Source organism: Pseudochaenichthys georgianus, chromosome 7, assembly GCF_902827115.2.
Source record: "Pseudochaenichthys georgianus chromosome 7, fPseGeo1.2, whole genome shotgun sequence".
Lineage (NCBI taxonomy): Eukaryota > Metazoa > Chordata > Actinopteri > Perciformes > Channichthyidae > Pseudochaenichthys > Pseudochaenichthys georgianus.
In genome coordinates, this window is record NC_047509.1 from 1,028,827 (window position 1) to 1,168,826 (window position 140,000).

General features: G+C 41.7%; 7 protein-coding genes and 1 non-coding gene across 11 annotated transcripts in view; 4 read left to right on the top strand and 4 right to left on the bottom strand.

Annotated features, from left to right (window-relative positions):
- The window catches only part of LOC117449514 (voltage-gated purine nucleotide uniporter SLC17A9-like), a 19,906-nt gene extending 17,150 nt beyond the window's left edge, over nt 1-2,756 (bottom strand). Inside the window, exon 1 of the mRNA XM_071203662.1 lies at nt 2,681-2,756. Within this exon, the coding sequence (XP_071059763.1) occupies nt 2,681-2,756 (76 nt within the window). The remainder of the gene's footprint in view (nt 1-2,680) is intronic.
- Nucleotides 2,757-25,304: 22,548 nt separating this feature from the next.
- On the bottom strand, nt 25,305-38,292 carry LOC117449067 (glucose-induced degradation protein 8-B homolog). The gene is made up of 5 exons (XM_034086440.2): nt 38,081-38,292; nt 36,395-36,522; nt 32,346-32,542; nt 28,968-29,165; nt 25,305-26,354 (listed from the first exon to the last, which is right to left on the bottom strand). The coding sequence occupies exons 2-5, from the start codon at nt 36,513-36,515 to the stop codon at nt 26,181-26,183; spliced, it is 690 nt and encodes a 229-aa protein (XP_033942331.1). The 5' UTR covers nt 36,516-36,522; nt 38,081-38,292; the 3' UTR covers nt 25,305-26,180.
- Nucleotides 38,293-39,826: 1,534 nt separating this feature from the next.
- On the top strand, nt 39,827-53,875 carry LOC117449070 (dnaJ homolog subfamily C member 5-like). Of its 3 annotated transcripts, none has more exons than XM_034086445.2 (5): nt 39,827-40,016; nt 45,098-45,216; nt 48,172-48,385; nt 49,254-49,425; nt 50,376-53,875. In XM_034086445.2, the coding sequence occupies exons 2-5, from the start codon at nt 45,107-45,109 to the stop codon at nt 50,480-50,482; spliced, it is 603 nt and encodes a 200-aa protein (XP_033942336.1). In that variant the 5' UTR covers nt 39,827-40,016; nt 45,098-45,106; the 3' UTR covers nt 50,483-53,875. The 3 variants fall into 3 exon arrangements, with proteins under 3 accessions (XP_033942336.1, XP_033942337.1, XP_033942338.1); XM_034086446.1 differs by having other exon boundaries at nt 50,379-53,875; XM_034086447.1 differs by lacking the exon at nt 50,376-53,875 and adding an exon at nt 50,267-50,369.
- Nucleotides 53,876-54,802: 927 nt separating this feature from the next.
- LOC117449071 (tumor protein D54-like) lies at nt 54,803-64,032 on the top strand. 2 transcript variants are annotated; one of them, XM_034086448.2, is made up of 9 exons: nt 54,803-54,898; nt 55,881-55,996; nt 56,074-56,222; nt 58,083-58,130; nt 59,290-59,391; nt 60,639-60,665; nt 62,585-62,617; nt 62,718-62,824; nt 63,654-64,032. In XM_034086448.2, the coding sequence occupies exons 1-8, from the start codon at nt 54,886-54,888 to the stop codon at nt 62,791-62,793; spliced, it is 564 nt and encodes a 187-aa protein (XP_033942339.1). In that variant the 5' UTR covers nt 54,803-54,885; the 3' UTR covers nt 62,794-62,824; nt 63,654-64,032. The 2 variants fall into 2 exon arrangements, with proteins under 2 accessions (XP_033942339.1, XP_033942340.1); XM_034086449.2 differs by having other exon boundaries at nt 62,718-62,763.
- A 1,047-nt stretch (nt 64,033-65,079) lies between these two features.
- Nucleotides 65,080-65,151, bottom strand: trnae-cuc (transfer RNA glutamic acid (anticodon CUC)). The gene has a single exon. It is a non-coding gene; the product is annotated as a tRNA-Glu (tRNA).
- Nucleotides 65,152-65,941: 790 nt separating this feature from the next.
- On the top strand, nt 65,942-69,206 carry LOC117449076 (pancreatic progenitor cell differentiation and proliferation factor-like). The gene is made up of 5 exons (XM_034086453.2): nt 65,942-66,287; nt 67,916-68,008; nt 68,200-68,277; nt 68,383-68,476; nt 68,850-69,206. The coding sequence occupies exons 2-5, from the start codon at nt 67,954-67,956 to the stop codon at nt 68,983-68,985; spliced, it is 363 nt and encodes a 120-aa protein (XP_033942344.1). The 5' UTR covers nt 65,942-66,287; nt 67,916-67,953; the 3' UTR covers nt 68,986-69,206.
- A 9,097-nt stretch (nt 69,207-78,303) lies between these two features.
- On the top strand, nt 78,304-79,563 carry LOC117449077 (pancreatic progenitor cell differentiation and proliferation factor-like). Its single transcript, XM_034086454.2, is given in 5 exon segments — nt 78,304-78,443; nt 78,637-78,714; nt 78,821-78,914; nt 79,286-79,341; nt 79,344-79,563. Coding segments are annotated over 5 exon segments (360 nt in total). The 5' UTR covers nt 78,304-78,388; the 3' UTR covers nt 79,421-79,563.
- Nucleotides 79,564-91,072: 11,509 nt separating this feature from the next.
- Nucleotides 91,073-140,000, bottom strand: part of nol4la (nucleolar protein 4-like a) — a 61,016-nt gene continuing 12,088 nt past the window's right edge. The window contains exons 2-11 of the mRNA XM_034086456.2: nt 127,360-127,515; nt 123,958-124,069; nt 119,243-119,352; nt 112,187-112,331; nt 108,991-109,241; nt 106,118-106,291; nt 101,187-101,391; nt 98,384-98,490; nt 95,535-95,712; nt 91,073-94,935 (exon numbers count right to left, since the gene is read on the bottom strand). Of these exons, the coding sequence (XP_033942347.1) occupies nt 94,718-94,935; nt 95,535-95,712; nt 98,384-98,490; nt 101,187-101,391; nt 106,118-106,291; nt 108,991-109,241; nt 112,187-112,331; nt 119,243-119,352; nt 123,958-124,069; nt 127,360-127,515 (1,656 nt within the window). The 3' untranslated portion in view covers nt 91,073-94,717. The remainder of the gene's footprint in view (nt 94,936-95,534; nt 95,713-98,383; nt 98,491-101,186; nt 101,392-106,117; nt 106,292-108,990; nt 109,242-112,186; nt 112,332-119,242; nt 119,353-123,957; nt 124,070-127,359; nt 127,516-140,000) is intronic.

The following is a 140,000-nucleotide window of genomic DNA, read 5'->3' on the forward strand; positions in this document are numbered from 1 at the left end:
ATCAGCAGGAGGGGACTCTTTAAAGTAGAGACACTACATACTGATATACACCTGCACATCACCAGGAGAGGACTCTTTAAAGTAGAGACACTACATACTGATATACACCTGAACATCAGCAGGAGAGGACTCTTTAAAGTAGAGACACTACATACTGACCTGAACATCAGCAGGAGAGGACTCTTTAAAGTAGAGACACTACATGCTGATATACACCTGAACATCAGCAGGAGAGGACTCTTTAAAGTAGAGACACTACATACTGATATACCTGAACATCAGCAGGAGAGGACTCTTTAAAGTAGAGACACTACATGCTGATATACACCTGAACATCAGCAGGAGAGGACTCTTTAAAGTAGAGACACTACATACTGATATACCTGAACATCAGCAGGAGAGGACTCTTTAAAGTAGAGACACTACATGCTGATATACACCTGAACATCAGCAGGAGAGGACTCTTTAAAGTAGAGACACTACATACTGATATACCTGAACATCAGCAGGAGAGGACTCTTTAAAGTAGAGACACTACATACTGATATACACCTGAACATCAGCAGGAGAGGACTCTTTAAAGTAGAGACACTATACTGATATACACCTGAACATCAGCAGGAGAGGACTCTTTAAAGTAGAGACACTACATACTGATATACACCTGAACATCAGTTGGAGAGGACTCTTTAAAGTAGAGACACTACATACTGATATACACCTGAACATCAGTTGGAGAGGACTCTTTAAAGTAGAGACACTACATACTGATATACCTGAACATTGAGCTATTAACCTCAGCCTTTCTCTCTTCCTGCACTGGAGCTCTTGACATTGTTGCTCCCCTGAAACTCATGCGCCCCAAAGTTAAATCTGAACCCTGGCTCAATGACGTCACTCGTGCTGCCAGGTGTGAGTGCCGGCAGGCTGAGCGCAGGTGGAAGAAGGACAAGCTTCATGTAACTTGTGACATTTTGAAAGAGAGTTGGAGAAAGTATCAGAGCACTGTAAAAGCTGAAAAGATGAGTTACTTTTCTGATATTATTTCTAGTAATTTAAACAAACCTCGTGTTCTCTTTAAAATAATCGATGCTATGTTAAACTCTCCTTTATCCACTTGTATTGATGCTTCAACTGAGATGTGTGAAAAATTCCTCTGCTATTTTATAGACAAGATCTCCACTATTAGAGCCAGTATCTCACCACCATCTTTCGACCCCTCCATCGACTTCACAGTGCACTGCTGTCTTCCAGCAGTTTGGACCTGTGTCGTTGTCATCTCTCAGTGACAATTGCTAAATTAAAACCCTCATCTTGTCCCACAGACCCAGTCCCTCCTCGACTTTTTAAAGAGGTATGGGACACTATTGGACCTAATGTCCATAGAATTATAATTAGCAGCCTAGAGTCCGGTTCTGTGCCAGTTTATTTCAAACAAGCGGTTGTGGCACCCCTGATAAAGAAAACTAATCTGGACACTTCTGTCTTCTCTAATTACAGACCCATCTCGAAGCTTCCTTTTATTTCAAAGATATTGGAGAAAACCGTACTCTTACAGCTGCAGTCTTTTATACATGCACACAATATTTTCGATATTTTTCAATCCGGTTTTAAAGCGCTTCACAGTACTGAGTCTGCCCTTCTAAGAGTGTTCAATGACCTCCTGGTCACTACAGACTCTGCTGACTCTGCCATCCTTATGCTCTTAGACCTCACAGCTGCTTTTGATACGATTGACCACTCCATCCTTATCTCTCGTCTAGAGCACTGTGTGGGTATCAGGGGCGCTGCCTTAGAGTGGTTCAGGTCCTATCTGTCCCAGAGATCTTTCTCTGTTACGCTTGGTGACTTTACATCCTCTTCTGCCCCCTTATCCTGTGGAGTTCCCCAAGGTTCTATTTTGGGGCCTATTTTATTTTCCTTATACCTTCTCCCCCTTGGACTGATTTTTAGAAAATATGGCGTCTCCTACCACCTTTATGCGGACGACTCCCAATTATATCTACCCCTAAGAAAAAACAATAGCTCTCTGATGCCCCTGGTTGACTGTCTTAATGACATAAAGGCCTGGATGGCGCTAAACTTTTTAAATATAAATGAGAGCAAAACGGAGGTAATTGTGTTTGGACCAAATGGTGATGTCCCTTCCATTGACCTGGGTTCCCTTATACCAGCAAGTCTTGTGACATGTCAAACAAACTTGTTTCACCTGAGATACAACTCAAAATAAGATATTTTCAAGAGTATTTGACTTAACAAGACACTTAAGATGCAATGTCTAAAGACAAGACATTATATCTCACTGCATTGTTACTACTTAAGTTATTATGTCTTATATCAAGTGTAAAGACGTATTCTGACTTGAAATTAGACAAATATACTTAAGATTTTGAGTTTTTGCAGTGCAGTATGCAAAACCCATGGTCACAAATCTGGGTGTCCAAATTGACAGTGCTTTTAAATTAGATAAACAGATCAACTCTGTGGTTAAATCCAGTTTTTATCACTTGAGGCTCCTGTCCAAAATCAAACCGGTTTTATCCTTTTTAAACTTTGAGCGTGTAATTCATGCCTTTGTTTCAACTCGTTTAGATTATTGTAATGCACTTTATGCCGGCCTAAATAAGACTTCGCTGGCCCGCCTGCAGCTGGTACAAAACGCTACGGCGCGGCTGCTTACAGGAACCCGCAAGTTTGAACACATCACACCAGTTCTGGCTTCGCTCCACTGGCTTCCTGTCCATTTTAGAGTCCATTTTAAGATGTTATTGTTTGTTTTTAAATCTCTTAATGGGCTGGCCCCAGAGTACATCTCGGACCTCTTACAGGTGTACACCCCCTCAAGGGCTTTGAGGTTGGCTGATCAGCTGCGGCTGATAGTCCCAAAAACAAAGAAAAAGACCAGGGGAGACCGAGCGTTCTCATCGGTAGCCCCCGGGCTCTGGAACGACCTGCCCCCTCATGTTAAATTGTCGCCCACTCTTGAAGCTTTTAAGTCCCTCCTAAAAACCCACCTCTTTTCCCCTCGCTTACCAGTCAGTCTGACCTATGTCATACCTGTATGTCAGCACTCTTTAAAGTAGAGACACTACATGCTGATATACACCTGAGCATCAGCAGGAGAGGACTCTTTAAAGTAGAGACACTACATACTGATATACACCTGAACATCAGCAGGAGAGGACTCTTTAAAGTAGAGACACTACATACTGATATACACCTGAACCTCAGCAGGAGAGGACTCTTTAAAGTAGAGACACTACATACTGATATACACCTGAACATCAGCAGGAGAGGACTCTTTAAAGTAGAGACACTACATACTGATATACACCTGAACATCAGCAGGAGAGAACTCTTTAAAGTAGAGACACTACATACTGATATACACCTGAACATCAGCAGGAGAGCACTCTTTAAAGTAGAGACACTACATACTGATATACACCTGAACATCAGCAGGAGAGGACTCTTTAAAGTAGAGACACTAAATACTGAAATACACCTGAATATCAGCAGGAGAGGACTCTTTAAAGTAGAGACACTACATACTGATATACCTGATCATCAGCAGGAGAGGACTCTTTAAAGTAGAGACACAACATACTGATATACACCTGAACATCAGCAGGAGAGGACTCTTTAAAGTAGAGACACTACATACTGATATACACCTGAACATCAGCAGGAGAGGACTCTTTAAAGTAGAGACACTACATCCTGATATACACCTGAACATCAGCAGGAGAGGACTCTTTAAAGTAGAGACACTACATACTCATATACACCTGAACATCAGCAGGAGAGGACTCTTTAAAGTAGAGACACTACATACTGATATACACCTGAACATCAGCAGGAGAGGACTCTTTAAAGTAGAGACACTACATACTGATATACACCTGAACATCAGCAGGAGAGGACTCTTTAAAGTAGAGACACTACATACTGATATACACCTTAACATCAGCAGGAGAGGACTCTTTAAAGTAGAGACACTACATACTGATATACACCTGAACATCAGCAGGGGAGGACTCTTTAAAGTAGAGACACTGCACACTGATATACACCTGAACATCAGCAGGAGAGGACTCTTTAAAGTAGAGACATGACATACTGATATCCACCTGAACATCAGCAGGAGAGGACTCTTTAAAGTAGAGACACTACATACTGATATACACCTGAACATCAGCAGGAGAGCACTCTTTAAAGTAGAGACACTACATACTGATATACACCTGAACATCAGCAGGAGAGGACTCTTTAAAGTAGAGACACTAAATACTGAAATACACCTGAATATCAGCAGGAGAGGACTCTTTAAAGTAGAGACACTACATACTGATATACCTGATCATCAGCAGGAGAGGACTCTTTAAAGTAGAGACACAACATACTGATATACACCTGAACATCAGCAGGAGAGGACTCTTTAAAGTAGAGACACTACATACTGATATACACCTGAACATCAGCAGGAGAGGACTCTTTAAAGTAGAGACACTACATCCTGATATACACCTGAACATCAGCAGGAGAGGACTCTTTAAAGTAGAGACACTACATACTCATATACACCTGAACATCAGCAGGAGAGGACTCTTTAAAGTAGAGACACTACATACTGATATACACCTGAACATCAGCAGGAGAGGACTCTTTAAAGTAGAGACACTACATACTGATATACACCTGAACATCAGCAGGAGAGGACTCTTTAAAGTAGAGACACTACATACTGATATACACCTGAACATCAGCAGGAGAGGACTCTTTAAAGTAGAGACACTACATACTGATATACACCTGAACATCAGCAGGGGAGGACTCTTTAAAGTAGAGACACTGCACACTGATATACACCTGAACATCAGCAGGAGAGGACTCTTTAAAGTAGAGACATGACATACTGATATCCACCTGAACATCAGCAGGAGAGGACTCTTTAAAGTAGAGACACTACATACTGATATACACCTGAACATCAGCAGGAGAGGACTCTTTAAAGTAGAGACACTACATACTGATATACACCTGAACATCAGCAGGAGAGGACTCTTTAAAGTAGAGACACTACATACTGATATACACCTGAACATCAGCAGGAGAGGACTCTTTAAAGTAGAGACACTACATACTGATATACACCTGAACATCAGCAGGAGAGGACTCTTTAAAGTAGAGACACTACATACTGATACACCTGAACATCAGCAGGAGAGGACTCTTTAAAGTAGAGACACTACATACTGATATACACCTGAGCATCAGCAGGAGAGGACTCTTTAAAGTAGAGACACTACATACTGATATACACCTGAACATCAGCAGGAGAGGACTCTTTAAAGTAGAGACACTAAATACTGAAATACACCTGAATATCAGCAGGAGAGGAGTCTTTAAAGTAGAGACACTACATACTGATATACCTGATCATCAGCAGGAGAGGACTCTTTAAAGTAGAGACACAACATACTGATATACACCTGAACATCAGCAGGAGAGGACTCTTTAAAGTAGAGACACTACATACTGATATACACCTGAACATCAGCAGGAGAGGACTCTTTAAAGTAGAGACACTACATCCTGATATACACCTGAACATCAGCAGGAGAGGACTCTTTAAAGTAGAGACACTACATACTGATATACACCTGAACATCAGCAGGAGAGGACTCTTTAAAGTAGAGACACTACATACTGATATACACCTGAACATCAGCAGGAGGAGGACTCTTTAAAGTAGAGACACTACATACTGATATACACCTGAACATCAGCAGGAGAGGACTCTTTAAAGTAGAGACACTACATACTGATATACACCTGAACATCAGCAGGGGAGGACTCTTTAAAGTAGAGACACTGCACACTGATATACACCTGAACATCAGCAGGAGAGGACTCTTTAAAGTAGAGACATGACATACTGATATCCACCTGAACATCAGCAGGAGAGGACTCTTTAAAGTAGAGACACTACATACTGATATACACCTGAACATCAGCAGGAGAGGACTCTTTAAAGTAGAGACACTACATACTGATATACACCTGAACATCAGCAGGAGAGGACTCTTTAAAGTAGAGACACTACATACTGATATACACCTGAACATCAGCAGGAGAGGACTCTTTAAAGTAGAGACACTACATACTGATATACACCTGAACATCAGCAGGAGAGGACTCTTTAAAGTAGAGACACTACATACTGATACACCTGAACATCAGCAGGAGAGGACTCTTTAAAGTAGAGACACTACATACTGATATACACCTGAGCATCAGCAGGAGAGGACTCTTTAAAGTAGAGACACTACATACTGATATACACCTGAACATCAGCAGCACGCACCTTTAATACAGACACCTTATAAACATGAAGGCAAACCGGTTTTAATAACTGACGTGGATAATTGTTGCATCCTGGTGAAAACCAATCAGTGTTGGGAAAGTTCACTTTCTACATGAACTAGTTCAGTTCACAGTTCACATATTTTAAAATGAACTAGTTCAGTTCATAGTTCATAATTCAACATTTTGAACTAAAGTTCATGGTTTCAAAAATGAACTAATTTATAGTTCATAGTTCTTTTTTCAATACGTTGCTGCGAGCTATTATTTGTCTCCTGTACGATGTTAATGGGCCATTTCAATTTTTACAATATCCTCAGAGGGCCGTACAAGTTATTGACCTCTGCTTAAAAAAACTAAAATCACAGCTCATTCATTTCATTCTGTGCAAAGAAAAAGCAACCTCCTAATCCAGATATCTCACCATGACTCGCGTATGCATGCACGTGCAGGGTGTGGCGTGACCACCTAAACAGAAAGATAATTTATGGACACAAGATGTGTGCAAATGTATTTAGTTTCCTATCCATGTGAACATGGTTTAAGTGGGGGGGACCTAACCTCCTCTAGAGGGGTCCGGGGGGCATGCTCCCCTGGAAGATGTGTTGCACTTTGAGAGCAACATTAGGAGATCTATGGACACATCTCTCAACACCCAAACACAACTGTAAGCAGATTTTCTTTTAATTTATGGATATTTGACAAATCACTACCCTTTCAAACTGTATTCTTCTTTATTAATAACTGTCTTATAGTATTTTATACCTGTTTACTTTATTCTCTTATTTTTTTTATAACTATAATGATCATATAAAGATGTGCCTTTACCTCACTGGTTGTAGACAAAGCTTCTTATATTCGTTAGCATAGCTAGCTAACCAGATGCTAATGACAACAACACAGTTATTATAGTATGACAGATGAGCAGATCGCCACTGGGCTTACAACTAAAGACACAGACACGCAGAAACTGCGGCATGTGTATGGACTTATCGGTACTGCAATTTCTGAAGCGCTGGAGTGGCGTTCTGGTGCTCTCCGTCAGAACTGCACCCCTGTCAGTCGAGACATATACCACGTGATGACACGTTAGGCTCGTGTTGTGTTCAAGGACCCTGACCTTGGCCAGGAAAAACAGGTACTCGCTTGTTTAATTTTTTTGCGGTCTAGATTTCTTTCATTTTTTTATTTTTTGCGTGTGTTTATAAATTACCTCGAGGGCCGTACCAAATTGTCTCGCGGGCCGTATACGGCCGGAGGTTCCCCACCCCTGCCGTAGAGTCTCACTCTGAGCGAGTGCTGCTGCAGCTGCTCTCGGCTTCGTCCATACTAATTCATTCATTCATTCAATGCTCGCCGGTTCCGCGGTTCCACATTGTTTGTTGTGAGGAGTCTGATATATTTAGTATATTTATATTTTAGTGCGACAGCCAGGGGTGACAGGCGCGTACGCGTCACAGGCAGCTTGCTGTTGCCAGATTGGGTGGTTTTCCGCATTATTTTGAAGCCTGTTTACGGTGTGTTTTAACTGGGTTTTCGGCTGAAAGGCATATGAAATCTGGCACACTTTTGAACGCCGTTATAATACAGTGCTGAGAATGAACGCACGTTTGAACGCCGTTATACAGCGCTGAGAATGAACGCGTTCTCAATTACGTTCATCTAGCGGAAATACAGTACGTTCAGTTCACGTTCGCCCAAAATATGAACGCGTTCATGAGCAGGCAGCTTGCTGTTGCCAGATTGGGTGGTTTTCCGCATTATTTTGAAGCCTGTTTACGGTGTGTTTTAACTGGGATTTCGGCTGAAAGGCATACGAAATCTGGCACACTTTTGAACGCCGTTATAATACAGTGCTGAGAATGAACGCACTTTTGAACGCACTTTTGAACGCCGTTATACAGCGCTGAGAATGAACGCGTTCTCAATTACGTTCATCTAGCGGAAATACAGTACGTTCAGTTCACGTTCGCCCAAAATATGAACGCGTTCATGAACGATCGTTCATTGAACGCGTTCAGGTACATCACTGAAACCAATATACACACGCTGGAAAAAATGCTGCTCCAAAAGCAAGTAAATATATAATAAAAACAAGGTGTTTTCGCTTTTAATAAGTGAACAAATCTTCCAATTGAACAAAATGGCTTCAGTAAAGATGGGATAATTAAATAAATTAGATCTTGTATTTAGCTGGGAAAACTTATTTTGAACTACATTTGACCAGAATTAGGGAATTTCTAACAAAAAAAGCCAGCAATGCTTTGACATTTTCTGTTTTCTGATGTTAGTTGGAGATTTTCCTATAAAATAAGATGTTTTTAAGAGACTTAAAAAGATGCTTAAGATGCCAGGTCTAAAAACATCAAGTGTAACCACATATTCTGACAAATATACTTGGCAAGATTTTACATTTTTGCAGCGCATGTCGAGACACGAGTGCCAAACCGGTAACATCAACTACTACTGAAACAACAGTCTGTTCTCTGAGCCAAACGCTAACACCAGCATGCGGCACAGTCACTATTCAAATATTAAAGGATCATTTATTGTTGTTCTGCAACACGGGCTTTACACGCTAGAAAAACATGAAGTGAGTTGGGTTTTGCATGGGGAAAACGAACAGTGGCTATTTAAACATTGGGGACTTCACAACGGCCTCCTTCTAAACATAAGAAGTTTGACATCAGGGACTTTTTATTTACAGTCGTCTTTAAGAGCAAATGTAAAGGAGCAGAATAGGAAAATATACAGTACATTAAAAATGTGTTTCCCTACAGTGCAGGCTCCAAAATAAGCTCACTTTATGGCTCGATTCTGCCCAACTTGTGTTTTATCGCGACATTTTATGTTGTTTTATATTTTTGGGTAAGTCATAATACTCAAATACGTAGAATTGTTAATGAATGCTATAAGTAGGATCCTTAATTATGCGAGTACCATTTAGCATTTTAACAATACAATTAAATACAAGGCGGTTTTGTTTGGCTGATACCCCTCCATTCAGTTTCAGTTTGGATCTTGGAACACGTTTAGTTTGCGTGAAGAGGAGATTGAACTAGGGACCACTGTTTTCGTCCTGATAACGCCTGTATGCAAATATTCAGCAGGCATTATGTTCACCATGTTTACCACCTATTATTTGCTCACTAAACTCAAAGTAGACAAGGCTGAAAGTATTGGAAGCATTAACATGTTGAAAAGCTATGAAGCCTCTATATACTGTATAGATAATAGACACACTGATCCTCTGATACAAGCTCTTGTATTTGCAGTTTTACAATCTCTGTCTGTGGCTTGAGTCAGATTTGAAAACACATCCTTTAAAAATGGTCTTTGCAAAGAGAATGAAATGGAGATCTTTGAGACTTAAAGGATTACCAAAGTAAATGTTAGTCATCGTCTGGGGACCATAACTTATAGTTACAGGAGAAGGAACACCACAACACCATATGGGCCTCTCTGTTGTTTCCCTATTGGTCCTTTGTTAGTCTTTGCGTATTGTTTCAGGGATTTGATTATGTGTGTGATTATCTGGTCAGGGACCATGTTTGAAATACGTTTTTAAACTTGACATGCCTTGTTATGCCTTTCTTCGTCTTGTGTTTTATATATTTTACAATCAATCACGCCTCTGTAAAACAGGAATATCTTGTTCAGTAATTAGTAAAAGCTTGTTGAGTAAGTTTGTTTCAGTCAGAGGTGGAAGAAATACTCAAATCATTAAGTAAAAGAAGCAATATAACACGGTACAAATACTCAGTTACAAGTTAAAGTCCAACACTAAAAATGGTAAAAGTAAAAGTACTATTTTAAGCAGCAGATATTTAAAAGAAAGTTTGGTACATTTATGTATTCATCACTTTATTGTTGCACTTTAATTGTTTGATATATTACTGGGTAGCTTAACCTATAATACTTTATTATATATGTGTCAATTAAGATGTAGAGTAACTGCAAATACATCTACAAAATTACTAGTAACTTAGATCACACGGAGACGAAAACGAACCGAATTCGATATCAAAAAGATCTTCCGTCCACACGGTATCGGCTCAAGAAACGTGTCCGTCCACACGGAAACGCTCGACCGCTGGAGACGCTGTAGTACGGTCAGTAACGTCTGGAGCACGAACGCAACCCTGTGATCCGCCATTGTTGTTGTTGTTGTTGTTGAAACACATCAGCAATGACGCGGGTGACGCGGGGGTGAGCAACAGAGGTGGGGAGAGGTCGTATCTACCCTCTTTTACTTTGCTGTTTATTATATTGTCATATTCAGAGTTGGGAGAAGTACTGAGATCTTGTACTTGAGTAAAAGTATAGTTTCATACGTCCATAAAATAAAGTAAGTACAAATCAAAGAAAAACAAATTAAGGGGAAAGTGAACCTATACAAGTGAAGTATCAGCCAGTAATACAATACACCCAGCAGCAGTATTATTTCACAATGACTAACTTAGAAAACATAATAATAATAATAATAATGCATTACATTTTCTTATTAGAGCGCTTGTACAGGTATGAATTTACATGAATGAAAAGAACAAAGCATGACTCATTTTAAGAACCATGTCATGTTATGTCACGTAAAGCTAACCGGCTGTTTCCACATGTTTTAGATTCCTGTCTCACCTGGACCACAGCTTCTTGTCCTCTCCGCTGGAAACACGTCCTCCATACATCTCACAATCCAGCTGAGGATAGCTCAGGTGTTTCCTGCCGTCTCTGGCTGTGTGTCTGTCCTCCATGTGATCAGATCAGTGTTTCCCTCAGTGTCTGACCGCTCTGAGAGTACTTCAGCTCTCCCTCCCCGCCTTCCTCCTCCTCCTCCTCCTCTCACTGGCAGGACAAACAGGTACGACTTGTTGAAACAAAACCCAGAAAGAGAAGCTGCTCGTGATTTACATGAGGCTTCACAGAGAGGAAGAACATTTCAATATTTCCCCAGTAGAGGACAGGAAGCTCTGCTGTATTTCAGAGAGGGCAGAATACACACATCTTTACTCAAGGAGAAGTACAGATACTCGAGTTTAAAAATACTATGGTGAAAGTAGAAGTACAGATACTCGTGTTTAAAAATACTCTGGTGAAAGTAGAAGTACTGACTAAACTTCTTTACTCAAGTAAAAGTAGAGGCTTTGAAATGTACTTCAGTAAAAAGTACCCATAGCTAGCAGCTGCTTTAAAGAGTACCTGACCTCCCTTTAAATCAATAGAACAATAATGTCATTGTTAGCTAATGAATGTTTCCATGCTGAACAACGGCAACATGACAACGTTTCCATTGGTCCCTCTTCTTTAGAGAAGACCAGGAAGTGATGGATACACGGATCGTGCTCCAACCAATAGGCACGCAGTGACTCTAAAGAATAATGATCACGCACCAACACACATTCAGACTAAAGGAACCAGCTGTTTGGGAACATGAGAGAAGTAGAAAGTACAGGTATTTGAGTTCAACATGTAAGAAGTAGAAAGTACAGGTATTTGAGTTCAACATGTAAGAAGTAGAAAGTACAGGTATTTGAGTTCAACATGTAAGAATTAGAAAGTACAGGTATTTGCGTTCAACATGAGAGAAGTAGAAAGTACAGGTATTTGCGTTCAACATGTAAGAAGTAGAAAGTACAGGTATTTGTGTTCAACATGTAAGAAGTAGAAAGTACAGGTATTTGAGTTCAACATGTAAGAAGTAGAAAGTACAGGTATTTGAGTTCAACATGTGAGAAGTAGAAAGTACAGGTATTTGCGTTCAACATGTAAGAAGTAGAAAGTACAGGTATTTGTGTTCAACATGTAAGAAGTAGAAAGTACAGGTATTTGAGTTCAACATGTAAGAAGTAGAAAGTACAGGTATTTGAGTTCAACATGTGAGAAGTAGAAAGTACAGGTATTTGAGTTCAACATGTAAGAAGTAGAAAGTACAGGTATTTGTGTTCAACATGTGAGAAGTAGAAAGTTCAGGTATTTGTGTTCAACATGTCAGAAGTAGAAAGTACAGGTATTTGAGTTCAACATGTAAGAAGTAGAAAGTACAGGTATTTGAGTTCAACATGTAAGAATTAGAAAGTACAGGTATTTGTGTTCAACATGTGAGAAGTAGAAAGTTCAGGTATTTGTGTTCAACATGTCAGAAGTAGAAAGTACAGGTATTTGAGTTCAACATGTAAGAAGTAGAAAGTACAGGTATTTGAGTTCAACATGTAAGAAGTAGAAAGTACAGGTATTTGGGTTCAACATGTAAGAAGTAGAAAGTACAGGTATTTGTGTTCAACATGTAAGAAGTAGAAAGTACAGGTATTTGTGTTCAACATGTAAGAAGTAGAAAGTTCAGGTATTTGAGTTCAACATGTAAGAAGTAGAAAGTACAGGTATTTGTGTTCAACATGTAAGAAGTAGAAAGTACAGGTATTTGTGTTCAACATGTAAGAAGTAGAAAGTTCAGGTATTTGAGTTCAACATGTAAGAAGTAGAAAGTACAGGTATTAGTGTTCAACATGTAAGAAGTAGAAAGTACAGGTATTTGTGTTCAACATGTAAGAAGTAGAAAGTTCAGGTATTTGTGTTCAACATGTAAGAAGTAGAAAGTACAGGTATTTGTGTTCAACATGTGAGAAGTAGAAAGTACAGGTATTTGAGTTCAACATGTAAGAAATAGAAAGTACAGGTATTTGAGTTCAACATGTAAGAAGTAGAAAGTACAGGTATTTGAGTTCAACATGCGAGAAGTAGAAAGTACAGGTATTTGAGTTCAACATATAAGAAGTAGAAAGTACAGGTATTTGGGTTCAACATGTAAGAAGTAGAAAGTACAGGTATTTGGGTTCAACATGTGAGAAGTAGAAAGTACAGGTATTTGTGTTCAACATGTAAGAAGTAGAAAGTACAGGTATTTGTGTTCAACATGTGAGAAGTAGAAAGTACAGGTGTTTGAGTTCAACATGTAAGAAGTAGAAAGTACAGGTATTTGTGTTCAACATGTAAGAAGTAGAAAGTACAGGTATTTGTGTTCAACATGTGAGAAGTAGAAAGTACAGGTGTTTGAGTTCAACATGTAAGAAGGAGAAAGTACAGGTATTTGTGTTCAAAATGTAAGAAGTAGAAAGTACAGGTATTTGTGTTCAACATGTAAGAAGTAGAAAGTACAGGTGTTTGTGTTCAAAATGTAAGAAGTAGAAAGTACAGGTATTTGAGTTCAACATGCGAGAAGTAGAAAGTACAGGTATTTGAGTTCAACATATAAGAAGTAGAAAGTACAGGTATTTGTGTTCAACATGTAAGAAGTAGAAAGTACAGGTATTTGTGTTCAACATGTGAGAAGTAGAAAGTACAGGTATTTGTGTTCAACATGTAAGAAGTAGAAAGTACAGGTATTTGAGTTCAACATGTAAGAAGTAGAAAGTACAGGTATTTGTGTTCAACATGTAAGAAGGAGAAAGTACAGGTATTTGTGTTCAAAATGTAAGAAGTAGAAAGTACAGGTATTTGAGTTCAACATGTGAGAAGTAGAAAGTACAGGTATTTGAGTTCAACATGTGAGAAGTAGAAAGTACAGGTATTTTTGTTCAACATGTAAGAAGTAGAAAGTTCAGGTATTTGTGTTCAACATGTAAGAAGGAGAAAGTACAGGTGTTTGTGTTCAAAATGTAAGAAGTAGAAAGTACAGGTATTTGTGTTCAACATGTAAGAAATAGAAAGTACAGGTATTTGTGTTCAACATGTGAGAAGTAGAAAGTACAGGTATTTGTGTTCAACATGTAAGAAGTAGAAAGTACAGGTATTTGTGTTCAACATGTAGAAAGTACAGATATTTGAGTTCAACATGTAAGAAGTAGAAAGTACAGGTATTTGGGTTCAACATGTAAGAAGTAGAAAGTACAGGTATTTGGGTTCAACATGTGAGAAGTAGAAAGTACAGGTATTTGTGTTCAACATGTAAGAAGTAGAAAGTACAGGTATTGTGTTCAACATGTAGAAAGTACAGATATTTGAGTTCAACATGTAAGAAGTAGAAAGTACAGGTATTTGGGTTCAACATGTAAGAAGTAGAAAGTACAGGTATTTGGGTTCAACATGTAAGAAGTAGAAAGTACAGGTATTTGGGTTCAACATGTGAGAAGTAGAAAGTACAGGTATTTGGGTTCAACATGTAAGAAGTAGAAAGTACAGGTATTTGTGTTCAACATGTAAGAAGTAGAAAGTACAGGTGTTTGTGTTCAACATGTAAGAAGTAGAAAGTACAGGTATTTGTGTTCAACATGTAAGAAATAGAAAGTACAGGTATTTGGGTTCAACATGTAAGAAGTAGAAAGTACAGGTATTTGGGTTCAACATGTGAGAAGTAGAAAGTACAGGTATTTGTGTTCAACATGTAAGAAGTAGAAAGTACAGATATTTGAGTTCAACATGTAAGAAGTAGAAAGTACAGGTATTTGGGTTCAACATGTAAGAAGTAGAAAGTACAGGTATTTGGGTTCAACATGTAAGAAGTAGAAAGTACAGGTATTTGGGTTCAACATGTAAGAAGTAGAAAGTACAGGTATTTGGGTTCAACATGTAAGAAGTAGAAAGTACAGGTATTTGTGTTCAACATGTGAGAAGTAGAAAGTACAAAGGATATCAATCAATCAATCAATCAATCAATCAATCAATCAATCAATCAATCAATCAATCAATGTTTATTTATATAGCCCAATATCACAAATATTACATTTGTCTCAGTGGTCTTCACAGTGTGTACAGAATATCAGTATGACAATACGACACCCTCTGTCCTTAGACCAGGGGTGGGGAACCTCCGGCCCCCGGGCCTTATACGGCCCGCGAGACCATTTGGTATGGCCCTCTAGGTAATTTATATACACAAGCAAAAAAGAAAAAAATTAAAGAAATCTAGACCGCAAAATAATGAAACAAGCGAGAACCTGTTTTTCCTGGCAACGGTCATGGTGCTTGAACACAACACGAGCCTAACGTGTCATCACGTGGTATATGTCTCGTCTGACAGGGATGCAGTTCTGACGGAGAGCACCAGAACACCACTCCGGGACTTCAAAAAATTGTAGTGGCTGTGTCTTTAGTTGAAAGCCCAGTGGCGATCTGTCATTCTGATCATACAGTAAACAACTTTGTTGTTATTAGCATCTGGTTAGCTAGCTATGCTAACGAATATAAGAAGCTTGTTCTACAACCAGTGAGGTAAAGGCACATCTTTATATGATCATTATAGTTATCAAAAATAAGAGAATAAAGTAAACAGGTATAAAATACTATATGACAGTAAAAAAAAGTTGTTATTAATAAACAAGAATACAGTTTGAAAGGAGAGTGATTTGTAAAATATCCATAAAGAAAAAGTAAATCTGCTTCCAGTTCTGTTTCATCTGGGTGTTGAGAGATGTATCCATAGATCTCTTCATTTTACTCTCAAAGTGCACCAGATTGATGCTTTTAACTTCAATATTTAAAAAAAAATCTTCCTGGACCGCCCTAGAGCAGGTTAGGTCCCCCCCACTTAAATCATGTCCACATGGATAGGAAACTAAATAAATGTGCACACATCTTGTGTCCATATCTTTCTGTTTGGTGGTCATGCCACAACCGTGCACGTGAATGCATGCGCGAGTCATGGCAAGATATCTGGATTCAGAGGTTGCTTTGTCTTTGCACAGCATGAAAGAAAGGCCAAATGAATGGGCTGTGATTTTTAAGCAGAGGTCAATCATTTGTACGGCCCTCGGAGGATGTTGAAAAAATTGAAATGGCCCTTGAGAGGAAAAAGGTTCCCCACCCCTGCCTTAGACCCTCACATCGTACAAGGAAAAACTTCCGAAGAAAACCCACAGTTTAAAGGGAAAAATGGGAGAAACCTCAGGGAGAGCAACAGAGGAGGGATCCCTCTCCCAGGACGGACAGACGTGCAATAGATGCCGTGTGTAAATTGAAAAGATAATACATTTGCAACATAGGTAGTCCAAATGTTTGGAAATGCATGTGTGTATAATAGGAAGATGAATCCACGAGGATATCCATCCAGGACCTATGACCCAGGACCACAGCCACTAATCAAGATCCAGGGCTCGCGATCCAGGACACAGGACCGCAGGATCATCCATGACTCCGGATCCCGGCGTATATAGACACCAAAAAGAAAGACATTTGGGGAAGCTGGGTTAATCGGAGTACACAGGTATAGACAGAGAGAAGGAAGAAGTAAGATGTCCCCCGACAAACTAAGCCTATATCAGCAAAACTAGGGGCTGAATCTAATCAGCCCTAACTATAAGCTTCATCAAAATGGAAGGTCTTAAGCGCACTCTTAAAAATTCTATCCTGTGTTCTATAGGGAGCCAGTGTAAGGCAGCCAGAACAGGAGTAATGTGGTCCCTTTTCCTAACTCTGGTTAGTACACGAGCTGCAGCATTTTGAATCAGCTGAAGCGACTTGACTGACTTCTTGGTACTCCCTGATAATAAAGAGTTACAATAATCCAGCCTTGAAGTAAGAAATGCATGGACTAGTTTCTCTGCATCGTTTTGAGGCAAGATATGCCTGATTTTTGCAATGTTACGTAGATGGAAGTAGGCGGTCCTTGAAATTGATTTTATGTGGGCGTTAAAGGATAAATCCTGATCAAATATAACACCAAGATTCCTTACAGTCTCACTGGAGGCCAAATTAATGCCATCCATAGTTAGTATATCTTCAGATAATTTGTTTCGTAGATTCTTCGGGCCACGTACAATAACTTCAGTTTTGGTCGTGTTTAACATCAAAACGTTTAAGGTCATCCACGTTTTTAAGTCCTTAAGGCAGTCTTGAATTTTATTTAGATGATTAATTTCATCAGGCTTGATTGATAAATATAGTTGAGTATCATCCGCATAACAATGAAAGTTTACAGAATGATTCCTTATAATATTGCCTAACGGAAGCATATATAATGTGAACAAAATAGGTCCGAGCACTGAGCCCTGTGGCACTCCATGGCTAACTTTGGTTTGAGTGGAAGATTCATCGTTGACACGTACAAACTGAGAGCGTTCGGATAGATAGGACCTAAACCAGCCTAAAGCAGTTCCCTGTATGCCAACTAAGTGCTCTAGTCTTTGCAATAGGATATCATGGTCGATAGTATCAAATGCAGCACTGAGATCGAGCAAAACAAGAATAGAGACAAGTCCTTTGTCTGAGGCTATTAGAATGTCATTTGTGACTTTAACCAGAGCTGTCTCTGTGCTATGATGTGTTCTAAAGCCAGACTGAAAATCTTCAAATAAATCATTGTTTTTTAAGTAATCACACAACTGTTTTGCGACCGCTTTCTCAAGAATCTTTGAGAGGAACGGAAGATTAGAAATAGGTCTATAGTTGGCTAAAACCTCTGGATTGAGTTTGTGCTTTTTAAGAAGCGGTTTTATCACTGCTACTTTGAATGATTGTGGAACATAGCCTGATAATAAAGACATAATATTTATATATGGGTTAACTCACACACATGGGGTATGTTGCTCAAAGGAACAGCAAAAAACATCAGGCTTATATAAGGGAAAACAGTATTTCTCCAACATATCCCTCCTGTTTATACTACGGAATAACATAGAACTTGGAAAAATACAAATGATTATAAAAGATAAAAAATTCATATACAAAAGTACCCAAACGGCTGAGGTAGGTAGATTGTATAGGCACATGTTTTAATGTAATCCGAATGGATGCCATGGCCTAATTCTTTCTCTGTCCATCGTCAGTTTCTATCACTCAGACCCGTTACTGTTTCCCTGCTAACGTCCACTCTTTAAATTCTACTGGGTTCTGTTGGTTTCTTCACTGGTTTGAGACAAGCGCCCTTATTGAAATCACCTCCCTTTGTAGCCAGACTTCACCACAGTGAGGCGAGTTTCTGTCTTTAGGTTTAAACAGCTTCACAGTCAGGTGTATCCAGGATGGTCTCTCCGCCACTCTAACTGCAGTCGGTGTAAACATGAGTGCTTGGTAGGGACCCTCCCACTTGGGCGAGTGCCAGCTCTTCCTCTTTATCGCTCTGGTGAACACTCACTCTCCTGGTTTCACCGTCTGCGTAGTGTCAGGTACTTCCTGTGCAGAGGGGACAAGAACATTTGTGATCTCTTTTCTTCTCAAAATGTTTGCCATATATTCTGCTGTGTTTTCACTCATACTTTCTTCCTCTCTTACAAATGGTTTTGACTCAGGCAGATAATATGGTCTTCCATATAACATTTCAAAAGGTGACAGCCCTCTAGCGCTAGGTAGAATGTGCATGCTTAGCATCACTGGTGCTAAGCATCTCATCCATGTTTTCGCTGTCTCAGCCATCATCTTCTTCAGTTTAGCTTTTACTGTACCATTATTTATTTCTATCAACCCTGCTGACTGTGGATGATAAGAACAATGTCGTTTTAATTGTATTCCAAATACAGCTGTCAAATCCTGAATTACTTTGTGTACAAAGTGTGTGCCATTATCACTATAGATCTTTTCCGGAATTCCAAAACGTGGGATTATGTGATTTGTCAATGCATCCGGAACCATCCCCCCCCTGTTGAGCCGTGGTCCAACCCATGGCTCAATATAGCTGCATATCGAAGTAAGCTTTGGTAATACAAATGTGCCTTCTGTACTTTCCCACAACCCCTCTGTATTCTGTGTACACAACTTCTTCTTCCAGTATACCTTCTCTCTGTCAGGTGCATTCGCTTGCATGTCTTTTAGGATCTCATGATCAATGTGTTCCATATTTTCAGAAATACATTGGTCATTGTCCTGTCACTGTCTTTGCGCTGCTTTCTTAGCCTCTTCATCTGCCTTCCGGTTCCCTGTGGACATTGGGTCCGTCCCTGTAGTGTGCTGCACACTTACAGACCGCCACTCTCTTAGGGAGTTGTACTGCATCCAAAAGTGATCAAATCTTTATGTGTAATAGGTTTGTTTGTGGATGTTACCATCCCCCTATGTTTCCATTGTTGTGCAAACACATGCATGAATAAGCATAGTTGCTGTCTGTATAAATGTTAACTGTCTTCCCTTTTCCCAGCTTGCATGCCTCTGTTAGTGCGATTAGTCCTGCTGCCTGTGCTGATAAGTGAGACGGCAATGCTGCGCCCTTGAGCAGTCTCGTCTGTGTCACTACAGCATAGCCTGTTGCATTAGTTCCGGGAAGGGAATGTCAGTCAGGTCTGTCCTTGGTAGCACTCTGTTCTCAGTTTCTGCGATACAGTCATGTGGCTCCCCATCTGTCTCTACTGGCAGTAGTGTAGCTGGATTTAAAAGTAGTACATCTCTCGATAGTAAGATTTGGTTGTGATAGCAACATAGCCATGCATACTAAATGTCTAGCTGGTGACATATAGGTTAGTTTATTTTGTAACAATAGTACGGACACGGCGTGAGTTACTTTTAGAGTCAAGGATCTAAAAAGCACTATTGTTGCAGATGCCTGTACTGCCATGGAGGCTGCTATTACTGCTTGTAAACAAATGGGCATGGCTCGAGCTATAGTGTCCAACTGTGAGGAGTAAAATGCCACTGGTCTATTTCCCCCCCATGTAGTTGAGTGAGTGACGTCATAAATCCATTCTTACAATCTGCTGTTTGAACAAACGGTTTTGCATAATCTGGTTACATCTATTCCCATTACTTTTAGGGTAACAAATGGTTTCTCTACGTGAGCCAGCATTAATTCTACTGTACCTAATTCTAAAATCTCCACTTCCTCATCGGATGAGCTGATAGACACGTTATCTGAACTTGCTTCTGTGTCACCGTCAAGGTCTGAGTCATTTTGTCTTAGGTCATCTTGATTTGGGTTATCTTGTTTTGTAGTTGTTTCTGTTGTTTGACTTTCTACGTTAACCTTTTTCATCTGTTCAGGGTCTATGTTTGTGTGTGATAATACATGACCTGATTGTGCAGATGCACTTGGCTCGAGTCATGCCTTCTCCACCCAGTCCTCCGTTCCTTCCTGTGGCCTCTTTGCTCTGCAGTCGTTTTCCCAATGTCCAAATTTGCCACACAAAAAGCAACTTCCCTCCGGGAATTTTCCTCCTCGGACCCCTGACCTCCTGCTCGTCTCACCCCTCTGCTCCCCCCACCGACTCCGCTGCCTTGGCCACCCGCTCCGCCCTACCAACCACCTCCACACACCGACCCTCATGCTCCCGCGCAGAGAACAGCCGGCATGAGGGAGGAACCCAGCAACACACGGTCAGGCAGGGGCGGGGACTAAAAGTCAGCCCTGGAAACTGACCCAGTCCGGCCACATGAAATGTCAAATGTTAGAAATCCGCTGTTTATTATTTCAAGTTTTACGTCCGATTCGCTCCTTTTTTCCTCTCTGTTCACAGCTCCAGTTTGGGCATTGACCTGTCATCAGATTTTATTTTTAGTTGCTGCTGTATCGGAAGTTTAGTAAAATTATGTTTGATGAAATACAAATTTCCACCCTCCACAATTGCACTTGTTTCAGTTGCTTGCTACTTTTTAAGTCCTTCCTCCCTTTTTCCATTCCCATTACATTTGTTCTCAACGCTATCAATCCATTGTTGGCATTCCTCTACCACTAACCTCCCTTGGAAGTCGTATTTATTTTTGCCATTTTTTAATCTCTTCACACTCGTTCTATGCGATCCTCTGCATCCATTTAGCATCTCCTGATAAGATGACTGTCTGTTTCTATCTTCTTCCCACGGGTCTTGCTGCAGCATGAACCCATGATTAGACTTCTATAGTTTTCCCCAAAACTAAGTAAAAATGCCCTATAGCTTACGCATAAACTATAAAACTCACAGCGGTTTTAGCAAAACCCAGAAAACTAAACTGTCCTAGTTTTCCCCAAAACTAGGTAAAATACTCATAGCCGTACCTCGTACTATAAGCTCGCAATAGTTTTAGCAAAACTAAGAAAACTAAACTGTCAAAGTTTTCCCCAAAACTCAGAAAATGCCCATAGCCGTACTTATGGCGCGTTTCCACTGCAGCGGGTAGCTCGCTTTAAGCGTGCCGAGCCGTGCGGGCTCCGTTTTTGGTTGCGTTTCCACTTGGCCTAGTTTTGGCCCGGGGCTACTTTTTCACCTTTTTTCTGGCCCGACTAAATCGTGGTTCTAGGGCCAGGAACAACCGGGCTGAGTCGGGCTGAGTATGCTAAACTAGAGAGAGGATCGCTGGCAAGGGGGCTACAACTACAACAAGATGAACATATTTGACCGTGATTTAATTGTAATACACGTTTCAAAATGATGCCGAAGTAACAACATACTGATACCGGTTAGTAAAAACCATGACTTAATGCTTTGACAAGTCTGCAGACAGACGGCAGAGAAACACCTTCTTAAATGCGTGTTTTCTAAATGTAGCCTGGCTAAGCTAACGTTGTATATGCTCCGACCGTCCACACTCACAGCAACGGCCTATACAGACATAAATAAAGCAGCGACTGTATCCTCCATGACACAGGCAGTCTGTGGTTTGTACTTGTTTCACTTTTGTCTAGTTTCTGAACAGATATGAAGAGCTGTGAGCTCTGAGTGCTAACAGCTAACGGCTGTGTTGTTTTTTGGGGCGCTCATTGAAGATGACGTCACGGCTCCGCCTACACTGTGTTACTATAGTTACTGCCTACAGCTCCTCAAACTGTAATGGAAACGCAGCATTAAAGTGAGCCGGGCATAAAATACAAGGCCCTCTAACCAAACCGAGGCGACGGTACCGAGCGGAGTGCTGCAGTGGAAACCGCGCCATTAGTCACCCACTATAGAAATAGCCCGTACCTTTGTATGTCCTACTATAAAGTGCCACACAGTAGTGTTTAGTAAAACTAGAGAAATGTGGCCACAGTCTATAGTCCACCACACGAACTATAAGATCCTTTCGTTTTTTAAGAAACTAAAAAACCGGCCTCTAGTTTGAACCACAACTACTTATAAGTACTTTAGATAAGTTTACCTGTGTCTTTCTAGGACTTTTTTGGTATCCTTCCGAAACCAAAACGGTGCCTGTATTGACTTTCTCTCCTGTGTCGGTAGTTCAAGGATCCGTCCCTCCTCTCCTCTCCAGCATAACCTGGCCCCCTATTTACCAAATTGTTTCTTTGTAAAGGAAACAAGGTAGGGGTATTTTCTAAGAGTGTCAGGCTCGTTTGCCCGGAGGAAAAAGGAGATCTTGGATCCGGCTCAAAGGACCAATATGTTAGAAAAAATATCTCTCACCAGGTTGAGAATCAATGATCAGGTAACTAATTTATTCTTGCAAGAAGGAGCAGAGTTAAATCACATACAAAGGATATGGGTTAACACACACACATGGGGTATGTTGCTCAAAGGAACAGCAAAAAACATCAGGCTTATATCGTCCGAAACACAGGCGATAACAACAAAGTCGTACATCGAGGTGACGCTAATATCAGCCGCGGGTGTCGGAAAGTCGGGTCATCTGTGACGTCTTCTGGAAAGAGTCACGTACTTCCTTCACGCTTCATAGAAATGAGATATTTAAGAGACAGCAGTCCTGTCTTCTCATAATATCAACAACCTGAATGCCCTGCCTCCTCCTATCACAAGAAGCGCAGCTGCAAGGTCATACACAGGTCAGAGCCACACATGATGGCAGTTGCATTAAAACAACCCACAGAGGGAGACACAGTATTTTCTCCAACCAAAAGTACAGATATTTGAGTTCAACATGTAAGAAGTAGAAAGTACAGGTATTTGTGTTCAACATGTAAGAAGTAGAAAGTACAGGTATTTGAGTTCAACATGTGAGAAGTAGAAAGTACAGGTGTTTGAGTTCAACATGTAAGAAGTAGAAAGTACAGGTATTTGTGTTCAACATGTAAGAAGTAGAAAGTACAGGTATTTGAGTTCAACATGTGAGAAGTAGAAAGTACAGGTGTTTGAGTTCAACATGTAAGAAGTAGAAAGTACAGGTATTTGTGTTCAACATGTAAGAAGTAGAAAGTACAGGTATTTGGGTTCAACATGTAAGAAGTAGAAAGTACAGGTATTTGAGTTCAACATGTGAGAAGTAGAAGTACAGGTATTTGTGTTCAACATGTAAGAAGTAGAAAGTACAGGTATTTGTGTTCAACATGTAAGAAGTAGAAAGTACAGGTGTTTGAGTTTCAACATGTAAGAAGTAGAAAGTACAGGTATTGTGTTCAACATGTAAGAAGTAGAAGAAAGTACAGGTATTTGAGTTCAACATGTGAGAAGTAGAAAGTACAGGTATTTGAGTTCAACATGTGAGAAGTAGAAAGTACAGGTATTTGAGTTCAACATGTAAGAAGTAGAAAGTACCGGTATTTGAGTTCAACATGTGAGAAGTAGAAAGTACAGGTATTTGGGTTCAACATGTGAGAAGTAGAAAGTAAGATATTTGAGTTCAACATGTAATAGAAGTAAAGCAAGTACAGGTTATTGAGTTCAACATGTGAGAAGTAGAAAGTACAGGTATTTGAGTTCAACATGTGAGAAGTAGAAAGTACAGGTATTTGTGTTCAACATGTAAGAAGTAGAAAGTACAGGTATTTGTGTTCAACATGTAAGAAGTAGAAAGTACAGGTATTTGAGTTCAACATGTAAGAAGTCAAAAGCCGTCAAAATAAGTAGTGGAGAAAAGGACTGATACCAGAAAGATCTGCTTCAGCACAGTAACAAAGTATTTGTACTCCTACCTCTCACCTCTGCTGGCTCCAAACGGTGGGAAGAGCTCTCCATGCCACCAGGACAGCAGGAACTCTGCAGACTGAAACTCAGCTGTTTCCATCCAAAAATGCCCCAAAAGACTTCAAACAGTTCCTTTAGGTCCTGTCGCTGACGCACCAGCTCTTACTAGCTGCAAGTGAATACATCTGACCTTTCCTTGGTGTTCTGAATTTTCATGGTTTTTTCTCTTCTAAAGGTTTTTGCGTCAGCTTAATTAGATGTTATGTAAAGAGTTGAACAGTTGAACAGGTGTTCCTAATAAAGTGGCCAGTGAGTGTGTGGAGTAGCAGAAATTGGGAATAGTGAAGTAAATACCTAAAATAACTGTTTGGAAATTCTGAATGTCCTCTTCCAACATGAGAGCAGCATGCTAACAGAGGTATCAACTGTAGCTGTGAACATGACAGGATGTGTGATGACCTGGAAGAGCATCAGGACTGTTTGAGGCAGATGATAGCTATGTGATGAACATGAGGATTCAGCCTCTATGGAGAGAGACATCAAGCATGCTCATTTCTGACGTGGAGCTAATCTGAAGTAAACATTGAACACTGCTTTCTATTCCTCCATCTTGTGACTGTGTGACTCCCTCTCTTGATATCAGCATGTGAAGGACACTGCTCAGGAACTAGCTGATGCTCTGTATGTGATGACTGCTTCCTTTCTGGAGAGGATCACAGACACATGGATCCTGAGGCTGAAGCTCAAGCCGGGGACCAGGGATATTTAAAGATGTTAAGTATTCAGAAAGTCAGATTTTTGAGCAAGTCAGAATTTTTCCGATTTTTGAGAAAAATTCAGATTTGAGGAAAAGTCATACCTTTGTGAAAAAGTCCGAATTTTTAAATGTTTCGAGAAAGTCCGAATTTTGAGATTTGAGAAAAATGTCAGAATTTCTTTTTTTTTCTTTTCAAAAATTCAGATTTGAGGAAAAGTCATAGTTTTGTAAAAAAAGTTTTTTTTTTTTTGAGAAAAAGTCCGAATTTCGAGAAAAAAAGTCAAATCTTTGAGGAAAAAGTCAGGATTTTGGGAAAAATACCAACAAATTCTCTTTTTGTTGTGACTACTTCCATTCTGGATCACAGCTACATGGATCCTGAGACTCAAGCTCAAGCCGGGGACCAGTGAGATGTTTCTAACAGTTCCAGGAGTACTCTTTTATAACCACAGGGATCTTCCCTCAAACAAGCCACCCAGAAAAAGGAGAAAACATTTCGTATGGTTCACAAAAGTTGTTTATTTTAATATTTGCAAATCTGCGCTTTAAAAATGTGGAATAATAAAAGGGACGTGAGCTCTCTGGATTTCAGTATTTGTCAAAGCCAATATATCTATAAAGACAATACAACCTTAAAATAAATTAAGGATGGACAACAAGCAGCAAGTAAACAAAAAATAAACAAGCACAACAACAGACTTTTCCCCGTTGAAAAAACGTTTACATGCATGAGAAAATACTGACGGCTTTAAAAATGGACGGCATGTTCTCAAAATGTCTTGTTTTTATATTACGTACCAAAAAGAAACGAGTTTTCAGACGACAGAGTCTCTTTCCTACCCCCCCCACACAAACAAACCAAATATCCACATAAGTCGGCTCGGAAGAAACCGGAGGGGCTAAAAACTCAGCGAAGGCATCCCAAAAGACATAGTACAAGAAATCATATAATACTATATTAATTAAAACTATGTTACATTTAATAAAGTGTCTCTTTCCATTTCATTGAAAAATACTCACATCTTTTGTATGAAATTTCAAATGTTAAACTCTGACTTGAAGCAGTGATCGTTATTTCCCTCCCCTCGGTTGTATCACCACCTCGCTCTCTGGTAAGATAAAGTCTCGGGGTCAAAATAAATAATACTCCTGGCTTAGGCTTTATTTGAATTGTCGTCTCCGAGATTTAACCAAAAATCCAGGATCAGTAAACTACATTTATATTTTGTAAATACAGCAATTTACAGTTTGCACAATGAGCGTTGTACCTCCCATGAATGAAACGTGAAGTTAGCATCTGTTTATACACACACCTGGCTGTCACACAGTCACTGCCTGGTCATAACTTAAGGGGGGGGGGTAGAGGGGGGGGCGGTTCACTTGGGGTCCTCGATGGTTCCCGTGCTCAGGTCCGTCATTTTGGGGTATTTGACCTTCTTCTGGTCCAGCTCGTTCTGGGCCCACAGCAGCAGCTTCAGCAGCTTCGCCAGTTTGGGAGTGGACTCCCTGTTCTCGTAGTCCAGCACCGCCTGGTTCACCTCGCTCCACACCTGGACATCACACAGAGACAGGGGGGGGGGGTCACTACGTGTTGCTTTGAGGCCAAAGAGCAATCTGCCATCCCTCCACGACCTGCCCGCCTCCAGGACCCTGAGGCGGGCAGACAGTGGCCGACCCCTCCCACCCTGGACACAAACTGTTCACCCCCCTCCCCTCTGGCAGGAGGACCATCAGGACCAGAACAGTTTCTTCCCCTCCTCTTAAACAAGGCCCGACCCCCCCACTGACACAACGTATATGCACGCAATGTTTACTGCACACATTCTATTATTCACTGCATTCCATTTCACTGTAAATGACTGCTTTATTTTATTGCTATTTAACTATATTTTATTACAGTGTCCTTAAAGATTTCTTGTTTTATATGTTATGTATGCACCACGACATCAAATCAAATTCCTCGTATGTGTGAAGCTACCTGGCAATAAACCCGTTTCTGAAAGATTCACGAGGGAAGTCTGAAAACAGGTTTAAGTATCCTAAAAGAAAAGTGCTTTAAAGGTCAAAGACGGGTTCAGGTGACAGTACAACAGGAACATGTGTTGTCTGCAACGTGGAATGAAAGAGAGGATGAAAGGATACAAGAAGTGTCAAAGGAACTATCATTCCACAGGAAGACTAGGGGGCGAGGAATGTGAGAATCTGGTGAGGGGTATTTCCAAACATCTGACTCTGCTACTCGACTACTTTCAAATCCACACTGAAGACTTTTCTGTTTGCCGCTGCTTTTAATTTAACTATTCACATCTCACTTTTATCCATGTGCCTGTTATTCATGTTTTATTATCTTTGCTTTTTAATGTGCTCTTATCATATCATCATTTATTTATTAAGAATATATTATGTCTTTTACTCTCATTGTTGTTACTCTGTTCAATTGATTGTTTAGTCTTGCATGTGAGAAACAGACTTATGTTAAAGACTGATATTCTACGGGGGGGGGGGGTAAATCTCTCTCTCTCCCTCTCCCTCTCTCTCTCTCCCCCCCCTATCTCTCTCTCTCTCTCTCTCTCCCTCCCTCTCCCGACAGTGACGAATAAATATATGTATAACTAGTTTAGCTTGTTCCAGAGGTAGATCAAATAGCTAAGTGTGTGAGGTCTAACTCTCTGTGTGTGTGTGTGTGTGTGTGTGTGTGTGTGTGTGTGTGTGTGTGTGTGTGTGTGTGTGTGTGTGTGGTGTGTGTGTGTGTGTGTGTGTGTGTGTGTGTGTGTGTGTGTGTGTGTGTGTGTGTGTGTGTGTGTGTGTGTGTGTGTGTGTGTGTGTGTGTGTGTTGCTCCGCTCACGTTGCATACCGATATTTTACTGTCTTTTTCAGACACCTTAAAATACTGCCAGACCGGTGAAGCTTGTTTGGCCGCGCACAGAGAAGAGTGTATGTATTTTACGTCATGCGATCAAGCATTTTTTAAAAAGGGACTACTTTACTTGACCATTTCCTTTTAATGCTCTTTTTTAAAAGGGGTCGCCTCTCCTGTAGTGTGTTCTATAGTTTTTAGTGCAGTGTTTCTCAAACTTTTTCATACCAAGGACCACTAGGGGGCGCTCACATTGCACTAATGTCAAATTCATGTTCTGTTGATTGTGTTTTAAAAATATATATATATATATATATATATATATATATATATATATATATATATCAGGGTTTCCGCTAGGATTTTTTCTCGCCGGTCAAATGTCCGGGCAGAATTTATTTTACCGGACTAATTTGAAACTTACCGGTCATGTTTCAATAATAATAATAAGAGTTGTGTAGCAGAGTTTCCGTTAGCAGGTAATCACCGGACTATGAGCAGATATGCTTCAGTTTAAAACTCAGTTCACGGGGCTCATTTTTATATTGCTTCAGTTTATAATCGTAACAGATCGAAAAATTCAGATTAATTTTTCAATAAATGATTCCACAAACAACAAACAACATAATTATTACATTCAAACAAACTACTTGTAGTAGATAACGTACATTATTCAGAAGTTTACATCAACTTTGAATAATAACACGGGAGAAACGGAGCCTCTCTTTTCCCTCCCCTCTCTCTCCTGACAGCCCGTCGCTAAACAGAGGGCGGGGCTTCAGGTGATCCTGCAGAGCTGCGTGTCTCGGTCAGACTCAGCAGCTGATCTGATCTCTCTCTCGCGTCCGGTTAAACTTCACTCGCGTTTCTGTCCATATCGATCAGATCCAGCTCTCCTGATCGGCCTTTATAGAGAGCACCGATCAAACTATTAAGAGTGAATATCGGCCGATAATGACCGGCGGCCGATCGATCGGAGCCTCCCTAATTATTACCAGACATTTTGACCGGCAGGTTTTGAATTTACCGGTTTTTAATGAATTTTACCAGCTAAACACCGGTAATTACCGGCTAACGGAAACCCTGATAGATATATATATATATATATATATATATATATATATATATATATATATATATTACTACCTAGTCCTAATGACTACTATTACTTAGTTTTATACCCCTTGTATCTAGGCCCTTTTGTATCTTGTTATACGTCACACTGTGGGACTGCGAGACACACGTAGAACTCTTGGTGATAAAGCTGACTGGACTTTGATCGGTGCGATTATTAAACCTGCGCACCTTTTGCCGCTGCATCATGTTGAGCAGGTCCCCGAAGGGCGACTCCTCGGGGTTGTCGAAGGCGAGCAGCGCTAACGTCCTCTCCATCTCCGTCAGACACTCCCTGCTCTCCTCGCCCTGCTCCGCCAGCTGAGTCTGAGCGAACTCCAGCGCCGACTCCGTCTCCCTCAGACGGATCAGCTCGATCAGATGCTGCTGCTGCGGGGAACCGTCAGCAAGCAGGGTGTCAGTTACATGTTCATCTAGCATCACAACACAGGTCTCAGATATATGCAGAGCCGGTCTCTGATTGGCTGAAACACCAAACAGATCATTGCAGCATTACCCATAATCCCCTCTGTTTCAGCCCTGTTTCCAAAGTGCTGATTCTCTGTCTGTGACTTTAGATGAAAACAAGGAGCCCCTCCCCACGCCCCTCTGAGAGACATTTGGTTACAAAGAACTCAATGGAGCTCTAGAGGAGATTCAGGTGATAAGGGGGGGGGTTACCTTGTTGCTGATTGGCTAATGGTTACACAAGACAACACATCGTTATGACATCATCAAGTGGCCAAAATCTGATCAGCTCGTTTTCAGACAGGTTTTTATAGAAATGGATCAAAAAGAGAGAAAATCTTTGTTCCTGAAACTTTCAGAGTCTCTTTCCACAGAGGGGACACATGTTGATGTAGAAGAGACATGAAGAAGAGGGGACACATGTTGATGAGGAAGAGACATGAAGAAGAGGGGACACATGTTGATGTAGAGGAGACATGAAGAAGAGGGGACACATGTTGATGTAGAAGAGACATGGAGAAGAGGGGACACTTGTTGATGTAGAAGAGACATGAAGAAGAGGGGACACATGTTGATGTAGAAGAGACATGAAGAAGAGGGGACACATGTTGATGTAGAAGAGACATGGAAGAAGAGGGGACACATGTTGATGTAGAGGAGACATGAAGAAGAGGGGACACATGTTGATGTAGAAGAGACATGGAGAAGAGGGGACACTTGTTGATGTAGAAGAGACATGAAGAAGAGGGGACACATGTTGATGTAGAAGAGACATGAAGAAGAGGGGACACATGTTGATGTAGAAGAGACGTGAAGAAGAGGGGACACATGTTGATGTAGAAGAGACATGAAGAAGAGGGGACACATGTTGATGTAGAAGAGACATGAAGAAGAGGGGACACATGTTGATGTAGAGGAGACATGAAGAAGAGGGGACACATGTTGATGTAGAAGAGACATGGAGAAGAGGGGACACTTGTTGATGTAGAAGAGACATGAAGAAGAGGGGACACATGTTGATGTAGAAGAGACATGAAGAAGAGGGGACACATGTTGATGTAGAAGAGACGTGAAGAAGAGGGGACACATGTTGATGTAGAAGAGACATGAAGAAGAGGGGACACATGTTGATGTAGAAGAGACGTGAAGAAGAGGGGACACATGCTGATGTAGAAGAGACATGAAGAAGAGGGGACACATGTTGATGTAGAAGAGACATGAAGAAGAGGGGACACATGTTGATGTAGAAGAGACATGAAGAAGAGGGGACACGTGTTGATGTAGAAGAGACATGGAGAAGAGGGGACACATGTTGATGTAGAAGAGACATGAAGAAGAGGGGACACATGTTGATGTAGAAGAGACATGGAGAAGAGGGGACACATGTTGATGTAGAAGAGACATGAAGAAGAGGGGACACATGTTGATGAAGAAGAGACATGAAGAAGAGGGGACACATGTTGATGAAGAAGAGACATGAAGAAGAGGGGACACATGTTGGTGTAGAAGAGACATGAAGAAGAGGGGACACATGTTGATGAAGAAGAGACATGAAGAAGAGGGGACACATGTTGGTGTAGAAGAGACATGAAGAAGAGGGGACACATGTTGATGTAGAAGAGACATGAAGAAGAGGGGACACATGTTGATGAAGAAGAGACATGAAGAAGAGGGGACACATGTTGATGAAGAAGAGACATGAAGAAGAGGGGACACATGTTGGTGTAGAAGAGACATGAAGAAGAGGGGACACATGTTGATGAAGAAGAGACATGAAGAAGAGGGGACACATGTTGGTGTAGAAGAGACATGAAGAAGAGGGGACACATGTTGATGTAGAAGAGACATGAAGAAGAGGGGACACACGTTGATGTAGAAGAGACGTGAAGAAGAGGGGACACATGCTGATGTAGAAGAGACATGAAGAAGAGGGGACACATGTTGATGTAGAAGAGACATGAAGAAGAAGGGACACATGTTGATGTAGAAGAGACGTGAAGAAGAGGGGACACATGTTGATGTAGAAGAGACGTGAAGAAGAGGGGACACATGCTGATGTAGAAGAGACATGAAGAAGAGGGGACACATGTTGATGTAGAAGAGACATGAAGAAGAGGGGACACATGTTGATGTAGAAGAGACATGAAGAAGAGGGGACACGTGTTGATGTAGAAGAGACATGGAGAAGAGGGGACACATGTTGATGTAGAAGAGACATGAAGAAGAGGGGACACATGTTGATGTAGAAGAGACATGGAGAAGAGGGGACACATGTTGATGAAGAAGAGACATGAAGAAGAGGGGACACATGTTGATGTAGAAGAGACATGAAGAAGAGGGGACACATGTTGATGTAGAAGAGACATGAAGAAGAGGGGACACATGTTGATGTAGAAGAGACATGAAGAAGAGGGGACACATGTTGATGTAGAAGAGACATGAAGAAGAGAAGCTGCAGCCAGACTCGTAACCAGGTCTGTTGGTCTCTCTTCATTATGAAGTGATAAATACTTGACATGCTTTTTAACGATATTTCCGGGTCCTTAGCTTGAAAAAAAAAGGAGGCGGAGCTAATGCCTGATCAGAATTACCCGGCAGATAGTCAGCTAAATGCTGCCGTGATTAAACGCCATCATGTTCCAAACCACATCAAGGAGCTCAAAGGCTTTCTCTCTCGCCGGTTACACCACAAGGCGAGTTCCTTTCTACTTCCTGCTTCTTCACACACATGCTCTCCAGTACAGGTTAGCTCTGAGTGTTAGCGATGCTAATGTAAACAAAGACCATATTACGTCCAAAACAGTCGGGCATTGTTTCTGATAGCAACGTTTCTGATTGGCCCGTGGGTCCACATTTCAGATATTACGTCATATCAGACGCAAATCTGGATCAGCTCCGTTGTTCCCCGTTTTTAGAGATTTGGGTACGGAGGAGAAGAGAGAGGGTTTTATTTTCTGACGCTGCGTGAGTTCCCTGACACACCGGGGACACATGTTGATGTATAAGAGACATCACAAAGAGCATTTTGCATGACAGGTCCCCTTTAATGTCTGTCTGGAGAGCACTTCATAAGTTAATATATCATTTCAAAGGGCCCTGTACCTGCAGGTGGAAGTAGAGGTAGCGGTTGGTGTCCAGCAGCTCGGGGTGCAGGCTGTTGATGAGGGCGATGGCTTCCTGGATCTGTCCCTTCAGGATCATCTCTCTGATCTTTATCCGCTCGTCCAGAGAGTCCAGGTCCACGCTCGGCTCGATGCCAGACTCCATACGAAACTTCTCCGCCGCTTCCTTGAACCCTTCTGTCGAGCAGAGACAGGCAAAGATATTTATTTATTTCCGCTGCTATGGACTGTCTCGCACTAATGTACATTCTCAAAGATTATTAAGTGACTGTTATTTTGTATATATTGATTGTTGTGCTTTTATTTAGGTCTCAATGTGTGCTTATGTATACATTTCTTTGATTGTGTATACAGGTATATACATATTTGTTTTGTATTCGGGATTGTGGGAAATGGTATTTCGATCTCTCTGTCCACACAAACTGAAAGATTGACAATAAAGTTGACTTTGATATTATAGGCAGTTTTAACAGGAAAGCATGGATTCGTCATCTGATTTCAGACTTGCAACGTGTTCTGAAAGCCATCAGGACATGAGAGGTATTTACTTAAGCAATCATACACTCCAGTACAGGCCTACGGACCTCGGCGCAAGCGCCTCGGTCCTGCCGCAGTACTGTCGTACCAATAATGACGTTCAAGAACGGCCTCAAGTGTATGATTGCGATTCTATAACACAAACTATCATTGTAATCAACAATATCGTAAAATAATTTCATAATGTGGGCTAATTTGCTCCCAAACCTACGCTTTCTGCTTGAGTTAATCTCCGTCAGAAAGTAGTTCCTAGAAAGTAGTTCCCATGGTAACGATAGCCGATCAATCGAACACTCCTGCTTCCCCGCTGACAGTTATTGATATAATTATAGTAAATAATATATTATTAACCAATTTATTGAAAACAATTTATTGAAAACAATTCTTGAATTAGGCTATTTAAATATCTGAGTAATCACTGTGTGGGAATAGCGGAACAAATCAAATCAGGCTGTCCACGGTGCTGAAACATGTTGGCTTCAGAATGAAGGTGGATGTTCATGCTGCCATTAAAAGTGCAATTCTTGAAACAGCTCTCCATGAACTCCATGCCAGACCTTTGTGCAGGTGGTGCCGTGGTGTTCACGGGTAGGACCACGTTATAGGAAGAGCTTTCCTCCAGTGGCCGTTTCATGGCGTGTCCCGGACCGGCAAAAAGCGCGTTGCTCCACATCTTTCTGTCTGTGTCCATGTCCAACCATTCATCAATACTGAGGCCCCCCAACAAATCAAAGTTAACTTTAAAATCTGACATTTTGTCGCTACCGATTTCCAACGAGAGACAATGTATAACAGTTTTAACGGCTGTGTGTCGCTAAACGTCGCTATGGAAACCACACGATGTCGGCTCATGGAAGTAGTTTCGGTAGGCTAGTGGCGTGTGGAGGCCACTGGATACTTTGTGATTAGGCACGTTCTATTTGATCGTTGTTTGATCGTGGAATCAAACACGCCTATTGACCAATCAGAGAGCTTGCTCAAACCTATGTGTTATAGAATGTTAGTCATGTGTCGGTCGCGAACGAGCCGATTCTTTTGAACGGCTCTTGGGTACGAACGAGGGGAACCGAGTCGTACTTGGTGAGAGCCGTTCTTGTTATCGTTCCATCGTTGGTCCGCACTCACTGCCTGCCAAAATCCAGTCGCCTTGGTTACAAAGAACTCGACCCAGGCGGTGCTGAAGCAAACCATTTGCAAAGGCCACATATCCTTTAAAGCAGGGTCAACTAATAATCTCCATCGCCACTTAAAAACACGGTATCTAATATTAAGAGTTGCGTGAATTTAATTCAAGGCAACTTTATTGACTTAACACGTACAGAGGGTCAAAGTACATTCACTGACATGGATATGGCGCCACCTTGTGTCATGTTTACAATGCAGATTATTGACATTAGGTCTGGCAATAGCCAATCATTATTCAGGGCCCAGGAGTTCAAAACATGTGTCCCCTCTTCTTCATGTCTCTTCTACATCAACATGTGTCCCCTCTTCTTCATGTCTCTTCTACATCAACATGTGTCCCCTCTTCTTCATGTCTCTTCTACATCAACATGTGTCCCCTCTTCTTCGTGTCTCTTCTACATCAACATGTGTCCCCTCTTCTTCGTGTCTCTTCTACATCAACATGTGTCCCCTCTTCTTCATGTCTCTTCTACATCAACATGTGCCCCTCTTCTTCACGTCTCATCTACATCAACATGTGTCCCCTCTTCTTCATGTGTCTTCTACATCAACATGTGTCCCCTCTTCTTCATGTCTCTTCTACATCAACATGTGTCCCCTCTTCTTCATGTCTCTTCTACATCAACATGTGTCTCCTCTTCTTCATGTCTCTTCTACACCAACATGGGTCCCCTCTTCTTCATGTCTCTTCTACATCAACATGTGTCCCCTCTTCTTCATGTCTCTTCTACATCAACATGTGTCCACCTCTTCTTCATGTCTCTTCTACATCAACATGTGTCCCCTCTTCTTCATGTCTCTTCTACATCAACATGTGTCCCCTTTTCTTCATGTCTCTTCTACATCAACATGTGTCCCCTCTTCTCCATGTCTCCTCTACATCAACATGTGTCCCCTCTTCTCCATGTCTCCTCTACATCAACATGTGTCCCCTCTTCTCCATGTCTCTTCTACATCAACATGTGTCCCCTCTTCTTTCATGTCTCTTCTACATCAACATGTGTCCCCTCTTCTCCATGTCTCTTCTACATCAACATGTGTCCCCTCTTCTCCATGTCTCTTCTACATCAACATGTGTCCCCTCTTCTCCATGTCTCCTCTACATCAACATGTGTCCCCTCTTCTCCATGTCTCTTCTACATCAACATGTGTCCCCTCTTCTTCATGTCTCTTCTACATCAACATGTGTCCCCTCTTCTCCATGTCTCTTCTACATCAACATGTGTCCCCTCTTCTCCATGTCTCTTCTACATCAACATGTGTCCCCTCTTCTCCATGTCTCTTCTACATCAACATGTGTCCCCTCTTCTTCATGTCTCTTCTACATCAACATGTGTCCCCTCTTCTTCATGTCTCTTCTACATCAACATGTGTCCCCTCTTCTTCATGTCTCTTCTACATCAACATGTGTCCCCTCTTCTCCATGTCTCTTCTACATCAACATGTGTCCCCTCTTCTTCATGTCTCTTCTACATCAACATGTGTCCCCCTCTTCTTCATGTCTCTTCTACATCAACATGTGTCCCCCTCTTCTCCTTGTCTCTTCTACATCAACATGTGTCCCCTCTTCTTCATGTCTCTTCTCCATCAACATGTGTCCCCTCCTGTGGAAAGAGACTCTGAAAGTTTCAGGAACAAAGATTTTCTCTCTTTTTGATCAATTTCTATAAAACCTGTCTGAAAATGAGCTGATCAGATTTTGGCCACTTTGTGATGTCATAACGATGTTTTGTCTTGTGCAACCATTAGCCAATCAGCAACAAGGTACCCCCCCCCCCCTTATCACCTGAATCTCCTCCTAGAGCACCTTTGAGTTCTTTGTAACCAAACCTCTCTCAGAGGGGCGTGGGGAGGGGCTCCTTATTTTCATCTAAAGTAACAGACAGAGAATCAGCACTTTGGAAACAGGGCTGAAACAGAGGGGATTATGGGTAATGCTGCAATGATCTGTTTTCAGCCAATCAGAGACAGGCTCTGCATATATCTGAGACCTGTGATACACTGATGAAAAACAGGATAATAGGGGACCTTTAAAACAGCATTTTAAAAATTAATAAATTATCCAATTATTGTTTCTGTTTAACTAAAATGTTTTTGTTGTCTTCTCATTGAGCAGTGTCTTGAATTGCAGCTTAAAAAGGTGTTTTAAAGCAGCTATTTTCCATGTATTGATATTAAAAGTAGGATCTTAGATTAAATGTACGCTGATTAACAAATGAATTAGAGGTCAGTTATTTAATTGTGTAATAAAGATGTGTTGGTTTCCCTGGTACAAACGGGGAATAAATGATGTATCTCCATCCTCACCCGTCACCAGGTAATTCATGATGAGCCGATTCATGTCCGCCCTCTGTATGTGAACATTGTTCAGCTTTTCCATCCACTCTTCTTTCGTGATGTCTTCTGGCTTTTCAGCATAACTCATCATTAGGATCCTGGAAAGATAGAAGAAGTGCTCAGATCGTGCACTTTAGTAAAAGTAGAAGTACTCAGATTGTGCACTTTAGTAAAAGTAGAAGTACTCAGATCTTGTATTTGAGTAAAAGTAGAAGTACTCAGATCATGTACTTAGTAAAAGTAGAAGTACTCAGATCATGTACTTAGTAAAAGTAGAAGTACTCAGATATTGTTCTTGAGTAAAAGTAGAAGTACTCAGATCTTGTACTTGAGTAAAAGTAGAAGTACTCAGATCTTGTACTTGAGTAAAAGTAGAAGTACTCAGATCTTGTACTTGAGTAAAAGTACTAAGATCATGTACTTTAGTAAAAGTAGAAGTACTCAGATCTTGTACTTTAGTAAAAGTAGAAATACTCAGATCTTGTACTTGAGTAAAAGTAGAAGTACTCAGATCTTGTACTTGAGTAAAAGTAGAAGTACTCAGATCATGTACTTTAGTAAAAGTAGAAGTACTCAGATATTGTACTTTAGTAAAAGTAGAAATACTCAGATCTTGTACTTGAGTCAAAGTAGAAGTACTCAGGTCTTGTTCTTGAGTAAAAGTAGAAGTACTCAGATCTTGTACTTGAGTAAAAGTAGAAGTACCAGAGTGTAGAAATACTCTGTTACAGTAAAAGTCCTGCATTCAAAATGTTCCTCAAGTGAAAGTAGAAAAGTATTCTCATCAAAATCTAGTGAAAGTAGTGACGGTAAAAGTAGTCGTTGTGCAGATTGGTCCATTTCAGAATAATATATATATGTTTTATAATGATTGATCATGAAAGTGTTCTCAAAGCTGGTGAAGGAGCAGCTAGTCTGAATGGCTTTGTAGACTGCAGGGTAGCTGGTGGATTTACTCCAGGTGGAACTACAGTCTGATTCAACACTTGGTTAGATTTCACATCATTCATCCAGATCTGTGAAGTAACTAAAGGTATTGAATACATGTAGTGGAGGAAAAGTACACCATGTACCTCTGAACTGTAGTGGAGTAGAATTACAAAGTAGCAAACAATGTAAATCCTCAAATAAAGTAAAAGTATCTCAAAATGTGTTCCTAGGCACAGTACTTGAGTAAATGAACTTAGTTTTCACCTCTGCTGCCCTCAAATCTGAATCAGAAATGCTTTATTACATTCAATCTTAAATACTGGATTTGGTAACAGTAACTTAATAGAGATTAGAATGAAAGAAATATATTAAATAAGAAGTATATGCACAAAGAGACGTGAAGTAAAAATAAGCACAGAAGATAATAAAATAAATCTGTATAAATATGTACATGCTGCTGGAAAGCGGAAACAAAATCAAAACAAACGAAGACCGACACAGCTCGGTCACAGCTTGTATCTGCACTAACAACAGCCTTACAGACAAATACAGATACACAATATCAACATGTGATAATGAGAGAAAAACCACCCACATTAATAGGGAAATAAAAAAGACGACATTTCGGCAGTAAATTGGATTTTAAAATAATAATTAAGAGGTTCCAAAACAAACCAGTTTCCTCCGATGCTAACGTGACTTAGCATCACGTTTTTCCCAACTCACCGTACAAACACACGGAGATGATCCTTTCCTACGGGCGATATTCAAACACAATCCCAGCAGAAACGCGCAGAGTCCTCCTAGTGCCTTTTAAGAAGAATAAAGTGTAAACTTATAGCCGGGGAAACCAGGCAATCTGTTTTTTCACGGCTAGCTAACTAACCAAGCTAATGTGATAATCTCGCGAGAGCAGCGGCACTCCGGCGAGCTCTGCGATTGGTAAAGAGAGTGACGTCACGGTTGCCGAGGAACAGTCAGTGCAGCGGTTCCAACGAACCTGTGTATATTTGTTATTAAATAACACTCCTATCTTGGGAATAGTACTACATACATTAATATTATCTACACACAGCAGCACATAGGAATGTTAGAGACATTTCGGCTGGAAAAAAACTATATTTTCTCTTTTGAAAATCTCAGAATTCTGAGGAAAATGACCAAAAACTCTCTTTCTTGATATGTTCCGGGTTTTTGAGGCAGTGACGTCACGGAGCTATGGGTTATTACTAGTAGATGGATTTGCATGCACGGGAGAAAATGAGAGCCATATTTAAGAACAAATGTTTGGGATGTGTAACTAAACTAAAATAACATTTTCTCAGATACATTTCCCTGATCTTTTCCCCCTCAAAATCTCTTTTCTAAAAAATACATATATTTTGTGAAAATCTCAGAATTCCGAGAAAAAAGTCAGAATACTGAATTTCTTTAGAATTATTTATTTTTTGAAAAAATCAATATTTCTGGGAAAATCTCACAATTCATATTTTATTTTCCGATAAACATTTATTTTCGATCATCTCAGAATTCAGATTTTATTTCTCTGAATCTTTTTTTTCTTAAAAGAAAATTATTCCTTTTTTGGAAAATCTCAGGATTCTGAGAAAAAGTCAGAATTCTCCTAAAGTATTTTTTTTTCCGAATTAAAATAATGTTTTTTTTCAAAAACAAAATTATGTTTTATTTCAGATAATTTAAAGAAAGGAAAAAATGTTTGCTGAAGAAATTAATATTTTTCACAGAAATTATTTTTCTCCTGATTATTATTATTTTTATATTCTAAATCTCAAAATGCTTTGATTTTTTTCCACGTGTTTATCCTCTTCCGTTGTGCCTATGAATTACTAAAACAAATAAGCATGTTTCATGCAGGTATTTCGACATAGCAGGAAAACCTTTGGTCAGATCTAAACATATATATTTTTCTCTTGAAATTTATTTTTCTGAAAAACATAAATGTATATTTTTGTAAAATCTCAGAATTCAGTTTTTTAAAAACATTTATTTTCTTGAATTTTTTTTTGTTAATTTTAAATCTCAGAATTGTGATTTAGTATAATAAAAACATTTTGTATTGAAACTAAATCTCATAAAACGTAGACAAATAAATAATTATTGTTTAAAAAATAATATGCTGTCTGATTTTACTTTTTTGAAAATCTCAGCATTATGTGTTAGTATGTATTAGTATGTATTAGTATCTATTGGTAGTATTGCATTGGATCCCAGGGTCTTTTAAAATTGATTAAAAAATAATTGTACTAGTTTCTAAATCTAATCTTAGAAAGGTGATGTAACATATTTCACAGTTTCTTCAAGGTCTCACAATGCATGTTATTTATGTGTGATGGTGCAGATTTCAGTCCGACATTGCTGTCTCTGCACTTTTATATTTCCTCAGTCTCTGCTCTGCGCGCCTCCTGCATCCTCCCCCCACCTCTCGGTTACGCGCACGTCGGGTCGCCATGGGGTATTTTTTGGGTTGGAGGGGGGGGTGGAGCCTGCGTACTGCTGCAGCTGTCTGTGATTGTGTAGTTGTGTGGCGTGTGTGATTGTGTAGTGTGTGGAGCCACAGAGATGCAGCCATAGTCTCCGCTCCAGTCTGAGAAAAACCGAACCCAGAGGACCGTCAGAGTTTCAGCTTCAGAGCATCGGAAAGGTGAGCGGAAACACATCTGCATCTCTTATTATCTCCTCCAGAGGAAGCCCCTTGTCCTTGAAAATCAGAGCCGAGGATGCATCCCCTCGGCTGGGGGAGAGCAGGCCGGGAACCAACATGGATGCTGCTGCAGAGCTGAGGAGGATGCTGCTTGCACAGATTATGCATCCTAACATCGCATTCGCACCGTCTAATCCTCCAAAGGCACCGTTTACACCGGGATGCGCACCGTCTCCACGACATGGTTAACACCCAGGGTGCAAACCGAGACACGTTTTGTATGTCTGCGTAAAGATGGTGAAGGATCCTGTGCAGAGGCTATACTGTGTCATCATGACACCCATTAGGACGCAGCTATATTCTCACAAATGGCGATGTCGCTTTTATGTTGGGCTTTTCTAGCATCAATTAGCTGGATGTGTTCCTCGTGCATCATGGTTGTCTTGTCAGTAAGTGATGTAGTTCCCGCAGCAGCAGCGGGAGGGAGGGAGGCAGGAGGGAGGCCAGGAGGCTGCAGGAGAAACGCACAGAAATGTCACAATTTACACTGAAAAAATGACTTCTGAAAGATATGGAATCCAGCATGTTGGCCTCACGGAGCTTTAGCATGTCACCCATAAGTCTGACAGCGCTGCGTATTTCCACACATCTGTATTGCCAGCTGTTGCCTGCAGTCACCAGTGTACCTACATACATCTAGGTACAAGGAGGCTGTGGCTCAGTGGCTAGTGCGCTGGACTTCGAATCAGCATGTTCAAGTCCCACTGCAGTCAGCATGTCGTTGTGTCCCTGGGCTTGTGTCCAAATCGCTCCCGTGGGGATTGTCCACAGGACTGGATGTACATCTGTCGCTCTGGATAAAAGCGTCTAACAAATGACATGTAATTTACTTAAATACAATTTGGAGGTACTTTGCTGGTTAATACAACGTGTTATCACAGATAAGACGAATTGAGTCCTTTGGTGAAATTCCCGAGCTACTGTACTCAGCAGTATATAGTGAACATTTAATAATATAAATAAGCTTCTCTTTTAGCAACTAATTAAAGCATCAATAAATCACCAGGAGAAACGCTTCTGGTGATGAAACAGCCGAATCGATAGCTCTTCCAGTGATCAAGAAACCTGCTTACCGGGTTCCTTTGGGCTCTTTCCCTTCATGACGCCAAGTAACCAATACATTGTGATATATTAACATTGGACACAGCTGGTTAGAAATGCACTAACACCTCAGTAACCTATATCTGATATTACAGTATTTATAAGCAGTGGATAATATTCTGGATTGAATTACAGTATTTTAACAGTCAATACGTTCAGTAAATAGCAAAGCTTTACACATCGTTTCTCCTTCTGCATGTAGTACATGACCACATGTCAATTACATGGCAGGACTGGAAGTGCACTGTAATGCAATATATAGCAGTGTCCAAATACTCTTACTGTATTTGGACACTTTTTTATAGTACTTTTTGTCAGCAAGATTTTGAAATGAGTATTTATATGCATTTCCAAACTGTGGGATTTCCGCTTTTACCACAGTAACATTTTAAAGGAAGGACTTGTAACTTATAAAGGAGTATTATTATTATCTTGGAGTCGTACTGGACTCGAGCTTAACTTTTAAGAAACATATCAAGAAAGTATCAAATACCATTCAATTCAACATATTGCAAAAATGTTTAACAAATTAGACCAGGGGTGTCAAACTCAATTTCATCGCGGGCCACATTAGCATTATCGTTGCACTCAAAGGGCCGGTTGTAACGATATAAATATACATATATAAATGTATAATATATATAAAATAATTTATTATATTACATTATTGCCTCTGAATTGAATTATTATTGGATAGGGTAATAACTTGGTAATTAACTACGTCTGAAAGCAGAAGTCCAGGGCAAATAATTGCAAGTGTCTTCAGAGTGCATGTCACAAAACGAGATGCATTGTGGGACATGTAGTTTATGGGAAACCTGCTTCTGTAAAGCGGCATGTAACCGTATAATAAACGTATTATAATCTTTGCAAGCTCTTGCGGGGCCACATGAAATGAAGTCGCGGGCCGGATTTGGCCCCCGGGCCTTGAGTTTGACACCCCTGACTTAGATCCTTCTTAAAGGTGGGGTAGGTCATTCACTTCAGAAACACTTGTTATATTCCATGGAATGATCTTAACGTCCCGATAGCAACGAATATATGAAATACTTGGACAATAAATCCATAAAGAAATATCATCAGTGGAAGCCGTAGTTCTGTAAAAGCACGACCAATCATCTGAGCCGGCTAAAGTAGCTGGATGGCCTACCTGCCTGTCAGCTTCCATCTGGGCACAGACTGATCTCGTGCCCGCATTGGTCATGTGCGCGTTCGTGTGTGTTGGAGGAGGGGCTCTGTGAGGAAGTCTGAAGGAAGGGGCAGATTTGTTTCGGTTGTGTATTTTCAAATTCTAGCACTCGAGCTGCCGACCCCACCTTTAACTGTCAAAGCTGCAAAGTCACACCTCCACTGTTTGATTCTGTCCCACATTGAATACTGTTTGTTTGCTTGAGCCACAAACCTGAACCATAGAACAGCGTGTGCGTGTGTGTGTGTGTGTGTGCGTGTGTGCGTGTGTGTGTGTGTGTGTGTGTGTGTGTGTGTGTGTGTGTGTGTGTGTGTGTGTGTGTGTGTGTGTGTGTGTGTGTGTGTGTGTGTGTGTGTGTGTGTGTGTGTGTGTGTGTGTGTGTGTGTGTGTGTGTGTGTGTGTGTGTGTGTGTGTGTGTGTGTGTGTGTGTGTGTGTGTGTGTGTGTGTGTGTGTGTGTGTGTGTGTGTGTGTGTGTGTGTGTGTGTGTGTGTGTGTGTGTGTGTGTGTGTGTGTGTGTGTGTGTGTGTGTGTGTGTGTGTGTGTGTGTGTGTGTGTGTGTGTGTGTGTGTGTGTGTGTGTGTGTGTGTGTGTGTGTGGCTAATTAATAAGTCTTTAAACAATCAAATATACTTCTTTACGTATTCATGATTCATGCATGTATTTTTTATTTTAAGTTGTGTACATTTGTAATATGTTAAAAAGTGAAATGTATCTTACCAAGCGGTGGCCCTGAGCGCCTGCAGCTGTGCTTGCAGAAAGGACGGCTCCAGACAAAATGCCACACCCATAGCATTCCCTCGTTTTATTGGACACCAGCATGTCAGGTGACATTGAGTATATTAAAAAATATATATATATTTAGAGGGCCAGTGTGAGGTCGAGGGCAACAGTATGCCATAGAGGGTTTACATGGACTGCCCCCCCCCCCCTTAGGGGAAAACACACTGGACGCTGCACGAGGTCAGAAACCAGAGGAGACTGTGAGGTCCACTGCAGACGGACCACTTTTGGACAAAATGTCCTCTCCGTTAAAGGCAGCTCGTTGTGGAACAGCCTCCCAGCTGAGACACGGATCGTCCCTCTCTCAATGGGTTCAAAGGTCAACTCAGTGGATGAGAAACAACCAGACGGGCGATCACCGCTAACTGCACTTTAACACAGGCGTATCTTCTCCTGCACTTTACATGTCGTTGCTGCTGCATTGCACTGCCATGTGGTAACTACTTGTGTATGCTGCTCTTGCTCTTTTGCACTTTTTGCATATCATGTATTAATTTGTTGCTATGTTTCTACAGGGGGTCCGCGGGGTCTTAAAAAGCATTAAAAGTTGATAAATCAATTTAGCGAAAATGAAGGCTATTAAAGGGCATTTTCCAAGGTGTTACATTTAGCTTGTTTTCAATAAGTATCTGAATGGTCCAGAGAGGTTGTGTTCTACCGTCTGCCTGAATGTAATCATGGCGTAGGCGTGTCGTGAGATTCTGTGTAGTTTATTGATGGCATCCCGTTGGGTCATCTGAACAGGACGTCGCGTGCTCACTGCTTGATAGCGCGGAGGTCCGTTTACGCCGGTTGCTAAGCAGCATCGTTATGGGGAAATGCAAGTCTGCGTCCACATGGTTGGAAGATAAGGAGGAAGGACAATCGATACTGTATATAGTCAATGTGAGGTGAAGTGTGTCGCCAAGGTAACCGGTTAGAACTCAAAGTGGCGATGAGGTCTTAAAATGTATGGAAAGGGTCTTAAAGAAGGTCTTACATGTGACTTCAGGGTCCCTGCGTGATGTCATGTTCTTATATGTTGTCTGTGAGGGACTGCGGATGGAAATTGGCTTAAAGCTAAAATCCGATATATTTACACTCGAAGCATTTTTTGAAAGTGTTCTTTAATGTCCATTGTCCCTGTTCAAATAAACGATTAAATGAAATTATTAATAATACATTGGATTTTTATAGCGCTTTTCCTAATGCTCAAAGACGCCTTACATAAAAACTAAAAACAGAAACAGTAGTCCTAATCCAAGTGCGAGTAAAGGCGAAGTTAAGGTTGTGGTATTTCAACCTAAGGAACGATTATGATGCAATACGTTTTATATAATAATAAAAATAATTCTATTTGGAGGCGCCTTTCAAAGCGTCCAAGGGGACACCTTACAATTCATGAAATATTCTAAGGAAAGGTTGAAGACAGTCACATGTATAACATACACATTTATAGACTTGGCATTTCAACTTTTACTTAAGAAATATTTAGGTAACAGGACTTCTTATTTGTCTGTGGTGTTTCTACAGATCTGCGTTCCTCTCCGTCGCACAGGCCTGATTTATTTAGTTGAACAGACGTGTATATGTTTCAACTTTTGAAAGAACGTCCGTAACATTCATCTGTTTGCAACTTTAAACATAATAATATATCATATTCCAATTACTTTATATAGCGCGGGATCCATGGGGGGGGGGGGTAGTATGAGTGTACTGATGACAAGAGATGAGGCGGGACTGGAACAGGGTGAGGGACTCAGGGTCACGGAGGTCTTGGGGTGGGGGGGGGGGGTTCCTATAGACGATTCTGCACTATTTCTATTGTAGTCTATTTTAGTGTATTTACTTGCACTGTTGGGGGAGGAGCCTGTGACCTGGGATGTTCATTGTCATAACGGCACTGTAGCTGCTGAACACATGACGATGAAAGCCTTGAATCTTGATCCCTGCTTTACTTCCTGTTTTCAGAGAGAGATCATGGCAGAGCACCAGAGGCAGCGCTCGCTCTCCACCGCCGGGGAGACTCTGTACCTCGTGCTGGGGGTGGAGAAGGTGGCGACCCCCGACGACATCAAGAGGTCCTACAGGTGAGGCACACCTACAAGTGGGGTACAATATGCACCCAGGAAATGAGAGTAACCAAGAAAGGAAACTCACGTTTGAGCCCGTTGTAAAACCCCCCATGCTCCGACTAAGCTTTAGGGAGGGGGGAAGGAGTGGAGTACAAGGAGTTTGATGCCGTCAAACTGTAATATTAGTCTACCTAGTTTCAAAGTTGAGTGTTTTTGGGATTCAATAACATTTTTGATCCAATATGCACCCAGGAAATAAGAATAACTAAGAGAGAGGACTTTATTAATTGAGTTATTGCATTTTTTGTGATATACTGTATTTATTTTGCACTTGTATGCACACTGCTACCTCTTGCTACTGCACGTTATAACTGCACAGCCCTTTTACTTCCTTCCAAACGCAGATATTGAGTTTCTAGAAAAGCGCTATACATGTATTATTATTAGGGTCTGAGACCTAGGTCGGCGAAGACCCGATAAACCTGCGAAAAACACCCAAAAACAGGGAAAACGACCGGCAAAAGCACAGAAAATGTTCGGAAATAATGACGGCTGATAGGCTCCGCCCACGTTACTGCAACACGCATAATTGATATCGTTACAATCAACTTAGTCGAGCGATAACCATGCAAAACCCACTATAAACAGGGCTCACCCACCTCACAGTAAAATCGCACATGATTGAGATTGGACCGATTATTTGTTATGATTATTATTTGAACTTTTGGAACGCACTTTTGACCCCCGTAACATATGGGAAAACTCACCAAATTTTGCAGGCGTGTCAAAAGTGTGGCAACTTGAGATATGTAATTGGTTCCGGAACTTTGCGTCAAAAATTGCGTAGGCCACGCCCATTTCCGTTTTTAACGTAAACTCCCCCCACTTTAACTTTCACGTAAACGAACGAAACTCGCCACGCATATCTAGGGTGCGGAGACAAACCAAAAAGCCTCTTGGAAGGGTATAAAATAACGTACAGGAAGTCGGCCATTTTGAATGTTGTGTCCTCCGTACGAAATCTATCTTCTCCTAGGGACTTTATCCGTACGGCTCGAAATTCGTCGGGTAGCTTCGCGTCACATGGGCAATTTAAAGTTATCACGGACGTTTTTTTCTTTCGCGCGGCGTAGCCGTTATTTGGCGCCAAAGTTCGCGTTTGCTCGATGCTAGGCGGTCCCTCGCCATGGAACACGATGATATCATAACTCAAACTGACATACTCAGAACGCCACCAAACTTCACATGATGGTTAACACCACAGCCCTGAACAGCTCTAGATCAAATCTGATGTTACTTAATTTGGCGTACCATGACGACGGATCCTTCGCCATAAACAACGGTGTCGCTGTAACTCCAATGGACACGGTCCCATCGTCCCCCAATCTTCACTTTTATATCACCGGTCCATGCTTCAACAGCTCTACGTGAAATCTGAAATCTCAACGTATGCCGTTTCCATGGCAACGCATCCCCCGCCAAAAAATACGATGTTGTTGTAAGTCAATGGAAAATCGTCCAAACAGCACCAGACTTCAGACTATCATTAATGGTCCGGCCCTCAACAGCTCTATGTCAATTATGGGATGTCCTCGTATGCCGTTGCCATGGCAACGCGTCCCTCGCCAATAAACACGGTGTTGAAGTAATTCAATGGAAAATCGTCATAACAGCACCACACTTCATATGATGGCTAATGGTCTGGCCCTCAACAGCTCCACGCCAATGATGGGATGTCATCATATGCCGTTTCCATGGGATGCGTATCCCTCACCATGAAACACGGTGTTGTCCTAATTCAATGGAAACTCGTCCAAACACCACCAGACTTCAGAGTATCATTAATGGTCCGGCCCTCAACAGCACTATGTCAATTATGGGATGTCATCATATGCCGTTGCCATGGTAACGCGTCCCTCGCCAATATACCTGGTGTTGTCGTAACTCAATTGGAAATCGTCCAAACGGCACCAGACTTCTTATGATGGCTAATGATCCGGCCCTCAACACCTCCATATGACAATAGTGAGTTTTCCTCAAAAGCTGTTGCCATGGCAACACATTCCTTGCTGTTAACTAAGATAGTGCTATAACTCCTGTGTAAATGGTAAAAAAGGGTTAAAATGTCACATGTGTGCTAACCGTCAAGCCCTCGAGACATATATGTATCAGTTTTGAGATTTCGTAAAATGTCGTTGCTATGGTAACAAAATGGTCGCCGTGAAACACGGTTTTCTCATAACTCCAGTTAACATGCTCCAAACGGCCCAAAACGTCACAGGTTTGATAACGATGCAGCCCTCAACACATCTAAGCATGTTATGGGATGTCATCATATGCCGTTGCCATGGCGACAGATCACCCGCCATCAAACACAACGTTTGTGTTACTGCTGTAACTCAAAGACATTGTCCGATCGGCCTGAAACTTCCCACGTTTGCCAACGGCCGAGTCCTCGAGACACCTAGACACGTCGACGTGCGGACAACAGCCTGCGGAACGTCGAAGACCCGCTCAACGCTGCTTGCAGCTTTATTATTATTATTATTATTATTATATACTGCTCCTTTTTTAACAGTATTTATGATTTATTGGACATTTTAATTGATTTGCTGCAGATATTTTCCACATTTCTGCACAATATTTCCTCTTTAACATCCCTCAGCTCTTCCACTTTAATTCACATGAGCGGGTTTTCCACACCTATTTTCATCTTGTATTGTTGTTTCTCTGGTTTCTTATTGTTTAGATTTAATCTGTGGATTATTTTCAAGTGGTTTCATCTAAAACATGTCAAATAATGTTAAACAAATATCCTCAATACTTCCCAAAGCTCAACACGACTTCCTCAGACTGACAGATATTTACTCAATTCTTGCACAAATCGTTATTTACCCCTCAGAATAGCTCCCACAGTAATGTGATTTTATATTTTATTTCATTGTCTTTTTTCGCTGATTTTCTCCACAGGAAACTTGCGTTGAAGTTCCACCCCGACAAGAATCCCGAAAACCCCGAGGCGGCGGATAAATTCAAGGAGATCAACAACGCTCACGCCATCCTGAACGACCCGACCAAGAGGAACATCTACGACAAATACGGCTCGCTGGGGCTCTACGTGGCCGAGCAGTTCGGAGAGGAGAACGTCAACACCTACTTCGTGCTCTCCAGCTGGTGGGCCAAGGTGAGACTGAGGGCAATGCCACTCGATCAGGGGTCAGGGTTCAGGGGTTCCTTTTCATTACATAAACACAACTACGGTGTGATCATGTAATGCATGACCAACTGAGGTCGCAGGCTCCTCAACAGTGAAATTACAAGACGTAAAACAAATATATATAAAAACAACAATTGAAAAATACACAATTAAATAGAATAAATTAATAAAAATGGTTACAATAAATGTACCTATATATACAAAGGAGAAACTATAAGAATACTGTCAAATTAAACATGAAATGGGAGCGAATATCGGAGAAATAAGAGAAATAAATATGTATATATAAAAAAAGGGAATACTACAAGAATAACAACTTTGAACGAACAACTCGTCAGTTACCAAGTATTTTATGATTTTATTCAACATTAATATACACAGGAGACAAAGTACAAAAAGTATGTTCAAGCAGGACGACAGAAAGCTTAGTTTATAAAAAACATACTGTAGCCCTCCTGTGAGTTGAATTACTTGAAATATCTACAAACGTTATGATAAAGAAGTTTATTATTCTGTAATACAATACCACAAAAAGAACAGAAATGTCACAGAGTACATATAATAATAATAATATTGTATTATAGTAGCATAAGGCAAGTTTATTTATATAGCACCTTTCAGCACAAGGCAATTCAAGGTGTTTTACAAAAATGAAAGACATTCAGAAGGGAAAACCGTTGCTGGAAATGCGGCCGTACGTCCCACTCGGCAGCTGACTCAAAGAAACCCTGCCCGAACGTGCAGAGCTGCACCTTCAGGCTTTAGCCAGGAAGACGTATTCGCACGACACCGCACAGTTACGTCTCCCTCTCACCTGGTTTTCTGTCCCCTGCAGGCGCTGTTTGTGTTCTGCGGTCTGGCCACCGGCTGCTACTTCTGCTGCTGCCTGTGCTGCTGCTGTAACTGCTGCTGTGGGAAATGTAAACCCCGGCCTCGAGAGGGCCAGGAGCAGGCCTTCTACGTGTCTCCTGAAGACCTGGAGGCCCAGCTGCAGTCTGACGAGAGAGGTGAGACCACAACACCTGAAGCCAGAGAGGGCAAGAGTACACGCATCCTTTCCTCAAGTAGAAGTACACACATCCTTTCCTCAAGTAGAAGTACAGATACTCGTGCAAAAGTAGAAGTACTGACTAAACTTCTTAACTCAAGTGAAAGTAAAGAGGGCTTTGAAATGTACTTCAGTAAAAAGTACCCATAGCTAGCAGCTGCTTTAAAGAGTACCTGACCTCCCTTTATATTAATAGAACAATAATGTCATTGTTAGCTAATGAATGTTTCCATGCTGAACAACGGCAACATGACAACGTTTCCATTGGTCCCTCTTCTTTAGAGAAGACCAGGAAGTGATAGATACTGGTACTGATACCAGAAAGACTTAAATACAGTAACAAAGTATTTGTACTCCACTACTTCCCACCTGTCCCTAAAGCTTAGTCATGGGGGGTTATTCTCATTGTCTGATGCATTTTGGATCAAACATGTTGTTCAATCCCAAAGACACTCAACTTTTAAACTAATATCATATTATGTTTGACATATCTTCAGACTATAAATATAAATATTTGAGTACATATTTTGATAACATTTTGATTCAGCCCTAATTCATAAAGCACATTTCTACGAGTGCATTGAAAGTCTTTAACCTATCCCAGAGTGTTTCTACACTCCAGATATCTCGTTTATAGAAGTGAGATATCTAAACACGTTGTCCTCCTGGCTCTGACCTGAGACATGTCCTAATGTTGTCTTTTTGAATCTCTCAGTCTACATGTTTGTTGAAGCAGATTTGGGGAGGGTCATCTCCTCTGTGATAACTAATGCAATATTCTCTCACTCCCGCCCACTAAGCCCCCCTCGACCCAGTGTGGACGCAGCCTGGGGACGCTGCCCCCCCCCTCATTGAGCCCCTCTATTAGAGCGAAGAGGCTGAAACCTGTTGTCTTATTTGTTTTATAAGTAGAGGCTGGGGGCGACCCCATAATGCTGCAGCCGTCAGCCACAGAGACCACGCAGCTCACGGGGGACGGCCATCACTCCTACCACACCGACACCGGCTTCAACTAACCCCCGCCCCCCCCCACGACCCACCCACCCCCCCGCGGTCCTGCCTGCTCCACCTCAGCCAGAAGAAGAGGGCGGCGGCCATGTTGTTTCCAGAGCGGCGCTGAGGGACTCGTAAGCATGGCCCGTTACCAAGGAACTAATCAAGAAGTCACTTCCTCAAACCGTTTTGTTTCTCTCGGCCTTTTTACCCCCCCTCTCTCTCTCTCTTTGCCCCACATCCTGGCATGCACTGTTTCCAAAATGGTATCCAAATGTTTCATATTTTGCAAAACAGTTATACTTTGCAGAGTTCATAGATGAGAGCCCCGCCCACTTATGTGTGAAACCAAAAAATCAACATTAAGCGGGAAAATATAGTTGTGTCTTTCCTTAAAGCTGTTGTGTTGTGTATTAGACAAACAACAACAATATTTCTATTTACTTCCTCTTTGAAAAAAAGGTCGATCTGTGGCTTCAGGCCTCGTATGTCTGTGGGAAACACTTCATCACAGCTAACGAGGCTAACGAGGCTAACGCCCATCATCAACGTAATGAAGAAGTCACTTCCTCAATCTCTCTGCCTTTTGACCCACCTCTCTCTCTTTGACCCACCTCTCTCCACCTCTCTCTCTTTGACCCACCTCTCTCCACCTCTCTCTCTTCGACCCACCTCTCTCTCTTTGACCCACCTCTCTCTCTTTGACCCACCTCTCTCTCTTTGACCCACCTCTCTCTCTTTGACCCACATCATGGTGTCGCATGCACTGTTTCCAAAATGGTATCCAAATGTTTCATATTTTGCAACAGTTATACTTTGCAGAGCTCCTAGATGAGAGCAGCAAAATTACAGCCCCGCCCACTTATGTGTGAAACCAAAAATCAGCGTTAAGCGGGAAGATATGGTTTTATCTTCCCTAAAAGCTGTTGTGTTGTGTATTGGACAAACAACAACAACATTCCTCTTTACTTCCTCTCGGGGAAAAGGTCGATCTGTGGCTTCAGGACTCAGTTAATACGTACGTCTGTGGGAAACAATTCATCACAGCTAACGATGCTAATGATGCTAACGCCAATCATCAACGTAAACGGTTGTAATGGTAAAAGTCAGAGTAGTAAATATACTATATATATATATATATATATATATATATATATGCAGTACTCACCACTCGTCCACTGTTAGAGTTTAAATTAAACTATAAATCTCCAACAACATTCTGTAGTCGTTGGAGCGTCCTGATTGGGCTCCATGCAGATAAAAAAACGTGATTAGCGAAAAAACCTCACAATCTGTACCTGTCACATGACGCCGAGTGTTTTCACCCAGAAGGGGCGGGGCATGACGTAGAAGGAAAGAACCTCTCATCTATAGATATACGTGTTAGTGCGATGTGTTCACACGGAGGAGAGGGGGCTCAGGGGGGTTTCAGACGGTGTGTGATCAGTGCCATCATTTACTCGTGCAATGTCTCCCTTAAATCAGAGCCCGTGTGTGTGTGTGTGTGTGTGTGTCTGTGTGTCTGTGAGCGTGCCCCCCCCCCCGAGAGTCTGCTGACAAAACGTTAGTTATTATAATTAGTGTTGGCTTTACATTCCCCCCCGACCCCGTTGTGTGTCTTCGCTGCACAGCTCGAACGTTATTCTGTTTATTTTTAATTTGCATTAAACATAGTTAAGGCAGGCTTTCAGTCCAGCAAGAATTATATTTTTTCACCACTTATTCCTCACATCAGCAGCTACACTTGATTATAATGTTATAATTGGATTCAGACGTTTGAATCTCATAGAAAAAAGGGATTCTTTAAATGAGTGAAGAAAAGGTTATTTGTATTCGGATGACTTGCTGCACTTATTTATTCCATTTGCAAGCAGTCATCACTAATTCAGACCATGTCATGGTTTCGTTTCTGTTTACCCGTTGAGCTGTGGGGCTGTGGGGCTGTGGAGCTGTGGAGCTGTGGGGCTGTGGGGCTGTGGGGCTGTGGGGCTGTGGGGCTGTGGAGCTGTGGAGCTGTGGGGCTGTGGGGCTGTGGGGCTGTGGGGGAGGTCAACTTGTTTTCAACTCTGAGCCGTCTTGAATATGTTGTAGTTCATGTGATGTGGAAAGCAAAACATGTGACACCTTTGAGAGCGGGGAAATAAAGCTGGTTAGTTGGGCTGTACCGACGACTTAGCTCAGCATTGGAATTACAAATCTGCAATGCAATGCTGCTCCATCATCTCTGTAAAGCCAGTGTGCGTGCCCATTGGCTGATGGAGATTAAGCTACACTTATATCAGTAGTATTATAATAAAAGTAGACTCCAGTAGTCGCTGCATACATGTCAGACTCGTGTGGTCCAACTCCCCAAAAGTCCACATTTGTTTCTATCTCGTAAAAAAAGTCAGATTTAATCCATATTTTTGGGCATTTTATCTCAAAAACAACCTTTTGACTGCTTTCTGCACACGGGGAGGCGAGGACAGAGAACGTGTGTTCAAAACAAATTAATATGAAAGACTTTCTTAAATGGACGTCATTTAATATCAGAATCTGAATCTGGTGCCAAGCAGGCGTCACATACACGTGTACCGAGGAGTCATACACACGCGGTAAGGAACTTTAAACGCTTGATCGGAAGCTTCTGAACGTCCGAGTTCATCCGGTGCAGCCCCGCTGACCCGGCTGTTTTTTATGTCGTGCATAAATCAGATCTCGTCCTCGTGTTTTGAACTGAAGTCCGATGCCGTGATCGTTTTATCATTGTGACTATGTTTTGTAGAGAAGCTCGTCGTGCTTACAGGCACTCCACGTTTAGGAGAAGAGGTGTTTCATACCACTGGATCTGCATCGCACGCACTTTGCCATGAACATCCTGTCCGGTTCATAAATGCTAATAATGTGTTTCAATGGTTTACAATTGGTGCGCTCGTGTCGCCACCCTCTGCTCTTACCGGTATGGATGTGACCTCTGTGACCTCTGTGCCCCCGTGCGATGTTTCCCCTGACCCTCGATGAAACATAGATGTTCCCGTCATGGCTTTTTCATTGAGATACTGAAAGATGCTACTGTAAATGTTCTCAGTTGAATGCACTGTGTGTTTAAAAAAAAAATCAGGAAATGGCTCCATAAAAGACGACATACTATATAAAGTGTAACGATAGTGAAATGGTTATATGACGCATTTCTTTTGGAGTTTTATTTATTTCATACTCGATGATGGATATGATTTTATTAACTGGTATGGTGTTGTAATGTGACCATTGAATTTTAGCAAGGTTAATGGTGAAGGTCGCTTGTACATACACTCGTCCATATAAAGTATAAACCCTTACCGTTTCTGTTGTAGCATGGTAAATGTGTGTCTGGAAGAAAACAAGCGGATCACTGATCTGATTTGCTGTTGTTGAATAAATGTTCCTGAACATTTGGACTGGTGACCCGCAGTTTGTACAGACGTGTCAATGTGGAAGTACGTGTCGTACACAAAGTGGGCTCAGAGCCAACAGAGGTAAAGAGGAATCACAGTGTCAAGTTATATTAATACATATACAATAATAAGGCCTTGGTTTTAAGCTTGATATGATGGTTTTCAGTTGTAGACGTATACATATGAAGGCCAAAATGCCCATGTTCAATAATACCTGGACTGTACTTATACACATACACTCATGTACAGCCAGAGTCCCCCAAGTATACATCGATGAGATGTACTCTACTGATCCCAAATAGGGAAACGCTTTGTTGCTGCAGCATAAACAAGGCATTGCACATACTTGGAGATTAAGAGTAGAAATAAACAATTCTCAAATACAAACATCTCAAAATAGAATAAACCGGCTTTAGAGTTTCAGTGAACACAATATAAAGCAGGATATTATTTACATTAAGTGTGTAAGGATTGGGATATTGAATTAAATATAAATACAACATTTTACTTTTACAGAAGCAAGAAATTCAAGAGAAAGATTTAAAAAAGAAAGCCAACTTATTTTTAAATACTCGTCAAATAACCATATTTACAGAAGTGGGAAGTAACTAATTAGAGGTACTTTTACTCAAGTACAATATCTGATTACTTCTACTTGTACTCAAGTACAAGATACTATTACTTCTACTTTTAGTCAAGTACATTATCTGAGTACTTCTACTTTTACTCAAGTACAAGATCTGAGTACTTCTACTTTTACTCAAGTACAAGATACTATTACTTCTACTTTTACTCAAGTACAAGATCTGAGTACTTCTCCCACCTCTGCATATCTACCCTGTATCTGCTGTGCATACTGTATGATGATAAAGTATGTGTATCTGGAGAGCAGCGCCCACCAGCGGGGCGGAGCAGCATCTGTAAGCCGCCTCAGAGTCTCTGTTTCGGGGCTGAGCTAGAAGCTGCTGCCGGAAAGCCGGTCGGAACACTACGGAGGTTAAAGTGAGGCAGCGATGGACCAACAAGGTAAAGCCTTCTCACAGCACCGTACAATGTATGCAAACACATATACAGCAGATATTTATGTTAGTTTACCGTGTTTTGAGAGTGTTTAAATGCTGCCTTCGACGGTGGCTAACGTTAGCTCCGCGAGCAACAAGTTAGCATTTAGCTTCGGTTAGCTTGAGTTAGCTTCAGCACCACGGACAGCTCCACTGTTTATTACCCTGTGCTAATATAACCGTTAGTGCTATAGCTACTGCCGTTTCAACTTTATTCGACAATATGTCTTAAAGTTATCCGTGTTTATTCATTTTAGCAGTTTTCTGGATGTTGTGCACTCTCATTTGTAAACGTGATGTGTGCAGGGGATTAAGTTCTGCAGATAAAGTGTGTGTGTGTGTGTGTGTGTGTGTGTGTGTGTGTGTGTGTGTGTGTGTGTGTGTGTGTGTGTGTGTGTGTGTGTGTGTGTGGAATTGTCACCCGACACCATTGGAGATAGTTGTTCCTATTTTATTTCGAAATGGCAAATACTAAATTGAAAAGTAGTCTGGGTTTAGGTTGCATGTTATATTGCATATCCCTACTGTCTGGTACCACTACTCTATATGCGAGTGATGTATATAATAACCCTTTTTACTAACTTAATATTCATCTAGAAATTCACAAGATATACACACATGTATACTGTATATTATACAGTATGTGTTTTATGTGTAAATAACTTTTTTGACTTAATCTACCTTTGGGATGCACAATATTGGATAAAAAATAAAATCCAATATACCAATATTTGACTAAATATTTTTGCCCGATTGCAAATGCTATTGTCGATCAAAGCACATACCTGCCTAATTCCAACGATATTTAAGTTTCTTCTGTAGTTGATTTCACATATTATCCTTAGGCCCACAGACACACGCAGAATGGAATGCTTTCTCACATCTATTTCCTTCAATCCCCGTCTCGTCATTTGTTGTCTTGTTTCTTTTCCGTGCTCCTTTTTTAGGTTATGGCGGCGCTTCATCTTCCATGAGGTATTCCCCAAGGGTGATGGAAAATGGAATCTCTCCCCCAAATCTATCAGAGGAGGACATCGACTATCTGCGCACTGAACTGACTAAGGTGATGCGTGGGTGTCAGTCACTAAAGAACGACATTAACAACTCCCCCTCACTGTCGTTGAACTGTTTGTTTTCCAGGCGGAGGACGAGATCCAGACGCTGCGGCAGGTGCTTCTGGTCAAAGAAAAGTATGCAGTAGAAATCCGGAGTGAGCTGGGTTTGACCCCCTTCAGTAACATCAAACAGAACCTGTCCAAAGGCTGGCAGGAAGTCCAGACCTCCACCCCGTAAGTGCACCGGCATCCAGAGATGATCCCAGCTAACTGATATTCTGTCATTCTTTCAACACGTTTTGGCAGAAAATATAGAGATGTTCTGCCTTTCTCTTAATAATAGGGTTTTATAATATAATAATAGGCCCCCCCCCCCCCCCCGTGAAAAATGTTGAGATTTTTTTTCTCAATTCCTGCATTCTAGTGAATTTTCATAGTCACACTGCACTTCAGACCACCTACACTGGTGATGGTGTCTAGGTCTTTAAGTGTTAAACAGCTGAGAGCAGTCACTGCTGTTTTTGTGGTCTTCTTTCACACACACATCTTACCAAGTGTGTGTGAACATCCTCACAAACCAACACAGAACATGATCTATATCAAAGACAGAAAACTCCACACTGGTATCTGATCGTCAATCACCGGATAACTTTATTTTAACTATATACAAACTGGTGAATGAAATGAGCAACAAACGTAATGGATCCGTCGCGGCTTGTCAAAAATCCTCTCCAGGGCTTTCTGGTATGGAAAGTGTTCCGATTCCGGTCCATCTATGGATAAGCTCTGTGAAAGCTCCACAGAGCTGGCCGGGTGTATGGAGGACCGTGAGGATTGGCGAACCCGTTGGCAAACTCGTCTAAGGACGACCTAGTAGTAGTAGTCCTTGATTGGCTCAAGTTCACACCTTTTTAGGGGCGGGGCTAGTGATGTTGTCCCGGGGATGCTTAGGAGTTGATAAAGGAGATAATCCCACTGACGTCATCATTTGATTCCAAAAGTGGGTCTGGACTCGCGCCCATAGAGGCTGTTTACCAGTATAATGGCTCCCCCCAAAGTATAATTTATGTGTGGCTCCCCCCAAAGTATAATTTATGGGTGGCTCCCCCCAAAGTATCATTTATGGGTGGCTCCCCCCAAAGTATCATTTATGGGTGGCTCCCCCCAAAGTATCATTTATGGGTGGCTCCCCCAAAGTATCATTTATGGGTGGCTCCCCCCAAAGTATAATTTATGGGTGGCTCCCCCCAAAGTATAATTTATGGGTGGCTCCCTCCAAAGTATCATTTATGGGTGGCTCCCCCCAAAGTATCATTTATGGGTGGCTCCCCCCAAAGTATCATTTATGGGTGGCTCCCCCCAAAGTATCATTTATGGGTGGCTCCCCCCAAAGTATCATTTATGGGTGACTCCCCCCAAAGTATCATTTATGGGTGGCTCCCCCCAAAGTATCATTTATGGGTGGCTCCCCCCAAAGTATCATTTATGGGTGACTCCCCCCAAAGTATCATTTATGGTTTTCTAAGTTTTTTTTACTCACTGAGCACTCATTGCCACCAATGCAAATGCAAATGAGTGCTCACTGAGTAAAAAAACCACACAAATTATACTTTGGGGGGAGCCATTATACTTTGGGGGCCCACCAAAGTATTAACATGCTGTGGGAATCACTGAACAGAGCTCAGATGAGAGGGCTCTGATTACAGTTTTAATCCTCTGTCAAACTGCATGTTTTCTGCTATATTTGATGAGAGATAAAATGATTTTCTGCCACAGGAGTTTGACAGAGAATAACTGAAAGTACACAGTAAAATAACTTCATAGTAGCCTACTTGTGGTAGAAGTCCAACTAGTACTGACTCCAACAGTAAAGTACTTCATTGTATTTGTGGTAGTTGTCTAACTGAGTCCAACTCTGTGTAGACGGAACATCCAGTATTTCATAGGGTCCCTAGCGGGACCGTCCTCTTGAAAGAAAGGGATATAAGATAAAAGAACTGTAGGAAACGGTTCTGAACTGTTTCCTAATCGGGCTGTGCTTCTTAACCCCAGGTTGTAATCTGCCAACTTCTGCATGTCCTGCTTTTATTGCAGATATCTCACAGCCTCGGCGACTCTGGACGACATCAGCAACTCCAACATGTGAGTAACCACAAGCTTGCATGAAAATAAATAACAACATTTGTTTGTGCGTGTTTTCACGGCGCCGGGGTTTCCCTGAGGGTTTGCTCTGAGCTCTCTAAAGAGGATTCTCTGTTAAGGGACGAGTGATGGGATTTCAGAGCGCAACCCAGATCCTGATAATAGCCTTACCGCCCAACCCCCCCCCCCCCGCGCAGCAGTAGTATTACCGGAGAGGAGAGAGTTTCAAAGTGCAGCCACAGGGAGCCTGTTGTTTACTCTTTAACATTGGCTTGTTAGTTGGTTATTTAGAAGAAAAGTGTCCCCTTAAACCCCCAGGTTCAGACCCCCTGAGCATCATAGTGTCCTGCTCTGTGTGAAACCCCCTCTAAAGGCCACACAGGCAGAGCTCCTAGTCTACTGGGAGCAGTGGGCAGCTATTGCCCGGGGAGCAATTGGGTGTCCGGTGCCTTGCTCAAGGGCACCACGGCAGGGCAGGAGGTGAACTGGGACCTCTCCAAGTAGCAGTCCATACCTCATATTTTAGGTCTGGTCGGGGACTTGAACCGGCGACCCTACGGCTCACAGACCAAGCCCCTACCGACTTAGCCACTGCCGGATATTCATATATATTAAATATTTCAAGTTTACATGTAGCCTCGCTTCAGATGTTTACTTTTGACTATGTCCCACCAGATTGAGACGTGTTGCCATGGTTGCCCTGAGAGACGGATACATCGTTTCCTGCATGTTAAATAAAAATGCATCAAAATCCATGTCGTTAAGAATCCTTGACGGATACCGCCCTGTGCAGAATACCCCCGAGCATTACGTATAACATAACATGGTGATCCTGTTTGAGGCGGTACAGTGTGGAAAAGATCAGGACGGATTCAAGTGGATAAATATTAATATGCAGTAGCTTCAGGAAAACTGTCCTCGATGGTACGCTGTTTGTTTGTGTGTATTTCTTTTCAAGGAACGCCACAACAAATAAAATGCATATATAAACAGTGGAATTATGTAAACAAATATTCAAAAACTATTATCAATTTGTAATTTGCCACCTCGCCTAAAGTTGATAAAAAGATGTATCTGTGATATTGGACATATATCGATATATATACCAGATGTACTGTTGGTGTCACATCGTGGTTGACTTCATTTCTAATTCCTGCAGAGTTGCGAGGACACGGGAGTCCCTCTTCCACGCAGGTCATGTGACGTCCTCGGCTCTGTCCAACATGGGCGTGAGCATCACCAGGAGACTCGCAGACATGAGGTACGTCCGAAGAAACGCTTTGTTGTTGTAAATATGATGTGGTTACAAAATGGATTGGCTTTGAGTCTTAACGAGGCGAAGGACAGAGCTTGAGACAATAATAAAGACACCCGGATCTGGCCTCGTGGCGCCGGTGGGAAATGTCCCGTTGGTGGGAGCCGGGGGAAGCCCTTCTGCCTGATTCATGCAGCAGAGAGACGAGCAGAGAGACGGCAGAGAGACAGCAGAGAGACAGCAGAGAGACGGCAGAGAGACGCAGAGAGACAGCAGAGAGACAGCAGAGAGACAGCAAGTGGACGGCAGAGAGACGCAGAGAGACAGCAGAGAGACAGCAAGTGGACAGCAGAGAGACGGCAGAGAGACGGCAGAGAGACGGCAGAGAGACAGCAGAGAGACGGCAGAGAGACAGCAAGTGGACAGCAGAGAGACAGCAAGTGGACAGCAGAGAGACAGCAAGTGGACAGCAGAGAGACGGCAGAGAGACGGCAGAGAGACAGCAGAGAGACGGCAGAGAGACAGCAAGTGGACAGCAGAGAGACAGCAAGTGGACAGCAGAGAGACAGCAAGTGGACGGCAGAGAGACGGCAGAGAGACAGCAGAGAGACGGCAGAGAGACGGCAGAGAGACGGCAGAGAGACAGCAAGTGGACAGCAGAGAGACAGCAAGTGGACAGCAGAGAGACAGCAAGTGGACAGCAGAGAGACGGCAGAGAGACGGCAGAGAGACGGCAGAGAGACAGCAGAGAGACGGCAAGTGGACAGCAGAGAGACGGCAGAGAGACGGCAGAGAGACGGCAAGTGGACAGCAGAGAGACGCAGAGAGACAGCAGAGAGACGGCAAGTGGACAGCAGAGAGACGGCAGAGAGACGGCAGAGAGACGGCAAGTGGACAGCAGAGAGACAGCAGAGAGACAGCAAGTGGACAGCAGAGAGACAGCAAGTGGACAGCAGAGAGACAGCAAGTGGACAGCAGAGAGACAGCAAGTGGACGGCAGAGAGACGGCAGAGAGACGGCAGAGAGACAGCAAGGAGACAGCAGAGAGACGGCAGAGAGACAGCAGAGAGACAGCAAGGAGACAGCAGAGAGACGGCAGAGAGACAGCAGAGAGACAGCAAGTCCAGAAGAAGCCTTAAAATCAGGAAAAGTGACCTCGATGCTCCCGACTTTGTTTTGTTCGAGCTCTGATCTGATCTCGTGCATCTGGACGCTGAGCAGTCACTCACCTGTGTTTCTGTTTCCACCCTCAGAGCCCTGCCTCTGCCCAGCCCCCCACGGTAAGTGTGTGTGTGTGTGTGTGTGTGTGTGTGTGTGTGTGTGTGTGTGTGTGTGTGTGTGTGTGTGTGTGTGTGTGTGTGTGTGTGTGTGTGTGTGTGTGTGTGTGTGTGTGTGTGTGTGTGTGTGTGTGTGTGTGTGTGTGTGTGTGTGTGTGTGTGTGTGTGTGTGTGTGTGTGTGTGTGTTGTGTGTGTGTGTGTGTGTGTGTGTGTGTGTGTGTGTGTGTGTGTGTGTGTGTGTGTGTGATGAAAATGATTCAAACATAAGGAGTTAAAGTAAAAATGTGCTATAAGAAGATCAAATCAATTGAAATATGTATAAGTAAGTAATTGTATGATATCACAACATCAAATATGTTAAAATGTATACACACTGGAAAAAGAATGAAAACGAGGTGTTTTCACTTGAAATGAGTTCAAACATCTGCCGATAGAACGAGTGAAGGTTGCTCGGTGACACGTCTTGAATAAGAAGTGATGTTCAGATAAATCACATCTCGTAATCAGCTGGAGAACATTCTGAACTATCTGGACCAGAATCAGGAAGTTACATAATAAGTGCTCAAAGTGTTTCTGTCTCTGATGTTAGTTGGTGTGTACGCAGGGCCGGCCCTGACCAATTTTCCGCCCTAGGCAAGATTTTAGCTGGCGCCCCCCCCCCCCCCCCCCCCCAAAATGCAGACACTCACTATGATTCGCACGTGCATGGTTGTGGCATGACCACAAAAACAAAGATATTGACAAAAGATGTGTGCAACTGTATTTAGTTTCCTATCCATTTGAACATGATTTAAGTGGGGGGGGGCTCCTCTAGGGGGGTCCGGGGGCATGCTCCCCCGAGAAGACTTTTTATTTTATATTGAAGCTAAAAGCATCAATCTGGTGCACTTTGAGAGCAACATTAGGAGATCTATGGATACATCTCTCAACACCCATATGAAACAGAACTGTAAGCAGATTTTCTTTTTCTTTATGGATATTTTACAAATCACTCTCCTTTCAAACTGTATTCTTGTTTATTAATAACAACTTTTTTGTACTGTCAGTATTTTATACCTGTTTTTCACCTGTTCTCTTATATTTTATAACTATAATGATCATATAGAGGTGTGCCTCTACCTCACTGAGCTGAGGCTATCAGAGCCTCTCAGTCTTTCAGGAGAGAGCTCTCAAAAGCTCTCCCCCCGCGGCCGCTTACAAAGTAAATTCCAATGTTAATAAAAGCACACAGAAGCTGTGTACGTTTTTTGGGAGTTTGATTTATTTTAAATGAATACAAATACAAAATGAAAACCTATAATTGCACACTAAAACCATTATTTCAAAAAAAGAACAATTTCACATAAACCTTTGGTTTTTACTGGGACTGGGGCAGTTCAACTGGATTTGGGGGGGGGGGGGGGTGCCATAGTTTATGGGTGTTGTACGCAATATAGGCGTAGTTATGTTAGTATAAGATAATAAGATGTACTTTGTTGATCCAAAATCGGGAAATTGTGTTTTTATGAAATAAAAAATATATATATTTTTTTTTTTGTAACTTTTTTTTTTTCTTTTTTCGGCGCCACCTATGGGTTGATGCCTATACTGCCTATGCCGAGGGCCGGCCCTGGGTGTACGACTCAAGATGAGATGTTTTGATTTAACAAGATGACGCTTTGTCTAAAAACAAGACTCCCTTTCTCCCTGCAGAGTCACTTCTGAAGCGAGTGTGTCTTGCATCAGGAGTAGAGACAATATGTACAGCTATAAGTACTAATAAAAGCAGAGATTGCTGAACAGTGAGAGTTTGTAATAACTAGCCTACGGTGTGTCAGTGTTTCACAGTTTAAGATGCTTAAACAATAAAAATGTAAATATAAAAAATGTTTTTTATATTAACTCCCTGACGTTCTTCCTCTGCTCCTTCGGTGAGACGCAGGCTGAGCCACACCGTGAGTGTGCCGTCGATGAGGTGAGAAAACTATTACTGCTGATTTACTGTGAACGCAACCGGAGTTGAAGTGGAGTTAATTATGAACGCGCCGGTTGTTAATAATACTCTGTGTCCGCAGACACTCTGCGTTGAAGTCTTTGGATGAGGTGGTGGGAAGCGTGAAGGTGAGGTCATCAAAAACAAAGATACACTGAGCAGGAGAGAAGCTGCCATTGTGATAAATAGGTAAATCAGTAAACAAAGCATCACCTGTGTGTAGCTTCGGCTGAGGGAAGTAGAGGTTGCAGGTATTCATCATATCGTAATGAAATCAAGAACTTGCTGTAAAGTTAATTTCTGCTATCGCCAATACTGTTTAAAAGTAATAATAACATAAATACAAATAAAGACATTTGAAATGAAAGCCTCAATTATTTAATTAATGTGCAGGTTAAACAAAATAACAAAAATAAAGAAACAATAATTTGGGAAAGTTATAAATTAGTGAATATTAACACATTTGAAAGTCAATGAAATGTAACAGGAATAACATCTAAGGTATTTAATATATACATTTAAATCGTATTTATATTATTTTATATACTTATTTGCTTTTTAATTCAACCTTCACATTTATATAATTATTATGAGAGAGAGAGAAATATATATATATTATAGTTCTTTTGACACTTCTTGTATCCTTTCATCCTCTCTTTCATTCCGCGTTGCGTCCCCAGACAACACATGTTCCTGTTGTACTGTCACCTGAACCCGTCTTTGACCTTTAAAGCACTTTTCTTTTAGGATATTTAAACCTGTTTTCAGACTTCCCTCGTGAATCTTTCAGAAACGGGTTTATTGCCAGGTAGCTTCACACATACGAGGAATTTGATTTGATGTCGTGGTGCATACATAACATATAAAACAAGAAATCTTTAAGGACACTGTAATAAAATAGTTAAATAGCGATAAAATAAAGCAGTCATTTACAGTGAAATGGAATGCAGTGAATGATAGAATATGAAATAAAATTATGTACTAATCACTAATCGCATGTGTCCTGATTGGGTTTCAGGACAGGGTGAGCGGGTTCAAATAATGGAAGCGGCTCCGGGTCGAGAGGAGACGCTCAGCTCTCGCTCGTGAGCCTTCAAAGAAATCAGGAATAACTGTTTCCATACCTGTTAAAGATGTGATGTGATCCCTCTCTGTGTGTTACTACAATAAGGCTGATAGAATGTACTACCTGCGTGAAGGAGAACTGTTCATGTTAAATTGTGTTATAATTTCTGCATGTTTATTTATTAGTTATTTATTTGGGAGTACAGTAAACACATCTTCTGCTTACGATATGCATTCATTGACATTAATTGTGACATTTACAAAACGTTAAACTGCAAACAAGAAGTATTTTTGTACTCAGAGATTTTTCAATTAAAGTCAATTGAATGTTGTGTGGTGTCATCGATGGTCAAATAACTGCATTTAATTAACTGGAGAGAGAAAAGGCTAGTCAGTGGTGATTCTACATTAAGCCTCTGGGTGGCGCTAGAGGCTTGGAAACTGAACACTTTCTTTAGCGGTGTTTAGTGTACTGCATTTAATCATTTTTCGATTACATTCAAAGTTGAAACTGCCAGTCAAAATGCCTTTAAGGGGAAAACATCTTAACAACAACATAAGGTGGTTTCCTTTCTAACATCTGATTGTATTGCATCTTCAGAATCTGAAACAGGTTTATCACCAGGTGGGTTGACACGTGCGAGGAATTCGACTTGATGTTGTGGTGCATACACAAAAGTAAAAGAACAATTAAAAAAACAGATAGAAAAATATAACAGTATTTGCATAGAAATGGAATAGAATATGAAATAAAAATGGGCAGTAATAAAAAAACCTTTACTGCAGTTTCAGCCATTGTATACATTATTATATATGTTGAGGAATAATTTGCACTGCATGTCCTCCTCCTTCGTCCTCTGACGCAGCTGACCAACCTCAGCCCTAGCTAGCATATTCTTGTTGTCACCAGTTTGTGACCGGGAAACTCTCGGTCAGAGATAGTTATTGTTGTGGGACACCTGGAACCCATCCTTCTCGGGCTGTAGATGAGCCCGAGCCATAAGAGATAACTGTGATCCAGTGTCCTCAGCTGTTTAGTCTATCTATTGAAGAGTGTTGGTTATTACACTCTGAACTAGTTAAAACCTGGAGCTACAGGAGGGCTCTTCAGGATTGATTGTGGTATCTCAACCTGTGTCAACTCGTGGCCCGTGACATGTCTTGTGAATTCTCCGGCCGAAGCTCCAAATAAACCGTCAGTGTTTGCCATCAAAGCTCCAGCTCTCCTCGTGTCTCTCTGAGTCCTGACTCCAAATGCTTCAGACGTTTCCCCCTCAATACATACGTCTGTTTTACACATCAAAATTAATCACGCGGTATATTATAGCCAAACTACCCTCTTTGATAAAATATCTGATTTTAGAAGCAAAAAATTGTCGTTCCCTGACCGGGAATCGAACCCGGGCCGCGGCGGTGAGAGCGCCGAATCCTAACCACTAGACCACCAGGGAGTGACATACGGCGAGTTGTTTACATGTAATTTAAACCTGTCAATGATACAATAGTGTACGAGATGTAAAATAGTATGTAGCCGTTAGTTGTCTAAGATAAAACCATTGAAACATGTCACGTCACCAAACAATAAGATGGCTAATATGCAGTTAACGCACCGTTATTATCCGTTTGCTAAATTAAGTTATTTCAGGGGAAAACAACACTTTTCTTCATAAGTGTTGTGACGTAAAGCATAACAAACGTACATTCAACGTCTTTAATAAACCTCTCGCCCGAATCCATGTAGCTGTTATAAACGATACGACTGACATCAAGAATCCTGTCATGATTAATAATCTGTTGATTTAGGAACAATGTAACCGGAGTCTGGTTTAGCATTAAATGCAATCTACTTATTTATATAAAATAGTTATCACCGCAATAAACCGTATTTAATTGTGTCTTAATGTATATTATTTAATTTCATATTCTGTTCTTGGACATATCATATTCTATTTAGACTTCTTGCACAATTTTTTTTTATTGTATTTTTGTATTCTATTATATATGTTGCGTAATTGTTGGAGGAGCTCAGGTCAGAATCATTTAAATGGCATTTCTACGCTGTAGTTTATGTGCATATGGCAATATAACCTTTGAATCTTTGAAGAGTAGAAGCACAACGAAGTATGATTGATATCACCTTGTTGTCTCTTACCCTTACCACACACGTGTCCCGGTGCTCCACAGCCCCGCCCCTCAGCAGCAGCAGCAGCTGCCGGACAGAGGCTATAAAAACGGCTCTCTGATCCGGAGACAGACACACAGAAGCGGACAGAGAGAGTCAACCCAGAGACAGACACCACAGAGACAGACACCACAGAGACAGACACGACAGAGACAGACACAGAGAAGCGGACAGACAGACAGAGAGAGTCAACCCGGAGACAGTCAACCCAGAGACAGACACCACAGAGACAGACACCACAGAGACAGACACAGAGAAGCGGACAGACAGAGAGAGTCAACCCGGAGACAGTCAACCCAGAGACAGACACCACAGAGACAGACACCACAGATGGGCCTCAGTAACCACTAGTACTCCTTCCTACTTCCAGACATCCGCACCTTGCACCGCATCCTCTTCCTTAAGGTAGGTTCCACATACAATTTAAGTTTTATAACATTAAATATGTCGCATTTAAGTTTATATTTCTGCACAACCATGCTTTCATTTGTTTTTGTCTTGCTGGGTTATCTTCAGTGGTGTAAAGTACCTTTACTCAAGTACTGTACTTTTTGAAACTTAGTAGGCCTACTAAGTGGAGTAAAAGTACATGGTGTACTTGTACTCCACTGCATGTACCTTTACCATACCTTACCATACCTTTAGTTACTTCACAGATCTGGATGAATGATGTGAAATCTAATCAAGTGTTGAATCAGACTTTAGTTCCACCTGGAGTAAATCCACCAGCTGCCCTGCAGTCTACAAAGCCATTCAGACTAGCTGCACCTTCACCAGCTTTGAGAACACTTTCATGATCAATCTTTATAAAACATATCATATATATTATTCTGAAATGGACCACTCTGCACAACGACTACTTTTACTGTCGCTACTTTCACTATATTTAGATGAGAATACTTTTCTACTTTTACTTGAGGAACATTTTGAATGCAGGACTTTTACTGTGACAGAGTATTCCTACACTCTGGTACTTCTACTTTTACTCAAGTACAAGATCTGAGTACTTCTACTTTTACTCAAGTACAAGATCTGAGTACTTCCACTTTTACTCAAGTACAAGATCTGAGTACTTCTGTTGAATAGGTATTAATGCATGAAGCAGTTGTATAAGTGCAGACATGCTTTTGTGTGTTCCTTGAAATCCCCAAAGCCTCTCACCGCTCACCTGGAGTTAAGCTCTCCAACCTTCAGCTGCCTCTCCAGGCTGCTCACAGATCTAGATAAGGCCTTAAAAACAAATGCATGCACATTTACTCATGCATGTTCTCTAATATTCAACACATGTCCCTGCTATTTAAATACATTCTGGCAATGGTTATCCTAGCAGGGTTTTTGCATTAGAAATATCTTGGCTGAATAGTCTTTGGACGTCAAACAAATATGCCCTCTGGCACACTCCAGCAGGTTCATTTCACGATCATGCAGCCAGCTCATGCACTAAGCTGTCCGAGGTTATCTTGACATCACACACACACACTCTCTCTCTCTCTCTCTCTCTCTCTCTCTCTCTCTCTCTCTCTCTCTCTCTCTCTCTCTCTCTCTCTCTCTCTCTCTCTCTCTCTCTCTCTCTCTCTCTCTCTCTCTCTCTCTCTCTCTCTCTCTCTCTCTCTCTCTCTCTCTCTCTCTCTCTCTCTCTCTCTCTCTCTCTCTGGTTATTTGAGTCATGGGGAAACCAGATGCCATGCATCAGTGATGGCCTGCAGACGGGACGTGCTCTCTCACCTCATGTCTCTATAACCCTAAATATGTTGTATGTACTGATGTGTCATTTATAAAGTACTAAAGCTTCTCTTATGATTAATAAATGTGCATACTTACTAATTTACCGACTATGATGGCAGCTTTAGTCCTCCATAATCTGGCTCTTTTATGCAATGCTTTTTAAACAAGAACACAAGTGCCATTTATATCGGATCAAATCAAACAAGATGACAATGTGAGGAAAGGAAAACTTAAGGGCGTCCATTTTCTCATTTTATTTCCAGCCACATAATAATAACCTCCCGTCTCTCTTCCCGTCTCTCCTCCAGGTTTCCATTTTCCATCGTTGAGCAGTTTTCCGGAGAAAATGGCAGCGATTCCATCAACCGGCTCCCTCATCGCCACGCATGATTACTACAGACGTGAGTCAGGCAGGGATCATATGCATTTATACTACAGTCATTTCAGGGGAATTGGAAAAAGCATTTATTATTGCTTTTCATTCTGCACATGAGAACCGTATCATGTACCTCCGTTTGAAGCCGCTTTGTGTGAAATTAGACACGGATGAGGTCTTCTTACTAAAGAAAGTGTTTTATTTTGACTTTTTAAGGGCGCATCGGGTCCGTCTCCAGCAACAGCTCCTGTGGCAGCTCTGAGTTCGCCGGCGAGGTCATTCCCCACCCCCCAGGTCAGGAGAAAAGAGGAATATTTCATCTTTAAAGTGTGAAAAATTAGGGTCTTTTTGCAGCAATCTGAGCTCCTGTCTAAAATGCATTCTATATTTTGTTTACAGGACTTCAAAGACAAGACTCGGGTCACTGGTGGTCTTCATTTTTCTCTGCAAAGCCGCCTCAGCCCATCGTGCAGAATGGAGCCGAGTCTCAGAAGTGAGTGTCGAGTTAAACACATTAACATAAATACATTTAAGTTAATCAGGTGACGTTAAAGTTGTATTTTAAGCTAAAAAGATTAGGGTTAGAAAACTAAACTGCCAACTATATTAAAAATCAATTCAAGCAGACTATCTCTGTGATTATCATATCTCTGTGATTATCATATCTTTGCACACTTTTCTGGTTATTCAGATATACTGTATTTAGTTAACGGTAATGTTTCTTTTTTGTATTTTAATGTTTATTGTATAGTCCCGACATTTACAAACATTTTGAGAAACTGGGATGGACCTTTTCCACTATGTTCTGATATTTCCTGTAAGTAATGTTAATCACTGTTGATAACTGTACTTCCTGTGTGTTGCAGGAACAGCTCGTACAAAGTGGCTAACGGTCAGGTGACCTGCGTCGCTCGGGAAATGGTTTTAAACAGAAAAGTCAGCATGAGCAGCAACAACGGGAAGTCAGAAACACCGAACCCTCCCCCATCCTCCTCTTCCTGAGCCCCCCCACTCTCCTCTCCCCCGTCCTGTAGATGATGATGGTGTTCGTCACTTAGTCCATGCTTTGCTATTTTTGCCTCTGTATAGAATATTTTCATTATGACCAAAAGTTTAAAAAAAAGTATGTAAAAAGTTTTTTCATTATGTGACTTTACACTGTTGATAATAATTATATATTATTATTATAATAATAATAATAATAAAATGCTTTCAATCAGTAACTATTGTTTGTGTTTTGATGATTTTACACAGCTGCTATTCATCTTTATTGATTGTATGTCTATTTTTCACAAAAAGTTACATATAAAAGCTTTGTGATTTTTGAAGTCAAAAGCTAACTTTAGGCTATAAAGGAACTACAGCACGGTCACATGACTTCACGTCACCACCGCTAAGCTAAAGGTGGCTAATGTTGGGCTATAAAGGAACTACAGCACTGTCACATGACTTCACGTCACCACCGCTAAGCTAAAGGTGGCTAATGTTGGGCTATAAAGGAACTACAGCACGGTCACATGACTTCACGTCACCACCGCTAAGCTAAAGGTGGCTAATGTTGGGCTATAAAGGAACTACAGCACGGTCACATGACTTCACGTCACCACGCTAAGCTAAAGGTGGCTAATGTTGGGCTATAAAGGAACTACAGCATGGTCACATGACTTCACGTCACCACCGCTAAGCTAAAGGTGGCTAATGTTGGGCGTGATGACGTTTAGTCGTCTCACTTAGACTCTTGTTATCAACTACCGTTTTTGTAAAAAACATACACACAAATACAGGTGTGTCTTAATGTGTGATGACAATGCTTCTCTTTAAGGCATGATTTATACCTTAAGTATTACAATTGTGGAACAATTATAAGTCATATTTATATCTTGCGTTCTCCAGTTGTATTCATTTACTGGGAAACAGAAGTCAAAGTGACCTGCAACACGTTCCTAAAAACAGGTCAGTGCTCAGTTTCTGAAGACCTGCCAAACATCCTTCCAGAATATCTGCACTGCGTCAAATACTAAATCAGTCCACCTGCTGATATTAAATCTTATCTACACATGCAGCAAACTTATTTTAAGAGATATACATGAGACGCCTCGGCACATTGTTGTAAAGTATTCAGTGCGTTCACGTTACAAATGCTGCGAGGAACGAGAGTTTGATGCTTCCCTGCAATATGTGTGTGTTTTATTAAAATGCAACACGTGTTTGGACTACTGAGGGAAATAAAGTGGCATAAAACCTGACGTTTCTGCAGTATGAACAGGTTTACAAAACCAGGTACATAAATCCTTTGTAAAAATACACATAATAATTCACCATTTTGCACCTTAAAAATATTAATTTGCATCACATGTTACTTGTTAGACGCTTTTATCCAAAGCGACTCACATATTCAATACTGTGGACAATCCCCACAGGAGCAATTTGGGGTGAAGTGTCTCAGGGACACAACGACATGCTGACTGCAGTGGACTTTGAACCTGCTACCCCCTGATACGAACACCAACGCACAACCCACTGCACCACACGCTGCCTATTAATGATGTTGTGTTGTGATTTGTCAACCGCTTAGAGATCGTTGAATGTGTTGGAGCGCTAGCCAATAGGAGCGTGAGTGTTCCATAGTGATGTCATCATGTACTGGAGGCAGAGATGGGGTCGTTACTAAAAAAAAGTAATATATTACATATTACATATTACTTTAAAAAAAAGTAATATATTACACTACTTCGTTACTCTCTACATAAAGTAATTCGTTACTTTACTCGTTACTTTACTCGCAGGGCCGGCCCTCCCTGCAGGCAGATCACGCAGACAGCTAAAGTTTCAAATGTTTAGTTCAGTTTCCATGTCGCATAAGACTGATCCAGATCCTGAATGTTTTCCTATCTGACCGTGGCTGTCCTCTGTCTCCTGCTATCTGACCATGGCTGTCCTCTGTCTCCTGCTATCTGACCATGGCTGTCCTCTGTCTCCTGCTATCTGACCGTGGCTGTCCTCTGTCTCCTGCTATCTGTATATTTTGCGCAGTCTATCTCTGCTCACGCTGTTGCGTCGGCGTGTTCTCCTGCGTGTTGGCCATGTGTTGCACTGGAGCCAGACTGGAGCACACCGCAAGGACTTCAGCCGAGCACGTACGAACTGCGCATGCGTGAGTGGCAATAACTCTCCTTACCAGCAGGCGGCGGTAGTGTGTATTCGTCATTCAAAACAGGCAACAACCGGAAAACAGAGAAGAAGAACTACGTGTGTGTGTGTGTGTGTGTGTGTGTGTGTGTGTGTGTGTGTGTGTGTGTGTGTGTGTGTGTGTGTGTGTGTGTGTGTGTGTGTGTGTGTGTGTGTGTGTGTGTGTGTGTGTGTGTGTGTGTGTGATATAAATAAACAACAGCTATGTGCGTTAGCTTCACCTTAGCATGTGTTCTTTGCAGGTGTTTGTTGAGGTTTGATTATGACTGATTTTAGTAAGTAACGAAGTAACGCGTGTCGGGGCAATGTTAGTAACTGTAGTGTGATTACTGAATTATAAAAGTAGCGCGTTACACTACTCCGTTACCGACAAAGTAATATTATTACACCCAACTCTGACTGGAGGTAAACAAGGGGAATCCAGAGAGAAACTCCCTCTGGAGGGAACACAGGGATTGTAGCCTTTGCAGACCATTGACATGCACTAAAACCTATAGAACACCCAACAGGAGAGGGAACCCCACACAAAGCAGAATAGGGCCTCTTTAACTAAACGTTTCAAAGGAAAAAGTAAAATAATTGATTCTAAAATCTAGTGATAAAATAGTGTAACATGAAAATACTCAGGTAAAGTACCCTGCATGTGTAGTTAAGGATACTTGATTAAATGTACTGGGAGACATGGCACCGCTGGGTACTGCCAACATGATGGATCGTATATGGGCTGATTCTCTGGATGGACTTTCCGTGAATAAGTCGGGAACATTTTTTGCAACGTGCTTTTTGACCGAATAGCCTGAACAAAGTCTGGTTGAAGTTCTGCTTTTCGACAATCTGTCTGTGCAAACAGGAAAGTCAAACAGTCGTGGTCACATGCAGCATTTAGAGAAACACACAGGAGCACATGTTTTAACGTCATGATTCATGCCTTGAGACGTTGATCCAGAGCAGGGACAGTCCGGCATGCCCTTTAAAGCCGAGCTATTTCTGGCAGAGTATCACAGAAGCATCTCAGGTCCTAAAAGCGTCTCGGGAGCCCGGCCAAATACAATCACTGAGCCAACACGATCCCGTCGCCAGGCAACTCTTTTTTTTACGACTGTCAAGGCACTCTGGGTTTCTGTGTGCAGAGTTCACGGGACACTGTGAGGACACTCTGGAACATTTTAGGAAAACAACAAAGCTGCAATGATGAGAAAAGCACTGGATAAAATGGAAACATAAACAGAAAACACGAGTGAAGATGAGCATTGTGTGGCTGCAGGAAATAGCAGGATTTATAGGTTGAATTAAAACAATATAGTGTAAACATTTTAATCAGGATTGTTTGATTTGTTGTTGCTAGAGTAGACATACACTATTATTAATAAACTTGAAACAGTGCTTAACATCACATTTGTTTTCATTTTGAGTTGATTGCAGGTAACTCATCACCTGTTGGCTGCTATTATGAACTGAGAGCAGGTGTGTTTGCCTCTCAGCCAATCAGATGTGACGACGCCCTCCTGAATTGTTTTCAAAGAAGTGGAGATCTGTTTGTGTGATTATTTCTTCTCTCAATGCACACCTTAAACAGCAGAAATGATTTAGCCTGCAAGCTTTATCCACTCAAACCCCCTTCATCCACAGGCCCCTTATTTTTCAAAATGTCTCTTGTTTATCATTTTTATTGGGAAGGCACTTCCATTTCTTTCTGGGGTGGTTGGGAAAATGGTTCAGCCTTAATCTGGGTAATCAATACCACCAACCTTAAACATTAAATAAACCTATAGTCTTAAAGTTTGATTTGTTCGTTAATTGAACGCGTATTCTTTGCCGGCTTTGAACACGTTTTTGGGCTATTTGCAACTTTCAAAAACTCAAGAAAGTTTGCACAGGTGGGGAAGTGGCATGATTAGAGTTTTGATGAGGGGGTTGGTTGTGGGCGTGGCCACCGGGAAAGCCACGCCCCACATCCCGTTTTCAAAGTAAATGCCCCCACCCTTAAATTTCACGTGGACGTATCAAATTTAGTAGGCGTAAGTAGCATGGTGGGATGTTCAAAAAACCCTCTTGGAGGTATATCGTAAACCCAACATGACGTCTGCCATTTGGAATGCCATGTTGTTGAGCTTAAATCTTTTTTTCAACTTATTTCATGGCTTAATAATTATTCTAGTTAATGTAGGGGATCGCAGTTAGGGTTAGGGTTGACAAAAGCAGCAATTACCTGCAGCCAAGTAAAACGTCTTTCTATCAGCTTGAGTAAAATAAAAATAATACGTCTAAGTGTGCCTTGATCTACTCAAAAATGCAATAGGTTCTTAATTGAAAATCGCATTACCCTTTTTACCTGTGTTTCTTGAAAATTGCAACAGTAATTATTCCATAATCCCAACAAACAAACATAATATCAAGAAATGATAATAACAGAAGACCCAACGCTGAACCCTGAGGAACACCCAACATACTTATCAACCGTTTGTGAGGTTTATCGGGACATCTCTGCATCTTCACAGTACTTCATTTACATATTTTAACGTCATATTACCTTCACAAAATATTGCTCTTATTGCACTACTCCGTATTGTTTTTTTAACATTAAAACAGTGCAGCCCCTATTACACATATTTTAATCTCAAATGATTTCGGATGCTACATGAAACCTATCCTCGGGTTTCAGTCTTTTTAAACCCTGAACGATCTGCTGTAGTTTTTAGATACACAGAGTGAGGATGCACGTGCAGGGCTCAGAGATAAATGCGGAATCTGGGTGAAAGGTAACGAGGGCAAAGTGACTCTCGATGTAAAGCGTTCCACAGGTTCAGACAAGAGCAAATATGACGTCTGATTATCTGTATTCTCATCAGACTGTGTGCAGGGTTCAGGTGTCATCCTGTTTTTAGATCTGTATTTGATCATCAGCATGAGCAGAGAGCGTGAAACATGGAGGGAGTGCTGTGTACTGAGGGAGTTTCACTGTCAACACAATACCGTGTTGATTTATCTCTGCAGGTTTATTCTTGTTTTTACCTGGAATAAATGTAGCGAGTTTTCTAATGAATACCCTGAACAAAGATCTAAAGGTTGGCTTAGGACTTGAACCTTTTACTGGTGAGGTTTCCACAAAGAGTGCAAGGTAGAAGCTGTTCAATTGAGGGGTTCAGTCCTCAATTAGTCCTTAGAGCATAGCCAGTTCCCCTTGTTTCTCTGAATGTGTTTTTGGTTGTATCCTGAAATAAGATCTGAGGCTAACACAAGCTGAAGAGGTTTTAACGTTTGTTCTACGACATAAAATACCATCAGTAAATACCCAACTGGTACATTTAAAAATGAAGGTTGTTAACAAGTGTCCAACATTAGCCACCTTTAGCTTAGCGGTGGTAACGGTGAGTCATGTGACCGTGCTGTAGTTCCTTATGCCCAACATTAGCCTCCTTTAGCTTAGCGGTGGTGACGTGAAGTCTATGTGACCGGCTGTAGTTCCTTTATAGCCCAACATTAGCCGCCTTTAGCTTAGCGGTGGTGACGTGAAGTCATTGTGACCGTGCTGTATTTCCTTTATAGCCCAACATAGCCGCCTTTAGCTTAGCGGTGGGCTTATAGCGGTGGTGACGTGAAGTCATGTGACCGTGTTGTAGTTCCTTATAGCCCAAACATTAGCCACCTTTAGCTTAGCGGTGGTGACGTGAAGTCATGTGACCGTGTTGTAGTTCTTTATAGCCCAACATTAGCACCCTTTAGCTTAGCGGTGGTGACGTGAAGTTCATGTGACTGTGCTGTAGTTCCTGTATAGCGCATGATTAGCCACCTTAGCTTAGCGGTGGTGACCTGAAGTCATGTGACCGTGCTGAGTTCCTTTATAGCCCAACATAGCATCCTTTAGCTTAGCTGTGGTGACCTGAATTCATGTGACCGTGCTGTAGCTCCTTTAAAGCCCAACATTAGTGTCCTTTAGCTTAGCGGTGGTGACGTGAACTCATGTGACCGTGCTGTAGTTCCTTATAGCCCAACATTAGCATCCTTTAGCTTAGCTGTGGTGACCCTGAATGCATGTGACCGTGCTGTAGCTCCTTTAAAGCCCAACATTAGTGTCCTTTAGCTAGCGGTTGGTGACGTGAACTCATGTGACTGTGCTGTAGTTCCTTTATAGCCCACATTAGCCGCCTTTAGCTTAGCGGTGGTGACGTGAAGTCATATGACCGTGCTGTAGTTCCTTTAAGCCCAACATTAGCGCCTTTAGCTTAGCGGTGGTGACGTGAAGTCATGTGACCGTGCTGTATTCCTTTATAGCCCAACATTAGCCGCCTTTAGCTTTAACGGTGGTGACGTGAACTCATGTTGACCGTGGCTGTAGTTCCTTTATAGCCCAACATTAGCCGCCTTTAGCTTAGCGGTGGTGACGTGAAGTCATATGACGTGCTGTAGTTCCTTTATAGCCCAACATTAGCCGCCTTAGCTTAGCGGTGGTGACGTGAAGTCATGTGACCGTGCTGTAGTTCCTTTATAGCCCAACATTAGCCGCCTTTAGCTTAACGGTGGTGACGTGAAGTCATGTGACCGTGCTGTAGTTCCTTTATAGCCCAACATTAGCCGCCTTTAGCTTAGCGGTGGTGACGTGAAGTCATGTGACCGTGCTGTAGTTTCTTTATAACCCAACATTAGCCTCCTTTAGCTTAGCAGTGGTGACGTGAAGTCATGTGACCGTGCTGTAGTTCCTTTATAGCCCAACATTAGCCACCTTTAGCTTAGCTGTGGTGACGTGAAGTCATGTGACCGTGCTGTAGTTCCTTTATAGCCCAACATTAGCCGCCTTTAGCTAAAGGGAGATTTTTACTTCAAAAGTGTTTGGCCTGTTTGAAAAATCACAAACACTAATAGGAAAACCGTGTCTCTTTTAGAAATCACTATAATCCTGATTATGATGTTCTGGGCACATTATCAAAAATAATTTCCGCCACATTACCAGAATGCCCAAAACTCTGTATTCTTGGGGTTTTCCCTCTATCTCCCAGACTTAATATCACTAAGAAAAGACTGGTAGTTTTCTCTTCTCCAAGCTAAAACACAATAGCTGTCTTTTGGAAAAACCCAGTAAACCCCTCGATCAATCTCTGTTTAAAAAATCTCTCTCATTGTCTAGCATTAGAAAAATTGACATTAGCCATAAAGGGAAAGCCTGAAGTGTTCCATCAAATATGGGGGGAATTCTTGGAGTTTCTGGAAATAAATGTGCCTCCTAATTGACCTTGTCCTCTATATGGTTGGATGTGATATGGCTGCTTGTCTACCGGCCCTGTAACTTGCAATGTTTAAATTACAATGTTTACCACATGTCCACTTGTGTATGTATGTGACTGTATGTCTTTCTTTTTATTATTATTTTTTAAATTTCTTCTTGTATTATTTTGTTTTTGATTTTCCTTTATGGGATATACTTTAAACCAGTAAAAGTGAAATGAGGTCAGTGTTGTGTTTTCTCTGTGTGAGAATACTGACATGAGGATGTGTTTTTGAAGCCATCTGTAAAACTTCCCAGAGCCAGAAAAACACTTCACGTCCTGTAAACAAAACGCCTGCAAAACATCCAGGTTCCCCCACCTAAGCCTATAAGGCAGGGGTGTCAAACTCAAGGCCCGGGGCCAAATCCGGCCCGTGACTTCATTTTATGTGGCCCACAACAGCTCTGAAAGAATATAATGTGTTTATTATCAATGCTGATTCACAGAAGTGTTGCCCATAAACTACATGTCCCACAATGCATCTCAAATATGCCTTTTTTTTCAGAATTTGACTTTTTTTCTTAAATATGCCTTTTATCTTAGAATTTGCCTTTTTCTCAGAATTTGACTTATTTTTCTAAATGTTACTTCTTTCAAAAATGTCACTTTTTTTATACTTTTTTCCAGAATTTGGCTTTTCTTTTAAATCATTTTGTGAAATTCGGTCAGCTTCACACCCACTGAAGAGACTTGCAATTATTTGCCCTAAACTTCTGCTTTCAGACGTAGTTAATTATGAAGTTATTACCCTATCCCATAATAATCAATGCAGAGCCAAATAATGTAATATAACACATTATTTTATATATATTAAATTATTTAGATGTATTTTTGTATAGTCTTAAGTTACAACCGGCCCTTTGAGTGCAACGATAATGTGATGTGGCCGAGATGAAATTGAGTTTGACATCCATGCTATAAGGGTTTCAATGAACATTAAAAACGTAATTATTCAGCATAATGGATAAGTGACCTAATTCAGCTCAGGTACACGTGTCACATTTCTCTGATTATATTTGTTTTTTAAGTGAAGGTTCTCAAGACTTCCTGGTTGTACTTCTCTACTTAATTTCTACACTGCTTCCTGCTGACCTCTCTTGTGGTGAATTAACAATAACAAAAATATAATAAATGTGGAAAAAGGAAACGTTTTACAATCTTGGGAGGAAAAATATGATCATGTAATTTAGCTTAAAATAAATATATATATTGCAGAAATAATTAACATGTAAAAATCCACAGAAGTTGGTGGTGTATAATTCTAAATGCATATTGGCATATAAATAAAGGCTAAATGGTGTACTTTCACTCCACTACATGTATTAATACCTTTAGTTACTTCACAGATCTGGATGAATGATGTGAAATATAATCAAGTGTTGAATCAGACTTTAGTTCCACCTGGAGTGAATCCACCAGCTACCCTGAGGTTCATTTCACGATCATGCAGCCAGCTCATGCACTAAGCTGTCCGAGGTTATCTTGACATCACACTCACACTCACACTCACACTCACACTCACACTCTCTCTCTCTCTGGTTATTTGAGTCATGGGGAAACCAGATGCCATGCATCAGTGATGGCCTGCAGACGGGACGTGCTCTCTCACCTCATGTCTCTATAACCCTAAATATGTTGTATGTACTGATGTGTCATTTATAAAGTACTAAAGCTTCTCTTATGATTAATAAATGTGCATACTTACTAATTTACCGACTATGATGGCAGCTTTAGTCCTCCATAATCTGGCTCTTTTATGCAATGCTTTTTAAACAAGAACACAAGTGCCATTTATATCGGATCAAATCAAACAAGATGACAATGTGAGGAAAGGAAAACTTAAGGGCGTCCATTTTCTCATTTTATTTCCAGCCACATAATAATAACCTCCCGTTTCTCTTCCCGTCTCTCCTCCAGGTTTCCATTTTCCATCGTTGAGCAGTTTTCCGGAGAAAATGGCAGCGATTCCATCAACCGGCTCCCTCATCGCCACGCATGATTACTACAGACGTGAGTCAGGCGGGGATCATATGCATTTATACTACAGTCATTTCAGGGGAATTGGAAAAAGCATTTATTATTGCTTTTCATTCTGCACATGAGAACCGTATCATGTACCCTCCGTTTGAAGCCGCTTTGTGTGAAATTAGACACGGATGAGGTCTTCTTACTAAAGAAAGTGTTTTATTTTGGACTTTTTAAGGGCGCATCGGGTCCGTCTCCAGCAACAGCTCCTGTGGCAGCTCTGAGTTCGCCGGCGAGGTCATTCCCCACCCCCCAGGTCAGGAGAAAAGAGGAATATTTCATCTTTAAAAAGTGTGAAAAATTAGGGTCTTTTGCAGCAATCTGAGCTCCTGTCTAAAATGCATTCTATATTTTGTTTACAGGACTTCAAAGACAAGACTCGGGTCACTGGTGGTCTTCATTTTTCTCTGCAAAGCCGCCTCAGCCCATCGTGCAGAATGGAGCCGAGTCTCAGAAGTGAGTGTCGAGTTAACACATTACATAAATAAATTTAAGTTAATCAGGTGACGTTAAAGTTGTATTTTAAGCTAAAAAGATTAGGGTTAGAAAACTAAACTGCCAACTATATTAAAAATCAATTCAAGCAGACTATCTCTGTGATTATCATATCTCTGTGATTATCATATCTTTGCACACTTTTCTGGTTATTCAGATATACTGTATTTAGTTAACGGTAATGTTTCTTTTTTGTATTTTAATGTTTATTGTATAGTCCCGACATTTACAAACATTTTGAGAAACTGGGATGGACCTTTTCCACTATGTTCTGATATTTCCTGTAAGTAATGTTAATCACTGTTGATAACTGTACTTCCTGTGTGTTGCAGGAACAGCTCGTACAAAGTGGCTAACGGTCAGGTGACCTGCGTCGCTCGGGAAATGGTTTAAACAGAAAAGTCAGCATGAGCAGCAACAACGGGAAGTCAGAAACACCGAACCCTCCCCCATCCTCCTCTTCCTGAGCCCCCCCACTCTCCTCTCCCCCGTCCTGTAGATGATGATGGTGTTCGTCACTTAGTCCATGCTTTGCTATTTTTGCCTCTGTATAGAATATTTTCATTATGACCAAAAGTTTAAAAAAAAGTATGTAAAAAGTTTTTTTCATTATGTGACTTTACACTGTTGATAATAATTATATATTATTATTATAATAATAATAATAATAAAATGCTTTCAATCAGTAACTATTGTTTGTGTTTTGATGATTTTACACAGCTGCTATTCATCTTTATTGATTGTATGTCTATTTTTCACAAAAAGTTACATATAAAAGCTTTGTGATTTTTGAAGTCAAAAGCTAACTTTAGGCTATAAAGGAACTACAGCACGGTCACATGACTTCACGTCACCACCGCTAAGCTAAAGGTGGCTAATGTTGGGCTATAAAGGAACTACAGCACTGTCACATGACTTCACGTCACCACCGCTAAGCTAAAGGTGGCTAATGTTGGGCTATAAAGGAACTACAGCACGGTCACATGACTTCACGTCACCACCGCTAAGCTAAAGGTGGCTAATGTTGGGCTATAAAGGAACTACAGCACGGTCACATGACTTCACGTCACCACGCTAAGCTAAAGGTGGCTAATGTTGGGCTATAAAGGAACTACAGCATGGTCACATGACTTCACGTCACCACCGCTAAGCTAAAGGTGGCTAATGTTGGGCGTGATGACGTTTAGTCGTCTCACTTAGACTCTTGTTATCAACTACCGTTTTTGTAAAAAACATACACACAAATACAGGTGTGTCTTAATGTGTGATGACAATGCTTCTCTTTAAGGCATGATTTATACCTTAAGTATTACAATTGTGGAACAATTATAAGTCATATTTATATCTTGCGTTCTCCAGTTGTATTCATTTACTGGGAAACAGAAGTCAAAGTGACCTGCAACACGTTCCTAAAAACAGGTCAGTGCTCAGTTTCTGAAGACCTGCCAAACATCCTTCCAGAATATCTGCACTGCGTCAAATACTAAATCAGTCCACCTGCTGATATTAAATCTTATCTACACATGCAGCAAACTTATTTTAAGAGATATACATGAGACGCCTCGGCACATTGTTGTAAAGTATTCAGTGCGTTCACGTTACAAATGCTGCGAGGAACGAGAGTTTGATGCTTCCCTGCAATATGTGTGTGTTTTTATTAAAATGCAACACGTGTTTGGACTACTGAGGGAAATAAAGTGGCATAAAACCTGACGTTTCTGCAGTATGAACAGGTTTACAAAACCAGGTACATAAATCCTTTGTAAAAATACACATAATAATTCACCATTTTGCACCTTAAAAATATTAATTTGCATCACATGTTACTTGTTAGACGCTTTTATCCAAAGCGACTCACATATTCAATACTGTGGACAATCCCCACAGGAGCAATTTGGGGTGAAGTGTCTCAGGGACACAACGACATGCTGACTGCAGTGGACTTTGAACCTGCTACCCCCTGATACGAACACCAACGCACAACCCACTGCACCACACGCCTGCCTATTAATGATGTTGTGTTGTGATTTGTCAACCGCTTAGAGATCGTTGAATGTGTTGGAGCGCTAGCCAATAGGAGCGTGAGTGTTCCATAGTGATGTCATCATGTACTGGAGGCAGAGATGGGGTCGTTACTAAAAAAAAGTAATATATTACATATTACATATTACTTTAAAAAAAAGTAATATATTACACTACTTCGTTACTCTCTACATAAAGTAATTCGTTACTTTACTCGTTACTTTACTCGCAGGGCCGGCCCTCCCTGCAGGCAGATCACGCAGACAGCTAAAGTTTCAAATGTTTAGTTCAGTTTCCATTGTCGCATAAGACTGATCCAGATCCTGAATGTTTTCCTATCTGACCGTGGCTGTCCTCTGTCTCCTGCTATCTGACCATGGCTGTCCTCTGTCTCCTGCTATCTGACCATGGCTGTCCTCTGTCTCCTGCTATCTGACCGTGGCTGTCCTCTGTCTCCTGCTATCTGTATATTTTGCGCAGTCTATCTCTGCTCACGCTGTTGCGTCGGCGTGTTCTCCTGCGTGTTGGCCATGTGTTGCACTGGAGCCAGACTGGAGCACACCGCAAGGACTTCAGCCGAGCACGTACGAACTGCGCATGCGTGAGTGGCAATAACTCTCCTTACCAGCAGGCGGCGGTAGTGTGTATTCGTCATTCAAAACAGGCAACAACCGGAAAACAGAGAAGAAGAACTACGTGTGTGTGTGTGTGTGTGTGTGTGTGTGTGTGTGTGTGTGTGTGTGTGTGTGTGTGTGTGTGTGTGTGTGTGTGTGTGTGTGTGTGTGTGTGTGTGTGTGTGTGTGTGTGTGTGTGTGTGTGTGATATAAATAAACAACAGCTATGTGCGTTAGCTTCACCTTAGCATGTGTTCTTTGCAGGTGTTTGTTGAGGTTTGATTATGACTGATTTTAGTAAGTAACGAAGTAACGCGTGTCGGGGCAATGTTAGTAACTGTAGTGTGATTACTGAATTATAAAAGTAGCGCGTTACACTACTCCGTTACCGACAAAGTAATATTATTACACCCAACTCTGACTGGAGGTAAACAAGGGGAATCCAGAGAGAAACTCCCTCTGGAGGGAACACAGGGGTTTTAGCCTTTGCGGACCATTTACATGCACTAAAACCTATAGAAGACACCACAGGAGAGGGGACACCCCAAAAAAGCAGAATAGGGCCTCTTTAACTAAACGTTTCAAAGGAAAAAGTAAAATAATTGATTCTAAAATCTAGTGATAAAATAGTGTAACATGAAAATACTCAGGTAAAGTACCCTGCATGTGTAGTTAAGGATACTTGATTAAATGTACTGGGAGACATGGCACCGCTGGGTACTGCCAACATGATGGATCGTATATGGGCTGATTCTCTGGATGGACTTTCCGTGAATAAGTCGGGAACATTTTTTGCAACGTGCTTTTTGACCGAATAGCCTGAACAAAGTCTGGTTGAAGTTCTGCTTTTCGACAATCTGTCTGTGCAAACAGGAAAGTCAAACAGTCGTGGTCACATGCAGCATTTAGAGAAACACACAGGAGCACATGTTTTAACGTCATGATTCATGCCTTGAGACGTTGATCCAGAGCAGGGACAGTCCGGCATGCCCTTTAAAGCCGAGCTATTTCTGGCAGAGTATCACAGAAGCATCTCAGGTCTAAAAGCGTCTCGGGAGCCCGGCCAAATACAATCACTGAGCCAACACGATCCCGTCGCCAGGCAACTCTTTTTTTACGACTGTCAAGGCACTCTGGGTTTCTGTGTGCAGAGTTCACGGGACACTGTGAGGACACTCTGGAACATTTTAGGAAAACAACAAAGCTGCAATGATGAGAAAAGCACTGGATAAAATGGAAACATAAACAGAAAACACGAGTGAAGATGAGCATTGTGTGGCTGCAGGAAATAGCAGGATTTATAAGGTTGAATTAAAACAATATAGTGTAAACATTTTAATCAGGATTGTTTGATTTGTTGTTGCTAGAGTAGACATACACTATTATTAATAAACTTGAAACAGTGCTTAACATCACATTTGTTTTCATTTTGAGTTGATTGCAGGTAACTCATCACCTGTTGGCTGCTATTATGAACTGAGAGCAGGTGTGTTTGCCTCTCAGCCAATCAGATGTGACGACGCCCTCCTGAATGTTTTCAAAGAAGTGGAGATCTGTTTGTGTGATTATTTCTTCTCTCAATGCACACCTTAAACAGCAGAAATGATTTAGCCTGCAAGCTTTATCCACTCAAACCCCCTTCATCCACAGGCCCCTTATTTTCAAAATGTCTCTTGTTTATCATTTTTATTGGGAAGGCACTTCCATTTCTTTCTGGGGTGGTTGGGAAAATGGTTCAGCCTTAATCTGGGTAATCAATACCACCAACCTTAAACATTAAATAAACCTATAGTCTTAAAGTTTGATTTGTTCGTTAATTGAACGCGTATTCTTTGCCGGCTTTGAACACGTTTTTGGGCTATTTGCAACTTTCAAAAACTCAAGAAAGTTTGCACAGGTGGGGAAGTGGCATGATTAGAGTTTTGATGAGGGGGTTGGTTGTGGGCGTGGCCACCGGGAAAGCCACGCCCACATCCCGTTTTCAAAGTAAATGCCCCCACCCTTAAATTTCACGTGGACGTATCAAATTTAGTAGGCGTAAGTAGCATGGTGGGATGTTCAAAAAACCCTCTTGGAGGTATATCGTAAACCCAACATGACGTCTGCCATTTGGAATGCCATGTTGTTGAGCTTAAATCTTTTTTTCAACTTATTTCATGGCTTAATAATTATTCTAGTTAATGTAGGGGACTCGCAGTTAGGGTTAGGGTTGACAAAGCAGCAATTACCTGCAGCCAAGTAAAACGTCTTCTATCAGCTTGAGTAAAATAAAAATAATACGTCTAAGTGTGCCTTGATCTACTCAAAAATGCAATAGGTTCTTAATTGAAAATCGCATTACCCTTTTACTGTGTTTCTTGAAAATTGCAACAGTAATTATTCCATAATCCCAACAAACAAACATAATATCAAGAAATGATAATAACAGAAGACCCAACGCTGAACCCTGAGGAACACCAACATATTTATCAACCGTTTGTGAGGTTTTATCGGGACATCTCTGCATCTTCACAGTACTTCATTTACATATTTTAACGTCATATTACCTTCACAAAATATTGCTCTTATTGCACTACTCCGTATTGTTTTTAACATTAAAACAGTGCAGCCCTATTACACATATTTTAATCTCAAATGATTTCGGATGCTACATGAAACCTATCCTCGGGTTTCAGTCTTTTTAAACCCTGAACGATCTGCTGTAGTTTTAGATACACAGAGTGAGGATGCACGTGCAGGGCTCAGAGATAAATGCGGAATCTGGGTGAAAGGTAACGAGGGCAAAAGTGACTCTCGATGTAAAGCGTTCCACAGGTTCAGACAAGAGCAAATATGACGTCTGATTATCTGTATTCTCATCAGACTGTGTGCAGGGTTCAGGTGTCATCCTGTTTTTAGATCTGTATTTGATCATCAGCATGAGCAGAGAGCGTGAAACATGGAGGGAGTGCATGTGTCACTGAGGGAGTTTCACTGTCAACACAATCACCGTGTTGATTTATCTCTGCAGGTTTATTCTTGTTTTTACCTGGAATAAATGTAGGAGTTTTTCTAATGAATACCCTGAACAAAGATCTAAAGGTTGGCTTAGGACTTGAACCTTTTACTGGTGAGGTTTCCACAAAGAGTGCAAGTGTAGAAGCTGTTCAATTGAGGGGTTCAGTCCTCAATTAGTCCTTAGAGCATAGCCAGTTCCCTTGTTTCTCTGAATGTGTTTTTGGTTGTTATCCTGAAATAAGATCTGAGGCTAACACAAGCTGAAGAGGTTTTAACGTTTTGTTCTACGACATAAAATACATCAGTAAATACCCAACTGGTACATTTAAAAATGAAGGTTGTTAACAAGTGTCCAACATTAGCCACCTTTAGCTTAGCGGTGGTAACGTGAAGTCATGTGACCGTGCTGTAGTTCCTTTATAGCCCAACATTAGCCTCCTTTAGCTTAGCGGTGGTGACGTGAAGTCATGTGACCGTGCTGTAGTTCCTTTATAGCCCAACATTAGCCGCCTTTAGCTTAGCGGTGGTGACGTGAAGTCATGTGACCGTGCTGTATTTCCTTTATAGCCCAACATTAGCCGCCTTTAGCTTAGCGGTGGCTTAGCGGTGGTGACGTGAAGTCATGTGACCGTGTTGTAGTTCCTTTATAGCCCAACATTAGCCACCTTTAGCTTAGCGGTGGTGACGTGAAGTCATGTGACCGTGTTGTAGTTCCTTTATAGCCCAACATTAGCCACCTTTAGCTTAGCGGTGGTGACGTGAAGTCATGTGACTGTGCTGTAGTTCCTGTATAGCGCATGATTAGCCACCTTTAGCTTAGCGGTGGTGACCTGAAGTCATGTGACCGTGCTGTAGTTCCTTTATAGCCCAACATTAGCATCCTTTAGCTTAGCTGTGGTGACCTGAATTCATGTGACCGTGCTGTAGCTCCTTTAAAGCCCAACATTAGTGTCCTTTAGCTTAGCGGTGGTGACGTGAACTCATGTGACCGTGCTGTAGTTCCTTTATAGCCCAACATTAGCATCCTTTAGCTTAGCTGTGGTGACCTGAATTCATGTGACCGTGCTGTAGCTCCTTTAAAGCCCAACATTAGTGTCCTTTAGCTTAGCGGTGGTGACGTGAACTCATGTGACTGTGCTGTAGTTCCTTTATAGCCCAACATTAGCCGCCTTTAGCTTAGCGGTGGTGACGTGAAGTCATATGACCGTGCTGTAGTTCCTTTATAGCCCAACATTAGCCGCCTTTAGCTTAGCGGTGGTGACGTGAAGTCATGTGACCGTGCTGTAGTTCCTTTATAGCCCAACATTAGCCGCCTTTAGCTTAACGGTGGTGACGTGAACTCATGTGACCGTGCTGTAGTTCCTTTATAGCCCAACATTAGCCGCCTTTAGCTTAGCGGTGGTGACGTGAAGTCATATGACCGTGCTGTAGTTCCTTTATAGCCCAACATTAGCCGCCTTTAGCTTAGCGGTGGTGACGTGAAGTCATGTGACCGTGCTGTAGTTCCTTTATAGCCCAACATTAGCCGCCTTAGCTTAACGGTGGTGACGTGAAGTCATGTGACCGTGCTGTAGTTCCTTTATAGCCCAACATTAGCCGCCTTTAGCTTAGCGGTGGTGACGTGAAGTCATGTGACCGTGCTGTAGTTTCTTTATAACCCAACATTAGCCTCCTTTAGCTTAGCAGTGGTGACGTGAAGTCATGTGACCGTGCTGTAGTTCCTTTATAGCCCAACATTAGCCACCTTTAGCTTAGCTGTGGTGACGTGAAGTCATGTGACCGTGCTGTAGTTCCTTTATAGCCCAACATTAGCCGCCTTTAGCTAAAGGGAGATTTTTACTTCAAAAGTGTTTGGCCTGTTTGAAAAATCACAAACACTAATAGGAAAACCGTGTCTCTTTTAGAAATCACTATAATCCTGATTATGATGTTCTGGGCACATTATCAAAAATAATTTCCGCCACATTACCAGAATGCCCAAAACTCTGTATTCTTGGGGTTTTCCCTCTATCTCCCAGACTTAATATCACTAAGAAAAGACTGGTAGTCTTTTCTCTTCTCCAAGCTAAACACACAATAGCTGTCTTTTGGAAAAACCCAGTAAACCCCTCGATCAATCTCTGTTTAAAAAATCTCTCTCATTGTCTAGCATTAGAAAAATTGACATTAGCCATAAAGGGAAAGCCTGAAGTGTTCCATCAAATATGGGGGGAATTCTTGGAGTTTCTGGAAATAAATGTGCCTCCTAATTGACCTTGTCCTCTATATTGGTTGGATGTGATATGGCTGCTTGTCTACCGGCCCTGTAACTTGCAATGTTTAAATTACAATGTTTACCACATGTCCACTTGTGTATGTATGTGACTGTATGTCTTTCTTTTTATTATTATTTTTTAAATTTCTTTCTTGTATTATTTTGTTTTTGATTTTCCTTTATGGGATATATACTTTAAACCAGTTAAAAGTGAAATGAGGTCAGTGTTGTTGTGTTTTCTCTGTGTGAGAATACTGACATGAGGATGTGTTTTTGAAGCCATCTGTAAAACTTCCCAGAGCCAGAAAAACACTTCACGTCCTGTAAACAAAACGCCTGCAAAACATCCAGGTTCCCCCACCTAAGCCTATAAGGCAGGGGTGTCAAACTCAAGGCCCGGGGGCCAAATCCGGCCCGTGACTTCATTTTATGTGGCCCACAACAGCTCTGAAAGAATATAATGTGTTTATTATCAATGCTGATTCACAGAAGTGTTGCCCATAAACTACATGTCCCACAATGCATCTCAAATATGCCTTTTTTTTCAGAATTTGACTTTTTTTCTTTAAAATATGCCTTTTATCTTAGAATTTGCCTTTTTCTCAGAATTTGACTTATTTTTCTAAATGTTACTTTTCTTTCAAAATGTCACTTTTTTTATACTTTTTTCCAGAATTTGGCTTTTCTTTTTAAATCATTTTGTGAAATTCGGTCAGCTTCACACCCACTGAAGAGACTTGCAATTATTTGCCCTAAACTTCTGCTTTCAGACGTAGTTAATTATGAAGTTATTACCCTATCCCATAATAATCAATGCAGAGCCAATAATGTAATATAACACATTATTTTATATATATTAAATATTTATGTATGTATTTTTGTATAGTCTTAAAGTTACAACCGGCCCTTTGAGTGCAACGATAATGCTGATGTGGCCCGAGATGAAATTGAGTTTGACATCCATGCTATAAGGGTTTCAATGAACATTAAAAACGTAATTATTCAGCATAATGGATAAGTGACCTAATTCAGCTCAGGTACACGTGTCACATTTCTCTGATTATCTTTGTTTTTTAAGTGAAGGTTTCTCAAGACTTCCTGGTTGTACTTCTCTACTTTAATTTCTCACACTGCTTCCTGCTGACCTCTTGTGGTGAATTAACAATAACAAAATATAATAAATGTGGAAAAATGGAAACGTTTTACAATCTTGGAGAGGAAAAATATGATCATGTAATTTAGCTTAAAATAAATATATATATTGCAGAAATTAATTAACATGTAAAAATCCACAGAAGTTGTGGTGTATAATTCTAAATGCATATTGGCATTTATAAATAAAGGCTAAATGGTGTACTTTCACTCCACTACATGTATTAATACCTTTAGTTACTTCACAGATCTGGATGAATGATGTGAAATATAATCAAGTGTTGAATCAGACTTTAGTTCCACCTGGAGTGAATCCACCAGCTACCCTGCAGTCTACAAAGTACTTCAGACTAGCTGCACCTCCACCAGCTACCCTGCAGTCTACAAAGTACTTCAGACTAGCTGCACCTTCACCAGCTTTGAGAACACTTTCATGATCAATCATTATAAAACACATCATATATATTATTCTGAAATGGACCAATCTGCACAACGACTACTTTCACCGTCACTACTTTCACTATATTTTGATGAGAATACTTTTCTACTTTCACTTGAGGAACATTTTGAATGCCGGACTTTTACTGTGACAGAGTATTCCTACACTCTGGTACTTCTACTTTTACTCAAGTACAAGATCTGAGTACTTATACTTTTACTAAGCACAAGATCTGAGTACTTATACTTTTACTAAGCACAAGATCTGAGTACTTATACTTTTACTCAAGCACAAGATCTGAGTACTTCTATTTTTACTAAGTACAATATCTGAGTACTTCTACTTTTACTAAGTACAATATCTGAGTACTTCTACTTTTACTCAAGTACAAGATCTGAGTACTTCTACTTTTACTCAAGTACAAGATCTGAGTACTTATACTTTTACTAAGCACAAGATCTGAGTACTTCTACTTTTACTCAAGTACAAGATCTGAGTACTTCTACTTTTACTCAAGCACAAGATCTGAGTACTTCTACTTTTACTAAGTACAACATCTGAGTACTTCTACTTGTACTGAAGTACAAGATCTGAGTACTTCTATTTTTACTAAGTACAATATCTGAGTACTTCTACTTTTACTAAGTACAATATCTGAGTACTTCTACTTTTACTCAAGTACAAGATCTGAGTACTTCTACTTTTACTCAAGTACAAGATCTGAGTACTTCTACTTTTACTCAAGTACAAGATCTCTGAGTACTTCTACTTTTACTCAAGTACAAGATCTGAGTACTTCTACTTTTACTCAAGTACAAGATCTGAGTACTTCTACTTTTACTCAAGTACAAGACCTGAGTACTTCTACTTTTACTCAAGAACAAGACCTGAGTACTTCTACTTTTACTCAAGTACAAGACCTGAGTACTTCTACTTCTACTCAAGTACAAGATCTGAGTACTTCTACTTTTACTCAAGAACAAGATCTGAGTACTTCTACTTTTACTCAAGTACAAGACCTGAGTACTTCTACTTCTACTCAAGTACAAGACCTGAGTACTTCTACTTCTACTCAAGTACAAGACCTGAGTACTTCTACTTTTACTCAAGAACAAGACCTGAGTACTTCTACTTTTACTCAAGTACAAGACCTGAGTACTTCTACTTCTACTCAAGTACAAGATCTGAGTACTTCTACTTTTACTCAAGAACAAGATCTGAGTACTTCTACTTTTACTCAAGTACAAGACCTGAGTACTTCTACTTCTACTCAAGTACAAGACCTGAGTACTTCTACTTCTACTCAAGTACAAGATCTGAGTACTTCTACTTTTACTCAAGAACAAGATCCGAGTACTTCTACTTTTACTCAAGAACAAGATCTGAGTACTTCTACTTTTACTCAAGTACAAGACCTGAGTACTTCTACTTCTACTCAAGTACAAGATCTGAGTACTTCTACTTTTACTCAAGTACAAGACCTGAGTACTTATACTTTTACTCAAGTACAAGATCTGAGTACTTCTACTTTTACTCAAGTACAAGACCTAAGTACGTCTACTTCTACTCAAGTACAATACCTGAGTACTTCTACTTTTACTCAAGTACAAGACCCGAGTACTTCTACTTCTACTCAAGAACAAGATCTGAGTACTTCTCCCACCTCTGAAATAAAGTAGTATTTCTGCTCCATAATAAAACATCTGATATATAAATATTAAAAAGGAAGCACACGGTCTGAGTTCGATCGCTCATCGTTTTATTCAATGACTGACATCAGGAGGAGCCGTGCACGCTGCTGTTGGGAAACCACTGGAGCTTTTGTTTTTTTTATCGTTTTTATTTTCATAGCGTTGATGCAACACTGAGAAAGCGCTATTTCCAAACAACACAGGTCCCTCATCAGAGATATCTCCCCTGGACAGATTTGCATGAAACATACAAATGAAACAGGTTCAACCTTTTTCTTTTGACTTTTTGTTTCACATATAATAATAAATATCCATACCTATAAACACTCCAACAAAAAAAGAAATCAAACATATTAAGTCACAGGTACCGGAAAAAAGCTCCACTTTTAAATCACAATGATAAATGTACAAAACAATAGACATCTCGTATAAATGTTTATGGTGTTTTCCGTTAAATTAAAGTTGGAGATTCAGTTTTTCCTGAGGTTTATGGTTCCCCTTACGAAGGCCAGGAGAGGGGAATGGCTTTTAGGTAAGAATGACAACAGGTCAAAGTGTTCCTTCCGGTACCGGGAGATTTAGAGGACCGGGGAACTCAAATATTCGGAGCACTTCACGTGGTAATAAATGCATTTAGGCCACTTTCTAAAACGGCTGATTCAAGTTGATATTTGCTGGTCCACTTTGAGAAGTTGTGACGCTCCCTTTTACTTTCTTTTCTTTTTTTAACGCTGGAAGCCACAACAAGCAGCCGACCAGCAATGAAACAACAACAACAACAGCAACAACAGCAACAACAACATAAAGAAGAATCTGCAACAGATCCAAAGGTAAGGATAATAAAATAAATGAGAAAAACGCAAAAGTATTCTGAAAAACTGTACATGTAAACATCACACTTTCACTGAGTCCATAAAAACCAGAGGATTGGGGGGGGGGGGGGGGGGGGGGGTACAAAGCTTCACACAGGTTACAGTACGAGCTCCTGCGCTGCTTCAGTCAGCTTCAGCGCAGGAGAGGCAACAGTTGAAATCATATAAATGACGATAAAAGACCACCACCAAGTGATAAGTTCAAACAAGCAACCACTTTGTTTTTTTACTTTAAAACAGTGCTGTACCCACATTAGAAAAACACTCTTTGTACAGCTATACATTTATCTGACCACTTTAATCCACGAGCTACCAGGGCATCTTTAATCAACACCAATAGATTACATTGTCCAGTCAATACAAAGAGAAGATCCATCGGGCATTTTCAAAAGTAAACAAAAACAAACGACAACGTGACAACAGAGAGGTCGTCGCCGATCACAGGAACTCCAGCACGAGTAGCTCAGCGGTAAAAAGACGGGTGCACACATCTGCAAGCTAGGGTTTTTAAAAACGAGACACGTGTGAGGAAACCACGTTCAACTTTAAAATACGTCTGTGAGAGCCCAGAGGAGGAGGAGGAGGAGGGGGGTGATGAAGAGGAGTCAGGATGGTCCGTTTCATGACGGAAACCTGCTTTTAATCGGCAGGCAACGTCCAAGTGATTTAGCATGCCATGCGTTTTAGTATGTCCAAAAACAGTGACGTTGGAGATACAGGGTCCAAGATTGAATTAGATCAGACTGAAGTACTCTTTTGTGCACCAGTCAATTCTACAATTACGATTTTAAATGTCCGATTCCTTGCTTCTTGTCTTAATATTGTCCTCGTTGATTTTGCAGAAGCAGCTGCTGTGATCTGACTGGTAAAGTATAATTCTGTAAGCAGTATGCACACAAGCTGGCATGATGTCCTGGTGCATCTGGTCACATTTTGCAGTAGGCACGCTTTTCCGTCTGCACCCATAATCCTTTATGCAGCAGGGACACAAGCAAAGCTCAAATGTGCAATATAACGAAGTAGTTTGTGCGTACTTCATAAGAGCAGCTGCAGTGTGTACTCAAGGTAACAGAGTATGGGATGTGCTTTTAGCATGGTATGCACAATTAGAGCGCCATTTTTCATTTTTAAATAATGCGTCAACATATTGAAAGTAGGGCTGCTCGATTGTGGCAAAAATCCTAATCTCGATTATTTGGGTCAATATTTGATATCACGATTATTAAAAACGATTATCCATTTACTTTGAAAACATCAATTTATTGGAGAAAGAAAATGTGAACAGTTTGTTTTTAGCAGTTGATTACCCTGAACTTTAAGTTTAATTCAACTGAAAAAAAAAAAAACCCGTTTTATTTCGATTACGTTGTTTTCGTAATCGTTGCAAGACGTAATCGAAATTGCGATTAAAATAATTGAGCAGCCCAAATCCAATCATCCACCTGATAACTTCATCGCTTGTGCTTTGCCTTCTCGTGATGTAGTGAATGTTGGTTGCACAATGTAATGGCTCTGGAATAAAGACTCATTTCATCAAAGATTTTGGGGCTTTATGTTCCTAAAAATGCTTATTATCTCAATGTCTTCCTCCCAAAAGATTGACCTGGACATGATGAGGATAGTTGACCTCGAACATGCAGCTTTTACACTGTTTATTGCAGTGATTTTGCTGTCATGTTTAACATGAATGGGCGGCTGTGGCTCAGTGGATAGTGTGCTGGACTTCGAATCAGCACGTTCGAGTCCCACTGCAGTCAGCTTGTCGTTGCGTCCACTTCACCCCAAATTGCTTGGATTGTCCACAGGACCGAATGTACGTGAGTCGCTTTGGATAAAAGCGTCTAACATGAAATGCAAACACGTCTGTTCTCTCTCCTGTGATGTGATGCGCCTGGTTGTTTCTCAAAGTGCATGAAACAAATCAGACTTTATGAAACAGAATTCATCCTGCTCCTGCTTTCCAACCCGTCTGCAATGAGCTCCATTGGTTTCACAAACACGCAGATTCAGAGCTGCTGCTGTTCCAATCAGTTCTGGATCTGCTTGAGCTGAAGCTGACTCCAGACGAGGTAAAACACACTCAACTCTCTGTGTCTCGTTACCGTCACCCTGAGCCATAAAGTGCTTCCAAACTGGCAGAAGATAAATTCATTTCAAATGTAATGCAAGCCCAATCATGACATGGGAATATAAATAAAGTAAACATGATCATTTAGCATGTAGCTCCAGCTCCACGGACTGATTCTCGATACATAACTGATAGATTTAATAAGATTTGTGATAAATACAGAAATATATCTCTCTAAACGTTGACAGATCAACAAGGAGCGAGCCTCGCTTGTCCTCGTCGGGAATGTGTTCAGCCTTTGAATCACAGATTGATGTCGTACACACACATTTTACACACACACACACACACACACACACACACACAACAGCGTACACGAGAACCACCGAAAAAACAAAAAAAAGGGAATAAAAACACTTTTTGTGCCGAGTGACTCATCGTTAAAAGTGTCTGTTGTGAGACTGTGCTCTAGATACACACACACACACACACACACACACACACACACTAGCAGAAAGCTGAGAGAGTAAACTGTGATTTTCTAAGATTGTCTCTTGCTTCTTTTTCAGACGTGATGTAATGAGAACGAGGGTTAGACACAGCTGAGGTCAGAGAGTGAGCACACACACATTTTCTCACACACACACACACACACACACACACACACACACACACATTACTGCGATGCTCAAATGTGCTCCTTTTTCAACCTTAAAAAACACTCACAGGACGATTTCCTTCACACTAAAATAAAAAACAAGACATCGAGTCTCGTTTTTTTGCCAGGTCCCATTTTGACGCGTGATCCCCGTTAGCGAGAAAGATCACGACTAACGACAACATTGAGTTCGGCTACAATGCTGCCCCGGGATACCACTTCCTTTTTTACCACATCTGTACGGGAGGAGATTGTTGGCGAAATTCCTTTTTTTAAAACGCTTCTCAGTAAGCACACCCTTACCGATTATCTCTTTAAATATTGCACCGTTTTCCTCTCGTTTCCGTTTAGACGATATATTCGTCTCCTTTTCGTTCCCTGCCAAGTGTCTGCGACCTCAAGTTTGCATACCTGGGCTCCTTTTTCCTTTGTGACTAATGAGAAATTGCCCATGATAGAAATATTTGTAATAAAATAACAGAAATAAAGTCGGGTGATGAGTCTGTTCCTCTCACGTCTAAACATCTGGAAACACTTGTCGAGGTATCGCTTTGACGGTTTGAATATGTAAAAATGTCGGACTATTTTCATCGACCTCTCTCGACTCTTTTCGTGTGAAGTCTGCACAATTTTCCGTAGCTGTTGAGGTCGACACATCGGTGGAGTTAGCAGCGAACCGTCTGCAAAACGCTCCGAGTGTGGAGAATGAACTCTACCTAGAAATCCTCGATTCAGACCACGGCTGTGTAAAAGTAGAAACGAGCTAATGACGCTAAATCACTGCTACTAATTTGTCCAAACTCCTGCTTTAAAACGAGCCGTCACAATCACGGCTGATTTGAAGTTTCTGCAGGGCTGTCGCTTCCTGAGACGAATGGAGGGCGTTTGAGAGTGTGAGAATGGGATGAATGGCTACAGATAAACAGGGCACTAAGGTCAGAGTGAGCCAGATGCATAAAGAAAGGGGGGTCTTTTGAGTCTCTGAGGGGGTCTGGGATCAGTTCTGCTGCAGGATCAGGTTCTCCAGCTCGTCGGCGGAGCGCAGCAGGAAGGCGGCGGAATCTCGGTACCCGGCGATCAGCTGACGCACCGCCGTGACCTCCGGGAGGCTGAGCTGAGCCGAGGCGCCCCCCCCACCGCCCCCCTGACCCTGGCTGCTGGAGGAGGAGGAGGAGGGGGGGGCCACGATGGACTTCATGCTGAGATCGGTGGGACCTGAAGAACACAGAGACAAACATTCAATCAATCGACAACGTTGTTAATCCACAGAGGTGGGAAGTGTTAGAACAGTCTCCCTGGTCCCCGGCTTGAGCTTCAGTCTCAGGCTCCACGTATCTCTGATCCTCTCAAGGGTGGAAGTAGTCAAAAAAAAAAAAGAGAATTAGTTAAAGATTTGACTTTTTCTCAAAATTCTGACTTTTTTCAAAAAAATCGCAAAAAATGACTTTTTCTCCAAAAAATGACTTTTTCTCCAAATTCGGACTTTTTCTCAAAAACACAAAACATTACTTTTTCTCAAAAATCAAAAATCTGACTTTTTCTGGATACTTCAAAATGTTAATACTCCCTCGTCATCGTCAAAAATATGACTTTTTCTCAAAAATCTCTTAATTCAGAATTTAATAATAATAATAATAATCCCTGGTCCCCGGCTTGAGCTTCAGTCTCAGGCTCCACGTATCTCTGATCCTCTCCAGGGTGGAAGTAGTCAAAACAAAAAAAGAGAATTCGTTAAAGATCTGACTTTTTCTCAAAATCTGACTTTTTCTCAAAAATCTGACTTATCTGAATTATTAGTGTTCTGATCTCCTCACCGTTGGTCTGCGTGTTCCCGGCGCTGGGCGGCACCCCCCCGTACCGCAGGTTGAAGTTCAGACCTCCGTTGGTCAACAGCTGCTCCTGGGCGAAGGCGGCGCTGGAGATGCTGAAGCCAGACGGAGTCAGGGAGGCGGGGTCTCTGGAGCTCGACTTCTCCCCGGAGGACGGTTCATCCTGAGGGGAGATAAAGGATCGGAGGTAAAGACGATGCACCCGAGCCCCTTCCTCTAAAGTCAGTGTTTCTCAAAGTGTGGCCCCTTGCGAGCGACCCCTCGCGGTCCGCGACTATCCACGCATGTAAATATATCTAATATGTATATATGTTCATTTTAATTCATTTCTTATTTCATAGTTATTTTATCATTTTGATCTTTGATTGTATTAATCTGTTTGAATCTGTGCCGTCCTGTTTTTCATTCTCACCCTGTTGCTGTTAAACTATCTTATCTTATAATCGTATCTTATATATTGGTAAAATGTAACATTTGAAATAAATACATAATAAATTAATTATAAATTGTTTAAAAATGACTCCGATAGGTGGCGATAATGAACTTGTGTTTAACGTTGAATTCATGTTAGACTTGAAACCATGGCATCGTATCTGTGAGTCTGTCGGCCGAACGGACGAGAGCTTGTAGAATCTGCAGTTGGAGTTGTGTCGTTGATTTGCCGTGTGAACGAGGCGATACAGAGAAAGTGAAGCTGTCGTTATCAGGCTGCACTTTGTTATAAACTGTTGGAGTGGCGAGCAGGCCTTTTGTTCTGGATACTTGTGGAGTTACCGTGACGATGAAATGAACAATTGTACACGTTTAGATTCTAAACTGAAAGTATTATTTAGAAACCAGATTGGAGGAGCCACATTTGAAGTATTTGTCTGTGTTTTGAGTCACTGCAGGTGGTGGGCGTGGCGTTGGATTGCTTTGACCTGCGCACTTTGTGACGGATGGGGGGGGGGGAGCTGGAGAAGGACCATTGTTGTTGACGCATAAAAGCATACACGCATATGGACTATTGAATGTTTTGGAAATAAAAGGTCAAACTGGTGGAAAGACCGAGTCCACAATGTCTTTCTCTTGTTTCGTCCCTCGCGGCACTTTGTTTGGAATATTACCGCAATACAAGTCATTAGTGGTTCTGAGCAGGAGCGGTGGCAGGCAGACGATATCACCCCTTGCTGTTAAATACCAACTATGTGCAATATATATATATATGCCGTTAATAACTGTGTAATACCCGGCTGCTAAATCCTCAGAGCTGGATGCGTATTTTGACAATTATGTAACTTTTTATTATATATATATTTTTGTTTTGTTATCATCTCATAACTTAGTACTTTTTAATGCATGTAACATTAAGCTGTCTGAACTCGTGCGTGTTATTTCTTGTCATTGTAAAAGTTATTTATTATTTGTTTACAACATGCCGAACATGATGCTGATGACGATGACCTAATCTTTTATTTTCAAAGGTCTGCTAGAGGGAGACAGAGAAGTTGTTTTAAGCTTCTTCTTCTTCTTCTTGCCCCTTTTGAACATGACAGAGATGTATTTGTTTGCATCTCTTTGTTCTAATTATTAATATAAGAAGAAAAACATATGTTTCTGACTTGTTCAATAAATTCACTAATAATGATGATAAGAAAAAAGAAAGAAAGGTTAGGTGGTCCATGTGTGTTTTTGTATTGGTTAAGTCAGGGCTGTCAAAAATACACAGTGGGCCAAAATAAAAATAAATGGCTACTAGTGGAGGGCCGGACTGGTTCAATGTTTATTGCAAACGTATTGAAATGAACTTATTGCACATATTAAACCTGGAACTAACAAAGCTTAAACTATTGCCTATAAAAACAACATTAAACATTAAATAATCAGATGCATTCATTTCTTATGGCTCGATCTGCAGAGTCATTTCTTATGAGTACATTTTCCCACAGGCCAACAACAGCTTCAACAAAACTATTCCCCTCAAAGAGAAACAAACATGCCCTGTTGTCGTGAGAGAGAAAGTGCAGAAGGACACATCCATTGAACTCAGTGTGCTGCTCTGTGATGCTAGCTCAGATACTTGGCATCTCATCTTGGGTGCAAGGTCATCAATGTTTGGGCTCCGGCTCTGAGCGGAGGAGACCCTCAGGATGGAGTGAAGGTGCAATATACCGGCGGGCCAGATCGAATAGGAATTAGAAATTATCCTGCGGGCCGAAATTAAATCCACCACGGGCCTGATTTGGCCCCCGGGCCTCGAGTTTGACACACGTGGGTTAAGTGATCCTTTGTATGAATATACACTCTACAGCAGTGCTTCTCAAACTTTCTTCAGTCCTCTTTGAAACATGTTCTCACCCCCTGACCGACCCCGAACATTTCTTATGAAAAAAGCCTATACAAATAATTCCAATATAGTGATGTTCCCTCAGTGCGTGACGTATTACCTCCTTCACAACAAACTAAGGATATTTTCATTTTCCGCATGAACAAAAGAACATGACATTTTTTTAAAACTGATTTTTCAAAGGAGTTTTTCAACTGAAGTAATATCTGTTTAACAAACCAATGAACAAAATGATATATTATGCAAAACTATAAAATACAATACACAAATTGGACATGGTGGTTCTAGGAATATTTTATATAAAATTGTGTTTTCTATTTAACTTATTGTACTAAGATTATTTTTGTAATCATGCATGGTATTTTTTTAATTAACTTTTCTTTTCTTTTTTTCTTTTTTAAATCTCACATACCCCCTGCAGTACCCCAACGTACCCCTAGGGGTCCGCGTACCCCCATTTGAGAACCACTGCTCTAGACCCCTGCTGGGTGAAACCGTAGACACTCACCGCGGGGTAAGAGTCCAGACGCATCCTCTTGGCAGCGTTTCTGGTTTCGTTATCGCAGGCGGTGGCGAGGATGTTCTCCGCCGTCGCCGAGGTGAGGTGGGGGGGGGGTCGGTCGGATCTGGAACAGAGAGAGAGTTTAAAGACGTGAAACACGGGATCTATTGAGATGTATGAAGCGCTGGAAGTATTCATTCATCACCAGGACTACAAAAGAGCCCCTGGCACTAATTATATTTTATTTGTATTTACTTGCACATCTCAAAACATTCTCTTGCACTATGTTATCTGTTGTATGTGTTCAACGTCTTATATATATATATATCCATGTTGCCGTGCTGGAGGAGCCTGGGACTCATTGCCATATCTACACTGAAGACAATAAAGCCTTGAAACTTGAATATATTTTCATTTAAGCCCCTGTCACACTGTCCCGAAATTGACACCCGATGGACACACAATAAAGGAAATGTTCAAATTCGGCTGTGATCGTAGCAACATCGGGCCGTTCGTGAGGGCATCGAAGCCATCGTGTGTCCGCCGGTGGAGTTTCTCAGGCTCCGGCAGCGACTTCGCGAGCGGCAACTTCGTAAGGCACTCGTGAGGGCATCTTGTCAAGTCGTGTCATCTTCGTGTTATCATCGGTGCATTCGCCCTCACTCTGATCGGGGCGAATGCCCGATGGCACCGAGGATAACACGATGCCCTCACGATGGCCTTACGAAGGGCAACATTTACACACAAATTCAACACGAAAATGAACCTTCTCAAGGTCCTTCGGCATGCCAAAGATTTTGCCACCGCTCACGAAGTTGCTGCTGGAGCCTGAGAAACTCCACCAGCGGTCATACGATGGCTTAAGATGCCCTCACGAACGGCCCGATGTTGCTACGATCACAGCCGAATTTGAACGTTTCCTTTATCGTGTGTCCATCGGGTTGTTTTATTGCACAACAAAATCATGTAAACATATTATGTAAATAACCCAATTTGTGTTCTGTGAAACTAAAAAGGATATAATATATTATTTTGAAGGACAGTTGACAGGAAGTTGTTGTTGCTATGGACACAACAACATGACGGAGAAAACGTAATATCTTCTACATATAAAGACGGAGAAAGTAAAGAACAAAGTCTGAAGATATCAGTACAGTATCATAGTACTTCAACATAATTGTTTGTGTTACTTTCGTTGCAGTTGAATGTCTTAAATGTAATGTAAATGTTGCCTTCGTGTGTGGTTCGGGGCCATCTTCGTGCGAAATTCACAATTCCATATTCGTGTGTCCATCGGGTGTACATTTCGGGACAGTGTGACAGGGCCTTAAAGGACGACAACTCCATAAAACAGTTTTGTTTTGTTGGTGCACGGACATTTGTGTATAAACTGCAAAAACCCAATCACTCATTGAGCAATAAGACCTTCTAGTGAAAACCCAACACTCAAAACACTGACATACATTCGTTACACGGTCTGGAAGCTACCAAAGACGCGCTAACATTAAAGAGGACATCGTTATGAAATGGTAAAGATGGCGTGGCCTGAATGTATTTCTATTTGATGTATCCAACATTAGACAATAACACAGCTCCAAGTTAACGCTCGTGTTGCATTGGGACGCACTTACAGTCTGCACTAAAACAGGACATGGAAACAGAACGTGATTTGAGACTCAGCACTGGTCTCCAACTGTATAGAAGAAATACATTGAATTGGAAGTACTCAAGTAAAGAAGAAGTACCTCATAATTATACTTAAGTACTTGAGTAAAGGCACTTACATTCTACCTACAATTTGTTTTGGTATTTGTACAGAAAGTATTTTATTTGGGGGCGCCTTTCCATAGGCACAGTTTATACTGGGGACGCTGGGGGACATGTCTCCAGCACTTTGCATTTGGATAATCTATTCCAACTGTTCTGAAAATAGCATAAACAAATAATTGTACACTTTGAAAATTGCATTATTTGCAAAAGAGAACATGTAGAATCTGGAAGACTGTTGTCACTTTCTGGGAGTATTTCTGGTAACACAAGTTTGGACCTGGGACACGTTTGATTTTAGTAATAATTGAATAGAGAATAGCTTTGCAGCAGCGCAGCATAGTTACTGGGCTAGTTGTACAAACAGTATTGTAAGCATGTGTATGGAGTATTGTTTTCGGGGCGGATTAATGCAGTAGTGGTTTTAAATCTGAGAAAAGTGTCCCCACGTCTTCTAACGCAGTGTTTGTGGTATTAATCAGAGATGGCAAAAGTACACACATCCTGTACTCAAGTAGAAAGTACAGATACTCGTGTTCAACATGTGAGAAGTAGAAAGTACAGGTATTTGTGTTCAACATGAGAGAAGTAGAAAGTACAGGTATTTGGGTTCAACATGTAAGAAGTAGAAAGTATAAGTATTTGAGTTCAACATGTGAGAAGTAGAAAGTACAGGTATTTGAGTTCAACATGTGAGAAGTAGAAAGTACAGGTATTTGAGTTCAACATGTGAGAAGTAGAAAGTACAGGTATTTGTGTTCAACATGTAAGAAGTAGAAAGTATAAGTATTTGTGTTCATCATGAGAGAAGTAGAAAGTACAGGTATTTGAGTTCAACATGTAAGAAGTAAAAAGTACAGGTATTTGAGTTCAACATGTAAGAAGTAGAAAGTATAAGTATTTGTGTTCAAAATGTAAGAAGTAAAAAGTCGTGGTGGAGTAAAGTACTGATACCAGAAAAATGTACTTAAGTACAGTAACAAAGTATTTGTACTCCACTACTTCCCCCCTCTGACTGTGTGTGGTGTTAATAGAGTAGTATTGGGGGTCCTCTGTACCTCGAAGCCGCTCTTCTTCAGGCGCCGGCAGGACTTGAGGTAGGTGCGGATGCGTTTGCGGGATCGCCCCTCGAACTCGGGGAACTGCCGGCCGCACGACTCCAGGATGGCCTGGATCTTCTCCTTGGGCTGTTTGGAGATGGGCACCATGCGGTCCAGGTTCTCATCCACAAACAGACGCACAAACATCTGAAGAGGGGGGAGAGACGAGAGGGGGGAGGGAGGGAGAGAGGAGCAGAATCAGCAAACCACCGTGCATGATTTGTTATTAAAATAATATCATACATTTTTTATATTTTTGTTAAAGTTCCATCTGTTATGCCATTGGTGCACATCCCTGGATAACTCTTGGTGAACTTGAGGGAATGTACTGACACACATTTAGTCAAATGAACCACTATATTTGTGTTTTGGATGTTTTCCCCCACTATCTGCGCCCCTGGGAGGAGGGGGTGTGGAGCAGAAACATGGAGAGAGGGGGAACAAAAGAGAGGGATGGGGGAGGTAGAGAGGATGAAGAGGAGGGGGAGGATCATCGCTCAGATTCAGGACCTCTCTGTTGTTCAGGATGCTTCCCTGCAACTCTCCCGTCATCAGACTGGGACATAAACACAGGATGGAATATAGAAATACTCAGTGAGCATCTGCCTACGTTTAGCTCAGATAAGAGAGTGTTTTTATATTTTCTAAGACGTACATAATAAGCACACTTCTAGTTCAGCAGTTGATATTTAATTATTTCTTTGTACATGTTCTGGTTCAGGATATAAATCTTCCACGCAGACCCGGCGGTAGGCATACGTCTCTGGGCGGGCATTTGATTTACCAGGGCGGGCCCACCCCGAAACTTAGCCTACATATCCCGGGAAATCTGAATTGTCAACGGGGGGGCGTAATTGTTGTTACGGAAACAGAGGGGTTTTAGGTCATAGATGTTAGGTTGCCATAAGGCTGTTGACGGTCTTATTATAGGCTACATCCATTGGTTGGTTTTGTGGCACATTTGTAACGCTGTGCCAACTTGGGCAAGCACGCAGGGTGGAGGGAGGTTGAGCGATGGAGAGAAAGGGAGAGAGAGAGAGAGATTGAGCGAGGCAGATAGCGTGTACAGCGGTCTGCTCGCGCACAGAGCAGGAGTTTGAGAGAGAGCCGGCTTGAGAGTCAATTTCTCTTCAAAATATAATTGCCAGCCTCCCTTGTCCCTGGCTGGCTTGCTAGCTCGTTGGTAACGTAACTGATGTCTTCTATTGTGCTGCATCTGGCGCTGAGTTGCCATATTCCTTTCATGACCCACTTCCTGGTATCCATTGTTGCAGATACACATAAATGATAATAGCCAAGCTAACCTAAGAGTAAACTGACGGGCTGCTGTGCCGCATCTCACTCAAAAACCCACACGACTCAACCCAGCGAAAAAGCAGTCTCGCGCGTTCATTCAGAATTTCATAGCAAAATAAAAAAATGATATTAAACTAATCTTTCAACATAGTTTAAAACAAAAATAAATATTAGGACAAAGCCCTACAAATAACAACAATAAACATAATAATACAACAATTAAAATGTTGTATTCAGCCCTGATTAAAACTGCGGGCCCAAATCCTGGATGGGCGGGCACGGCCCCATGGGGCCCGCCCATGAAGCCGGGTCTGCTTCCACGCCAGACTCTCTAACACATGTGTGTCAAACTCAAGGCCCGGGGGCCAAATCAGGCCCTTGGTGGATTTAATTTCGGCCCGCAGGATAATTTCTAATTACTATTAGATCTGGCCCGCCGGTATATTGCACCTTCCCTCCATCCTGAGGGTCTCCTCCGCTCAGAGCCGGACCCCAAACATTGATGACCTTGCACCCGAGATGAGATGCCAAGTGTCTGAGCTAGCATCACAGAGCAGCAACCTGAGTTCAATGGATGCTTCCTTCTGCACTTTCTCTCTCGACAGCAGGGCATGTTTGGTTTTCTCTTGAGGGGAATAGTTTTTTTGAAGCTGTTGTTGGCCTGTGGAAAAATGTAATCAGAACAGATAACTAGCCATTACCAGCTCTCTTTGTCTGGAGGGGAAAACTATACTATAATATTAGCTTGATTCCTGCTGTTGTAGTTGCATAAATACGAGGAGACTGTAATTAATCAAGTCGGAGCAAATCAAATCACTAGATCATCCAAATGTGTGTTGATCCATGATGGGCATTGGACACCAGAGCAACCCAGAGCCTTCAAAATGTAAAATAATAAATAAATACGAGATGCAACGCGATGCACTCGGTTGAATACTTAACGGAACATTTATGTAGTTATTTGTAACGTTTTTGCAGGGTTTCAAAGGCTTAATATTGATAAGAAAAGGTTAATGTTGGACATGAGCTGAATGCAAACTTACATTAACAATGTGCAGTTCTTTTAAATAAAGAAATAATCTTTAAAATATACAACACATTGTTAGGGTCAAATAAATAGTGAACCAAAATGAGATGGAGAAAAAGAAAACGTGATTATTAAGTAATATCTTGATGAGAAAAACCTCCCGAATCTTCAGGAATAAATTCACAAAACTACGAAAGAAAACGTTACTAATCTTTGACTTTTTAAAGCGATACATTTGGGAGAATAAAACAATGCATTCTGAGTTTAAAGTAATAAATAAACATGAAAAACATGAATATTCTCTGAGATTCAATACAGGAATACATTCACAAAACGAAAGAGAACTTAATTGTCTTTGCCTTTTTTGTAATCACAGTCGTTCTTAGTGACTGATATTTTGTATATATTGATTGTTGTGCTTTTATTTAGGTCTTAATGTGTGCACATGTATGTCTGTTGATTGTGTATATATAGATATATACATATTTTAATACAAATTTGTTATATATATTTGTATTTTTGTATTCGGGATTGTGGGAAACGGTATTTCGATCTCTCTGTCTGTACACACAAACTGAAAGATTGACAATAAAGTTGACTTTGACTTTGATCAGCTCTCAGCAAATTAAAAAAGTATAATGTAATACGGCCCATAAATTAAACTTGTGCTTGTCTTATATTTCACTTCTTAAATATATATGTCAAAATATATTAAACAGTAGTATTCATGTGTTAATAAAACCACCTTTCAAATAAATGCAGTCAATTAAAGTTGGAAACATTTTCTAACATATCTAAGTTAGTTGATAAGAAAAAAGCCCAATGACTTATTTACATAACAAGCTTGAAATACAGCCTTCCTATTTCTCCTCATTGTGATCAATCTGAGGCTTCTGCTTTAAGGGATGAGCTGCCAACACTCACAAGCATCATTTACCTACATTTGATTGATTTTGCTAACTTATAAATGGGTGAAGCCTGCGAGCGTTCAGGCAGTCAACTCGAGCACCAACGATACATTAACACATGACGCGTCTCTCTTTCAACCAACCAAACACAGTCTCCTAAACATGCCGCTCTATTTAAGCTGCCAGGTCTGCTGCCTCTGCCTCGCTAATGCTGCTGCTCGGTCACATTGCTGATGCGTTCACGTGCTGCTGCTCGCCTGCCCCACCTAGACGCCAAACTCAAACTATATGCTGCTTTTAATAAACATATAAAGACACACGTGAGTGGTCTGACTGAACTGAACTTATGAGACGATATACCTCTACCACAGCACTGAGACTGTTCTTGTAAAGGTCTTCAATGACATCCACTTAAACACAGACAGTGGCAGAACTTCAGTGTTAGTATTATTAGATCTCAGTGCTGCGTTTGACACTGTTGACCACAGTATATTACTAGACCGACTGGAAAACTGGGTGGGACTTTCGGAAACAGTTCTCAATTGGTTTGAATCCTACTTAAAGGACAGAAACAACTTTGTTTCTATAGGTAAATACACATCCGAGTTGACAAATATGACATGTGGGGTTCCTCAAGGCTCCATCTTGGGGCCTCTTCTCTTTAACGTCTACATGCTACCACTGGCTCAGATAATGAAGAACAACAAAATAAGTTACCATAGCTATGCGGATGACACACACATTTACATAACAATTTCACCAGGAGACTATGCTCCAATTCAAACACTGAGTAAGTGCATTGAACAAATCAATGACCGGATGTGTCAGAACTTTCTCCAATTAAACAAAGATAAAACTGAGGTAATGGTTTTTGGAGCCAAGGCAGAACGTATAAAAGTTAGAGCTGAGCTTCAGTCTGCAACCCTGACTCAGGGTTTCCGTTAGCCGGTAATTACCGTTTTTTTAGCTGGTAAAATTCATTCAAAACCGGTAAATTCAAAACCTGCCGGTCAAAATGTCCGGTAATAATTATGATCATTATCGGCCAATATTCACTCTTAATAGTTTGATCGGTGCTCTCTATAAAGGCCGATCAGGAGAGCTGGATCTGATCGATATGGACATAAACGCGAGTGAAGTATAACCGGACGAGAGAGAGATCAGATCAGCTGCTGAGTCTGACCGAGACACGCAGCTCTGCATGAGCACCTGAAGCCCCGCCCTCTGTTTAGTGAGCTGGAAACTGACGGGCTGCCAGGAGAGAGAGGGAGAGGGGATCCGTTTCTCCCGTGTTATTATTCAAAGTAAATGTAAACTTTTGAATAATGTACTTCATCTATAGTAGTTTGTTTGAATGTAGTAACATTTATATTTGTTGTTGTTTGTGGAATCATTTATTGAAAAATGAATCTGAATTTTTCGATCTGTTGCGATTATAACTGAAGCAATATAAAAATGACTCCCATTAATTGAGTTTAAACATCAGCATATCCGGTCATAGTCCGGTGATTACCTGCTAACGGAAACTTTGCTACACAATTATTATTATTATTAATATTATTGAAACATGTCTAGTTTGTCCGGTAAAATAAATTCTGTCCGGATATTTGACCGGCGAGAAAAAATCCTGACTTTGACTTACGTTGAAGGCCTTCAGTCTCTCGGGGTCGCTCCCCTCGGCGTCGTTGATCTTGTCGCTGTCGTCGTGTTCGTCGTGATCGTCGTCGTCTTCGTCGATCATCATCGCCCTACCGGAGGTCAGATCCTCGGCGCTCATACTCACAGAGTCATAACTTCCTGAGCTGTAAGGCGGGGACTAGAGAGAGAAAACAGACACGAGAGGAATCAGAGCTGCACAATATGAGGAACATACACGATAACGTTACTCCCAATGCTAAAGATATGTGATCAATGATCAGATATCAAAGGAGATTCAAGTCCACTCAGCAAGGATGTGATGAAGTTGACCATTTGCACTCTTTGGTTGCAAGAATAATAATGTATTTAGCTCTCAGGGTTGCATACATATGAGTATCAGTACACAAAAAAGTAGAATTAAAAGCCAAAACACATTAAGAATTGCATTTTTGTAAATGAATCCACATTCAAATTAACTAATGAAACACATTTAGTAAAACGAATAACTACAATTGTGTTTGGGGTGTTTTCTTTCCACACGCCACATGTTATAAAAGCCAAAACATATCCCAAAAGTGACCAGTGCAGGATTCTGCCTGGAGTGTCTCGACTTAAATGCAAGACTTTATTTGAAATGGATTATTTGTACATGTTGTAGTGGTTCTTTCTAGTGTAGTACTCGAGACCACTTTTAAAGGCAGTGTTTGTGTGTGTGTGTGCGTGCGTGCGTGCGTGCGTGCGTGCGTGTGTGTTAAAGGATTTTCCTTCATCCTGTGTGTGTTTGTCTACAAAGATGGTTCCTGGTTGGTTTGTTTTTTGTTTGTTGTTTTTTGGTCTCGACCTCTTAAAAGTCTTGGTCTTGTCTTGGTCTCGACCTCTTAATGTCTCGGTCTTGTCTTGGTCTTGTCTTGGTCTCGAACTCTTAAAGTCTTGGTCTCGTCTTGGTCTTGTCCTCTTAATGTCTCGGTCTTGTCTTGGTCTTGTCCTCTTAATGTCTCGGTCTTGTCTTGGTCTTGTCTTGGTCTTGTCCTCTTAATGTCTCGGTCTTGTCTTGGTCTTGTCTTGGTCTTGGTCTTGTCCTCTTAAAGTCTCGGTCTTGTCTTGGTCTTGTCTTGGTCTTGTCTTGGTCTTGTCCTCTTAATGTCTCGGTCTTGTCTTGGTCTTGCCTTGGTCTCGAACTCTTAAAGTCTTGGTCTCGTCTTGGTCTTGTCCTCTTAATGTCTCGGTCTTGTCTTGGTCTTGTCCTCTTAATGTCTCGGTCTTGTCTTGGTCTTGTCCTCTTAAAGTCTCGGTCTTGTCTTGGTCTCGACCTCTTAAAGTCTCGGTCTTGTCTTGGTCTCGACCTCTTAAAGTCTCGGTCTCGTCTTGGTCTTGTCTTGGTCTTGTCCTCTTAATGTCTCGGTCTTGTCTTGGTCTTGTCTTGGTCTTGTCCTCTTAATGTCTCGGTCTTGTCTTGGTCTTGTCCTCTTAATGTCTCGGTCTTGTCTTGGTCTTGTCTTGGTCTCGACCTCTTAAAGTCTTGGTCTCGTCTTGGTCTTGTCTTGGTCTTGTCCTCTTAAAGTCTTGGTCTTGTCTTGGTCTTGTCTTGTTCTCGACCTCTTAAAGTCTCGGTCTTGTCTTGACTTGGTCTTATCTTGGTCTCGACCTCTTAAAGTCTCGGTCTTGTCTTGGTCTTGTCTTGGTCTTGTCCTCTTAATGTCTCGGTCTTGTCTTGGTCTTGTCTTGGTCTTGTCTTGGTCTTGTCCTCTTAAAGTCTCGGTCTTGTCTTGGTCTTGTCTTGGTCTTGTCCTCTTAATGTCTCGGTCTTGTCTTGGTCTTGCCTTGGTCTCGAACTCTTAAAGTCTTGGTCTCGTCTTGGTCTTGTCCTCTTAATGTCTCGGTCTTGTCTTGGTCTTGTCCTCTTAATGTCTCGGTCTTGTCTTGGTCTTGTCTTGGTCTTGTCCTCTTAATGTCTCGGTCTTGTCTTGGTCTCGACCTCTTAAAGTCTCGGTCTTGTCTTGGTCTTGTCCTCTTAATGTCTCGGTCTTGTCTTGGTCTTGTCTTGGTCTTGTCCTCTTAATGTCTCGGTCTTGTCTCGGTCTTGTCTTGGTCTCGACCTCTTAAAGTCTCGGTCTCGTCTTGATCTTGTCTTGGTCTTGTCCTCTTAATGTCTCGGTCTTGTCTTGGTCTTGTCTTGGTCTTGTCCTCTTAATGTCTCGGTCTTGTCTTGGTCTTGTCTTGGTCTCGACCTCTTAAAGTCTTGGTCTCGTCTTGGTCTTGTCTTGGTCTTGTCCTCTTAAAGTCTTGGTCTCGTCTTGGTCTTGTCTTGGTCTTGTCTTGGTCTCAACCTCTTAAAGTCTCGGTCTTGTCTTGGTCTTGTCTTGGTCTTGTCTTGTTCTCGACCTCTTAAAGTCTCGGTCTTGTCTTGGTCTTGTCTTGGTCTCAACCTCTTAAAGTCTCGGTCTTGTCTTGGTCTTGTCTTGGTCTCGACCTCTTAATGTCTCGGTCTTGTCTTGGTCTTGTCTTGGTCTCGACCTCTTAAAGTCTTGGTCTTGTCTTGGTCTTGCTACTCTCCGGTCTTGGTAATGTCTTGGTCTCGGATAAGGTGGTCTCGACTACAACACTAGTTCTTTCACTAACCCTAACCTTAACTCTATCTACAAAGTCAATTATTGGCACTTATGGATCTCTCCATTGCATCTTCCCTAAAGAAATACAACATACATTGTTGTCTAAACTTGCTATTTATTTGCAATCTGAAGACCAACCTACATTAACCTTCAGAGAGTGAGACCTGGATATCATGCATAATCAAACGTAGCATCAACACAATGTGAGAAATCCTTAGAATTGACCAGATCATGTAAAAAGCACATCACAATAACAACAACTCCTCACCTTGTTGTTGTTGTTGTACTCTGTTTTGACGGGGAAATTCCTGTTGTTTGTTGGCGACCCTCCTGCCGGGAGCAGTCTGTCGCTCAGGTTGACCGGCTGCTGGTCCTCAGAGGAGGAGGAGGGCGAGGAGGTGCTGAAGTCCAGAGGGGCATTCAGCCCGTTCTCCGTCACCCTCCCCTCCATTGGGGGGGGGGGCAGACCCTCGGGGGGGGGCAGCCCGGGGGCACTGCCGCTCTCAGAGGACTCATCGTCTGACGGGGGGGAAGAGGATTCAAGATTCAAGGCTTTATTGTCATTTAAACATAGCGACAGTGGAGTTATAATAATAATACTCTTTATTTGTATTGCACCTTTCATACAATAAGTGCAGTTCAAGGTGCATCACATAGACATTTCACAGAAAATGTATATCACAGCATACAGTTACCAGTACAAGACATAAACACAAACTAAAAATAGCATAGAGTAGACATATAAAAAATACATTTAGATTAAAGGTACAACGATGAAATTGTGCAATAAAAGGAGGATAGTGCAAATTCAACACACAATCAGGTGACGGGTTTAAAATGCATCGCAATGCATTGAGAAAGTGCAGCTGAGAGCAGGAGTTTGCTTCCTAAAAGGCCTAATTTATCAATCAATCAATCAATGTTTATTATATAGCCCAATATCACACATTTTACATTTGTCTCAGTGGTCTTCACAGTGTGTACAGAATATCAGTATGACAATATGACACCCTCTGTCCTTAGACCCTCTGTCCTTAGACCCTCTGTCCTTACACCCTCTGTCCTTAGACCCTCACATCGTACAAGGAAAAACTTCCGGAGAAAACCCACAGTTTAAAGGGAACATGGGAGAAACCTCAGGGAGAGCAACAGAGGAGGGATCCCTCTCCCAGGACGGACAGACGTGCAATAGATGCCGTGTGTAAATTGAAAAGATAATACATTTGCAACATAGGTAAATAAATTATACAATGTGTTTTTCTTTAAATGTTATGTCAATGAAAATCTTAGGTCACCAGGCTCCTCCTCCAACACAATACAACAGATAAAATAGGCCTCGTGCAAGTATTTGACAGCGTTAATGTGGGTGTGTTTACTGCAAAAAGCATCATATTTTCTGCAGGGGGGAGGGGGCTTTCTGCCTCGTGTATTGGGGGTCAACTGTCAAAATCAGTAGAGCGATGCAGTGGTGTGAAGTATTATTGTAGACCCGCCCGGAAGAGTAGCATCACAACTGCTAACTGGACAAAAACCCACTGGGATTCTTCCATGGGTTTTTGGGTTATGATGGCACCGAGTGAGATGTTGACATCCACCTGGATCCATCTTCTTCTATAGACACATTTGGTCTACCTATGTTGTAAATGTATTATCTTTTTAATTTACACACGACATCTCTTGCCACCGTCCTGAGAGGGATCCTCCTCTGTTTCTCTCCCCGTGGTTATAACATTTCTCACATTAACTGGGGGGTTTCTTTGGGGGTGCTTCCTTGTCCAATGTGAGGGTCTAAGGACAGAGGATGTCATATTCATATTCTGTACAAACTGTATAACAAGCCCCCTGAGCTAAATGTAAAATGTGTGATATTGGGCTATATAAATACACTTTGATTGATTGATTGATTTTGGATTATTGTAGATAATAATTCTGTAGCGAACACACATACTTACAGATTTTTGTTCAGCAGCATAATCTCCACATATTAACAACACTCATGATTTGTGAAGTAACTGACCACAGCACGGAACAAATGTTAAAATCTCTTCAGCTTGTTTTAATCACAGACCGTATTTCACTATCTCCAAGACTTTCCAGCATATTTTTTAGCTTAGTTTTAAGGTTTTGTTATTGTTTGTTCCCTCCGTTAGTAAAGGGGAGATTCTGATCTCCTCTGACATATTTATTGGATTGTATGCCGTCTTAAATGCGTGCAAAATACACTATATTTGATATATATAACACAGCTTGACGGAGGGACTGTCGGGGGAGGGGAACGTTCATTTCCTGCTTTTTAACCCAGTTTATATCCATGTGCTGAATCCTGCATATTCCCACCATATACTGTATCTGTTCCCCACCTTTAAACATCCCCCAGAAACATATATTCTCCATATCTGTTTCTTTTCTATCCTAATCGTTGAAGGCCTTTGTCCCACTTCTGTAAACCCCGACACAGAGGGGGGCACAATGGATTTGGGCTGTGTTGATTCCCCCCCCCCCCACCTCCATGTAAGAGTGGATTTATTCTGGATTAGTCAACTAAGAACAGGGCAAGCTGTTCCTGTGTGACACTGATCTGCACCCTTCTCTCAAACTACAGTGGTACAGGAATGAGTCCTAAAACCCCAGAAATATGTTAGCATTTTAGCACTTTGGGTTCCATCATCTGGAAGTCAATGGTTTTCTGAATGTGTTTTTTGTTGGACTGAAATAAGGTTTGAGGTTAACCGAAGTTGAAGAGATTTTAACATGTTGTTCAACGACATGAAATACGTCAGTAAATACCCCACTGTTGAATTTAAAAACGTTTCTGACAAGTGTCTAAATGAGATGACTAAACGGCATCACGCCCAACATTAGCCGCCTTTAGCTTAGTGGTGGTGACGTGAAATCATGTGACGTGCTGTAGTTCCTTTATAGCCCAACATTAGCCGCCTTTAGCTTAGCGGTGGTGACGTGAAATCATGTGACCGTGCTGTAGTTCCTTTATAGCCCACCATTAGCCTACTTTAGCTTAGCTGTGGTGACGTGAAATCATGTGGCGTGCTGTAGTTCCTTTATAGCCCAACATTAGCCGCCTTTAGCTTAGCGGTGGTGACGTGAAGTCATGTGACCGTGCTGTAGTTCCTTTATAGTCCAACATTAGCCGCCTTTAGCTTAGCGGTGGAGACGTGAAATCATGTGGCGTGCTGTAGTTCCTTTATAGCCCAACATTAGCCGCCTTTAGCTTAGCGGTGGTGACGTGAAATCATGTGACCGTGCTGTAGTTCCTTTATAGCCCAACATTAGCCGCCTTTAGCTTAGCGGTGGTGACGTGAAGTCATGTGACCTGACTTCCAATTGAAAAATCCTGTTGGCTTTTTGTCAAGGGGAACCTTGCAATGCTTACTTCCGGGTAGGCCTACAAAAATATGTCATCACGACCCCCTCTATTTAGATGTAAATAAAACAGTTTGTCTTACCGTCCTCTTCTTTAACGGCGGACGTTTGGTTGCTGACTCTCTCTCCGTTAGTCGGGCTTGGTTCAGGCACTGCCGGCGGTTCAGAGGTGATCCATGTGGACTCAACGCCGTTCATCATGTCCTCGCTGCTCACAGAACTGTCATCCTGACGGGAGGAGAAGGGAGAAACTGTGAGAGGATGTGCAGGAAGAGGGAGGTCTCTTCACGCTTTCACATCAAACAACAGAGTTTTTCTTTTATCCCGTAGAGATAAAATGAAGAAGGAACATTGTGTATCTTTGCATCTCATGGTCACACTGTTTTTCAAAGTTCTAGCAAATAGTTTAAAACCCTATTATGTTCATTTGTATACATTTAACTGGCACCAAGTTTATACAACTGTGTCGGACTAATCACTGGGGTCCCTCAGGGCTCCATCCTGGGTCCCCTCCTCTTTTCTCCATACACCAAATAATTCACTCATGACTTTTACGATCACAGCTAACCCAGATAACCCTCAACAAAAACTGGCTCCAACACATTGTACGTGATAGGCTAAGGGGGCGGGACATCTCTAAGCTAGCCAGCTAACCAAACAGAGCAGACTGGGCTCTGGTTTCAGACAGACGGTTGAAAGAGGTGCTGCAGCACAGACAGTATGAGAAAAATAAAGAGCTTTTTGAACATTAAAGCATGGAGACATGTAGAGACACTACAAACTGATATACACCTGAACATCAGCAGGAGAGGACTCTTTAAAGTAGAGACACTACAAACTGATATACACCTGAACATCAGCAGGAGAGGACTCTTTAAAGTAGAGACACTACATACTGATATACACCTGAACATCAGCAGGAGAGGACTCTTTAAAGTAGAGACACTACATACTGATATACACCTGAACATCAGCAGGAGAGGACTCTTTAAAGTAGAGACACTACTGATATACACCTGAACATCAGCAGGAGAGGACTCTTTAAAGTAGAGACACTACATACTGATATACACCTGCACATAAGCAGGAGAGGACTCTTTAAAGTAGTTGTAGAGACACTACATACTGATATACACCTGAACATCAGCAGGAGAGGACTCTTTAAAGTAGAGACACTACATACTGATATACACCTGAACATCAGCAGGAGAGGACTCTTTAAAGTAGAGACACTACATACTGATATACGCCTGAACATCAGCAGGAGAGGACTCTTTAAAGTAGAGACACTACATACTGATATACACCTTAACATCAGCAGGAGAGGACTCTTTAAAGTAGAGCCACTACATACTGATATACACCTGAACATCAGCAGGAGAGGACTCTTTAAAATAGAGACACTACATACTGATATACACCTGAACATGAGCAGGAGAGGACTCTTTAAAGTAGAGCCACTACATACTGATATACACCTGAACATCAGCAGGAGAGGACTCTTTAAAGTAGAGACATACATACTGATAGACACCTGAACATCAGCAGGAGAGGACTCTTTAAAGTAGAGACACTACATACTGATATACACCTGAACATCAGCAGGAGAGGACTCTTTAAAGTAGAGACTCTACATACTGATATACAGCTTAACATCAGCAGGAGAGGACTCTTTAAAGTGGAGACACTACATGCTGATATACACCTGAACATCAGCAGGAGAGGACTCTTTAAAGTAGAGACACTACATACTGATATACACCTGAACATCAGCAGGAGATGACTCTTTAAAGTAGAGACACTACATACTGATATACACCTGAACATCAGCAGGAGAGGACTCTTTAAAGTAGAGACACTACATACTGATATACACCTGAACATCAGCAGGATAGGACTCTTTAAAGTAGAGACACTACATACTGATATACACCTGAACATCAGCAGGAGAGACTCTTTAAAGTAGAGACACTACATACTGACATACACCTGAACATCAGCAGGAGAGGACTCTTTAAAGTAGAGACACTACATACTGATATACACCTGAACATCAGCAGGAGAGGACTCTTTAAAGTAGAGACACTACATACTGATATACACCTGAACATCAGCAGGATAGGACTCTTTCAAGTAGAGACACTACATACTGATATACACCTGAACATCAGCAGGAGAGGACTCTTTAAAGTAGAGACATACATACTAATATACACCTGAACATCAGCAGGAGAGGACTCTTTAAAGTAGAGACACTACATACTGATATACACCTGAACATCAGCAGGAGAGGACTCTTTAAAGTAGAGCCACTACATACTGATATACACCTGAACATCAGCAGGAGAGGACTCTTTAAAATAGAGACACTACATACTGATATACACCTGAACATGAGCAGGAGAGGACTCTTTAAAGTAGACACACTACATACTGATATACACCTGAACATCAGCAGGAGAGGACTCTTTAAAGTAGAGACACTACATACTGATATACACCTGAACATCAGCAGGAGAAGACTCTTTAAAGTAGAGACACTACATACTGATACACCTGAACATCAGCAGGAGAGGACTCTTTAAAGTAGAGACACTGCATACTGATATACACCTGAACATCAGCAGGAGGGGACTCTTTAAAGTAGAGACACTGCATACTGATATACACCTGAACATGAGCAGGAGAGGACTCTTTAAAGTAGAGCCACTACATACTGATATACACCTGAACATCAGCAGGAGAGGACTCTTTAAAATAGAGACACTACATACTGATATACACCTGAACATGAGCAGGAGAGGACTCTTTAAAGTAGACACACTACATACTGATATACACCTGAACATCAGCAGGAGAGGACTCTTTAAAGTAGAGACACTACATACTGATATACACCTGAACCATCAGCAGGAGAGGACTCTTTAAAGTAGAGACACTACATCCTGATATACACCTGAACATCAGCAGGAGAAGACTCTTTAAAGTAGAGACACTACATACTGATACACCTGAACATCAGCAGGAGAGGACTCTTTAAAGTAGAGACACTGGATACTGATATACACCTGAACATCAGCAGGAGGGGACTCTTTAAAGTAGAGACACTGCAATACTGATATACACCTGAACATGAGCAGGAGAGGACTCTTTAAAGTAGAGACACTACATACTGATATACACCTGAACATGAGCAGGAGAGGACTCTTTAAAGTAGACACACTACATACTGATATACACCTGAACATCAGCAGGAGAGGACTCTTTAAAGTAGAGAACACTACATACTGATATACACCTGAACATCAGCAGGAGAGGACTCTTTAAAGTAGAGACACTACATACTGATATACACCTGAACATCAGCAGGAGAAGACTCTTTAAAGTAGAGACACTACATACTGATACACCTGAACATCAGCAGGAGAGGACTCTTTAAAGTAGAGACACTGCATACTGATATACACCTGAACATCAGCAGGAGGGGACTCTTTAAAGTAGAGACACTGCATACTGATATACACCTGAACATGAGCAGGAGAGGACTCTTTAAAGTAGAGACACTACATACTGATATACACCTGAACATCAGCAGGAGAGGACTCTTTAAAGTAGAGACACTACATACTGATATATACCTGAACACCAGCAGGAAAGGACTCTTTAAAGTAGAGACACTACATACTGATATACACCTGAACATCAGCAGGAGAGGACTCTTTAAAGTAGAGACACTACATACTGATATACACCTGAACATCAGCAGGATAGGACTCTTTAAAGTAGAGACACTACATACTGATATACACCTGAACATCAGCAGGAGAGGACTCTTTAAAGTAGAGACACTACATACTGATATACACCTGAACATCAGCAGGATAGGACTCTTTAAAGTAGAGACACTACATACTGGATATTTCCTCCTTAAATCTTTAAGTGTGCTATTTTTAACTCTGTTACGTAGAGACCCTTAAAATGTGTGTTGTAGCGTAACACAAATATGATTTAAACCGAGAGGATTAGCAGAGGAATAATCTCACAAACTATTCAAACGCTGAGCTTTTTGGCTCCAAACTACAGAAATGATATCCGCCAACAGTTTTCTTCCTGCTCACAGAAACACTGACTTCTCTCTCAGCTGGCAGGAAAACTACGACTGCGTGATGAATATAATCTCGTTATCCGAGCACTCCGGGAAAAATGTTAAAGAGTTTAAATTGAGCAATTAAGAAAGCGTGGGAGACAAGGGGGAGGATAGTCTTTAATTAGAGTCGAAGCATTAAGAGACGCAGCATTACTAATGTCTATGCTTCATTTAAATATATCATTCATAACGTCTCGGATTTACTTTTAAAACTGACCCACGAACAATAAAGTTGAAGCACTTTGCGTTACTATACCACACAAATTCTTTTTCTAGACGTCTTTAGCAAAGTAACATTATGAAGAAACATCTAAACACATCTATCTCCTATTTGAGTCGTATTTTAAGCGAATATGAGAAACACTTAGAAGGATTTGCTGCTTTTAGGTTCAAACCCCGCTGCAGTCAGCATGTCGTGGTGTCCCTGGGACCCTTCACCCCAGAGTGCCCACAGTACTGAATGTATGTAAATCGCTTTGGATACAAGCGTCTAACACGTGACATGTAATGGAAGGGAAAACAAATACCAGGCATGTTTTCACCACTTCATATAGTTTAATTCTCTATAAAATGTACTGTATCAATCACTTCTGCAGTTACACAGTTTCAGATTCATCCACACACCCTCCTCTGATCGGTTCTGATCAACAAACCTTCTGCTGCTGCACTCCAAGTCTCCTGCAACACGTACACTAAGCCCCTCGTGATGTTACATTATTCTCGTTGCACACAGATGAGACCGACAGCGCTTTTAATTTGTACTCACCCACAGATCTCAGTCCGGGTCATTGTTCCGGATAATCCTAATTATGTGCCAGTGAGTTTCTACATTATCACCGCGCTGCCTTCACTTCACTGACGGGGGTTTCTGAGGGTTTCCGTGACAGCCACACATGGGAGGGGTCTCTCACGCGACGTCATTATAATCCTGATTTAACTCAGCGCTCCTCCCCCATCCGCAGGGAGGAGACACTCAAGGTGAATAGGGTAAGAATATATCACCACGAGACTTCCGCCCTTCATTACTGACATTAACATAATATATTTTGTATTACACGTGTTCAATGTTGTTGACATTTAGTCAGAGGGTTTAAGAGAGAGAGGATGTCTTTCATAAAAACAGAAAATATGTCCATCAACATTTTCTGCATGTTTTTAGTAATAAAGTGTGTGTACATGAGTGTGTGTGAGATATTCCTGCCGAGAGAGGAGGAGAGGAAGCGGCCTTTAAACATCTGCAACGGAACATGAATATCTGTTTACACACCACAGGGGAATAGGGTAAAATAATGCACTAATAGATATCACCGTGAAACTTCCCCACTTCATTACTGACTTAAATACAACTACTTTTTGTATTACAAGTTTTCTGAAATGTTGTGTTTAAATATGCAACTTAGTAAATATGTCATAATGTGGACACTTTTCCAGACCTGATATGTGAACATTGGTTCAAAGTAGTTCACATATTCGAGTCATAGGTTTTTACTTAGATGATTTTAGATATCTCGATGTAACACACTGTAAATACTGCCAACTTTCTGCATGTTTTTTAGTAATAAAGTGTGTGTGAATGAGTGTGTGTGACTGGTGTAGAAAGCTCCAGAATATACGGAGGAATGAAAGTAGAGAATTTGGGGTGTGTGAGATATTCCTGCTGAGAGAGGAGGAGAGGAAACGGCCTTTAAAGTTCTGTGTAATATGAATATCTGTGTACACACTACAGGTGAATAGAGTAAATAAATATTACAGATATCACAAATCATAAAATACTGCCATCAAAACGTGAATTTAGGACAAATTTAAGAAGATTGAAGAAGAAGATTCAACGTATTGTCATTAGTGCAGGTACTATAAGCAGTTTCTCTGCCTTTGACCCATGCTAGTGTCTGGAGCAGTGTGCTGCCGTTATGTACGGCGCCCGGGGAGCAGTGTGGGGAGCGGTGCCTTGCTCAGGGACACCTCGGTAGCACTTGGTCTTTCCGGGACTTGAACTGGTGACCTTCCAGTTGTCCCTATGGACTTCGCCACCACCGCCCTACGCAAACAAACTGATAGTTAGTAAAACAAACGCCTAAATGTAAATTATGGATGTTTTCTTTCTAGTAGGATTAAAGAGGACGTGTTATAAAAGATAAATGGCCCAAAAAATCAACAACAAACTACTAAAAATGTACCAATAATTTAAAAAAAGATTTGGATTTGATTCTCTCTGCATCAAGTGATTCTCCTCCGTCAGACACAAAGACACTGAACCAGAGGATTTGTTCCAGTCAATACTGTGAGGGAAACTTCTGAAGCAACGGAGACTCAGAGACACGAGGAGAGCTGGAGCTCTGAGGGAGTCAGGACTCAGAGACACGAGGAGAGCTGGAGCTCTGATGGAGTCAGGACTCAAAGAGACGAGGAGAGCTGGAGCTCTGATGGAGTCAGGACTCAGAGAGACGAGGAGAGCTGGAGCTCTGATGGAGTCAGGACTCAGAGACACGAGGAGAGCTGGAGCTCTGATGGAGTCAGGACTCAGAGAGACGAGGAGAGCTGGAGCTCTGATGGAGTCAGGACTCAGAGACACGAGGAGAGCAGGAGCTCTGAGGGAGTCAGGACTCAGAGGGACTCTGAAGAGCCCTCCTGTAGCTCCAGGGTTTAACTAGTTCAGAGTGTAACCAACATTCTTCAATAGAGAGACTAAACAGCTGAGGACACTGGATCACAGTTGTCTCTTATGGCTCGGGGTCATCTCCACCCCGAGAAGGATGGGCTCCAGGTGTCCCACAACAATAACTATCTCTGACCGAGGGTTGCCCGGTAACAAACTGGTGACAACAAAATGCTAGGGCTGCCCCTCCTTACGGGAGGTAGCGGCTGCTCCAGCGTCTGCGCCAGAGGGCGAAGGCGGAGGACCTGCAGGGCAAAGGATTCCCTGACAAACACAAACGTGATGACTTAGTTAAAAAGCAGATGTTTATCTCAGGAACCCATCAGAGACACTCACCCTCTCGGTGGGCGTCATGCACTGCAGCTTCATCTGCTTCAGGTAGGTGGCCGTGAGCGGCATGTTGTAGTCGATCAGGTCCGGGACCAGAGAGGTGGGCCTGTCGTTCTCTGAGGAGGAGAAACACACACATAATCCCCAGACCTCCACAGCATGGGGGGTCCCGCGGTGCTGGGACCCCCCAAGAGAATACATCTGTGATAAAGCAATTCCTTTTAAGTTAAGTGCTTTTTCAGGAATGTAATTTAGTGGAAACTAAGTCACTGGAACAAATGTTGTGACGATAACATAATAATGTATTTATTACCCCAAGCTTATTCTAATGTTCTGTATCTTGGGCCAAAGTAACCAAAACAATTACAAATATATAAAAGTCACACAAACTATGTTACTAAAAAATAATAACGCAAAGAAAAAAGTTAAAATCTCCTTCTTCCTGCATTCAATGGCCTCTCAGGACTGGGTCTGTCCGCACGATGACAACAGGGTCAGGTTGCTTATTAACACATGATAACATCTCCAGTTTTCTCGCCTCACATGCATTAATGAGAAGTATAAGAAGCCATGAAACAAACAATTAATAACAAATACAAAACAGACATAAAGAGACATTCGGTGGAAATCAACAAAAAGTTAAAGAAATACAGATATGTTCAGAAAAAAAGACAAAATACTGAATAAATGTCATTTAATAATAAAAGATAGCTCTTAATTAGCTGATTTGAAATATGCCTGTCCATTTATTTTCATGAGTTTGCCTTTCCCTTCAATATAAATTATTTATATGAACCCTTATGTTGCGTTCGGGTCTCCCGTGACCCGTTTCAAGTTCAAATGATATAATAACTTCATGATATCCTCCACAACACGACACAACTGATTTCTACCATTTTCGCCAAGTCTGAAGTCCTCTTAAAAAAAAAAGTATGTAATTTGGTGTTGGGGAGACCCGGCGGAATTGTTGTGGGTGACCAAATTTGGACCAATCAAGACTCATCTTTGACTTTAGACACCCCTCCCCCTCCCCCTCCATCCACTGTAACAATATGTGTTCGCAACATGCACCTGGTCTCCCCATGTTTAATGTGTAGAATTGTTTATTTCTACTCTTCTGTGCCTTGTTATGTTTTGTTGTTCTTTATGCTGCTGCAACGCAAACATTTCCCAATTTGGGATCAATAAAATCTGATTTTATAATGTTATACTCCCGCTGCAGTCCCCTCAGCGAACACTAGAGGGACTCTGGGGTCAGGTCAGTGAATATACCGTCCTCTAAAAGGCTGCGTTACATCATGCAGGGGATGGATATCATATACATCTATATATTTACACAAAATATGTTTTATTAATGAATGTTCGATATCAAAACACCTAAAAGCACACATCAGGTCATATAACGTGTTAACAGGACGTTAGCGTGTAATAAACAAACAGAAAAGACGTTTCTAGGACTGCTATGATGAATTATTTACGTACATGTTGGACTTTTATCCCTGTAGATATTCTCTTTACTGTGAACTTTACTACACAGCTGCCATACTGCAGCTACTAGTTTAGTATTTATATTGTAATTTTTATATTTTAAATGTATGTTCTTGACTTGTTTTAAATATTTAATAAGTGATTAATAATATAATAATATTAGGAGGGATGAAACCCTCTTTAATGGTCTCGCATGCAGAGCACACAGTGAAATGTGTGCTCTGCTTTTAACCCATCCTAGCACCAGGGGTCTAGCACTAGGAGCAGTGGGCAGCTATTGCACAGCGCCCGGGGAGCAATGGAAGTGAGGGGGGAAGGGGGATGTCCGGTGCCTTGCTCAATGGCACCACAGCAGGGCAGGAGGTGAACTGGGACCTCTCCAAGTAGAAGTCCATACTCCATATTTAGGTCTGTTCGGGGACTTGAACCGGCGACCCTACGGCTCACAGTCCAAGCCCCGACTGACTGAGACACTGCCTCAATATGTAGAGAAAGGGAAGGCTGATGTATAATGGTGAATTATTGTTGTTGTTTTTTGCATCTGGTAGAATATAACAATTCAACTAGGGGTTAACCAGGACTAAACAAACAAGTTAACATAAATCAAGAAGCATTTTAATACGGAAATGTAACATATTGTACCATTAAGTCAATCTTCATAAATGTCAACAGATAATTCAGATTTCCACTCTTTTTTAATTCACTTAATAACCGACTTTATCAGCAGGAAGCAACCCTGTTTCTGAGACACAGTGAACATGTATAAAAGTACATAAATGAATACAAAAAAACAAGCTTAGTGTAGCATCCTTCCTAGTGTTGGTTCAATGAAATACTATCATGCTTTTTTAGCCTGCATTATGCAAAATGCCATTAATATGCCCGATAAATTGATCTTTAACAAGGACCTTTCTTATATTTGTATTCACTGTTAATATGTTTGTTGTAAGCACTAAACGACATCTCCTAAATGTACTGATTCTGATTAAATGATTCTATAAAATCCTGCAATAATAACTATGCAATATGGATGCTATATCTTCAGAACTGTTACAAGATGTGTATTTTATGTCATTTCTTTATTTTTTTCATCTTTAATATTATTTGCATGCATGCTTCTATATGGCGCATTTCCACTGCAGGACCTCGCACGGCCTCGTACGGTATAGTTAGGCTCACTTTATGCTGCGTTTCCATTACAGTAGTAGCTGGGGTAGTAACTATAGTAACGCAGTGTAGGTGGAGCCGTGACGTCATCTTCAATGCGAAACACAAATCCAACATCAGCCGTTAGCTGTTAGCCCTCAGAGCTCACAGCTCCTCATATCTGTTCAGAAACTAGACAGAAGTGAAACAAGTACAAACCACAGACTGCCTGTGTCATGGAGAATACAGTCGCTGGTTTATTTATGTCTGTATAGGCCGTTGCTGTGAGTGTGGACGGTCGGAGCATATACTGCGTTAGCTTAGCCAGGCTACATTTAGAAAACACACATTTAAGAAGGTGTTTCTCTGCCGTCTGTCTGCAGACTTGTCAAAGCATTAATTCATGGTTTTTACTAACCGGTATCAGTATGTTGTTACTTCGGCATCATTTAGAAACGTGTATTACAATTAAATCACGGTCAAATATGTTCATCTTGTTGTAGTTGTAGCCCCCTTGCCAGCGATTCTCTCTCTAGTTTAGCATGCTCAGCGCGACTCAGCCCGGTTGTTGGCCCGGAAAGAACCTCGATTTTGGAGAGCCAGAAAACTGTGAAAAAGTAGCCCTGAGCCGGAACTAGCCCTCGTGGAAAAGCAAACAAAAGAACCTTGCTACGTGCTGTAGTGGAAAAGCGCCATTAGTTAACATGAAGCTCTTTTCTGCGGGAACAATGTACATTTCCCCTCTGTGACTAATAAAGGTATTATGATGCTGATTCTGATCAAATTCTTCTATAAAAACCTGCAACAATAACGCCTAACTGTTGCACTAAAGCAGTGGTTCTCAAACTTTTTCTGTCAGGCCCCCCCTTTGGAGAAAAAAAAAAGTCGGCCCCCCCCCCCAACACAAATAGTCAGGCTCAGTGGCGGCGCCAGAGATTTCTTTTGGGGGTGCTGTGGGGTAGCTTGACGTTTCATAGAGGGTGCTCAAACATTTAGGGTTTCCCATTAATGTACCGGGCGCTACAGAGGAATGTTCTACTACAACAATCCACACGCATACACACAGTGTGACAGTTACAATGAAGGCTCGATCATCAGCTTACGGCATATAGGTGTAAGCAGGGGTAAAGTGCTATTTATATAGGTGGTGTGTGGACCTCACATAGGGGGGTCTGGGGGCATGCTCCCCCGGGAAGACTTATAAATATTCAAGTTAAAAGCATCAATCTGGTGCACTTTGAGAGCAACATGAAGAGATCTATGGATACCTCTCTCAACACCAGATGAAACAGAACTGTAAACAGATTTACTTTTTCTTTATGGATATTTTACAAATCACCCTTTTAAACTTTATTCTTTTTTTAATGTCATATAGTATTTCATAGCTGTTTTTCATGTATTCTCTTATTTTTTTATAACTATAATGATCATATAAACGAGTGCCTCGGAAATAATTGTTTACATTAATGGTGACCAAAGCGTTTGAGACCCACTGAGATAACGCTGAGAGTCCTTTAGTTCCCTGAGCCTCTCAGTCTCACAGGAGAGGGCTCTCCTCCACTTTGTTGTTGAAAAAGCTCCTTATATTCGTTAGCGTAGCTCGCTAGCACCAGAAGCTAACAACAACGATCTCCAGTACCGGTGCGCTCTCTCTCTCTCGCGCACGTACACAAAATGGCTCGTTCCACACACACAGAGCCGAGCTTTAATGAAACACAGAGACCCAGACGTAATAGTACTGTACTGCATTATATTATTTTCGAACCAATAATTTTTTTATTATGATTTTTTTATTTTTTTTTATTATGATTTTTTTTTTATTATTACCATTTTTCCTCCTGGTCTCTCGCGCCCCCCCCCCCCCCTGGCATGCCTCTGCGCCCCCCAGGGGTGGCGCGCCCCCCACTTTGAGAACCACTGCACTAAAGGGTTGATTGGTCTCCAACATCCCAGCATGCAACACAGCAGTAATGAAGCCTTTCCCATGTCAGAGTGTCAAAGGATCCAAGCGTTATCCTCTCCTAAAGGTTGGTCTATAAAAAAGCCCGTCTGTTAATGATGTCTGCGGAATTAGCGAGCGGCGGTACCTTTGAACTCGGCCGTGCTGGGGTTGATGTGCATCCTCTTCTGACACTCTCCACAGCTCATTAGGAAGCGAGTCACCGCCTCTCGGGGCAGGAAGGCGTACGTCTCCGCGATCTGAGCACAGGAGAGGGGGGGGGGGACACAACAAGCAGAAAGTCAGAAAGAATAGCAGCAACACAACGTTTAATTTGTGCATGAGTGAGAGTGTGGGGTCAGTGGTTTCTGATATCTGGAAGAAATGAATTGTGTTTTCAGAGAAGCGGTTATTGTCCTCTTTAAAGGTCACCTATTATGTAAAATCCACTTCTTCATGTCCCTTCTACATCAACATGTGTCCCCTCTTCTTCACGTCTCTTCTACATCAACATGTGTCCCCTCTTCTCCATGTCTCTTCTACATCAACATGTGTCCCCTCTTCTTCACGTCTCTTCTACATCAACATGTGTCCCCTCTTCTTCATGCCTCTTCTACATCAACATGTGTCCCCTCTTCTTCATGTCTCTTCTACATCAACATGTGTCCCCTCTTCTTCATGTCTCTTCTACATCAACATGTGTCCCCTCTTCTTCATGTCTCTTCTACATCAACATGTGTCCCCTCTTCTTCATGTCTCTTCTACATCAACATGTGTCCCCTCTTCTCCATGTCTCTTCTACATCAACATGTGTCCCCTCTTCTCCGTGTCTCTCCTACATCAACATGTGTCCCCTCTTCTTCATGTCTCTTCTACATCAACATGTGTCCCCTCTTCTTCATGTCTCTTCTACATCAACATGTGTCCCTTCTTCTTCATGTCTCTTCTACATCAACATGTGTCCCCTCTTCTTCATGTCTCTTCTACATCAACATGTGTCCCCTCTTCTTCATGTCTCTTTTACATCAACATGTGTCCCCTCTTCTTCATGTCTCTTCTACATCAACATGTGTCCCCTCTTCTTCATGTCTCTTCTACATCAACATGTGTCCCTTCTTCTTCATGTCTCTTCTACATCAACATGTGTCCCCTCTTCTTCATGTCTCTTTTACATCAACATGTGTCCCCTCTTCTTCATGTCTCTTCTACATCAACATGTGTCCCCTCTTCTTCATGTCTCTTCTGCATCAACATGTGTCCCTTCTTCTTCATGTCTCTTCTACATCAACATGTGTCCCCTCTTCTTCATGTCTCTTTTACATCAACAAGTGTCCCCTCTTCTTCATGTCTCTTCTACATCAACATGTGTCCCCTCTTCTTCATGTCTCTTCTACATCAACATGTGTCCCTTCTTCTTCATGTCTCTTCTACATCAACATGTGTCCCCTCTTCTTCATGTCTCTTTTACATCAACATGTGTCCCCTCTTCTTCATGTCTCTTCTACATCAACATGTGTCCCCTCTTCTTCATGTCTCTTCTGCATCAACATGTGTCCCTTCTTCTTCATGTCTCTTCTACATCAACATGTGTCCCCTCTTCTTCATGTCTCTTTTACATCAACAAGTGTCCCCTCTTCTTCATGTCTCTTCTACATCAACATGTGTCCCCTCTTCTTCATGTCTCTTCTACATCAACATGTGTCCCCTCTTCTTCATGTCTCTTTTACATCAACAAGTGTCCCCTCTTCTTCATGTCTCTTCTACATCAACATGTGTCCCCTCTTCTTCATGTCTCTTCTACATCAACATGTGTCCCTTCTTCTTCATGTCTCTTCTACATCAACATGTGTCCCCTCTTCTTCATGTCTCTTTTACATCAACATGTGTCCCCTCTTCTTCATGTCTCTTCTACATCAACATGTGTCCCCTCTTCTTCATGTCTCTTCTGCATCAACATGTGTCCCTTCTTCTTCATGTCTCTTCTACATCAACATGTGTCCCCTCTTCTTCATGTCTCTTTTACATCAACAAGTGTCCCCTCTTCTTCATGTCTCTTCTACATCAACATGTGTCCCCTCTTCTTCATGTCTCTTCTACATCAACATGTGTCCCCTCTTCTTCATGTCTCTTCTACATCAACATGTGTCCCCTCTTCTTCATGTCTCTTCTACATCAACATGTGTCCCCTCTTCTTCATGTCTCTTTTACATCAATAAATGTGGGTTCAACATGTAAGAAGTAGAAAGTACAGGTATTTGAGTTCAACATGTAAGAAGTAGAAAGTACAAGTATTTGAGTTCAACATGTAAGAAGTAGAAAGTACAAGTATTTGGGTTCAACATGTAAGAAGTAGAAAGTACAGGTATTTGTGTTCAACATGTAAGAAGTAGAAAGTACACGTATTTGTGTTCAACATGTAAGAAGTAGAAAGTACAGGTATTTGAGTTCAACATGTAAGAAGTACAAAGTCGTCAGAAAAATAAGTTGTGGAGTAAAGTACTGAAAAATGTACTTAGGTACAGTAACAAAGTATTTGTACTCCTCTACTTCCCACCTCCCTCTCTCAGGTGAAATATCCACCTCTTTGCCTCTCTGTTTCTGCCGTGCCACCCTCCCCTCCTCACCCTCACCCCTCCTCTGGCGTTTCCCTGTAAAACGGCGACCTTCACGTGACCATGGAGCCACAGCAGGGTGCCCCCCCCCCCCCCCCCCACCGACCCCCCTACCCACCCTTAAGCCATCCGAGAGGAAGAAGGCCACCCAGAGCAGCGTTGGGCTCCCAGAAGGCCACAGTGACAGCTCCATATTATGCCCTGCCCCACTGAAGCTGCTCCTCAAAAGGGTTCACGCTATGAGACGTGACAGGACCTCTACAGGGCGGGAGGAATATCTGCCTCCCATCCTGAGGGGTGAGGGGTCCTGCTAACATCCCCCAACTCTGCGCTACAGCTGCACACAAAGACCCTCATGCTGCAGGATGCCACACCTCCGATTCTTACCCCACATCAGAATCATATTTATTACCAAGAAGGTTTATTTTTTTATTTTATTTTATATTATATGTTGCATTGTTGGAGGAGCTCCGGTCAGTAGCTTTGTGCATATGACAATAAAACCTTTGCATTTGAAAGGTTTACACATAAGGGATTTTCTTTGGTGTGAAAGGTGCATTCAAGGACACAGAAAAAAGTGGTTTTTAAACACGCTCCGTGTATCCATCACTTCCTGGTCTTCTCTAAAGAAGAGGGACCAATGGAAACGTTGTCATGTTGCCGTTGGTCACCATGGAAACATTCATTAGCTAACAATGACATTATTGTTCTATTAATATAAAGGGAGGTCAGGTACTCTTTAAAGCAGCTGCTAGCTATGGGTACTTTTTACTGAAGTACACTTCAAAGCCTCTACTTTTACTTGAGTAAAGACGTTTAGTCAGTACTTCTACTTTCAGCAGAGTATTTTTAAACACGAGTATCTGTCCTTCTCCTTCAGTAAAGGAAGTGTGTACTTTGCCATCTCTGGCTCTTATCATGTGGTTGGGTTTACTCACAGCTTTGTACGTCTTCTTCTGCCCGGCGTGTTTTGGGGCTCGTCCAGGATCAGCGCCCATCTCCACGTGCATCGCATAGATGATGTCGAAGAAGTCCTCCACCACGGCTACACGTTTCAGGGAGGAGTTGTCCTGGGCTGAATTCCCATCTGAGCACTGAAACACAGACGGAGAGAGATTACTTTAATGTCCCAGCTGACTCCAAGATATCAGGGTCACCCGTTTGTTCTAAAGTCTTAATTTATGGGTTGTGTGAAAAGAGGAAAGTCGCACGAACGCGCTGAGGTGAACTTTGCGGAATGACTTTGCACCATTTGTGAGCTACGTCCTCTAAAAGTGATTGTAATAGATTGGAAAATGCTTTTGTCAGAGTTAAAGGAAGAAATCAGACACTGGGAGAATCTCAGCTAGATTTATTTATTAAGATCATTTCAAACATTTTCAAAAAGACATATTTCAGAAACAAACATTTAAAAATCACGTATAAATTGACTTTTTGTTTAATTGTTTTATGTCTTAAATAACTATGTTGCATTGTTGGACCATACACTGTAGCTTATATATGACAACATTAAAACCTTTGAATCTTGAATCTAAAACATTTCAGAAAACACAAATACATATCGAAAAACAATATCAACAAAAGATAAAATAACATTTCGGAAAACAACAAAATATATCAAAACACAACATATTACAAAAAGAGAAAACATTTCACAAAAACACACGACGTCGCAGAAAACACAAAGAAAGCAAAAGAACATTTTACAAATGTGCCTGTAGAAAACGGGATAGCAAGTAGTCAGTTTAGCTTCGGTTGCTATGGTAACATCACCCGTTTTATACCAGAGAAACTTTCATAACAGCGTTGTGATGCCAAACAGTGTCAATTCAGACTGACACACATTCACTTAGGCTAAGGGGAACTGGGGATATGCATCAGCTGCTTGTGTGAGTCGGACAGTGAATACTTTAGAGCGGCCGCTGCAGTGTGAGCTAACCGGGAGCTAACGGGAGAATAAACTCCGTGGAAGAGCAGCACTGCAGCGGTCGGTAAATGCTGCAGAAACACATCAATAAACAATGAACCACGGCACTCTGGAGCAAAGTATAAGGTTGGAGAAGTCGTTATTCAATTTATTCTGGCTTCGTGTGATTAAAAGCAACACGATCATCGACCCAACGCAGTTCCCCGTTGTTGTTGTTGTTGTTGTTGTTGTTGTGCGCTGTAACGCCGTTGGGGAGCAAAACAGCGATGTAAACGGTGACGTCATGACGCAGCAGCGGCAGCACCAGTCGGGCTCTGGGCGGTGTGAACAGAGCGGGAGCAGAAAAGGGAAACCGTAGCGGAACCAGAAAAGCTCTAGCTCGGGGGTAGAAAGGGAAAAGCGCTGGTGTGAAAGCCGCAAGAGACACGAGGAGAGCTGGAGCTCTGGTGGAGTCAGGACTCAGAGACACGAGGAGAGCTGGAGCTCTGATGGAGTCAGGACTCAGAGACACGAGGAGAGCTGGAGCTCTGATGGAGTCAGGACTCAGAGACACGAGGAGAGCTGGAGCTCTGATGGAGTCAGGACTCAGAGACACGAGGAGAGATGGAGCTCTGATGGAGTCAGGACTCAGAGAGAATTCACAAGACATGTCACGAGCCACGAGTTGACCACACGGTTGAGATGCCACAATCAATTCTGAAGAACCCTTCCTCTGGTAGGAGGTTTTAACTTCGGAGTGTAATAATCAACATTCTTCATCAGTGAGACTAAACATCATGGACCCTGAATCTAACTCTCGTCCGTAGGAGAGACTGAGCGCCGGGGAGCCTTCGTCCCTGAACAGTGAGCTACCTCATGGCGGCTTGTGCTCGGTCACAGACTGGCACCAACAATGCGCCCAAGCTCCTCCCCCTTAAGAGAGGTAGCAGCAACACCCAAGGCCGTAGACCTAGGCCACGGGGAAGGAGACAGTGAGAGGAGAACACGATGAACTGGGTCTAACGTTGAATACCTAAGCAGATTATTCCCTAACACTGTATTCACTAACAAGCCAGGGAAAGAGGAAGGTCTCAGAAAGGCAATTTACACGACAGGAAGTGTTGGCCAGACGGGTGAAACTTGCAGACGTGGTAATTACAAACCAATGTTGTCTCTTCGACCTTCAAAGAATTGATTTCTAAACACTGCTGCTGGTTTATAAAGCACTGAATGGTTTAGGCCCAACATACATCTCTGACCTCCTGCTGAATGATGAAGCATCCAGATCCCTCAGGTCTTCAGGTCGGCTTCCTGAGTCAGAACTGAACCTGGAGAAGTTCAGTTATCATGCTCCAAACATCTGGAACAAGCTGGAGACTTTTCTTTTTGTCGCTGCTTTTAATTGAACTATTCACATCTCACACTGTAACTTTCATTCATGTATTTCTTCTTTTAATGTTTCTTTTATTATCTTTGCTTTTTAAATGCCGTTTTCTTAATGTCTGTCATTGTTGTAAAGCACTTTGAATGACCTTTAAAGGTGCTGGATAAATAAACTAGATAAATCTGTCTGTCCTGAGGAAGTGAGAATTAGAGGCTAGATGTGAATTCAAACCGCGGGGAAATCAAACCAGAGAAGGAAGTTATACTAAAATGATGATACATGTACGACAACAATCCTATCCAGCGCTGGTTTTTGGCGTCTGAGATGTTTTAAAAATAACCGCAGGACGCTGCAGCACCTCTGGCTCCATCCTGCCTCCGTGAAGAGCTGACCCTGTCGCCATAGAAACTGCTTTCTGATTTCTCCCGGGCAGGTGGGCTGGGCAAAGGGTCATATGACACGCCGTGGAAGTGGTATATCGCCAGGACAACGGCCTCCATCCTCCGCACCACAAGGGGCTTCTTCCACTCTGCTCCCTGCCTCCATCTTTCCCCGTAACGCTCGTTTACAAAACACTTTCCACAGATTTCTGCAGAGCTCCGGCACACCACTCAAGATTCAAGGCTTTTCTTTTCAGTTGTACAGCAGCTACGTTGTGACCATGGAAAGATGAGGTCACAGGCTGCTCCAACAGTGCAACACAATACCACGGATACAACAGTGCAGGATAGTCGATATACAGGTCATTGGAATATTGATATAAGTTGCAAACAGACGTTATGGAGGTTCTTTCGAAGGTGCGGGGGTTTAACGGTCTTACGGCCCGTGGTACTGACGTTGAAAAGGGCAGCAAATAAAGTATGTATTATATTCACTGTTGATTATGTTCTCGATTGGTCCTTAGAAAATGTCAGAAAGATATCTTGCATTGAGTCAAAAACTCAAGAAATACAGCAAAAGAGCTCAAAACTCACCTCCTTCAAAGGTCTCCTATCACGCTATTCTTAGCCATATATGTCTTTGAAGTGTTTCGCTCAAAATCCCAAACAGATCATGCATTTCAGACATCCCTCATATCCCTCTATTTCAGCCCTGTGTAGAGAAACGCTGATTTTGGGTCCTTGGGGAGGAGGCGGAGCTAATGCCTGCTCAGAATTCTGGAGATAAAGTTAAATTCGGCTGTGATTAAACGCCATCCTGTTTAAACCATGTCAAGGATTATCTCATGCTTTTTCTCTCTCAGGTTTATCACAAGGTGAGTTCTTTTTTTATGTCCTGCTTTTTAAACACGTGCTCTCCAGTTCAGGTTAGCTCTGAGTGTTAGCGATGCTAATCTAAACAAAGACGAGATTACGTCCAAAACACGTCGGGCATTGTTTCTGATAGCAACTCTCTGTGGGTCCGCCATCGGAAATGACGTCATATCGGCAGCAAATCTGTATCCGCTCGTTGTTCCCCCGTTTTTAGAGATGTGGGTACGGAGGAAAAAAGAGAGGGTTTTATTTTCTGACGCTGCGTGAGTTCCCCGATGCACCGGGGACACATTTATGTATAAAAGACATCACAAAGTGCATTTTGCTTGATAGGTCCCCTTTAAGGTTAGTTTTTACATGTGTATGTGTTTTTATATGTTTCTAGTTATTGTGCTTTTTTATTATTTGACTCCCATTGTGTTATTCTATATCAGTGCTTCTCAAAGTGTGGTCCGCGGACCACTGGTGGTCCGTGGGCGCCCCCTAGTGGTCCGTGAGTATATTGGTAACATTTCACATTTGAAATAAATACATTTATTAAAGTTTTCCGCACTCTCGCGGGAATATCTCCGCAATGGAGCGAGCTTAAGTTTCACTTTCGATTGCATGATATAGCCCAGATAAACACCTTCATCACACATGCTGCCACTTGTTTGTACCATTTTCAGGCGATTTGTATAAAAACGATGTGTTTTTGGATATTTGTGGAGTTAGGTGGTCCGCGAGTGTTTTTTTATTGGTTAAGTGGTCCTTCGTCCTTGGTGTGAAAAAGTTTTAGAAACACTGTTCTATATGGTATGCATTCCCTGCACTTTGGTCACCTGAGGTTGTGCCATCTAAATAAATAAAGATTGAGATCGCGATGGTAAAGTGGAGCGAAGAATCCAGATCACATTCAAGGAGCACTTCTTATTCATCGAGCGCAGCGTTTCTCAACATCAATCTGCTCTCCAGAACTTTCATATATTTGTTTTGCTCAGAGGGTTCCTGATGCCAGGAGCTAATGCAAGTCAGATGTAGATGATGACTGTATATGAATATAAAGGACGGATCCAGCACATCTCTGCCTCTGCTTATTTCATTTCTATATTTATTCTCAATGTCTTTCTTTCCATAACTATTTTTACTTTAGTTAAACATGTTTTTAAAAATGATTGTATTACTATTTCTACATGGTTTTACTAATATTTGGCCTTCTTTTTAAATCCGTTGTCTTATTATGTGTTATTTGTCTAAATTGGGTACATGCAAGTAAATCGTAACATTTTCAGAACTCCAATTGAAAGTTAAATGTCCCAATAGGATGAGAAAATGCATCGGAGACGTTTATTCAATATGTCTCCAGCTCTTCTGCAGATATGAGACGGCTCTGGCATCTTCTTGGGTTTCAGGTGGGGAGATGGTTCTGTTTGAGTGAGACGAGGGTCCGGTCCAAAAAGGTATCCCCCCCTCCAGCATTCAGGACTCTCACTTTCCTCCCTCTCTCTCCTCTCTTTGACATTTCTGCACACTTCCTAGGATCTGACATTTCATTTTTGCCTGTTTTTTTATTTCGTCCTAAATCCCAACTGCTTCCTCCATGTCTTCAGGTTTCAATTACAAACATGAGCAACCCAGCAAGTTAATAAATAAATAAATTCACTTTGGGACAACTATTTCAACCTCTGAGAGCAGAGGGGGGAGAAGTACGCAGATCTTGTAACTTGAGTAAAAGTAGAAGTACTCAGGTCTTGTACTTGAGTAAAAATAGAAGTACTCAGATCTTGTACTTGAGTAAAAGTAGAAGTACTCAGGTCTTGTATTAGACTAAAAGTAGAAGTACTCAGATATTGTACTTGAGTAAAAGTAGAAGTACTCAGGTCTTGTACTTGAGTAAAAGAAGAAGTACTCAGATCTTGTACTTGAGTAAAAGTAGAAGTATTCAGATCTTGTACTTGAGTAAAAGTAGAAGTACTCAGATCTTGTACTTGAGTAAAAGTAGAAGTACTCAGATGTTGTACTTGAGTAAAAGTAGAAGTACTCAGATCTTGAGTAAAAGTACTCAGATCTTGGACTTGAGTAAAAGTAGAAGTACTCAGGTCTTGTATTTGAGTAAAAGTAGAAGTACTCAGATCTTGTACTTGAGTAAAAGTAGAAGTACTCAGATCTTGTTCTTGAGTAAAAGTAGAAGTACCAGAGTGTAGGAATACTCTATCACAGTAAAAGTCCTGCATTCAAAATGTTCCTCAAGTGAAAGTAGAAAAGTATTCTCATCTAAATATAGTGAAAGACAGTGAAAGTAGTCGTTGTGCAGATTGGTCCATCTCAGAATAATATATATGATATGTTTTATAATGATTGATCGTTAAAGTGTTCTCAAAGCAAAGTAACTAAAGGTATTACGTGTTGACCTCTGAACTGTAGTAGAGTAGAAGAATCTCAAGATTATACGTAAGTACAGTAACTTAGTAGTTGCTTTCCACCTCCGCTGCGAGACGTTGCACTTTATGACCCGACCCGAGTTCCTGCTCTTGGAGGACCTGACCTCAGAGGGAACCGAAGCACCTCATGTTTGTCTGAATGTTAAAACAGGACAGTTTCCTTCATCCCGCCACCTCTCCTCTCTGTCCCATCTCTTCCCCCCCCCCCCCTTCCTCTCGTGCTCTCCCAAGTGCGAGGTAATGATCGTTTCCATGGCAACTAAAACCAGCTCACAGAGCGGGTTTGTTTTAATCCGGCGCCCCTCTCCCTTTCTCTCCTCCCATCCTCCCTCTCTCCCCCCCTGTCAGCACGGTCTAAATGTAATGATAATAAATGAAATAATGGCGACCCTGCACCTCATCATCACAGCTGTAATCTATCGCTGGTGGAGTCACCATCATCATCATCATCCTCTTCTTCCTCCCAGTGACATCATCACAATGGTGTCAGGTCCATTCATGCTGGATTTAGATAATCTCACCCACTGTGGGGAGAGGAGCACCCACACCGCTGAAACACACCCCAACAAAACATCCAGCGCACGGGATATTCTGCAGGAACACAACCCGAAAACACACACGTGCAAAACGTGCAAAACAACATATATAACATATTCTATTGACATGTAAATAGACTTTTTGCACTACTTTTTACTTTGTATTTTATTATATATGTTGCATTGTTGGAGGTCAGAATAATGTCATTGCCATTTCAAAAAAATTAGGCTAATTCTGTTCAGGTGTCATGGAAGATAAGATACGTTATTGGGACATGTTTGCGTTGCAGCAGCAGAACAAGACATGGTATTGTACAATACAAAATAAAAGACTAGAAATAAACATTCCAAAATGTAAACATCTCAATAGAATAAAATAGCATTAAAAAAAAAGTTAAAATATGAAATAAAAAGCAGGATATTATATACCCGTATATAAGACCAATACTTGTTTTGTGTGGATGGGTCGATCACCAGAAGCCCGATGATATGAAATGTCAGCCAGTTTTAAACATTTTGGAATATACGGAGCATTACGACAACAAACTGTAATATCTAGCATTTTGGTTCCCGGATGTCCTGATCTTTGTTTTGAGCAACTCTCCAATCCCAGTGACGTCATGTGTTTACAATATAAGTAGTTTATATAATACAATAACTGATATTTGACATTACCACACAAATAATCGATTCATGGTAAAGAGTGCCAACATTACATTACATGTCCCTTGTTAGTCGCTTTTATCCAAAGCGACTTGCTGTGGACAATCCCACAGCGTCTCAGGGACACACCGACATGCTGACTGCAGTGGGGTTTGAACCTGTGAACCCCTGATACCAACACGCCTTCCATTAGAGAGAAAGAAAGATTTCAGAAACCTCCGTCTGTGGGACCCAAACTGAAATCCTCAGACTAATTCGAGGAACAGCAAGTCTACGTGACCGCCGCCTTGCCAACCACTCCGCAAGGAAAAGAAAACCCTATTCTTATCCTATTTTCAGTAAGCGAGAACGTTTCGGACACAAACACTATTTTGTTGAGTGCGTCATGTATGAAGGAAAAAACGGCTTAATGTCAGTTTGTGACGTAGATTGGGTTCCCTACTTAAAGGTGGGGTAGGTTTCAGAAACCGGCTCGAGATACACTTGTTGTTATATTCCATGGAATGCTCTTAGCATCCCGATAGCAACGAATATCTGAAGTGCTTTGACAACAAATCCATAAAAAAATGTCACCTGTGGAAGCCGTAGTGCTGTAAAAAGCACGACCAATCCGTTTAGCCGGCCGCCCTGTCTGTCAGCCTTCCATCTCGTGCACAAATGTATCTCGTGCCGTCATTGGGCGTGCATTGCGCGTTCGTGTGTGTTGGAGGAGGTGCTCTGTAAGGAAGTCTGAAGGAAGGGGCGGATTCTTTTCGCCTGTGTACTTTCAAATGTTAGTGCACTCGAGCCGGTTTCTGAAACTTACCTACCCCACTGTCACTACCCGATCCGTCCCCCTGCCCGATCGGTACTGCGCATGTGCGAGATGGTCCACCATATTGGACAACTCCGGACCGCAACCCAAGTAGGATATTTGGGGTTAAGTGCATTGTCAGAATAAGTGAGGAATGGATTTAACTTCTGTTCGACAGCTATATGCCATACATTTTTGCATACATTCAGTAAATATTTATTCAGTATGATAGCTGTCCATCTTGGGTTGCCGTCCGGAGCTGTCCAATATGGCGGACCATCTCGCACATGCGCAGTACCGATCGGGCAGGGGGACGGATCGGGTAGTGACACCCACCTTTAAGTTTAAATAAGTCAACGTAGACTTTTTATATCACACGGGACACGACCATTGTTCTCCTTGGTGAAAAGTCCCGTGTTCTTTTGCTCCAAACCTTAAACATTGACCTTCTGCTTACGAGGTCTTTTATTATCATAATGTTTTTACGATGCAGTTTTGTTTTTGCGGAACGTAATTATGTTTGCGTACAGGCTGCTCACAAGTCCCTATTCTTCAACGTAACACACAAAGCATGGATGGCTCCAGATCCAGAAAACAACGCAAACTGAACACTTTGAGAAAATTGTGACATTTTAGAACAACATGGCACCTTTGGCGTTGTTGATCATCGTGCAGAGGGCGAGATATCGTACAACACGATAATTATTGTACGTTAATAAGATGCTTAAAAAAGTCAGCATTTACTTTTGGTTTCACACGGGACTCGAACAACGGACTGCTGAATTAATTAATGGTTCTTTTTAAGTTCTACGTCAGAGAAACGGTAGAAGGTGGTCTTTTTATATTCCTGACATATGTAGGTTCTCAAAAAATGATGTTAATTCTTCATTAATGAAATGGGTTGTCTCTTAATTAAGAACCATTTTTGACCAACGAGGCTCAGTGTGAACTCGATTTGTTAGCAGACAAATGAGTTGGTAGTAGTTGGGATTGTGTGTTAACGTTGATTCTACGAAGACCAGGTTGCTACCTGAAGCCTTTCTCCATCTCTCTGCTTCTGGGAGCCGTTTAATTTCCAAACACAAGTCAACGGGGAGTTAAACATTCACCGTGTGTTTCTCGGTGTGTGTTTAGAGCAGCACATGTCCGCCGGGCAGCGCCTCGCAGCATCTAAGAGGAGAACAGCTGTTGAGCAGCGCTGGAGATATTTGCTCTCATCAGCAGCAGCCAGGCTTTTATTTTTTCATATAAATAACGGGAGCAAAAAGGAGACATGTCAGCATCCCTAATCGCCCGACAACACCGTAAAACTTCTTCTTCTTCTTCTTCTTCTTCTTCTTCTTCTTCTTCTTCTTCTTCTTCTTCTTCTTCTTCTTCTTCTTCTTCTTCTGCTCTTTATAATCCCGTAGGACACGATCAGCCCCCATCCTCTGCCCGTCCCGCACAAAACTGCTCTGTTGCTAGGAGACTGGAGGGGTGAGACGGCTGCCCCCACCATGGCCCCCACCCCCGCTGGCAGTCACACACACGCACACACACACACAGGTCAGGAGGGGGGGGGCGGTTCACGGGAAGCAGCTGGGTCACAAAGACGGAAGACATCACATCCACCGAGGGGAGAAATGTACCCGTCTTCAACTTTTATAGTTGACACATAAACGTGAAGATTGTGTTTTATTCTGACACGCAGAACGCCACTTGAAAGCTACGGGTGGCACGGCAGAACCAAAAGCCATTACCGGATTTTAGGAATTATATTTTTCTGTTGTGGGAAGGGAAGTCACGCTGTCAATACATTCCTTAAGAGCATGGTAAAAAACAAAAAAAGGAACACTAAATCCTTTATACTGGTTTAACAGCTCATAATTCCCTCTCTAACATCTATTTTTAAAGATGTGAAAACTGTGTTTATTTAAGTTTCTCACTGACAAGTATGATTTACAAAGACTCTAAATGTAAGGATAACGTTATAATCGGCCTAAGTGCATCATAGTGCATAATTCTATGGAACCTCCGTTGACCAGCTGCTAATAGCTATCAGCTAACTTTAACTAGCAGGGATTTTTTGTTCACCAAGTGCAACATAGTGCAAATCTATATAACCTCTTCTCATTGGCTGCTAACAGCTAACTGCTAACAGCTAACATGAACAAACATGGATGTTTTATTAATCAAGTGCAGTGCAAATCTACCGAATCTTCTTCAGCTGCTAAGAGCTAACTGCTAACAGCTAATGTTTACTAGCATGGAACAGAGTGCATCATATAGTGCACATCTATAGAACCTCTTCTCATTGGCTGCTAACAGCTAACTGCTAACAGCTTGAGCTAACATGAACAAACATGGATTTTTTTATTAACCAATTGTATCATAGTGCAATTCTATATAACTCGACTGTTTCTAACTGCTAACAGGCTAACGTTAATTAGCATGGATTTTTTTGTTCAGCAAGTGCATCATATACCTCATTCACACCAACGGTGTTTCGGGGCCGGTTCGGAGCTGGAGCTTGAAAAGCACCGGGTTTTCCTGTTCACACCGCAGCGGAGCAGCCTCTTAGCTCCGGAATCCGGTTCGTTTCAAGCACCAAAAAATTGTCCGGCCAGAGCAAAAGCACCGCATACGTCACGCTTACGTCGAGGCGGGGGCAGGGGCGGGGTCAACTCCTGAACAACAACAAGAAGCCCGGGTTTTATCCAGTTTGTACACAACGATGGAGAAACTTAACAAGCAGCAGTGGTCCACTGAAGAGACCAGCTACCTACTGGGAATCTGGTCTTCCGAAGAGGTACAGAGGAAGCTGGAGCACAATCGGCCATTGTTGTTGTTGTCGGTGTCGGTGTGAGGGGTTTCCGTGCGGGTTGGCTTTATGAAGCAGGCACGCAAACGATGACGCAATGACGCAGCACCAGTCGGACTCTGGGGAAAGAGCCGGAGCTAAACCGAAGAACCGGTTCTGAACCTGAAAAGCTCTAGCACGGAGCTTGAACCCGGAGTTGCGTTGGTGTGAATGAGTATAGTGCAACTCTATGGAACCGTTTAGCTGCAGCTAACTGCTAACAAGCTAATGTTAACTAGCATGGAATAAGTGCACGTAGTATCCACCGCTAGTTTTCTGTAAATTAAATAAAATGAGACAATCTTCAAATTGTTGTACATTATGGGACGTTTGGCATCAATGCTACATCGTACAGAGGGCCACATTGGATGACTGATACTAAATGTCTGGTATCGTTACCTCACTTCAAGGGGAGGACCGGAAAGCCCTGCCTCACAATAAGTAGCTTAAGTTGCAGCAGCAGTGATGTCAGAGGGACTGTCCTTATTTGTGTGTGTGTGTGTGTGTGTGTGTGTGTGTGTGTGTGTGTGTGTGTAGTGTGTGTGTGTGTGTGTGTGTGTGTGTGTGTGTGTGTGTGTGTGTGTGTGTGTGTGTGTCTGTGTGTGTGTGTGTGTGTGAGTAAAGATGGCTGTGTCAACAGTACTCATGACTCAGATTATCTCACTGCAGATGTGACAACAGGTCATCTTTTAAAGCCCCATCTCCCCCTCTGTAAATCTATCACACTGCTAATGGACACAGCAATGACACAACCCTTGTTTCTTCTTCTGTGTGTCAGCGTGTGTGTATGTCAGGGTGTGTGTGTGTGTGTGTGTGTGACATTAAAACTATGGGACAAAAGAGACCATTACCTCCATATTGCCCCAAATGTCTGCTTCTGTTTCTTTTCTTTCACCATCCTCCTCGATTCATGACGCCCTGTCATTAAATCCACATTATGTGCTCTTGTCCCACATCCATATCTGTGTGTGTGTGTGTTTCTCCCCCCGCCTGCTCCCATGATGAACATTATTTGATAGAGTGTGTGACATCCCCGATATCCCAGCGAGACGCAGACGGTCCCACCGGCCGGCTGCTGACGTTTCGGTCTCAAAGCGGTTTGAAAATGACGGCTCAGAGTCCATTATCAGACCGTCCCAGTTCGTTAAACGTCGGCCCGGCAAAGGTATTAAAAATGACGGTGGGAAGATTATTGCCGTCTTAAAGACTCCCTGTGTGTGTGTGTGTGTGTGTGTGTGTGCGTGCGTGTGTGTGTGTGTGTGTGTGTGTGCGTGCGTGTGTGTGTGTGTGTGCGTGCGTGCGTGTGTGTGTGCGTGCGTGCGTGTGTGTGTGTGTGTGTGTGTGTGTGTGTGTGTGTGTGTGTGTGTTGTGTGTGTGTGTGTGTGTGTGTGTGTGTGTGAGGAGCAGGACTATCTCCCACACAGGGGGGAGGCCCCCGGGCCAGTTAAAAATGGTGTTAATTTCTCGTCCTATGGGAAAGCAAAGAGCGGCCTCTCCATGGCAACAGAGAGGGTGCTGAAGGGAGGAAACAGAGCAGCGACCCCCTCTTTGTACAGCACACACACTGACACACACACACTGACACATGCAACGAGCAGCAGCGTTTCATCAGCGTGTACAGTAACCGTCACATAACGTCTGCAGTCTGACAGGAAAATAATCTGCAACTGTTTTTGATTGATTGTTAAAGTCATTTTTCATACAGAAAATGCCGTTTCCAGCTTCCCAAATATGGAGATTTGCTGCTTCTCTGTTTGATTTCACATTAAAGTGAATATCTTGGGG

Bases quoted from the DNA above. Each gene is read 5' to 3' on its own strand.
- LOC117449067 (XM_034086440.2), bottom strand. From the start codon at position 36,515: ATGATGAGTTATGCTGAAAAGCCAGAAGACATCACGAAAGAAGAGTGG. The intron at 29,166-32,345 runs GTACAGGGCCCT...GGTTCCCCGCAG, and splicing joins ACCTCTACTTCCACCTGCAG to CAGCAGCATCTGATCGAGCT. The intron at 26,355-28,967 runs GTGCGCAGGTTT...TGTGATGTCCAG, and splicing joins ACATGATGCAGCGGCAAAAG to GTGTGGAGCGAGGTGAACCA.
- LOC117449070 (XM_034086445.2), top strand. From the start codon at position 45,107: ATGGCAGAGCACCAGAGGCAGCGCTCGCTCTCCACCGCCGGGGAGACT. The intron at 45,217-48,171 runs GTGAGGCACACC...TTTTCTCCACAG, and splicing joins GACATCAAGAGGTCCTACAG to GAAACTTGCGTTGAAGTTCC. The intron at 48,386-49,253 runs GTGAGACTGAGG...TGTCCCCTGCAG, and splicing joins TCTCCAGCTGGTGGGCCAAG to GCGCTGTTTGTGTTCTGCGG.
- LOC117449071 (XM_034086448.2), top strand. The intron at 56,223-58,082 runs GTAAGTGCACCG...CTTTTATTGCAG, and splicing joins GAAGTCCAGACCTCCACCCC to ATATCTCACAGCCTCGGCGA. The intron at 62,618-62,717 runs GTGAGAAAACTA...CTGTGTCCGCAG, and splicing joins GTGAGTGTGCCGTCGATGAG to ACACTCTGCGTTGAAGTCTT.
- LOC117449076 (XM_034086453.2), top strand. From the start codon at position 67,954: ATGGCAGCGATTCCATCAACCGGCTCCCTCATCGCCACGCATGATTAC. The intron at 68,278-68,382 runs GTCAGGAGAAAA...TTTTGTTTACAG, and splicing joins GGTCATTCCCCACCCCCCAG to GACTTCAAAGACAAGACTCG. The intron at 68,477-68,849 runs GTGAGTGTCGAG...TGTGTGTTGCAG, and splicing joins AATGGAGCCGAGTCTCAGAA to GAACAGCTCGTACAAAGTGG.